Source organism: Enhydra lutris, unplaced genomic scaffold, assembly GCF_002288905.1.
Source record: "Enhydra lutris kenyoni isolate GAN:26980312 unplaced genomic scaffold, ASM228890v2 scaffoldscaffold76, whole genome shotgun sequence".
Classification (NCBI taxonomy): Eukaryota; Metazoa; Chordata; class Mammalia; order Carnivora; family Mustelidae; genus Enhydra; species Enhydra lutris.
Window position 1 is genome coordinate 2,090,462 of NW_019154160.1, and position 144,179 is coordinate 2,234,640.

Consider the following 144,179-nt stretch of genomic DNA (forward strand, 5'->3'; position numbering starts at 1 on the left):
CTGGCATTGACTGTCATTGGATAAACTCCAGCGAAGAGAAGCCACCTTGGGCAAGGCAGCGTTTTCCAGCAGAGGACAACAGTTGAAGGACTCAGCAGCGGGCCGTTAGTTGGTGACACTGCAGGCACAGGGTGGGGGAGGCAGTGCCTCGGTCCCAGAAGGGGCCTTGGGTAGCCCAAGACAGTGTCCACTACAGCCAAGGTGTTGTTGGGTCCATGCCTCTGGGCCCCCATAGTGCAAGCTTCTAAGGATAGCGTCCTTTGGTTGTGCAAGTGTTTAGTGTAATATACTTGGCACCGTCCAGGATCTCAGTGAATGCTTGTGAGAGAACAAATGAGTCCAGTCTGTGTGACCAACCTTCCAGGTTTTTCTCAGGACTGTCTCGGTTTTGGCAATGAAAGTCCTACGTCTCAGGGAAACCATCAGTCCCAGGTAAACTGGGGCAACTGGTCACCCTACCCCTAAAATACCTAAGTACTTTTACTGACCCTATACAGAGACCACAACTTTGGGCTCAGCGTGCCAACAGTCGGTTTGGTAGGGACTGGCTGGAATTCTGTCACTACTCTGCTTGCTCTTAAATGAAGAGACAGACCTTGACTTTGCTTCAGGTTTTTTGCTCATAAGACTTAGGTCCCACCATCCCTTTTCAACATCAAGCCTCTGGTTTCTGACCTACTTCTGGACAGCATTGGCTGTTCCTGTAACCCAGCAGGTCTGTCCAGATTCCTAATCTCAGGATGTGCTGGTTTAGCTCAACCTGTTGTCACTTGAACATCCCTCATTCTCTTTCCACTCTCTCTCCATTCATTTGAAAACTCAGGGTTGGCGTGATATGTTGTCTCACATTAGGGGCTGCTTTGCGAAGGAACAACTCAGTCCTTTCAAAACTGCAGGCTCAGTGGGAATCATAGGCTGGCCCGGATCAGGGAAAGAATGATCCAGGCCAGGACCACGGAGAGGACAGCATGGTCCGTGTCGCCCTGTTGAGTCTGATCCCCTCAGAGACGTGAAGGGACAAAGAAAAGCTTGGGAATTTTCTTGGAAAAAAAAATGGCAAAGAACAGCCTCAGACTCTCTCCCAGTTCGGTCCCCAGTTAGGACATCTGATCTCTGTAATCCTTTCCAAGGCAGGCTCCCGGGATAAAATCTGAAATGCAGAGGTCTTGGGTTTCTTGGTAACCAGGATATTTGGCCTCACTGGGACATTTCATTTTCACACTCAAGATCAAAACAATTAAAATAAGAATATCCCCGCCTTACTTCTAGGCCGGGCCTCTGACCTAAATGTCACCACCTTTCAATAACCCCCCTTCGCTTTGCACTTCACCAAAGAAATAACTTATTTTTCTACCAATTCCCACTCCTTATAAACATATCTGATGGGAATTTAATTCGTTTTGATTGATGATGTTTCTGATGAATGTGGAGACCACTGGTCTTCATTCCATTCTAAGGAGGGATAAATTCAAATGCTCAGAGATGAGTAGCCAGTCTGGTACCACGCAACACACAGATCTAGAATTTTGAAAGGAGCAAGAAGACACCTCCTGACGTCTTGGCGTATCTACAGATGGAAATACAGTGTCTTCCTTTCAGGGATGTTCACCTACAGATATCCACTAAAAGAAAGAAACTCAGAAACATTGCCCTACCAACCAACTTTAAGGAGTGTTCGCCGGAGTGCGTATTTGTACTGCTATTTTATGACGATGCAGTTGGGAAATGGTACATAAATTTAATGGAGTAATTAAGACCAGTCATTATCAAAGCATCAGTGCGCAGGAAGGTTCCTGCAAAACTACTCTAGCGCAGACAGTTTCATCTTTCTTTGATGATTCAGACAGCACTAACGTCTCTGCATAGTCCCAGCGTAACTGTTTAAGCATTGATTATCATTGTGCAGCAAGAGCAAGTTAAAAAAAAAAAAATCCTAGTTGTTAGCTTGTTTGTTATGACCTGGACATAGGAGGTCATAAACGGCCGCATTTAAACAGATGCAAGAGAATGTTGTTTCAGAATTATGTGGGACACTCTCTCCCTCATGGTAACTGATTTGAAAATGATCTTCCATGGGATCCGGTCTCACACCGCCTCTGAAGTCAGGACCTAGGTGGGGGAGCAACCTCTAAATCTGGGTTTACCGAGGCAGTCACAGCACCAACACTTAGCCTGTGGGGTCTCTTGGACAGAGACATGATTTTGGAATTGGATACATTTGACAAATAACCTTCACCAGTGAATGGGGTGAGATAAAAATAAAATGTGTCGTCTAATGTAGTGCTATAAAACAGCTGTAGATACAGTGGGTTCTGTAATTAGCCATCATTTTTACCAAATTAGCCTCCTAAAATTAAGACTCTAGCCACATCAGAATAAAATAAATTGGCATTAGATATCACATGTACATAAAACTTGAATTCTATGCAGGATGCAAAAATATATAAATGTATTTTTTAAAGATTTTATTCATTTATTTATTTGACAGAGAGAGAGAGAGAGAGAGAGATCACAAGAAGGCAGAGGCAGGCAGAGAGAGAGGCGGAAGCAGGCTCCCTGCTGAGCAGAGAGCCCGATGCGGGACTCGATCCCAGGACCCTGAGATCATGACCTGAGCTGAAGGCAGAGGCTTTAACCCACTCAGTCACCCAGGTGCCCCATATTTAGATTATGGCTAAATATTTCAGGAGATACAGGTAGGCATATGTCTTTTGTTTCTGATTATTTATGTATAGTATTTAAATAGGGCTCAGTCAGTTAAGCGTCTGCCTTAGGCTCAGGTCATGATCTCGGGGTCCTGGGACTGAGCCCCGCATTGGGCTCTGTGCTCAGTGGGGAGTCTGCTTGTCCCTCTCCCTCTGTCTCTGCCCCCTGCCCAGGGAAAATAAATAAATAAAATTTTTTAAAAATAAAATAACATGTTTATCCAACTCACCATGTAATAGATGTTAGGACCAGCGCTCTGCCAGTCTGGGTATCCACCCTGAGAACCTCTCATCTCTTTATCCCACTTCTGCTTTCATAAAGCCAACATGTCTACCTTGTAGCTAAATCCAGTGTTGTTGTGTTTTTTTTTTGTTTTTTTTTTAGCCCATTTGGAGCTTTCTAGCAGTTGGCACTTTGACCATTTTCTGTGTCTCGGCACCTCCTTTCCAGATGTCAGGCACCGTACTGGTTTTCTGCACACGTCATCTCATGTGATCTGTGTGAAGGTCGGCATTACACCAACCCCAACATAATCACCAACCGAATTCATCTTCCCTTCTCAGCCTGTACTTTAATTGTTCTTCTTTATTTACTTGTTTGCTAAACTGGTATGAGATAACTGCTTTTAAGCAGCCCCCTGCCAGTTGGAGCCCTCCACTGTAATGACCCCTCATTGTCAAGGCTAAACAACTCCCTCCTTTCCACTTTCTAAGCCTTTCTGTAACATCACGCCTCTGAGCTTTGAATCAGCTCTGGGTTTGAAAGCTCCCAGTTTGCAAACTGTTGTTACAGGCACAGTAAACTCTGACTAAATACGATTTTACTTATCTGGTCTCAATTTTCCCTGTTTCTGGATTTTTGACACCATCCACCCCAACTCCCAGGGACCACTTCCTCCGCGTTCATGATCATTTTCCACCTGCAAGACCCTACGTAGCACTGGAATTTCATGACCCCGTATTGTTAATTGACGTGGCTTATTCTCCTTGTAAAAAAACAGGTGAATTCCTTGAGAAGCTGTACCATGTATCGACTTCAACAGCACTAGGTAGCATTTTGTCTTTTAGGAAAGTGCCTAAAATTGTTTTTGTTTAAAGATTTATTATTTTGGAGAGAGATAGTGCATGTGAGTGGGGGGAGAGGGGCAGAGGGAAAGGGAGAGAGAATCCTCATGGAGACGCCCCCTGGAGCGTGCAGCCCCACACAGGGCTCGATCTCCAGACCCTGGGATCATGTCCGGAGCTGAAACCCAGAGTCAGATGCTTAACTGAGCTACCCAGTGCCCCTGAAATTGGTTTTCATGGTAGCAGCTAACAGTCATGAAAATGTTTGCTGCTAAGTGCCAGGTGCTGGTTCCTTCCTTTCCATTCATCGTCTCCTTCCACCACTAGAAATACCCCCTTATAACCCTTGAGCTGTCACACCTGCGGACAGCCCTTAGGTTCCCCTGCTCCCACAAGAACTGGTTCTTTTTATTTTTTTATTTTTATTTTTTATTTTTTTTTTAAGATTTTATTTATTTATTTGATAGAGAGATCACAAGTAGGCAGAGAGGCAGGCAGAGAGAGAGGAGGAAGCAGGCTCCCTGCCGAGCAGAGAGCCCGATGCGGGGCTCGATCCCAGGACTCTGAGATCATGACCTGAGCCGAAGGCAGCGGCTTAACCCACTGAGCCACCCAGGCCCCCTGAACTGGTTCTTTTTAGAACCAGACTAGGGGAGAGGCGCCTGGGTGGCTCAGTGGGTTAAAGCCTCTGCCTTCGGCTCAGGTCATGATCCCAGGGTCCTGGGATCGAGTCCCACATCGGGTTCTCTGCTCGGCAGGGAGCCTGCTTCCCACCCCCCCCCCACCGCCTGCCTCTCTGCCTACTTGTGATCTCTGTCAAATAAATAAATAAACTCTTAAAAAAAAAAAAAAAAGAACCAGACTAGGAGAGAGCTCCCCCTTCACAGTCTCTTCACATGGACTGGGGTCCCCACGGGTGATCTGGGGAAGGGGGTGGGGAATGTTGAGCCACGTGCAAAAAAACTGGTAGGGAGAGTCCAAAACTTAAGTGTGCAAATGATGTCAAATTATCTTGACTTTTTCACACACTCATCGGAGATCCTATCTATTTGCCTATAAGTAAAATAGGTGTTATATTTAGTTATTTATAGTTTGGTCATCATACTAATTTTCAGTCACTACTTATAATTTAAAAAAAACACAAAACAAGTCTAGGCTCTCAGATGATTTTGGAAGCTGACACTGGATTTTTTTTTCTTTGCTATAACAATAGTGTATAACTTATGCAGCAAACTCTCCATAGCATCCTTCTTTCACCTTAGCTCACAAGCAAAATGGTCAGGAGATGACACTCACACGCACCTCTTTCCAGCAAGGTGGAAGCTCCGAGTGGGATTTATCGACATGGATTCCCACACGCTCTGTACGCAGAGAAATAAACGCACGTGATTTTACCATTTTACAACCAGGGTGATCACTTGGCCTGTATTCTGCCCAACATGCATTAAAACGCCTCTTTTCTTTCTGCCTTAGATATAGCCATGAAAACTTGAGAAAACTCTATAGAGAAAACTCTATAGCCAGAAAGAAACCATTTCAAATGCAAGATATTTGGCTCTTTTTTTTTTTCTTTCTTTCCTTCCTTCCTTCCTCTCTTTCCTTCTTTCCTTCCTTTTTTTGAAGATTTTATTTAGTTAATTAAGAGAAAGAGCAGGGGGAAGGGGTGACGAACAGAGGGACAGAGGGGGGAAGGGGAAGGAGCAGAGGGAGAGGGAGAAGCAGGCTCCCCGCTGAGCAGAGGGCCCCACACTGGGCTCGATCCCAGGGCCCCAGAATCATGACCTGAACCGAAGGCAGACACTTAACTGTCTGAGCCACCCAGGTGCCCCTATTTGGTTCTTTTCTTAAAGTCCCTCCACAATGATCTGAAATACGTCCTCGGTGGCACAGCCAAGTTCCTGAAGACTGATGTATGGGGCTTGTCCTTCTCTGGCTAGTGCCCTTTCCTAGGCATCACCAACAGGGACATGTGGAGTCAACACCTGGCATGGCCCGGGGCTCTGCTGTTCTCTGCCCCAAGATAGGGATGCCTGGGGCAGCCTGGTCTCTTTCTCAGCTCCCCAAATTCAGAAGGAGCAGCCCAGGGAAAATAAGATCCTGATTAATTAAAAAAAAAAAAAAAGTCTACTGTTTTACTTCATTACAGAGTTCTAACCACTAGTTCACATGCCACAAATTATGCAGTGACCTTTAAAATCTGGCTTGGTCACTGCCTAATGGGTGGCAACAAGCTTGGTCCCAGTGTTACAGTCACATTGTCCAAAACTGCAGTCACCATGTGGTGTACCAAGTTAGTAGCAAGGGCACAGAGGAAGGCTTTCATTATTCAAGGGAGTCCATAAAAAAGGGCAAACTTCCCACGTTAATGCAGCAATTTAAAGCAATAATGTTTACACAGAGCAAGAACAAAGTAATGCAAGAGTTTCAGGTAAATTATGCTTATGTCTCTGAGCACTTACGGACTCACTGGTAGGTAAGTTGAATATCTCACTGCCAGTGGACTTGGGCTTTCCAGCCATTACTTGGAAATGGAAATAAATAATAAATAATAATAAATAAACAAAATGCATGATCTATACACACACACACACACACACACACACACACATATAGTCACAACATATAAATAATGGGAGAGGATTAAAAAAGGCCCTCAAAGCTCAATTTCTCCAACTAAAAATAAATAATGTCTAATTTACTTACAGGAGATTTTAGCAGTCAGGTCAATGATAGCAAGGCTATACACTCATGAACTTGCTACCTCATGTTGGAAAATGAGGTATTTAGCCTAAGCGAGTTTTTCAGACAGTGGAAGTTATATTTGAAAAACAAGTCTCTTCATGGGGTGCCTGGCTGGCTCAGTCGTTGGGGCATGTGACTACTTATCTCGGGGCTGAGAATTCGAGTTCCATGCTGGGTGTAGAGATTTCTTAAAAATAAAATCTTTAGAAGAAACCCCCTAATTTTAATCATTTTGTATGGAACTACATCTTCATTTACTCTATCTCCTTAAACAGAGTATATTAAGAATAGTTTAACATTGTTATAAAAATCACAATGTTGAAATAACATTTTAAAAAAGTGTTCTGGAGGCATCTGGGTGGCTCAGTCGGTTAAGCATCTGCCTTCGGCTCAGGTCATGATCCCGGGGTCCTGGAATTGAGTCCTGTGTGGGGCTCCCTGCTCAGAGGGGAGTCTGCTTGTCCCTCTCCCTCTGCCCCTCCTCCCACTCATGCACACAAGCTCTCTCATAAAATCTTCACAACAACAAGAGTGTGCTGTCCGGGGGGCTGTTTGCCCCTCCAGGGAGGGCTGTAGAAGGCAGTTCTTTTCTTCTGCGTCTGAGTCCGCCCTTCATGTTAGGCTCCTCTCAGCGCACTTGCTAGGTTAGCATGTGGTTCTCAAAGCAGGTGGCACAGGGCCCTCAGACCCACAAACCACACACAGGCAGCTGGGCAAAATTTTACCAACGTGGAAAATCCATTTTCCTCATTAAGTATTCACACTTTTACAACTGTGCTGGCCTGAGCGTGCCCTGCTGTTTCACTCAGAATGGAAAAGCCTGCAGTTAAGGGAGAAAGTTGTCAGATTCTTAGAGTGTTTGGCCATTTTTTTTTTAGGTATGCCAAAGGGTGGTCTGGCAGCAAACTGTCCCCAGACTCCGAGTGGCCCAGGAGGCCAAGGTGGACGGTGCAGGAACCGTGGATGCTTTTAGGGGAACGGAGATCCGGTGCTGACTTGGGTCTGCCTGATGACTGCACACAGGTACTGCCAATGTGCACCATGCCTTTGAATATCTTGCCACCTAAAAACTATGAGAAGGGCGCTCACTCAAAATTTGAGAACTGGGTAGAAGTGCTCCCCTTTGTCAGTGGGGTGGAAACGGGAGCATTTTACTAGAACCGTGTGCAAAGCTGAGTGAGGGAAGCGAGGAAGGGCTCGTTTCCTACTAAATGTGCTTCACCACCAGGTTGCAAAGATACGTAAAAACCTTTTTACCTACTTCTGGGCTCCTTACTGTGTTTTCGAAAGCTGAGTTTGCCGACAGCTCCTATTAGATAAGTGAGATGTCTGGAAAATTGTCGTCAGCAAACCATTTCCTGTTCTGCCTTCACACAAAAAGCTTGGATGTACCAAATTTCCAACAAGTAGAACTTTCGGAAAATAATACACCACTACGGGGAAAACTGTATGTGTGAAAAGAGACAGATGGAAAATGGTACCCGGCAGAGTCAAATGCATGGTTAGTTCTGTATAATTTCCGGTTCATCGCTGTAAGGTGGTTTTCAGTCGGCCAGGAAGTTCTCTCCCTGCCTTCTGAGTGAGAGACAGAGAATCCTCAGTTCCCTTCCAGGCCACGCTTGTGCCAACTTAAAATGAACTCTTAAGCAAATACCTGCTGCTTTTAAGAGGTACTATTGGTAATTTTAAACGGTTAAAAAAGCTTTGCATTGAATATTTCAGTATTTTGCCAGATTTGTAAACATCTCCCTGTTCACCTTCCGAAAGGCTTCCAGAAGGCTGTAGAGTGTGGGCACGACTGTTTTTCAGGCAAGAGACGCAACCGCCCGTCTTAATGATCAAGTCATTCCCATTTTTGCCTTAAGTCACACCATACCATCTGTTCAGAAAACATCCCCTTCTCCCAGCCACTCATCGCCCTCTTTGGCTTTTGAACAAATCACCTTTTAAACCCCTTGTGGGGGGGTGATTCCTTGCAGAGACCAGCCTCATAAACAGAGTCCTCTGGGCCCGACTTCATCTGCTCTACTTCCTGTTTTAGCTTCTTCTGGAGACTGCTCCCAGCCCTTGCGCTCCACTGCCTTGGACCGCTGGGAGACGGAGAACTCATCCTCCGTCAACACTGGTCCCTGCTCACACTGGGTCTACCTGCTGCTCCCAAATCCAGATGCCTGCTGGGCGCATGTGACTTTAAAGTCACACACGGGGGTCCTCTCCTTGAAAGACAAAGCTTTCTGCTGCTTCTCTGAGAGCATTTGGTAAGGATTCTTAAGAACTCAATCTAGAAGGGCACCTGCATGGCTCAGAGGATTAAAGCCTCTGACTTCAGCTCAGTGCATGATCTCAGGGTCCTGGGATCGAGCCCCTTATCAGGCTCTCTGCTCAGTGGGGAGCCTGCTTCCCCTTCTCTCTGCCTGCCTCTCTGCCTACTTGTGCACTCTGTCAAATAAATAAAATCTTTAAAAAGGAAAATAAAATCCTAAAAAAAGAACTCAATCTAGAACACCCTTGCCCAAGAGTTGGATCCTTGACGCATGACTCCAGATCTCCCTGCTAGCTTCATCCTCGCTCACCTTCAGCTAGAAGGTTCCAAGGTCGTTTCCCTGCTGCCCTGGGCTCCTCCTGCCTCCAGCAGGTCCTGCTTCTCTGCTTCTGTTCTCTGACTGACAGCTGGCTCCCCCTCAGGACCACAGAGCAGCATCTGCCCAACGGCCAAGGATGAAAAGCAGAGCACAGGGAAGATACTCAGCCTTACATTTCGCATCCCTCAGGACGCGGGAGGCAAAAGTTGCTTCCATTTCTGCATGTCCCCCCTTCCCATTCCAAACAACTAAGGCAACTGGAAGGGCATTAAGGGTTAGCGCCTTCTCTGCAGATTCATAAAATTACGCTTTGAAAATTAACTTGACCCTTGCAGGACTTGATGACCTCCTGATTCAGAACCCTCCCTTTCTGCTCTTTCTCCTTCGGGGTTTTGCGCCCCCCTCTCCGATTAGTCGTGCACATCCATTCTGCTCCTGTGCAGAACCCATGGCTTCTATGATCTTTATCCTGCTGTGGTCATTTCGAACTTTCCAGACCCTGCCGTGTCCTTGATGCATGTCCCTCCTGCTAAAGAGTCTCTAGTCCATTCCTTACCCCATCACCAACCCCCACCTAAGAGCAGTCCCCACTGTGGAGATGGTCAGCGTGGGACGCACACAGAAATGTGTTTACGGGGCAGCGTCACCCAGATCCAGAGGAACAGAACACGTATGGACTCCAGCACTGGGAAAGGGGGGTCTACTGATGGCATTCCGGGGGGCCTGGGGTGGCACGGGGTATCTGGAGCCGAGGTACTTCCTTCTTAAGGCTGTGTTGCTCGGAGGCCAGACGGGCTTTCCTACAATAAAGACAGGCCAGCAGCCAGCAGCACCAGGCTGGTAACAGTGTGCCCAGGGTGGCACGTCACAGAGGTATTTCTGAGCGAGCTCCCCAAGGCTCAGTGATCTCACAGGGTCTTTTTCATTTCGTCTTTGAACACTCTTAATAGTGTCCTGTGTGCACCATTTAAATGCTGCCTGAATGGCTTCTGTAAAGGAGTACAAACATCGTGTGTACACAGAGGAAGGCTTTCCTTGATAGAGTAAAACATAGGATTGCGACCAGCTATGACTTTTATTGATTTCAGCTTGTAAATGTAAAAACTCTCTGATTAATTTGACAGAATCTGTTTGTTCCGGGTGCCTAGGTTCATGTCCTGGGCTGTGCAGACCAGGTGACTACAAATCACAGCCCACTTTCAAAACAAAGTAACTTCTTTTACAAACCGTATTCTTCGTGAACGGTTCCCCTCCGAAGAAAGGCTTATGAACACGTGAGACACAGGTTATCGTACTCTTACAAAGGGTGGAAACATTTCTTGTAGCAGAATCCTAGAGTAACTCACTCTCAAGTGTATTGTTCCCTTATTTTATTGCAGTGACTGGATTCTTGAGTACAAAGAGAAATCAAAAGGAAAAATATCTACAATCTTGGGTTAAGAAGGATGCTGGGACCCAGTGGCTAAACCGTATGTACAAGATACAAACAGGTTTATTATACTTGTGTGTACACAGTTAACGGTTGCCTAATCATTATAAATAGTAGGTTTAAGTTAGATTCTATAAAAATAATGATTTGGGATGTGCACATGCAAACAGGTACACATAAACTTATTTATAAAACACATCTCTATACTTCTCTTTTTTTTTTTTGCTCTTAAATATAAATGTTGCTATTTAGCCTTTAGCTAAAATGATTTAAACACAAATCCCAAAGTCCCCGATCAAAAGTATAAAATCAGCTTCTACCCACAGCAGCACCCTTCTTCACGTATCCTTACCTATTTGTAAAGTATAGGTAATTTTGTCACATGTGAATTATAGGTACGTATCCTGTTTCCTCAGATATCACTCCTCCAGAGTAAAAGCTTCCTTTATTCCATTATGTTGTTTTTTTGTGGTGTTTTGGTTTTGTTTTTTGTAAATATTTCAAACAGTAGATATTTGTTAAAAGATCATCTTGGCCTCTACATTCTCATACAAATCAATGAGACAAAGGCTCTTTCTCCCTGCCCTGGCCCTGGTGCTCCCGGGACAAGGCAGCAAAGCCCTCAGTTGCCTGCGGAGCCATCGGGCTGGGCGGAGGACTGCGGGCCCACAAAAGGCTCATTCTGCTTCCGATCCTCCTTCGGGCCGGCGGCCTGGTCGGCGATGGAGGAGAAGGACAGCTGGTCGTGCTCTATGATGTGGACCCGATCCTCGTCCTTGTCTTTCTTCACGTAGAACAATTTTCTGAATTTTTTCAGCTCGTGGAGCTCACAGAAGGTTTCCAGAACTACCAACATGGCAATGAGGCCAAGGAGGAGGTAACCTGGTGAGAAGAAAGACAGCGTCTCAGTGGGACCGAGTCACAGATGACTTCAGTGGTGACAGAGACAGTGTGCTGTTGAACTAATTCCCTGCCACTTTCCGAATCGCTAGGAATGTTCTGAGGTCTGTGGCTCCAAGAGGGACCACCCAGAGAAAAATGAAGAATGACTTAACGTTCTACAAACTTGGGATTATTCCGAATCAGGGTGTAATTTCTGAGAAAACAAGAAAAAGTTGGAGATGACGTGGCATCATAAGGAGAAATACCAGCCTGTATTCACCTGCACCCCAAGGGTGACATGCAGGGAGAGAGCTCTCCACCTCTGCTTCATGATCAGCGGCTCTCAAAAAGCCAGTGACATATCAGGGGCACCTGGGTGGCTCAGTTGGTGAGGTGTCTGCCTTCGGCTCAGGTCATGATCCCAGGGTCCTGGGATCAATTCCCGCATCGGGCTCCCTGCTCAGCTGGGAACCTGCTTCTCCCTTTCCCTCTGCCTCCCCAGTTCATGCTCACTCTCTCACATCCTCTATCTCGAATAAATACATAAAATCTTAAAAAAAAAAAAAAAAAAAAAAAAAAAAGCCAGTGACATGTCCCAAAGGTTTTTGATTGTCATGATGGCTCGGAACAGAGCTTGCCACCTTCTTAAGGATTCAATACTTTCATCAGTTTTTCCACTAAGGAGTAACAAGTATTGCAGTAGAAATTATAGTTGAAGCTAGATAAGAATCCCTCTGAGAATGGACGCTGACATGAAACCGGTCTTCGTGTGGCGATTCGTACCCGACCGGGATCCAACTGCCCACTAAGCTGTCCATGATGGGACAGTCATTTTGGGGGCATGTGGACCACTCACTGATTAACTCCACCAGCTTCTTACTCCGAAATAGAAGAAAACCTGTGGATTCAGGTCATGTGTTGTTCCTTGAATTCAGTGATGGGACAGTGGTGACTTTGAGTGAGTTCCAACACATTTAAAATCAGTTTCTAGGAAATAAGAAGTTCATCATGGCAAGGACAACGAAGTGAAAATAAAAACTAAAAATAACAAAAATCCCAATTTCATGGCCCAGTGGTAAAATGCTTGCAGAGGATTTTCAGAAAATAAGTGAACCAGCTAGAATGAGCAGCATAATAGGAACAAGGAGGCTGATTGTTTCAAGAATGCAGAGAGACACAGCTCTAGCATCCTGAGAGCCTGGCTATTAAGTCTTCATGATAACATGGTGTATTTTTGTAAGAGCAATAACAGGGATGCTGGGTGGCTCGGGCAGTTAAGCATCTGACTCTTGATTTCGACTCAGGGTCCTGGGATGAAGCCCCACATCAGCTCCCTGCTAGGTGGGGGTCTGCTTGGGATTCTCTCTCTCCCTCTCCCACCCTGGCTTGTGCAAAGGTGCGTGCGCTAAGATAAATAAATAAATCTTAAAAATAAGAAATAGCAATGACGTTGTTGGACGAGTTGACAATTCCCTTCCTTTTCCTTTATCCAATGTTTAGTCAAGCCCTTGAACACTGACAAAAATATCCTCGGGGGTTTCAGGCAAAAGCAGTAGGATTTTATCCTATTCATAATCTAATACACTTTTGGAATATTCATTTGCTCTCTTCAGCACATATGCTACGTAGACCACCTAAAACAAGCTGGTTCACACAGTAACAAGTGTTAAGATGATCGGCAAGGATTTAGCATTATACGAAAAATTGAGGGAGTTCGACAGTTGGGCAGAATTTATGAGACAACAGTGAACACAAGAGACAAGCAGCCCTAGCAAACGCAATCACAGAAACATTCAACTTCTCGAAGTCCTAAAAATACTACTTTATAATAAGGAGGTAATAGTTTACCTAACACATGAAAAAAAAGTTGAGCTAACGTTTATAGGAGCTACTAAATCTACCACAAAAACAGCGTGTAGGCTGCTGGCCCACCACCCGGGAGGGCCGAAACCGTTGTGCCTGGATCGCTATGCTGAGAGTGTATGCCCGGAACACCGTTTGCAAAGGGCAGGGTTGGCATGTTCTGTGAGTCCCAAGAAAGGGATATTCACTTTGGGCCAGCAATCCCACTTCTTGGATAGATATCCAAGTAGAAAAAATATAAACATATACAAATATTTACTACAGTGTTGTTCATAACGTCCCCCAACTGGAGGCAGTCGGAATAGTCAACAACAGAGGCCTGGTTAGTTTGCTGTATAGCCAGTGCTCAAATATGCAGGGGCAGTACAAAGAATTATGGTAACTACAGGAAATTGGAGCTCGTGCTTGTAACTATTTGGTAAGCGTTTCTGGAACTTGTGTGTTAGCCGGGCACTGTTCAGAGCACTGGGGTTCATGACTGGGGTCTCTGTCCTGGGTGAGCCCCTGGTTTAATGTAGGTGTTAAAATATACATAATTCAATTAAGCATGTTGTCAGTTTATGACAACAAGACAGGGCCAGGACACAGCATCTGACTGCCTGAGTCCCTCCTGTGATCGCCTCGGAAACGTTACATGAGCTGAATCTTGAAAAATTCTTGAGACGGGAGAAAGGAAGACTGTGTGTGTATTATTATGCAAAAATGAAGAGTTTCTTGAAAATGGGTTTCTAAGTTCTCGATATCGACATCCAATTTTTAAAAAATGTTTAAAAATTATAAACTACTGGCCATCTGAATTTGAATGCCTACTTTCCACATCCAAAATTCTGAAAATTGTTCACATATATTCTAACTTCTTTGAAAAAGAACCAGATGGACAAATGAGATACGCAACTCTTTTAAGATTTTCTTGGCAAACTAAAGAACATGATTAATAGGAACAGGCTACATCCTAGCCCTAGTTTTCAGGAACTTAAAATATTTAATAAAAGCAGGAAAATTTTTTTAATTAAAAGCTGGCAATCCGGTATATTCTAGGCAGTGCATTTTTACACTGTAATTTACAATGCCTATTACCTTATTGGTAAGAAATTGATCAGTAAGAGCATTAGTCGTTAGTAGGAAATCGATCAGCAGTTCTAAGGTACCTGGAAAAAATAAGACTCGGCAGTAAGAGTTTTGCACAAAGAGCTTGAAAATTTATCAATCAGGGCTTTTACGAATGACACTATTCATTGGAAGGTGAGGTGGGGCATGGAGCAGCAAGGAGAGGCCAAAGGGGATGGAGTCCGGGGTCCCCGATACTCACATGTGATCCCCATCTTATAGAGCTCTCGGAACTTCTGATTGTAGCCTTCTCCAGGGACGTAGTCCCCTAGGCCGATGGTGCTCAGGGAAATGAAACAAAAATAAAAGGACTCGAGGAAGTTCCAGTCGTCCTCCAGGATGGAGAACACGGCCGCTGGGATGAAGAAGAAGCAGGACACGGTGACAAAGCCGAGGAGGACGGCGTGGACGATGGCCACCACCTGCTTGGAGAAACCCCAGCGGATGTGGAAGTAAAGGACAGGCCTGCGGGTGACGTGGATGGTGACACGCTGGACCACCGCCGTCAGGAACAGGAGGGTGAACGGAATGCCGATGACCGAGTAGATGATGCAGAAGGCCTTTCCTCCGTCCGACAGGGGCACGGTGTGGCCATAACCTGCATGGGGAGGAGGTAAACTGAGGTGAGGAGGAAGGGGGGGCACAGTACCCCTCTGTCAACTCGTGCCTGCCTGCCGTCCGCCCCAACCCCTTCAAACCTAGGCAAAGAGTCGGAGCTCGGGTCTGATACTCTAAAGTCTCGACGGGAACACTGCACAAAGGACGTCACTGCCCTTGGCAAAATCGGACAGGCTCTTCCCCTCACATCCGAGCCTGGTTTTGAACCCACTGTCAGGCTGAGACAGAAACACTGTCTTGAGACCAGCCAGGCAAACACATCAGAGGACACGCCTCCTCCCCCAGGCTGATGCCCCCTTGCCCTCACACCCCCCCACCCCCAGGGACCCTCGTTAGTACCAAACACCAGTCTACACCTGCCTCCACAACAAACCGCTCATGCAATGTTCTAACAGGGGCGGCTGGATTACGGGCATCTGAAGGAGACGCCAGGAAGCCGCAGACGTCAACAAAGGAAAACGAAGATTAAGGCACACCAAGCCAGGGGACTGAGCCTTTCTTGTACTCGCTCAGCTATCTGGCTAACAGCATATTCAGAAACTGTAACTTCCCCACCTTATCATTTCCAAAGGCTCCAAGATGTCATAAGTTCCCCCAAACAAACATTTAAAAAAACACGTTAGGCCCCCATGATCCGGACGTACGTCTGTCTGACTTTCCACCAGGTCTGAATCATCCCCAAATTAAGCCATTCCCCAGACTTCATCCAACAAGAGCCAGCAAAAGAGAAGCCAGGGGGCTGCAGCTCGGACAACGATGTTTAAAATTTCACGAGCACTTCACCCCAAAAGGCCGAACACGCCTGAACAAGTCAGTTCAGGAAGAAGGCACAAATGCCTCTGTGTGTGTGTGTGTGTCTGTGTGTGTGTGAGAGAGAGAGAGAGAGAAAGAGAGAGAGAAACTGGATCCTGAAGAAGGCTCACATATGTGATTAGGATTAAAACGTGATTTCTAAACCAGATTTCTCCAGCAGAGCCTCCTTCAAAATAAACAACTCTGAAAACCCTTTCCTCTGTGGATCCCCATTTTCTTGGCTTTATGGCAGTTCGTGGGGTAGGGCCCAGGGACAGGTGGTCAGGGAAGGCCTCCCCAGGGATTCCCAGGCACAGTGTCCACACAACAGTCGGGGGTTATCTGCCGGCCAGGGAGGCCCTCGGCTGATGAATGTGCTCCAGAGTCCCAGAAACCTGCCGCGATTGTCTGTAGCGCGCACAGCCCCATGTGCCTCTTTCCGGGATGAGATCCTGGAATCTTAGATTCTTGAAAGGGGTTCAGAACGGTTGTTTTGAGCAGCCGCACCCACCCAGCTGCTCCCGCCGTACCGTGCCAGGCTCTGGGCACGGCTGCCGGAGAAGTGGGCAAGGCAAGGAGCACTGGGAGAACAGGAAGGATGGGGACGGCGGGGCCAATGCTGTTCCCACCGCAGAAGGAAGCAGGAGAAATGCAGCTCGTGACCACGAGGCCCATGTAAAGCAGCCACGTAGCAGGAGCCAGAGGAGAGGCGAGACATCAGGAGGGATGTTCTCGCGGTCAGAGATCTCTGGAAAGGACATTGCACTTGACCGTGATGAAGCCACTGGAAAGCGATCACGAAGTTGGTGTCAAAGTACGAGGAGACCATAGAACTCAAGCAGGGAAGCCAGGGAGGCCTTCCACTGGGGCGGGAATTTTGGAGAGGAGTTGAATCAGCCAGATTCGGCAAAAGCCCATAAGTCCATAACTTCATTATGCTTTTTGGTACTGTTTTATATATATATATATATATATATTTTTTTTTTTTTTTTTTTTTTCTAAAAGTAGAACAAACCAATTTCCTGGCAGCCCACCTCTTCTGTGCCATCTGTTCCAATAAATGACATGATTTCAGTTCTACTAGGAAAAAAAAAGTAAATGTCCAGTTTTAAAATACTTTAGGATATAATTTCTACTCTCAAATGACAAAGCTCTTTCCATTAGAGTGCTAACTGACTCTTCATTGACTAAAATCTTATCTCTGAGCAATGCAGATAATCATGACGAGGCTCTAAGCCTGTCCCCTGCAGTAATGTCTTTTTAAAAAAATTTTTATTTATTATGTTCAGGTAGCCACTGTATAGTACATAATTAGTCCTTGATGTGGTGTTCAGTGATTCATTAGTTAAGTATAACACCCAGGGCTCATCACAGTACATGCCTTCCTCAATACTCACCACCCTGCCACCCCCCCCACCCTCTCCTCCCTGAAATCCCCAGATTGTTTCTCGAGTTCCACAGTTTCTCATGGTTCATCTCCCTCTCCGATTTCTCCCCCTTTGGATTTCCCTCCCTCCCCTGTGGTCCTCTGTGCTATTGCTTATGTTCCACAAAGGAGTGAGACCATACGATAATTGTCTTTCTCTGCTTGACGAACTTCACTTAACATAATCCCCTCCAGTTCCATCCACGTCAATGCAAATGGTGGGTATTCAACCAATATCCCCAATGAACACGGGAGCCAAAATACTCAACAAGATCCTAGCTAATAGGATCCAACAGGACATTAAAAGGATTATTCACCACAACTAAGTGGGTTTTATGCCTGAGATGCAAGGGTGGTTCAATATTCACAAGTCAATCAACGGGTAGAGAGCATCAATAAAAGATAAGAACCATATGATCCTCTCAACTGATGCAGAAAACATTTGACAAAATACAACATCCGTTCCTGATTAAAACTCTTCAGAGTATAGGGATCGAGGGAACATTCCTCAATATCATAAAAACCATCTACAAAAAGCCCACAGCGAATATCATTCTCATTGGGGAAAGGCTAAGAGCTTTCCCCTTAAGATCAGGAATACAACAGGGATGTCCACTCTCTCCACTATTGTTCAACATAGTACTAGAAGTCCTAGCCTCAGCAATGAGACAACAAAAAGAAACAAAAGGCATTCAAACTAGCAAAGAAGTCAAACTCCTCCTCTTCGCAGTAATGCATTATCAAAATGCATAAAGCCAGTAATATGCTCCCACTAAGAGATTTAAAATCACCAACGTGTAGATGACTCACTGAAAGCCTGTTTTTTCTCCTGAGGTTACATAGATAATTTTGGTTAATGGAAAATAAAAGTGTTAAATTTACATTCCATTGGTATTGCCTACACTTCCAGTGCGGGCCAGACTGGGAAAACTAGCCCCTACGCAGAGCGCCCAGCATTTCTTTTGCAATGGACAGCCCTGAGTGCATCAGACAGAAGCCTTCAGTGCTACTGAATTTTAATGAAGTGGTGAATAATTTACTCAAGTGCAGTCAATTGAACCCCCAGACGAATCACAAAGTAAAGCTCCTATTTTAAAACCTTCTATTAAAATCCATTACAAGGGGGACCTGGGTAGCTCAGTGGGTTAAAGCCTCTGCCTTCGGCTCAGGTCATGATCCCGGGGTCCTGGGATCGAGCCCCGCATCGGGCTCTCTGCTCAGCAGGGAGCCTGCTTCCCCTTCTCTCTCTCTCTGCCTGCCTCTCTGCCCACTTGTGATCTCTGTCTGTCAAGTAAATAAATAAAATCTTAAAAAAAAATCCATTACAAACCATGAAGAATGTTGCAAAAGAGTAGTAAACCTTACATAGCTGGTGTTCTTTGCTGAACCTGGGCCTTCCGGTTTTTCTGGTATTTAAGTCCTCCTGAACAAAGTCCAAGACAGAAAACCTTTGTGGGCTCCTACTCAGGTCATTAGAGCAAGTCACCCACGGGCAACTTCTTCCCACACATGTTTCTCAGAGAGGGGCAGTTGGTTGCTACGCCTCTGGTTGTGGTCCTGCCCATATAATACATACTGTCATTTATTTATATTATTTAGCATGATCTAGTACAACATATACACTTCCCGGTCAGTTCGCTTGATACCTGCTTAAAAACCATCTACAACAGAATCTCAACCTCTGAAGACTAAGGCCAGTAGAGATACTGAAATAAATTACAATGTTTCCTCTCCTGTAAAACAGAGTGTAATTTGCAATACTGGGCTTCCGCTTATTACTTATCCCTCTCCCACTGAGCTGTGAGCCCCTGATGGGGAGGAAATCCTGTCCTCCTCTACTGTGAGGCTCTGCTGGCTCTCCAACCATGGTGCCATCCAACACACAGGAGGGCCACAAATGCACTGTCTGGCAATGAAGAGTCTTCTGGTCACGCCGACTTTGCTATTTTCATTGTGTCTTTTGTTTGCAATAAATTTTTGTTCCAAGGTTTCAGTACGTGGTTACCCTCCAGACACCCCCCACACAACAGGCCTTTGTAGTTCTGTGTTTTACTGCAACATTTTCCAAAGACTCGCATGTGGGTGAACTCTGTTCATCCCTTCCATCTGGGTCATGGACAGGACAGGGAATGTCCAGCTTCTCTCACTTTGCTTATAATGGAAGTTGTTTAGGAAGGTGAGAAAACCACCAGCTCCCAGCAGAGGCCATCTCCAGGAGTCCGCACACCCAGCTCCTAGGTGGTATTTGCACAACGGCGCTTACTTTCTGGCACAAGCATACAGTATGCAGACTGGCCCTCTGTCCTGCCGGCTCTCCTACCCACCTCCTATCACCTGGGCCCACTTTTATGTGGGTACGGTTTTTGCTAATAGTGCTGGGAACACCACCATGTTTTTTCTCTTGGCCTTCTAGAGTCGACATAGAATCTTCCACATATGAACAAGTCCTTTTGTTCCAATGATTCTGACTCAATAGGCAGTTTTTCGTTGTATTCTACCTGTTGCTGAATGTGCCGAAGTACTCAACCAAAAATATTTCATTTTTCTCATTTTAAAACTTTAGGAGAGGAGTCTGGCCAACTTAGGAACTCCTATTATGGACGCTTTCTTTCCAAAGCAGTATCCATTTCCTGCAACTCTGAAACGTGTACTTTTTCATTCTATGTCCCAAATAAATAAATAATACTGTCTCTCCATCGTTTAAAATTTACTTTCGTAATTTTTAAAAATTTATTTATTTATTTATTATTTATTTGAGAGGGAGAGAGAGTGAGCATGAGAGAGAGGGGCAGATGGAGAGGGAGAGAGAGAAACCCAAGCAGACTCTGCATTGAGCACAGAGCCCAACACGGGGCTCGATCTCACCATCCCGAGATCATGACCTGAGCCAAAACCAAGAGCTGGATGCTTAACTGACTGTGCCACCCAGACGCCCCTCTCTGTCATCTTTAAGGACATACATCCCCGCAATGTCCTCTCTCACACTAGCCTGAGTAATTCTTGCAAGCCAAGATCCCCCATGAAGCCCTGCTTCACAAAACTGAAATGAGGAGGGAAAGGAGTGCACTATTTTCAAACTATCCATCCTCCTTTCTGCCATTCCTGGTCAGGCCAGCACCAGCAGGACAGCCCGGCTTCCCACCCACCTTGTCTTACCAGGTGAGCCTAACCACATCGTTCAGTTTTAATCTGGAACATTCACGGGAAGATACTCTATGTCCCAGGAGTAGACTGGAAATAGTCGGCCAAGGGCGTTTTTTGCGAATTGTCATAATTATACATGTTCCCTATGGAAAAAAGCAGGTAATCATCCCCACCTGCCTCCACCAGCTTGTCCAACTATACCATCTGTTGAGCACTGTGACTTACGGTCTTCGTTAGGTTCCTAGAGGCAGGAAAAGCGAGCTCATGACCAACTACCCAATAAGAGGCTATAACCAAATTATGTCACATTTTTAGTACAGCTTTCCCAGAATTCCAAGCAGTAGCATTTCTTGTGGTTTCTACGGGAAGGAAGAGGCAAGGCAGGGTATGCCGGCTGGTGTGAGAAGTTTCAGCATTGGGGCACAGATGTTGTCCCTCATTGTCCAGCATCTGGCCTTGGGGTCACCAGGGCATTGGGACGATAGCTCGGAGGGTGAGAGGCCGAGAAAGGAGGAGCTTGGGGGTGTGCGCTCTGGGTTGGTCGGGTTGTATCTGGAAGGTGGGCTCACAGGTAAGCCCTGATTTCTCTAGGACTGGTTGACCCTGGGAAGGGGGGGTTCCTTCAGGAGCAGCAAGGCTCCAAGAGGTCAAAGCATCAAAATAAAAAGACAGAATAAAGCAGGAGGCTGGCTCTGGACAGGCATGCGCAGAAGCAACAGCGAGCCCCCAGGGCCTGTTGTAATAAGCACCCCAGGAAGAGTCCAGTGGACTGGGTACGGGCGCGGGGAGATGTGCCAGACAGCATTCCAGGAGGGGCGCAGCACATGGCCCGTGAATAACTACCCCTTCGATACTCTGAACTCCTAGAACCTTTACGGTCTCCCGGTGTTCGTTACTTGTTAGCTCTGGCTTCGCCTGAAGACCTGAGCAGAGTGTTCCAGAGAGAAAAGGAGGGCGGCTGGTGGGTGAGGCCCCAGGCGGTGGGCAGGGGCAACCCTCAGAGATCGGCAGGCAAGTCCCTCTTTTACAGGAAAGGAAACTATAATTAGTTTAGCGAAGTTCAAGCAGGCAAGGGAGGCAGAGCTGAACCCTGTGTTTACCGATCTTTTTAGTCAGGGCCCAGCAGCTGTGGCGAGGAGGAACAAGGGAGAACAGAAAGCGGGTGGCGGCCAATTCCCCAATTACCTGGGGAATAAAAACTGGAGAAATCCCTGGATGTTTCCAAGGAAAGGAACCTTCTAAGAAGATGAGACCTAGGACAATGACGGCAGCGCTCGGCTACCTTACGCTGGGACCTCCAGAAACTCCCCAGCCCCGGTGACCCAGTGGCTCCAGGCCAGAGCCACGCTACGGGGACAGAACACTGACTTGTCCTGATCCCTGCTGGACCTGACACTCCCGTTTTCTGATTCACGGTTGCCTTTGCCTTGAGGTTACTCCCAAGATTTCTTCCCACTTTCGAAATTTCATCTAAGTGAAATCATTTCTGATCTTCTGGTCCCGATTACAGAAGTCAGGGGGCTTATCCATCCTCGCAGTGACCGCAGGCCCCATCACCTCCCGCAGACACGAGCACCTGCTGCAGAGGAGACCACGCCGTGGATGGGCCCAGCGTTCTCATACCAGCTGCTACTGGGCACGCACACCCCGGACAGCAGTCCCTCTGCGCCCCCTGCGGAGGGGTCGGCACACGGGCTCGGGTACACACTCCCACCCGCCTGTCTGTCACACACGGACCCACTGTTTCACTGCTGGGACACCTGCAGAGACAGTGAAAACAGACTCAAAGTCTGATCGCTGCGGAAAATGGCACAGCCGAAGAAGCACCTGTTAGATTCTAGTCTGTGTTTTTCGTTATTTAATTATATTTCCCCTCCCACCCACTCCTGGCCATTTCTTAGGAATTCTGGCAGCAGGACAACCAAGAGAAGCTGAAGAAAGCAACAGAACAATGGGTAGAGTTTTTCCTAGAGCCCCAATATTTCAGACAAGGCTTCCCGATCTATTAACTGAAGTGGTTTTTCTTCCACCTGCCACTTTGCTCAGGTTTGCCTTCAGGTTTGTGGCCACGACGACCATGGGGTTTAAAAGAGATCCTATTGGAAAGGCCTCCCAGTGATGCACTTTCAGGACAGGCTTTTAAGCTTCATGCTGTCGGCATTTCTCCCCGGGCACAGATGCTGGGCAGACAGCTCAGGATTTCAATTTCTTTTGCCCTGGAACAGTTGGGCACCTTACCCTGTGGAAGACAGGCTCAAAAGGTAATAGAGAAAATGTTGGATGACAAGAAGACACACCATTTACTTGAGGCTGAATTTCCGCCTCCCACCCCTGCATATCATCAATGGAGATCTTGCCTGGCCCAAAGCTTGACTTCAGATTAGTAGAAGCCACAGTGGTCCCCAAATGACACCTGGTGAAAAGGGGTGGGGGACACCTAGACATCTGCTGAATCCAACCACATTTCCATGCCTCTCTTTATAGGGTCTCAAAACAGTGATGTTCCAAGGGTTCTAGGGGCTCTGGGAGGAAAACACAGGTGTCCGCCTGGCTTGATGGGAAAATCTCCACATTTTTTAGAGGGAGAGGTTCCTGAAATAAAGCCAATTTTTTTTTTCCTTTTCCATCAGAACGTAAAGACTCTGAGGCTCGAACTCTGAGAACACCAGGAGGAAGGTGCAAAGGCCACACGTGTAAACTCAGCAGAGCTTCGGGAACAGGAGGAATCCGATTTCCTAGACTGAGCCCTGGCTTTGCTCGCTACTCACTGTGAGGCCCCGGGAAACTTTGTGTCTATATTTTCCTCATCTGTCACGTATAAGTCATACTTCCTACCCTCATGGAGGGGTCAACGAGGTTTACATAAAATAACCCACGTGAAGCAATTAGCACAGACGCTGGTATGTCCAAAGTGCGGGGAAGGCAAACTCCTCTTTTGATGCCAAAAGACATCGCTAATGGATTCATCTCGACAGTAAGTCTGTTCTTTCCAGTGGGTCACACTCTTTCTAGGCACGCTGGTTAAAAACTGTCTGCACTCTCACTTCTGTTCTCTGCACACATGTTAATTCTCCTCACATCCTTCAAGACCACTTCTTCCACACCGACGGTTGAAGCAGTTCCTGAGAGTGACCGGAGACCTAACAACAGCACTTAGGGAACAATCGGATATAGGAACTTTGTGGCCACTCCGCAACTCGGGGGGGGGGGCGGTCTACTAATGACCCCAGAGGAATATCTAGACTCCCTTTCAGGTTCTCGTTCCCTCCAATGTAAACTGATCCAATGTGGTGGCCGTTCACCACAGTCCCATTTTCATGGGGAGACACCAGCAGATTCCCATGACCAAAGGCAGGGAAAACTGCAGGTCCCCTCCCAGAAAATTCCTCTACTGGGTGTGGCACATTACACCAGAAAGAGGCACAGAATAGTTATACAACAGGTTATAAACTCGGGGCAATTCCAACCATTTCTCCTTTAGATCTTGAGCAAGTCTTTCGTTGAAAGGTTAGCCAGAGTCAGATGCAACACTGTTCTTGAAGCTGCAGTCAACTCCCTTCTGGCAGCTGAAAAATCAGGTGATGAAATACTCAGGTCCTTCCTTAAGTGGCAAAGCACAGAACAAGACTGAGTCCTAGGCCTTAAACACCATTGTGAGGAATACCCATTTGCTGGGCACACAAAGATCTTCTACCCGCTCCAAGCGAGAGCAGAAAAATGACATCTGGACATCTCTAGTTGGTCTACATAACTTGACCTCCCCCACTCTTACCCATGCAAAACACCCCTAGGACTCCTTAGGCGAATGAATGACCTCTCTAGTCTAGTTGTTCAGGTACTTGCTGAGACAGACTGAGGAGAGGAGATTACTAGTCAGTCTTTTTTTTTTTTTTTAAACATTTTATTTATTTATTTGACAGACAGATCACAAGTAGGCAGAGAGGCAGGCAGAGAGAGAGAAGAGGAAGCAGGCTCCCCACTGAGCAGAGAGCCAGATGCGGGGCTCGATCCTAGGACCCTGGGATCGGGACCCGAGCCAAAGGCAGAGGCTTAACCCACTTAACCCACTTAAGCCACCCAGGCGCACCCCCTAGTTAGTCTTTCAAATAATGAACTCAATTTCCCTCCACCATTCCTGATTAGAAATTTCAGCCCCTAGAGGGAGGATTCATCGATAAGAGCATTAACCACATTCTCCAGGTGTTGAAACACAACACTTTATTCCTTCTGAGTGTCTGACAACTGATAGACCTTTCCCTCTACGGAATCTTGCTGCTTGGGGCTCTGGGTTATGGCCCAATCCGGGCAGGCTCCCCTTCAGAAACAACCGTGAGTGGGGTCTTTGTGCTGGGAGGCCAGCAGCTGGTGTGTTAGATTCAGAATATATACAGATCATGATTTACAGACTGAGGGGCCACAAGCCGCCCCTTTGGGGCTAGCAGGGTGCTCCCTCAGCATCTGAGCTCCTCCCTGGGGAAGCAAACACCACAGAGTAGTTTTGGTGGAAGGCACAGTTTCAATACACTCACACGAAAGGACGTGAAGTCATAAGATTTATTGCCTACAGATGCCGGAAACGGGTAGGGGGACTAAGCCGGGGTAGGGCAGTCCTTCATCCCAGGTCGTGAGGGAGAGAGGGACATAAAGCAAGGTAGCAAGCAGAGGTCCCTAACTTTTCATTTTTTTTATGGGGTCAGACTCTAAGTGGTTGGTTGGTCAGTTAGTCGGTCAGTTTGTTTATTTTAGAGAGGGAGCGAGCGAGTGAGCGAGCGAGAGAGAGAGAGAGAGAGAGAGCGCATGCGCATAAGCGGGGGAGTGAGGGACAAAGGGAAAGGGAGAGAGAATGTCAAGCAGGCTCCATGCCCAGCCTGACATGGGGCTCGATCTCACAACCCCGACATCAGGACCTGAGCTGAAACCAAGAGTCAGCCGCTTAACCATCCGAGCCACCCAGGCTCCCCTCTAAGTGGTTACTTTCAAAGGTGCCCCAGGAAAAGCAAAGTGGAAACCCAGGGCAGGAATCCTAAGCTCAGGTCCTTATTTAAATGTCCAGACTTGGTATGAGCAGGGTTGAATTCCTGTCAAATGCCCGGAGAGTGACTCAAAATAGCCCTTTTCTCTGCAGACTTGCGCAGGTGAAAGCCCACCTTTCTGCCTTGGCCCCAGAGTAAAGGTGGGGGGCAGGGCCACCTGCACCCACCAAGGACAGGGACCTTTGTTACTGGAAGCCACCAAGACTTGGGGGCCATGTCACCCCAGCACCGCCTTGAAAAAATGGACTAATACGCTAGGAAAAAATAAAAAGGTGGGGGAGGCATGTGGGACAGATGAAACAGGACGGCAGAACTGAATGCGGACAGCTGGCCTGTGGGTAGAGGGAGTCCTCATTACACAATTCTCTAATTTTACAGGTTTCGTAATAATTATAATAAAAAGTAAAAGCGTCGAGACTTTGAAATGTGGACATTAATAGCTTTTCATCTAGACAACCTCTGAGGAAGTCCTAGACTTTCTTTATTCCTTAAAATCCTGCTTTTACGGTCAGTACTAACAAGGGTGCCCGGGTGGCTCAGTCAGTGAAGCGTCTGCCTTTGGGTCAGGGTCCTGGGATCGAGTCCTGCATTGGGTTCCCTGCTCAGCGGGGAGTCTGCTTCTCCCTCCCCCTTTGCAGTTCACCCTGCTGTGCTCTCTCTCCCTTGCTCACTCTCTCTCTCAAATAAATAAGTAAAACCTTGAAAAAAAAAAACCTAAATAAAAGTATAACAAGAAGAAGCAGAACCCAGAGGTATAGCACTTACACTCTGGTACAGCCAAACGTGATTTCCAAATTTAATGCCTTCTAAACCTCTAACAGTCCCATCATCTCCTCAGCCAGAGGAGTTGAAATCTCCAGCCGCTCGCTGAGGGCGCACACCCCTGGGCCATGGGCAAGGGGCTGAGCAGAGAGAGTCGGGGGTTTCCTCACAGCGTTTCCAGGGGTTTAAAGCAAGTCAGCTATCAGCTGACGTGTGTGGGACACAATTCTTGGGGTGCACCTGCCAGGCTGCTGTCTCCCCCTCCAAGGCTCCCCAAGAGTCACAGTTAGGGCTGGGAACCACTGATCTACCCTAATGACTCCCAAATGTACTTGCCTTCCCCTTTTTCCGAGCTCCAAATTCATGCCGAACACCCGATTCAAAATCCCAACTGGGATGTGATACAGGCACCTCAAAATTGTTAGGTCCAAGAAAGATTCCTTGATTGTGTCACACAAAGGACTGCCTCCCACCATCGCCCCTTGCTGTGAAAACCGCAGCCCAGACCGGCCCCTCCTCTAGTTTTCCTCATTTCAGTACTATTATCTATTTAGTTCTTCAGGTCAATACCAGCTAGATTTTTAAAAATTCCTCTTTCCCTTGTCCCTAGCATCAAGTCTATCAACAAATCCTATTGGTTTTACTTCTAAAATATGCTCTACATCAGAGCACTTTTGTTTTAATCATCCCCATGCCCGTTAACCCAAGCCACATGATTTCTCCCCACGTGACTGGAAGGAACGCACTCCTCCTGCCCCTCTGCCCTACGCCGAGTCTGGGAGACACCTGTGCTGGTTTTCTGTGGCTGTCCTAACCAACCACTGCCCGTGTGATGGCTTCAAACAACAGACAAGTGTGTGTCACAGTTCTGGGGGCCAGAAGTCTGGAATCAAGGTGTCAGCAGGCTGCACTCCTTTCAAAGGCTCTAGGGGAGGGTCCTTTCTTGCCTCTTCCAGCATCTGGGCGCTCCAGGCTTCAAGGAAGGTGGCTTCCTTGGCTCATGATGGCATCACTCTGCTCTCTGTCCCCAGCTCCACTCGACCTCCCTCTGCACCTTCTCCGCTTCTGTCTCATTCAAGGACACTCGTCATCGCATCTCGGGCCCATCTGGATAATTTGGAAGATCTCCTCTCAAGATTCTTAATGAGGGCTGCCTCAGTGGCTCAGTCAGTGAAGCGTCTGCCTTCGGCTCAGGTCATGATCCCAGGATCCTGGGATCGAGTCCCACATCAGGCTCCCTGCTCAGCCAGGAGTCTGCTGCTCCCTCTACCTGCTGCTCCCCCACTTGTGCTCCCTCTCTTTGACAAATAAATAAACAAAAATCTGAAGGAAAAACAAAAGATTCTTCATTATATCTGCAGGGACCCTTTTCCAAATAAGGTTCAGGGGTTAGGACATCGCCACAAACTTGGGGGGCTGCCACCAATCCATTACAACACTGTATTTTTTTTAAACATTTATTTATTTATTTTTAGTTTTTATTTATTTATTTGACAGAGAGACAGAGATCACAAGTAGGCAGAGAAGCAGGCAGAGAGAGAGGAAGGGAAACAAGCTTCCTGCTGAGCAGAGAGCCTGATGCGGGGCTCGATCCCAGGACCCTGAGATCATGACCTGAGCCAAAGGCAGAGGCTTTAATCCACTGTGCCACCCAGGTGCCCCAACACTGTATTTTTTATTAATGAAAATTATTAGATCAAATTAGATCAAATTGCTCCAACAACTTTTCATTGCAAGTGCTAGAAAGAGAATGTGAACTTAAATTCCTTGCTATGTTTTCTAAGGCTCTATAGGATTTGGCTCTTGACTAAATTCTGTGACCAAATTTTCCCACTACTATCTCCCTCACATACTACCCTGTAGAGACACCAGCCTTGTGTGCACTCTTCAGAAAGTCCAACCTCCAACCCCAGGGCCTTTGCACGTGCTGCTCCCCCCCAGACTTCCAGGACTGGTACCTCCTCCTCATTCTGGTCTCAGACTCAGTATCACTACCTCAAGAGCAGACTCCCAGGTCGCTCTCTCTGAAGCAGCTCCATCCCCTCGCAGTCACTGATGCCCACCACCCTACTGCAGTTTCCGAACATCATCTTACTCAGTTTTGTGCTAACTGCCTCCCCGGCCAAAATGGAGACAAGGCCCTTGTTTGTCTTGTTCACTGCTGTATGCTTACGCGCCTAGAAGAGCTGCCTTGCCGCCCTTACTACGAATTTGTTGGCCGTGTGAATCAGGAGGCTTTCTGCTTGGGGAGCATCATAAAACCCCCTGAGACGGTGAGTTTAATTGGAAAGAAATGTGAAATGCAGCATAGCTCTCTGGGGACTGTGGACCAGGAAAACAAAGCCCAGCAAGGGAGGAAGGGCAGTGGTTCAAGGGAACTCACTCTGGGAAAAGCGTTAAAAATAGGAACTCATCAGAGAAAATGGTGCACCATAGAAGGAAAAGTAGAACTGAATTCATAGAGACATGATTTCCAGTCAGCGTGCAGCGAGGGGGCCATTCTCCAACCCCAGAACTCCCAACAAGCCGTTAAATTTCAAAAAATACTTACATGCGCCCCCCGCCCCCAAACCCGAAGTCCCCGATCCATACGTACTCCAAGCCCCCACCTCTCTCATCAAACCCAGCCCTCCATTCCCGCCCCCCTAGACGGACCACAGCTACCTCTAACCCAGCACCCAGACGGACGGGGCAGCTGCCGCACCTGCATTCTCTAGGTTAGAGAACAGCTCCACTGTCCACCCACCAGCTGCCTAGGAGAAACCTCCAACTCTTTGGGCCTCCCCCCTAACATTCGAGTGAACACCAAGAGCCACTGACTTTGGAAGAATTTCCCCAATTTATTCCTTCTTCTCTATCACCCCCGTGAGGCTTAGATGAGGCCTTTATCATGACCCTGTACAAAGAGCTCCTGCTCACTTTCTTCCTACTCTGCCCATCCTCCCCCCACCCCACTGCCATCTCTTGCCCCTCAGCCATAGGTCTCTGGGTGGGCTTCCATAGCAGGTGACACCCCCGGACCCAGAAGCTGTACGCTTCCCTTCCTTGCTGCCCCAGAAGCCGGGAGCTGACTGTCAGACAGAGACCCGGCTAAGGAGCTATGAGTGGGAATCCACTAGAGGGAAGCTGGTCCAAGGAAAGCTTTGTTTCTTCCTGCCTTTGTTTCAGACAGCATATCTGGAGCTGAGTGCCCATCCTGGGACTCTCGGGGCACGGCATGAGTGTGAAAGCCCCCTGGGATGAAGGGACCAGCCAGGCTGAGCAGTTAGACCAACTCCAGCAACTGCTCACAGCCAGGCCTTATAGCCAGAGGAAAACTGTACCCCCATCAATGTAAGCCACTACAAACTGGAACTTTGGTTGGCCAGAGCTGAAAGCAACCTTAACTGACACAGTGACTTGTATCATCATGATCAGTTTACATGTGTCTTTAAGATACACTTGACCCCTGGCGCTCTTTGCTTATTTCTCTAACTCTGGAACCCAGCACAGAGCCTCGCAGGTGGCAAGCTCACACAGTGACGAGAGGCTGGGGGCACTGCTCAGAAGAAAAGCGGTCCTAAAAGGCTGTTACCAGCAGACACAAGACACCTGACCTTTATTTTCAACATTTTCCCAGAAAACCACCTCCTTTGGAACAGTGTACGGGGTACCTCTCCAAGAGATGAAAAATACATATGTAAAATGTAACCAGATTTCCAGCATGGGGAAATTAGTTCACGTGAACAGAACCTAACTGTTGAAGCCAATTCATTTTATCACTAACATGTAGCTATAATTAATGACTTCCCTGTCTGTTTTCTCTTTCAATGGAGATGAAATTAGCAATATGATGAGTCTGTTGAATTCAGGCTAATCACTAGGTCAAAAGCAAGGCTGGGCTTCCCAAAGGTCCCTAAGACAGTTCAGCAACAAGAAGGCCCATTATGCCATTATTCTTTACCTGATCAGCCTACAATAAATAGGTCTGAGTTAAGCCCACATGGATATCCTGCAATTGCGATTTCTTATAAGTTTCTTATAAGTTTCCAGGCCTTGTAGAATCTACCCGTGGTGCCCCCAAAAAAAAAAAAAAAAAAAAAAAAAGGTTATATTTTATCAAAGAACTAGTTTCCAATTTACTTAAATGTTACCAAAAATGTTTAACGCCTCAAACAAGTATCATATGGCTTTCTCTCACTGCTGCTTCCCACACACTTGGGGGATTACAGTCTTTCTGTTTGGAGACGAGAATTTGCAACTCAGCTCTCTCTTTGGATACATGTGTGAGGTCCCCTTTGCAGAGCCTCACTGGAAAAATGAGAACATTGAAGTAATAGCGGTGACCCACAACATATGCTTAATTTGTAATCTCTCTTTTCCATCCATCCCCAAAACTCCAGGTTAGCAATGGCATAAAGCAAGAATGAGGCAGGAAGAGCCCCGCTGAGGCCCTTGATCAGGTACATTCCCACCTGGACCACATGTAGGACGGAATCAGCATTCAGTACCGCTTTGCAGAAAGGAGTTTTCAGGATAAAATCCAGGAGTACAACGTGAAAATCCAAACTGAAACCAAGCTAACATGCGAACAAACCATAGTGTCAGATTCACGGGATGACTGATAGCCTGCTGTTTTTTAAAAAACCGGAGAGCTTAAAAAGCATGGAGACCCCTCTCTGGATTCCCTGGGGAGGAAGATCAGGTATTCGACCCAAACACACAGAGAATGTTCAGTGCTTTGTCAGACGTTAGATTCTTCTAACTTTAAAGATTCTTGGCAGATAAGTGAGCAGGAAGTTTGATGGTCCCACTAGGCAACACGAAACCGTATCTAAGCCCAAAAAACAGGAGTAGAGTTTGACTGTGTTGGCTGTGATGTTCAGGTCTCTAGGCCACACCCATGAGGCACCAAAGGCTTCTGGATTCTTCACATGCTGCAGGTTCTTCAAAGAAACAGGACCAGAGCCACGCTCCTCTTATCTTGTGAAAAATAAAGATGTGGAAACAGGAAGAGAGCATCTTAAAAAATGCAAAAAAAACAAACAAAAACGCTCTACAGAAGAGAGGAAGAGGAGGGTCAGCCCACTCTTTGCTCTGGTCCAGATTCAGGGTCCCATGAATGCAAAATGCTAATCCTGCATATTCAACTCAAATCCTGTATATTCATCTCTTCTCTTGGTGCCTCAAGACTTGAGCCCAGTCGTGGAGACAACAGCCATGCGCGATACACACGTGGGTGCAAAACTGAGGGGAGAAGGCTTCTGAAGACTTCTGGTCCGAGGAAACTAATTATCACCGGGCTTACGGTGTCCTTTCCCAAACAGTGAGTGGCATCGTTTGTTCTGTGGGCCGTTACCCTGGGATAGCGGGAAAAACCTACGGCCACTTCTGTGGACACACATGCACCCCCATCGAGCCAAACGTAGGCAGCACAAGCTGCTTGGAGGAGTCATGTGAATCCCTCCCTTTCCAAAAATATCCCTCTCTGGCATACAACGCTACCAAGCATGGCTCGACTTAGTCATCGAGCCCGTGGCTGCAGAGCTGGAGTACGCATCCCACTGGGTGCTGCTCCAGCTGGGTCCCCCCGCCCCGCACCTGTGCCATCGGGCAGCCGGCCAGAAGGGACCGTCAGGAGACCCTCACTGGAGGAGGCTCAGGGGCCAGCAGGCTCCAGAATCATCACAGAGCTGCTGCACGACAGCGTATCCCACAGGGCTTTGGTCCCATCTAAGGAAAAGGAAGCATTCTCGTGTGTGCTGAACCATCGTTTCTAGAACTGGTCCCTTCTTTTCTCTTGTTTTTTGAAATTGATCATCAAACACACACATACACACCAGAGAGAGAACAGAGTCACTTTTTCTCTTCTCCTAACCCACAGCTTTGTGTGACATCAGGAAACAGCGGTTGTGAACTCTCTTGCTTAGGGCAGGCACGCTTTAGAGTCAGGAGGCAGTGGAGGCACACAGGGTCCCCCCCACTTCAAGCACGTCAATCAGACACACCATGGGCTTTGTTCTACTACGTAAGACGTGTCAGCTAACAGCGGTGGATATCCAAACCAGTACTATACTAGCTTTGAAAAGCAGTACTCCCTTCAGATAAACAACCGAAGGAAAAAGTAAACCCATCATGGGAGAGAGTCTGGCTTCTCTGGTTAGGGGAGGGCAGATAACCCTTTATGATTTTGTCTTCCTGAACATTCCATCAAGCACTAATTTCTGGAATTTGCATGATAAATATAAAATATCATACTTGGCACTCACACTACCTCTCCCCTCCCCCACACATGTTGAGACTCTACAGCCCCTGCTCTTAAGGGCCTTAAATGTTGAGTCTAATCTGCCCAATAAATAGAACCATCCGAAATATAAGATGAATTTCTTGCACCTCAAACGACTGAATTGCATTTACTTTTAATCCAGAGGCTCCCAAAAAAGACATGACATTCTAAAAAAAAAAAAAAAAAAAAAAAAAAAAAAGAAGAATTCCTATGGTGTAGGTTTCATACCGATGAAAATCTCATCACTGGCCAGGCCCTGGGAAACATGCCACCGTCAGGAAGATCCCACTCGAAAGCGCGGTCATTCTGTGTTTAAAGAAAGAGGAACACGTGCCGCAAAATGGAAACCTTGATTTGAAAGAGCTCAGAGGCCAGCTTGGAAGCAATGATGGTGAACACTGAGAGATGGGCAGAAAAACTGGTGAGGTAGTTCGGTGCGTTTTCAAACGCCTTTTGTATCCACGTCTCCTTATGTTGTCCTCCCACCGAGAAAACAAACCCACACACAAGAGCTCGCACAAGAACGCGCTGGCCCATCCCTGTACCTGTGACGAAGACCCCAGCCTTTCTCTTGGGTTTCTGACGCCAGCTCTCCCCGGGAGCATGAGGCCCCAGACCCACTCACCCAGCCCAGGACCCAGGCCAGGACCTCAGCATGACTTCCATAAACGTTGTTAATTCTCCTGTCTCATATAAACACAACGATCCTTCTCCCGTCGGCCACTTCCCTCCCAGATGCCACCGATTTTTCTGTTCCTTAGAAACCAGTACTGACCTCCTGCCTTCAGTTCATCACCTCTCTCTCTCTCTTTTTTTTTAATAGACTTTATTTTTTAGACCCGTTTTCGTTTCACAGCAAAATTGAACAGAAGGTACACAGAGTTCCCATACACCACCTGCCCACACAGGCACAGCCTCCCCCGCCAGGAGCGCTCCCGGGGTACATCTGTGACAGTGGATGAACCCACATGGACACACGATCCTCACCCAGAGTGTCCGTAGTTGACACTGGGCTTCATTCTTGGTGCCCCCTTGGTCTGCGGGTTTAGACAAATGGATAATGACATGTATGCACCATGGGAGTGCCACGAAGATTGGTTTCACTGCCCTAAAACTCCTCTGTGCTCCGCTCACTCACACCCCCCCACACCCCACCCCTAGTAACTGTGTTTTTTACTGTCCCCGTAAGTTTTGCTTTTTCCAGGACGTTACAGTTGCAATCCTATCTAGTACGCAGCCTCCAGCCTGCCTCGCTTCCCTTAGCAACAGGCACTGAAGGTTCCTCCAAGTCTCTCCAAGGCTTTGCTGAGCATTTCTCTTTAGTGGTGAGTAATACTTCATTCCGGATGGACCACAGCTTATTTACTAACCCACCTCCCAAAGGACACTCTCATTTGCTTTGGAATCTAACTCAGACTGGGCTTTTACCCCCACCAAGCCAGGACCTGGCCCTTGCTAAATCTTCATGGCGGTCTCGGCCTTCACATGCTGACCCACTGGTGGCATCTGATGCCGCTCATGCATGCCTCCTCTCAATGTCTCCATTATTTTCTTTGTAAGGTTTTATTTATTTGTCAGAAAGAGAGAGCGTGCATAAGCAGGGGGAGCAGCAGGCAGAGGGAGAAGCAGGGTGCCCACTGAGCAGGGAGCCCAAAGAGGGGCTCAGTCAAAGGACCCTGGGATCATGACCTGAGCCGAAGGCAGATGCTTAACCAACTGAGCCACCCACAGGTCTCAATGTTTCCATTACTGATTGCTTGGCCTCTGGGTCATGGTGGTCACCTGGCTTTCCCAGGACCTCACTGATCGCCTTCCCAGCTTCTCAATCAATCCCTCCTCTTTCTGACCTGTGATGCTGCACTGCCCAGACCCACACACCCAACCATCGTTTCAGTGTCTTCACTTGGCTGCCCATTCCCCCCAGGCATCTGAACTTACCACGTCTCCAGGAGAGCTCCTGGGTCTCCTTCACCACCTCCCAACCTCCTTCTCTGGGTTTGTCCCCTCTTAGTCTGTGGCACCTCCATCTCACTGTGGTTCACGCTGAAAACCCTACAGTCATGCTCTCTCTTCTTGGTTCCTTGCTTTCACCTATGTCTAATCCATCATTAAATCCTGTTTTACCTCTAAATCCTGTTTTACCATTAAATCCTGTTCTACCACTAAAGGATGTCCAGAATCTATCTGATTCTCACCATCCCTGCTCTACTCTTGTGGCCTAAGCCATGGAAATCTCTCTGAAGACCACATTAATGGTCTACCAACGGGTCTCCCTGATCTGTCCAGCCTCCTATACTCTGTTCCCCAAATAGCAGCAGAGCGACCCTAGAAAACAAGTATTACTCTTCTGCTTCAAATCCTCAGGTGGTACTCAGTCTCTCACTCATAGTGAGACCCAAAGTCCTTATTATGGTCCATATGGTCCTGTAGGATATGACCCCCACATCACATCTCTTGACCTTCACTGGCAATTATACCCTGCTATTCACCCAGCTCCAGTCACATTGGCCTCCGAGCTCCATGACAGGCATACTCCTGATTCAGGGCCTTTGCACAAGCTGTCCCTGCTGCCCGGGATGGTCTTTCCTCAACTACCCATTTGGCTGGCTTATTCATGGACTTCAGGTCTTTATTCAAAAGCTGCCTAACTCAGAGAAGCCTGCACAAGCCACCTTAAGTAAAATATCAATGATCCTCTCATTTAAACCTTACTTCACCCTTCCCTGCTTTATTTTTTCCCTTAGCATATATTTTATTTACTTATATTGCTAATATCGTCATTCTTCCCTTCTAGGAACTAGATTCCACGATGGGAATTGTGGTCTACATTGTTCCCTGATGTTTCTCAGCACCTAAAAATGTGCCCCGCACAAAAGAGGTGTCTGAAAAGTGTTTTATACAAGTACTAAAGAATGCATGAGTGAATGAGAGAGTAAATGAATTCCACTTGGCAGAATCAAATCCATCGCTTAATCTTTAACAAAAACCCCAGTTATTAGGTTTGGTGCCTCACTGACTTATTACTCACCACATCACATGGGAAGAAGTACCAAAATTTCAAATAAAATACACAAAGCTGTGATGTTCTACTGGCTCAAACTTCCTATTTTATTCAACCACTTAAAAGCACAAAAAGCAACAAAAATGTGATGGTCTTGGAGCCAGGTTCCCTTTGGGCAAGGAGTACATTTGCTCTGTTTAATCCCATATTTAAAGCCCAGCAGAGGTCAGCTCACAGCGGGAATTCAAAAAATATTTGTGGCTTGAATGAACACTAAATGTGGCTTTTGTTTTGGTCAGATGTCATTAGTTATTGAGCATGCTAGGCTGAACACACCCTCAGGGGTACAGAGGCCTACTCCCACCTGTGCCCATATACCTGTAAAACATTTCTATGGAAAAGATTTTTTTTCCACTCAAAGGCTGATAATTGCTATTAATCATGTTAAAATGGCTCCTGAAATAGAGGGGGGAAAAATGGGTATTTACCTGTCAGCTATCATGAGAACTACAGTTTTGGAAAAGATTTTGGTTTTTTAGAGCAGTTCTAGATTCACAGCAAAATGGAGCAGAAGGTACAGAGAGTTCCCATATACCTCCTACCCCCACTCCTCCACAGCCTTCCCCCTCATCACCACCCCCTCCGCTGTGGGGCATCTATTATGACTGCTGGACCCACGGTGACACAGCGTCATCACAGAGAGCCCACAGTTTCTCTTGGGGCTCAGTCTTGCTGCTGTACGATCAATGGGTTTGGACAAATGCACAGCCACATGCATCCATCATCACGCTATCATACAGAGTAACTTCACCATCCTAAAACTCCTCTGCGCTCTGCCTACTGCTCCCTCCCCCCACCTCAAGATAATTCCATCTTAAAGCGCTGGCCTATACAGCGGACAGGTTAGGCCAGAAGACTACCTACATTCACACCTTCTCTTTTTGGAGTTGGGCCAACTGGAGTAGCAATGAAGGTGATAATATGTCAGTTTCACTTTGGAAGGAAACAATTGTTTCCTTCCCTATTTAAAGGGTTCCATCTGGATGAAATGACCACTTCATATGCAGATGTGTGAGCTGAATCAGGCATCTGTCTACTCCCAGGAGATCATGAGCTTGATTTTCCTTCAGCTTTTCATTAATTGATTTGAAGGAAGCATAAGTACAGGTTCATCAGCCCCAGGAGAGTTTTCTGGTGATCCTTTTACCAGATCGGAACCCGAGGCCCCTCACAGAGTCATGTCACCATGGGCAGCTGTGGCCATCACCATCCCACGAGCCTTATTTCTACTGAACACCCCGCCACCACACCTACTCAACTCTCTCAAAATCTGTCTGACTCCCTCAAAGTCCTCCCAGGACTGTCAGAGCACTTGGACTTGAGTCCCTATTCTGCCACTCCCCAGCTGCTTCCGGTCAAACAAGACCCTTGTGGTCTCTGGTCAGTTTCACAGCTGTAAAACCCAGCGGACGGAGGTCTGCTCTGCTGTCCACACCGGACAATCCAAGAAAGGAATGGTAGTGAGAGCAGCTGGAAAGTCTCCAAGCGGTATCAAAATGCAAATATTCTTCTGGAGTGTTATTTCTTACTGTCCCCTCTTTATATGACTCATTGTCAGGGCCAAACACCTGTTGTCACGATTTCTTGCACCCAGAAGAGAGTCTGTGAAACAAATGGGACTACTGTTCTGCTGTGGACAGAGGAGTATTCTAACATGTCCCCCCACCAGCCCCTCCTAAAAGCTACAATGGTTTTCCCTCGGCGCCTACCATTAACAATTCAGTCATGGGCCTCTTGTACCCCTCCTTTCCAATCATCTCCCCAAACCTCAACAACAAACCAAAAAATCCCCCAAAAAACAAACCATGGCATTTTAGACCCTGGAAACGATCAAAACTCGTCGTCTCCTTTTCAGACCATCTCTAAACGCTAATTTACTATTTTACAGGTTGTTAGTCAAGATTTTGGGCAAATTAGCACCACGATTTATTGTTCTACAGAGAAAGAGCAAATAGGACTCTAAATTCTCTCTTACAAAACTGGCAGTTGAAGGAGAGTATAAAGTCAAGTATTCTTAGATACAAGAATATTTCTCGAATTCGTCAGAAAAACAAACATGAGGTTTAAATGGGCTAGCAACATTTCCCAAGTACAATTATGCTAATCCGGCTTTATTAATGTACTGACCTACAGGGAAATGCCCTGGGGAAATGCCCTAAAATCTACCTCTAATGATGTTTTCTTCTTAAAAATGTCAGGTTTTTGGTAACATACTTTTACTGTTTCATACCTGCCAGAAGGGTGCAAATGACAAGTCTGTCGAATATAAGGTAGATTTCTAAGGGTCAGGGGATGAACCAGCATTTGCTACAAGACTCTCCAGCCCTGCTTCTCAGGGATCTCACCGCTACTGTCGTACAATTCACGCATTCATCAGTACCATTTTCGCAGAGATGACTTTGGGATCAAACCAAAGTTAACAACGGCTAACCTAGCCTCTACAGGACCCACAGGAAGCCTGGCCGCAGAGCAGGTGGACACGAGACACTTGGGAAGCCAGCTTTCTTAGCATTTCTGGGAAGAGAAAGTACAGTCTCCTGGCTCCCGTCTTTAGAGGAAAAGGCTGCTTCAGAGTTGAGAAGCTGTCCCCAAGGAAGTTCTGAGAGCTGACTTGCAAGGGAGCTTGATGAGGGGGAAACGCCAGAGGCAAAGCAGAGAGGCCGGACAGGAAGTGCACCCGGGGCGCCTTCTGGGAAGGGGCACAAACCCAGGATAATCAGAAAAGCGTGGCCGTGCCCTTGAGATCGGCACATGGACAACAGAGGTCCCCAGTCAAGTGAAGGACAACGAAGCATGTCCGGTGGCTGGCACGCAGCATGTGGTCAGCTAGTGGTAGTAATTACTGGAATCATGGACCAGACCCCTGACGAAGTCCAAGCAGCATGGAGGGAACACAGCATTGCCGGGAGAGCCAGCAGCAGAGTCTGCACTGATCTCGGAAAAAGGATAAAAATCCAGGACTGGTAGCATTATGAAAAAATGCACCCTTCAAGCCTCTTGTCCATTAACTGGACTTATCCCCCTACCTGGTCCAAATGACGACTACAACGTCCTCTGTGACATCACCTGGTAATTTGGTTGTTTGCACGTCAAAACGTATTAGCTTCAAATTAGAGTTGGTATGTTTGGTGGGGGCGGCGGGGAGAAGAAAAGGAGAAAATAGGGCAACTCTGTCCACGAGAAGTCTTCACATCAGGAAAGGAATCATTCCTTTGGGCAGCAGCCTTTGAGGAAGGGAGAGAACATTCCCTGAACTGAATGGGCAGAGCACGAAGTCACCCCTGCTAAGAGGCTCTTCAGCCAAATGTCATTTTCACACCAAGCAGAACAGAGAGCAGAGTTTTCCTTCTGGAACGAGCCAGCGGCACACACACGCAGCAGCAGAGAACGAGGGGGACTTCTGTCGTGGCGTCTTGGGCAGACGCTGCCTGGTTTGGTCTGGGGGAGGTCCCCGGTGCCTCTTAGGGCCGGGGGCTCTGTAGGGACCAGGGCAGCCGTTCCTCCAGCCCCAACCAAAGGGCACCAAACCAGAAGACAGTCTCTGTTGCTAAAGCTTCTAGAAGGCACAACTCTCTCTACCTCTCCATTTAACGGGAAATGGGGCACGACCTGCTGGGGAAAAGGTAGACCCTATGGGCATTTCATGAGAGCGAACGTAGGAAAAAGCCCAACGTGTGAGAACATCAAGGATGTTTCTTTAGGAACACACAGCTAGACTCTAGCCCAGCCTCATCTGAAATGAGTGGAAACAAATAAATAGTCTCACTCTGTACCCCAGTACACAGGAAGCACACTGATCGTCAATAACTATCACGCCTATTAGAATTACTAGTTACCAACCAGACATATAAATACAACAGACTACGCATGATGCCTAATTCTCAGGGCCAGGTCTCCGTTTTCAAGAAAGCATGCTAGAATGGAAGGAAGGGTGACGTTACTATGGGTATAATCTATTCTAATTGTTTCAAGTAAGTCTTTTGGAAATACCAAAGCTCATCTGTATCAGTCTTCTATGGAGTTCTCTATTGCTCTGAGAGTGCACATGACCCACGAGCCTTGGAGTGGGGGGCGTGTCTGACCCCAAGATTTACTAGAACCGATGCTCAGAGCTCAGATGGCAGGTTTTGAAGAGATTAAAAAAATCTGATTCACTTTGCTTTGCTCGTCAAACACGGCCCCGTACTGGTCTATGTCTCAGATTTGCTTATGAACTAGATCACGTACTGGTCCATTTCTCAGGTCCTTTGGGCAAAAACCTTGGCTAAAAGAACCACCTGTGTACATGTCGGTTCAATATGGACCTAGTTCTTGAGTCTACACCATTCAAATAAGGTGACAAGGGAGAAAGAAAATTCTGTAGGTATGAACGTGTGTGCAGTTAAAACAACAACAACAACAAAAACCACATCTAATGAGAAAGAAAATAAGATTATAAATTTAAGGATTTATGCTAGGGGCGCCTGGGTGGCTCAGTTGGTCAAGCGTCCAACTCTTGATTTCAGCTTGGGGCATGATCTCAGGGTCGTGAGATCGAGCCCCACACTGGGCTCCACGGTGGACATGGACCCTGTTTAAGATTCTCTCCCTCTCCCTTGGCCACTCCCCCCAATTAAAAAAAAAAAAAGGTACGCTAAGTGGTGCCCTTTGCTCAAAGCATTTCTGAGTGTGCTACAGCAGTTTCATTATCCCAGTTTCTCCATGAAGTCAGAACAGACCTGGAATACTGGACAGCCTTAGGCAAAAAAATAAAAATCCTGAAAGATTAAAGAGAAACCAGACATCCTTATCCTGGGTCCCATGCACTAGGAAATTACCTTGAGCAATTACAAAATGCAAAGAACTATATTTACAATATGTGCTCTTTGAACCCCAAAATATTCACTAAGTTACAGTCTGGCTACTCGGGCACTGGGCTACGATGGGGATTTTAGCAGGTCAAAGAAGAACTGACTTAGAGCAGATGAACAGCAAGAGCATGATATAGGCAATGGCTAGTCTACTAGAACTTTCTCAAACTACTCAGCAATGCCCATTTGTAACGAACTGAAATCCTAATTACAAATCACGTCCATAGCCACAGCCTCAAGGGCTTCTATCATCTCCTGGCCGAGTCCCTGAGAGAGCAGGGCAGAGGACCCAGCTCCCCACGGCTCCCCGGGGCCCCCAGAAGCCCACCCAAAGCTGGGCATCTGGTCAGCCATGCCTGTGTGAGGAGGGGAAGGGGGACAGAACTGGTGCTTGTTCCCTTCCATGTTCCCTGCCACATACACACCTAGAAAAAACTTACAGTCCTATTTCCAGCAACAACTTGGCTTCTCACCCGGGCCTCAGGGTGAGGCTCGGCGTCCTGGCTGAGAACGTCCTGCTCTGCCAGCTCGGGGTCATCTCTCTTATCCCACCGCACCTCAAGGCCCAGGAGGTCCTGGTTATGCCTGCCCAGGCGTCCTGTGGAAGGTCTGCCCTTGGCTCTCCCCACCTCACCCCTGCAACTCTGCCTTCACGCTCTGCTGTCCTCTGGGCCGTTCTTGCCCTGTCCTTGCTCACTCCTCCGCAGGCCGGGCGGCTTGTGGGTGAGCCACGGAGGCCAAAGCCTCAGAGCCAGGACACCCGACTCCAGCTTTCCCTGTTTCCAGCCGGGTGGCGGACAGCAGCACTGTCACAGCGTGGGTCGGGAGCTACGTGGCTCCCTGCCCTTGCTGATCCAGAGCTTCCTGTGGTCGCAGCCCTCTGCCTCCACCTCTACGCCTCCTGGCTGCCGCTGGCCAGCAGGGAGCACCCCACACGGGTCGACCCCTCAAAATCCTAGAGCTGCTGCCAGGGCCCCAGTCAACTCAGCCATGAGCTCCCCCTGCGTTGGATGGTTTAGTCGTCACCGCCGGTCCGCAGGCTTTTCAAGGTCAGGGTTTATCCCTTCCCAGCGCTTTGTATGTGTCCTCACCTGCTGGGCACCAGGCAGGCAAGTGCACCTTCCAGACACTAGAGCCACAGAAGCTTAGAGCCCACAGAGGATCTTTCTCGGCCCTTTCATCAAATCGAGACGAAACGACTGAACTCTGCAGACCTTACCAGCAAGTGTGTGCGGCTAACGACTCGCGGGGAGGGAACCCAGCCCCCCCAGTCCATAGGCCGATGCTGCCCCCTCAGTCCATAGGCCGATGCTTTTGCACCTCTGGTGTGTACCAGCCTGCACTTACGTCCCTGGGCCATATTTCTTCAAGTTCCCCAGAAAACATTTCTAAGCGACATCTGACTTAGTCTATATAGGGCTGTAACCTGTCCCCTAAAAAAGAAGTCACGAGTCTCACTTTTCACTCAGTCAGGCCGTACTTTTCAGGACTAGTTCGGTCTGGTATCATGACCATCCTACTCAACGGCAGCATTCCCTGGCTCCTGAGGGGAAATCCACCCCTCCAGCCCCCTGGTTACGAGGGGACACTGCTCTCTGCCGTTCCTGCCCTCAGCGGCTGTGTGCAGGGGCTAGGACACCGAGCAGTGACAGCGCGGGATGGCAGAAGCAGCTTCCCCAGACATACACAGCCCCGCCAGCCCCCGGGGAGCAGGACACAGGCTGGCCAGGGGAGGGGAGGACCACCAGGGCACATCAGCACCCAGCACGCGCAGCTGGGCGACGGTGGAGGAAGGAAAACGGACAAGCAAGTTCAGGGGCAAACCTGTCTCTTCAGCCTCATTGGGATTACCTTCACCAATCATAGGTGTTTGGCCAGAGCTGCTGGAAGAACAAATGCAGATTTAGGTCACATTCCAGAAACTACCAACCAACAGCACTTTGCCTTTTCTTTTTTTCTTTTGTAATTTTAGTTTTGTTCTTTCTACCTTTGTTGGTTCAATTTTTAAACCTGTAATGCATTGCAGAGTTGCACCGTGGGCCCAGCCTCGCGGATGACAGATTGCTGGTCCGCACAGCAGGGCTCCTCCCCGCTGCTCTGGGGTGTAAGCTCAGGCCACCTCCGCCCCCTCCCTCTGAGAGGTGCACCTGTGCAGGCTGCCCGTGGGCGGGGCTCCTGTCGACCCTGGGGGGCAGGTAGGCTGGGGGGTAGATAGGTCATGAGGCGGGGTCTCCTCCCCAGCTCAGAACTCGGGGAGGCCCTGGGACAGGCGGCCAAAGCTGGACAGTTTCTCCGGCGCCTTGAATTAACCTAATCCCCGAACCACAGTCCTTAAATAATTGAACACCCGGGTAACCAGTGTTCAAACATTTAAAGAATTTTAGCTACAGGAGCATTTTAACCTTCCAGTTCTGGCGTCAAACGGTCGGCTCTCCCTCCTGTTGGTCACAGGCTCAGGCGACATCAAAAATACGGCATTTGGGACCCGAAAGGCACACACCTCAGATCCTCAATCGAGTACCTGGGAGCCATGTTATTGGAAGGGGATAATTTCAAAGGGTAATCCAGCAAATTTAAAGCCAAACTGGAGAGATGAAAAGTACTCAGGTGGTTTGCAGAGTCACGTGATCGTTTCACCATCTGTTACAAACTGTAAATGTGTCTCTTTGAAGCTGACAGACCTCCTGATAAAATGCTTAGATCAGTCCTTCATGGGGGAAAAAAATTATGTTTTTCTTATTTATTCCCTAAAAACAGAAAAGACCTATGTTGATTTCTTGGTAATTAATGTTAGCTGCTCCTAAAAAAATGCACGGAAGATACTTATTTACTGTTATTCTTTGGACTATATATAAGGCAAATTTTAAACTGAACTATTATGTCAAATTCTAAATATCCTGTTGTTAAATTTAACAAAAAAAGAAGCAAATACTTCTCTTCCATCCACCCCCCCAGTTTTCCAAACAGACTTACATAATAGTAATTTAGAAATTTAGATACTCTTTCTCCTCCTGGAAGTTGAAGTGTTTTAAATGACTATATATTTTAAATATATATATTTTTGTGTGTATATGTGTGTGTGTGTGTATAAAATTACTATATATTTAGTGTTCATCAAATGGCAACTCGACCCAGAAAATTCGCCTGATCCATCTGGAACACTTTTCTTTCATCTCTACCTATGGATGCAGGATTTCAAGGCCAAGCTCAGATATCACCCCTCAAAAGCTTTCTTAAACTCGGCCGTCGGATAAATGGTGCACGGGATGTAAACTGATATCACAGCTGTTAAAGGGCGAGCCTGGTCCTCATGAGGCCACGTCAGAGTCAGTGCAGCCTCGTGTGGACCCCAAATACCCAGTAGTGACCTCAAGTCTGACGTGCCCACGGCTGAGCTCCAGATCCTCCAGCCAAAACCTGCTCCTCCCCTGGCCTTCTCTGTGTCCTGGCAGGACTCAGACCAAAAACCTTACACTCAGTCTTGATAATTCTTTTCCCAACATCTCCTATCCAGTCCATCAGCAAACCCTGTTGGTTCCACCATCCATGTGTATCTGAAATCTAACCACCTCTCCCCACCTACTTCTACCACCTGCTCTAAAAGCCACCCACGGGCCTCATCTGGGGCACTGCAAATGTCTCACTTTGGGCCACAGCTTCCACCTTGTCCCCCAATACTGGCCTCAGTGACCGTGGTAGAACACTGGGTCTGATCACATTACCCTTTCCCGCAAACTCTCCGGGGACTTTCCACCTCACTCAGAGAAAAGCCCAAAGTTTTGCAGTGGCCGAGGACATGCTGCCCCATCTGCCCCCTTCTCTTCTCTTTGACCTTGTCACATGCTGTCTTACTCAGTGCCAGCCACGATGGCTTTCTAGCCACACCTCCAATGCGGGGACTCTGTTCTAGAACAGTTCCCCAGACAGTGGTAGGCTGGCTCCCTGCAATTCGACCCCATTCTGACGCTGTCCACTTGGAGGCCATGTCAGGTCCCGCAGCTGAAGGGCTCTGTCCCACAGGACCATCCCACTTCAGACGCCTGTCAAGTCTGGGTGGTCAGCTGTGCTTCTGACTTGGCCGCCACGGATCTGAGTTTCCATGATGCCTGCACTAGGATAAGTTAATTCTAGAGCAGCTCACAGAGCTCAGGAAAACAGTCTGGTCACTGGGTCACCAGTTTATCATAAAAGGATGTAGCTCAGGAATAGCCAGAGGGAGAGAGGTACAGAAGGCGAGGCTGGGAGGGTCCCAAGTGCAGGAGCTTCTGTCCCTGTGGAGCTGGAGGTGTGCCCATCTCTTAGTGCGGATCTGTTCGCCAACCTAGGAGCTCCCTGAACCCCGAGCTATTGGGATATTTATGGAGGCTCCCTGATGATGACACAACAGAGGCTTAGCCGCGTTTCCAGCTCCTCTCCCCTCTCGGGCTGATGAGAGTGGGGCTGAAAATTCCAAGCTTCTCATCATGGCTTGGTCTGTCTGGTGACCAGCCCCCATCCCGGAGCACAGGCAGAGCTGCCTTATAGAACAGAAGGCTCTCCTGGTGCTCCAATCGGGAACTTACAAAGGTTTTAGGAGCTCTGTGCCGGGAACAACAGGGCAGAGACCAAGATGTGTCTTCGATTATCTCCCACTTAGTCATCTTATTTACCGTATGTCCTTCCTCCTGAGCCTAAGTGCTCAATAAATATTTGTTCAAGAATGCGTGCCTCTCTCCTTTTTGCAGATTACTCTGGGCCTTCCACAGTGTACGTGTGTACACAAGGCCCTCAGATAGGACTATCTTTACAGAAATACCTACAGGAGCCACTGGAGCAACGTGAGCCTGTTTCCTTATCAAAACAATGATATCAGATCTAAGGTCTCCTGAAAACCAGTAAGGGCTTTAGAAATGTCCTCCTTTTACCGAAGAGGAAATAGATTCAGACATGGGAAGAAACATGCCTTCCTCTGCACTTACTGACATCCGACTGAGTGCCAGGAATGCAGCGTGAGGCCAAGACAGCACTCATTCTCAAAACCTCTCTTTCGGGGAGACAGACGTGAAAACGAATCATTTCCATCCAAGGTCCTTCCTAAGTGCTCTAACAGGAAGAATGGAATATTTCAATATAAGGTGATGTCCCGGATGTCATGGGGACCAGCAGGCAGAAGAGAAAGAGCAGGGACCCCCCCTCCCTGGGAAGACAGGAAGCAGAGCCCACCTCTGCGCAGCCCCCACCCTGTGGGTGCCCAGCTCAGCCTTCCCTAGGGCAGCACTCTTCCCTGGGATACGAGCGCCCCCCCAACGGCCCCCTCCACTCCCCTCCTCAGTGCACACTTGGACGACAGGTGTCACCTTGAGTAAACAGCTTAACTTGGGTCCCTGTGCCACCTAAGCATTAACGGGACACAAGCCTTATAATTCGGCCTCCCACCCTTCTTTTTCCTCCTTCCCTTTCCTTTCGTTCTTGCCTTCCTTTTCGAGGTACAGCTGACGCACGACACTGACAGCATGACATTACTGAAGGTGCACCACATAGCGATTCGACAAGTCTGTTCTTCAGTTCTTATTTCTAATGTGCGACCCACTGACCACATTCTGAAATCAAAGCATTGTTTTATTGCATGTTTTTGTCTTCTCAGCTCTGCCCCCACAGCCAGGTTCATATTGACTCTACATTACCTGGTCACTGAGTCCCTGGGCAGCTTTCTGCCTGAAAGTTCATCGCCTGGTACCAACAGCTAAAGCCACACGGGCTTCAGAACGCACACTTTCATTTCACAAAGCAAGTCCACCTTGGCCAGAGTACCCCATGCAAACAGTTAGAATCTGACCCCAGAAGCAGTCAGACAGTAGCCGGTGAGGAAACACTGCCCATGTCAAACACAGCCCAATTAATCTCTTTGGTATAAGAACTGATTCTGTTTCACAGATTAAAGAACGGAACATGAATACAACTAGAAAATACGCAACTGCTGGTCTGACTCATGCCCAGGGACAGAATCACAGTCCTTCCAGCTCTATCTCCTCTATGCCTCCAAATCCCCCTTCACCCCAGTCTTTTTTTTTTTTTTTTAAATATTTATTTATTTATTTATTTATTTGACAGAGATCACGTAGGCGGGGCGGGGGGGGGGGGTTTTTTTTTTTTTTTTTTTTTCTAAAAGTAGAACAAACCAATTTCCTGGCAGCCCACCTCTTCTGTGCCATCTGTTCCAATAAATGACATGATTTCAGTTCTACTAGGAAAAAAAAAGTAAATGTCCAGTTTTAAAATACTTTAGGATATAATTTCTACTCTCAAATGACAAAGCTCTTTCCATTAGAGTGCTAACTGACTCTTCATTGACTAAAATCTTATCTCTGAGCAATGCAGATAATCATGACGAGGCTCTAAGCCTGTCCCCTGCAGTAATGTCTTTTTAAAAAAATTTTTATTTATTATGTTCAGGTAGCCACTGTATAGTACATAATTAGTCCTTGATGTGGTGTTCAGTGATTCATTAGTTAAGTATAACACCCAGGGCTCATCACAGTACATGCCTTCCTCAATACTCACCACCCTGCCACCCCCCCCACCCTCTCCTCCCTGAAATCCCCAGATTGTTTCTCGAGTTCCACAGTTTCTCATGGTTCATCTCCCTCTCCGATTTCTCCCCCTTTGGATTTCCCTCCCTCCCCTGTGGTCCTCTGTGCTATTGCTTATGTTCCACAAAGGAGTGAGACCATACGATAATTGTCTTTCTCTGCTTGACGAACTTCACTTAACATAATCCCCTCCAGTTCCATCCACGTCAATGCAAATGGTGGGTATTCAACCAATATCCCCAATGAACACGGGAGCCAAAATACTCAACAAGATCCTAGCTAATAGGATCCAACAGGACATTAAAAGGATTATTCACCACAACTAAGTGGGTTTTATGCCTGAGATGCAAGGGTGGTTCAATATTCACAAGTCAATCAACGGGTAGAGAGCATCAATAAAAGATAAGAACCATATGATCCTCTCAACTGATGCAGAAAACATTTGACAAAATACAACATCCGTTCCTGATTAAAACTCTTCAGAGTATAGGGATCGAGGGAACATTCCTCAATATCATAAAAACCATCTACAAAAAGCCCACAGCGAATATCATTCTCATTGGGGAAAGGCTAAGAGCTTTCCCCTTAAGATCAGGAATACAACAGGGATGTCCACTCTCTCCACTATTGTTCAACATAGTACTAGAAGTCCTAGCCTCAGCAATGAGACAACAAAAAGAAACAAAAGGCATTCAAACTAGCAAAGAAGTCAAACTCCTCCTCTTCGCAGTAATGCATTATCAAAATGCATAAAGCCAGTAATATGCTCCCACTAAGAGATTTAAAATCACCAACGTGTAGATGACTCACTGAAAGCCTGTTTTTTCTCCTGAGGTTACATAGATAATTTTGGTTAATGGAAAATAAAAGTGTTAAATTTACATTCCATTGGTATTGCCTACACTTCCAGTGCGGGCCAGACTGGGAAAACTAGCCCCTACGCAGAGCGCCCAGCATTTCTTTTGCAATGGACAGCCCTGAGTGCATCAGACAGAAGCCTTCAGTGCTACTGAATTTTAATGAAGTGGTGAATAATTTACTCAAGTGCAGTCAATTGAACCCCCAGACGAATCACAAAGTAAAGCTCCTATTTTAAAACCTTCTATTAAAATCCATTACAAGGGGGACCTGGGTAGCTCAGTGGGTTAAAGCCTCTGCCTTCGGCTCAGGTCATGATCCCGGGGTCCTGGGATCGAGCCCCGCATCGGGCTCTCTGCTCAGCAGGGAGCCTGCTTCCCCTTCTCTCTCTCTCTGCCTGCCTCTCTGCCCACTTGTGATCTCTGTCTGTCAAGTAAATAAATAAAATCTTAAAAAAAAATCCATTACAAACCATGAAGAATGTTGCAAAAGAGTAGTAAACCTTACATAGCTGGTGTTCTTTGCTGAACCTGGGCCTTCCGGTTTTTCTGGTATTTAAGTCCTCCTGAACAAAGTCCAAGACAGAAAACCTTTGTGGGCTCCTACTCAGGTCATTAGAGCAAGTCACCCACGGGCAACTTCTTCCCACACATGTTTCTCAGAGAGGGGCAGTTGGTTGCTACGCCTCTGGTTGTGGTCCTGCCCATATAATACATACTGTCATTTATTTATATTATTTAGCATGATCTAGTACAACATATACACTTCCCGGTCAGTTCGCTTGATACCTGCTTAAAAACCATCTACAACAGAATCTCAACCTCTGAAGACTAAGGCCAGTAGAGATACTGAAATAAATTACAATGTTTCCTCTCCTGTAAAACAGAGTGTAATTTGCAATACTGGGCTTCCGCTTATTACTTATCCCTCTCCCACTGAGCTGTGAGCCCCTGATGGGGAGGAAATCCTGTCCTCCTCTACTGTGAGGCTCTGCTGGCTCTCCAACCATGGTGCCATCCAACACACAGGAGGGCCACAAATGCACTGTCTGGCAATGAAGAGTCTTCTGGTCACGCCGACTTTGCTATTTTCATTGTGTCTTTTGTTTGCAATAAATTTTTGTTCCAAGGTTTCAGTACGTGGTTACCCTCCAGACACCCCCCACACAACAGGCCTTTGTAGTTCTGTGTTTTACTGCAACATTTTCCAAAGACTCGCATGTGGGTGAACTCTGTTCATCCCTTCCATCTGGGTCATGGACAGGACAGGGAATGTCCAGCTTCTCTCACTTTGCTTATAATGGAAGTTGTTTAGGAAGGTGAGAAAACCACCAGCTCCCAGCAGAGGCCATCTCCAGGAGTCCGCACACCCAGCTCCTAGGTGGTATTTGCACAACGGCGCTTACTTTCTGGCACAAGCATACAGTATGCAGACTGGCCCTCTGTCCTGCCGGCTCTCCTACCCACCTCCTATCACCTGGGCCCACTTTTATGTGGGTACGGTTTTTGCTAATAGTGCTGGGAACACCACCATGTTTTTTCTCTTGGCCTTCTAGAGTCGACATAGAATCTTCCACATATGAACAAGTCCTTTTGTTCCAATGATTCTGACTCAATAGGCAGTTTTTCGTTGTATTCTACCTGTTGCTGAATGTGCCGAAGTACTCAACCAAAAATATTTCATTTTTCTCATTTTAAAACTTTAGGAGAGGAGTCTGGCCAACTTAGGAACTCCTATTATGGACGCTTTCTTTCCAAAGCAGTATCCATTTCCTGCAACTCTGAAACGTGTACTTTTTCATTCTATGTCCCAAATAAATAAATAATACTGTCTCTCCATCGTTTAAAATTTACTTTCGTAATTTTTAAAAATTTATTTATTTATTTATTATTTATTTGAGAGGGAGAGAGAGTGAGCATGAGAGAGAGGGGCAGATGGAGAGGGAGAGAGAGAAACCCAAGCAGACTCTGCATTGAGCACAGAGCCCAACACGGGGCTCGATCTCACCATCCCGAGATCATGACCTGAGCCAAAACCAAGAGCTGGATGCTTAACTGACTGTGCCACCCAGACGCCCCTCTCTGTCATCTTTAAGGACATACATCCCCGCAATGTCCTCTCTCACACTAGCCTGAGTAATTCTTGCAAGCCAAGATCCCCCATGAAGCCCTGCTTCACAAAACTGAAATGAGGAGGGAAAGGAGTGCACTATTTTCAAACTATCCATCCTCCTTTCTGCCATTCCTGGTCAGGCCAGCACCAGCAGGACAGCCCGGCTTCCCACCCACCTTGTCTTACCAGGTGAGCCTAACCACATCGTTCAGTTTTAATCTGGAACATTCACGGGAAGATACTCTATGTCCCAGGAGTAGACTGGAAATAGTCGGCCAAGGGCGTTTTTTGCGAATTGTCATAATTATACATGTTCCCTATGGAAAAAAGCAGGTAATCATCCCCACCTGCCTCCACCAGCTTGTCCAACTATACCATCTGTTGAGCACTGTGACTTACGGTCTTCGTTAGGTTCCTAGAGGCAGGAAAAGCGAGCTCATGACCAACTACCCAATAAGAGGCTATAACCAAATTATGTCACATTTTTAGTACAGCTTTCCCAGAATTCCAAGCAGTAGCATTTCTTGTGGTTTCTACGGGAAGGAAGAGGCAAGGCAGGGTATGCCGGCTGGTGTGAGAAGTTTCAGCATTGGGGCACAGATGTTGTCCCTCATTGTCCAGCATCTGGCCTTGGGGTCACCAGGGCATTGGGACGATAGCTCGGAGGGTGAGAGGCCGAGAAAGGAGGAGCTTGGGGGTGTGCGCTCTGGGTTGGTCGGGTTGTATCTGGAAGGTGGGCTCACAGGTAAGCCCTGATTTCTCTAGGACTGGTTGACCCTGGGAAGGGGGGGTTCCTTCAGGAGCAGCAAGGCTCCAAGAGGTCAAAGCATCAAAATAAAAAGACAGAATAAAGCAGGAGGCTGGCTCTGGACAGGCATGCGCAGAAGCAACAGCGAGCCCCCAGGGCCTGTTGTAATAAGCACCCCAGGAAGAGTCCAGTGGACTGGGTACGGGCGCGGGGAGATGTGCCAGACAGCATTCCAGGAGGGGCGCAGCACATGGCCCGTGAATAACTACCCCTTCGATACTCTGAACTCCTAGAACCTTTACGGTCTCCCGGTGTTCGTTACTTGTTAGCTCTGGCTTCGCCTGAAGACCTGAGCAGAGTGTTCCAGAGAGAAAAGGAGGGCGGCTGGTGGGTGAGGCCCCAGGCGGTGGGCAGGGGCAACCCTCAGAGATCGGCAGGCAAGTCCCTCTTTTACAGGAAAGGAAACTATAATTAGTTTAGCGAAGTTCAAGCAGGCAAGGGAGGCAGAGCTGAACCCTGTGTTTACCGATCTTTTTAGTCAGGGCCCAGCAGCTGTGGCGAGGAGGAACAAGGGAGAACAGAAAGCGGGTGGCGGCCAATTCCCCAATTACCTGGGGAATAAAAACTGGAGAAATCCCTGGATGTTTCCAAGGAAAGGAACCTTCTAAGAAGATGAGACCTAGGACAATGACGGCAGCGCTCGGCTACCTTACGCTGGGACCTCCAGAAACTCCCCAGCCCCGGTGACCCAGTGGCTCCAGGCCAGAGCCACGCTACGGGGACAGAACACTGACTTGTCCTGATCCCTGCTGGACCTGACACTCCCGTTTTCTGATTCACGGTTGCCTTTGCCTTGAGGTTACTCCCAAGATTTCTTCCCACTTTCGAAATTTCATCTAAGTGAAATCATTTCTGATCTTCTGGTCCCGATTACAGAAGTCAGGGGGCTTATCCATCCTCGCAGTGACCGCAGGCCCCATCACCTCCCGCAGACACGAGCACCTGCTGCAGAGGAGACCACGCCGTGGATGGGCCCAGCGTTCTCATACCAGCTGCTACTGGGCACGCACACCCCGGACAGCAGTCCCTCTGCGCCCCCTGCGGAGGGGTCGGCACACGGGCTCGGGTACACACTCCCACCCGCCTGTCTGTCACACACGGACCCACTGTTTCACTGCTGGGACACCTGCAGAGACAGTGAAAACAGACTCAAAGTCTGATCGCTGCGGAAAATGGCACAGCCGAAGAAGCACCTGTTAGATTCTAGTCTGTGTTTTTCGTTATTTAATTATATTTCCCCTCCCACCCACTCCTGGCCATTTCTTAGGAATTCTGGCAGCAGGACAACCAAGAGAAGCTGAAGAAAGCAACAGAACAATGGGTAGAGTTTTTCCTAGAGCCCCAATATTTCAGACAAGGCTTCCCGATCTATTAACTGAAGTGGTTTTTCTTCCACCTGCCACTTTGCTCAGGTTTGCCTTCAGGTTTGTGGCCACGACGACCATGGGGTTTAAAAGAGATCCTATTGGAAAGGCCTCCCAGTGATGCACTTTCAGGACAGGCTTTTAAGCTTCATGCTGTCGGCATTTCTCCCCGGGCACAGATGCTGGGCAGACAGCTCAGGATTTCAATTTCTTTTGCCCTGGAACAGTTGGGCACCTTACCCTGTGGAAGACAGGCTCAAAAGGTAATAGAGAAAATGTTGGATGACAAGAAGACACACCATTTACTTGAGGCTGAATTTCCGCCTCCCACCCCTGCATATCATCAATGGAGATCTTGCCTGGCCCAAAGCTTGACTTCAGATTAGTAGAAGCCACAGTGGTCCCCAAATGACACCTGGTGAAAAGGGGTGGGGGACACCTAGACATCTGCTGAATCCAACCACATTTCCATGCCTCTCTTTATAGGGTCTCAAAACAGTGATGTTCCAAGGGTTCTAGGGGCTCTGGGAGGAAAACACAGGTGTCCGCCTGGCTTGATGGGAAAATCTCCACATTTTTTAGAGGGAGAGGTTCCTGAAATAAAGCCAATTTTTTTTTTCCTTTTCCATCAGAACGTAAAGACTCTGAGGCTCGAACTCTGAGAACACCAGGAGGAAGGTGCAAAGGCCACACGTGTAAACTCAGCAGAGCTTCGGGAACAGGAGGAATCCGATTTCCTAGACTGAGCCCTGGCTTTGCTCGCTACTCACTGTGAGGCCCCGGGAAACTTTGTGTCTATATTTTCCTCATCTGTCACGTATAAGTCATACTTCCTACCCTCATGGAGGGGTCAACGAGGTTTACATAAAATAACCCACGTGAAGCAATTAGCACAGACGCTGGTATGTCCAAAGTGCGGGGAAGGCAAACTCCTCTTTTGATGCCAAAAGACATCGCTAATGGATTCATCTCGACAGTAAGTCTGTTCTTTCCAGTGGGTCACACTCTTTCTAGGCACGCTGGTTAAAAACTGTCTGCACTCTCACTTCTGTTCTCTGCACACATGTTAATTCTCCTCACATCCTTCAAGACCACTTCTTCCACACCGACGGTTGAAGCAGTTCCTGAGAGTGACCGGAGACCTAACAACAGCACTTAGGGAACAATCGGATATAGGAACTTTGTGGCCACTCCGCAACTCGGGGGGGGGGGCGGTCTACTAATGACCCCAGAGGAATATCTAGACTCCCTTTCAGGTTCTCGTTCCCTCCAATGTAAACTGATCCAATGTGGTGGCCGTTCACCACAGTCCCATTTTCATGGGGAGACACCAGCAGATTCCCATGACCAAAGGCAGGGAAAACTGCAGGTCCCCTCCCAGAAAATTCCTCTACTGGGTGTGGCACATTACACCAGAAAGAGGCACAGAATAGTTATACAACAGGTTATAAACTCGGGGCAATTCCAACCATTTCTCCTTTAGATCTTGAGCAAGTCTTTCGTTGAAAGGTTAGCCAGAGTCAGATGCAACACTGTTCTTGAAGCTGCAGTCAACTCCCTTCTGGCAGCTGAAAAATCAGGTGATGAAATACTCAGGTCCTTCCTTAAGTGGCAAAGCACAGAACAAGACTGAGTCCTAGGCCTTAAACACCATTGTGAGGAATACCCATTTGCTGGGCACACAAAGATCTTCTACCCGCTCCAAGCGAGAGCAGAAAAATGACATCTGGACATCTCTAGTTGGTCTACATAACTTGACCTCCCCCACTCTTACCCATGCAAAACACCCCTAGGACTCCTTAGGCGAATGAATGACCTCTCTAGTCTAGTTGTTCAGGTACTTGCTGAGACAGACTGAGGAGAGGAGATTACTAGTCAGTCTTTTTTTTTTTTTTTAAACATTTTATTTATTTATTTGACAGACAGATCACAAGTAGGCAGAGAGGCAGGCAGAGAGAGAGAAGAGGAAGCAGGCTCCCCACTGAGCAGAGAGCCAGATGCGGGGCTCGATCCTAGGACCCTGGGATCGGGACCCGAGCCAAAGGCAGAGGCTTAACCCACTTAACCCACTTAAGCCACCCAGGCGCACCCCCTAGTTAGTCTTTCAAATAATGAACTCAATTTCCCTCCACCATTCCTGATTAGAAATTTCAGCCCCTAGAGGGAGGATTCATCGATAAGAGCATTAACCACATTCTCCAGGTGTTGAAACACAACACTTTATTCCTTCTGAGTGTCTGACAACTGATAGACCTTTCCCTCTACGGAATCTTGCTGCTTGGGGCTCTGGGTTATGGCCCAATCCGGGCAGGCTCCCCTTCAGAAACAACCGTGAGTGGGGTCTTTGTGCTGGGAGGCCAGCAGCTGGTGTGTTAGATTCAGAATATATACAGATCATGATTTACAGACTGAGGGGCCACAAGCCGCCCCTTTGGGGCTAGCAGGGTGCTCCCTCAGCATCTGAGCTCCTCCCTGGGGAAGCAAACACCACAGAGTAGTTTTGGTGGAAGGCACAGTTTCAATACACTCACACGAAAGGACGTGAAGTCATAAGATTTATTGCCTACAGATGCCGGAAACGGGTAGGGGGACTAAGCCGGGGTAGGGCAGTCCTTCATCCCAGGTCGTGAGGGAGAGAGGGACATAAAGCAAGGTAGCAAGCAGAGGTCCCTAACTTTTCATTTTTTTTATGGGGTCAGACTCTAAGTGGTTGGTTGGTCAGTTAGTCGGTCAGTTTGTTTATTTTAGAGAGGGAGCGAGCGAGTGAGCGAGCGAGAGAGAGAGAGAGAGAGAGAGCGCATGCGCATAAGCGGGGGAGTGAGGGACAAAGGGAAAGGGAGAGAGAATGTCAAGCAGGCTCCATGCCCAGCCTGACATGGGGCTCGATCTCACAACCCCGACATCAGGACCTGAGCTGAAACCAAGAGTCAGCCGCTTAACCATCCGAGCCACCCAGGCTCCCCTCTAAGTGGTTACTTTCAAAGGTGCCCCAGGAAAAGCAAAGTGGAAACCCAGGGCAGGAATCCTAAGCTCAGGTCCTTATTTAAATGTCCAGACTTGGTATGAGCAGGGTTGAATTCCTGTCAAATGCCCGGAGAGTGACTCAAAATAGCCCTTTTCTCTGCAGACTTGCGCAGGTGAAAGCCCACCTTTCTGCCTTGGCCCCAGAGTAAAGGTGGGGGGCAGGGCCACCTGCACCCACCAAGGACAGGGACCTTTGTTACTGGAAGCCACCAAGACTTGGGGGCCATGTCACCCCAGCACCGCCTTGAAAAAATGGACTAATACGCTAGGAAAAAATAAAAAGGTGGGGGAGGCATGTGGGACAGATGAAACAGGACGGCAGAACTGAATGCGGACAGCTGGCCTGTGGGTAGAGGGAGTCCTCATTACACAATTCTCTAATTTTACAGGTTTCGTAATAATTATAATAAAAAGTAAAAGCGTCGAGACTTTGAAATGTGGACATTAATAGCTTTTCATCTAGACAACCTCTGAGGAAGTCCTAGACTTTCTTTATTCCTTAAAATCCTGCTTTTACGGTCAGTACTAACAAGGGTGCCCGGGTGGCTCAGTCAGTGAAGCGTCTGCCTTTGGGTCAGGGTCCTGGGATCGAGTCCTGCATTGGGTTCCCTGCTCAGCGGGGAGTCTGCTTCTCCCTCCCCCTTTGCAGTTCACCCTGCTGTGCTCTCTCTCCCTTGCTCACTCTCTCTCTCAAATAAATAAGTAAAACCTTGAAAAAAAAAAACCTAAATAAAAGTATAACAAGAAGAAGCAGAACCCAGAGGTATAGCACTTACACTCTGGTACAGCCAAACGTGATTTCCAAATTTAATGCCTTCTAAACCTCTAACAGTCCCATCATCTCCTCAGCCAGAGGAGTTGAAATCTCCAGCCGCTCGCTGAGGGCGCACACCCCTGGGCCATGGGCAAGGGGCTGAGCAGAGAGAGTCGGGGGTTTCCTCACAGCGTTTCCAGGGGTTTAAAGCAAGTCAGCTATCAGCTGACGTGTGTGGGACACAATTCTTGGGGTGCACCTGCCAGGCTGCTGTCTCCCCCTCCAAGGCTCCCCAAGAGTCACAGTTAGGGCTGGGAACCACTGATCTACCCTAATGACTCCCAAATGTACTTGCCTTCCCCTTTTTCCGAGCTCCAAATTCATGCCGAACACCCGATTCAAAATCCCAACTGGGATGTGATACAGGCACCTCAAAATTGTTAGGTCCAAGAAAGATTCCTTGATTGTGTCACACAAAGGACTGCCTCCCACCATCGCCCCTTGCTGTGAAAACCGCAGCCCAGACCGGCCCCTCCTCTAGTTTTCCTCATTTCAGTACTATTATCTATTTAGTTCTTCAGGTCAATACCAGCTAGATTTTTAAAAATTCCTCTTTCCCTTGTCCCTAGCATCAAGTCTATCAACAAATCCTATTGGTTTTACTTCTAAAATATGCTCTACATCAGAGCACTTTTGTTTTAATCATCCCCATGCCCGTTAACCCAAGCCACATGATTTCTCCCCACGTGACTGGAAGGAACGCACTCCTCCTGCCCCTCTGCCCTACGCCGAGTCTGGGAGACACCTGTGCTGGTTTTCTGTGGCTGTCCTAACCAACCACTGCCCGTGTGATGGCTTCAAACAACAGACAAGTGTGTGTCACAGTTCTGGGGGCCAGAAGTCTGGAATCAAGGTGTCAGCAGGCTGCACTCCTTTCAAAGGCTCTAGGGGAGGGTCCTTTCTTGCCTCTTCCAGCATCTGGGCGCTCCAGGCTTCAAGGAAGGTGGCTTCCTTGGCTCATGATGGCATCACTCTGCTCTCTGTCCCCAGCTCCACTCGACCTCCCTCTGCACCTTCTCCGCTTCTGTCTCATTCAAGGACACTCGTCATCGCATCTCGGGCCCATCTGGATAATTTGGAAGATCTCCTCTCAAGATTCTTAATGAGGGCTGCCTCAGTGGCTCAGTCAGTGAAGCGTCTGCCTTCGGCTCAGGTCATGATCCCAGGATCCTGGGATCGAGTCCCACATCAGGCTCCCTGCTCAGCCAGGAGTCTGCTGCTCCCTCTACCTGCTGCTCCCCCACTTGTGCTCCCTCTCTTTGACAAATAAATAAACAAAAATCTGAAGGAAAAACAAAAGATTCTTCATTATATCTGCAGGGACCCTTTTCCAAATAAGGTTCAGGGGTTAGGACATCGCCACAAACTTGGGGGGCTGCCACCAATCCATTACAACACTGTATTTTTTTTAAACATTTATTTATTTATTTTTAGTTTTTATTTATTTATTTGACAGAGAGACAGAGATCACAAGTAGGCAGAGAAGCAGGCAGAGAGAGAGGAAGGGAAACAAGCTTCCTGCTGAGCAGAGAGCCTGATGCGGGGCTCGATCCCAGGACCCTGAGATCATGACCTGAGCCAAAGGCAGAGGCTTTAATCCACTGTGCCACCCAGGTGCCCCAACACTGTATTTTTTATTAATGAAAATTATTAGATCAAATTAGATCAAATTGCTCCAACAACTTTTCATTGCAAGTGCTAGAAAGAGAATGTGAACTTAAATTCCTTGCTATGTTTTCTAAGGCTCTATAGGATTTGGCTCTTGACTAAATTCTGTGACCAAATTTTCCCACTACTATCTCCCTCACATACTACCCTGTAGAGACACCAGCCTTGTGTGCACTCTTCAGAAAGTCCAACCTCCAACCCCAGGGCCTTTGCACGTGCTGCTCCCCCCCAGACTTCCAGGACTGGTACCTCCTCCTCATTCTGGTCTCAGACTCAGTATCACTACCTCAAGAGCAGACTCCCAGGTCGCTCTCTCTGAAGCAGCTCCATCCCCTCGCAGTCACTGATGCCCACCACCCTACTGCAGTTTCCGAACATCATCTTACTCAGTTTTGTGCTAACTGCCTCCCCGGCCAAAATGGAGACAAGGCCCTTGTTTGTCTTGTTCACTGCTGTATGCTTACGCGCCTAGAAGAGCTGCCTTGCCGCCCTTACTACGAATTTGTTGGCCGTGTGAATCAGGAGGCTTTCTGCTTGGGGAGCATCATAAAACCCCCTGAGACGGTGAGTTTAATTGGAAAGAAATGTGAAATGCAGCATAGCTCTCTGGGGACTGTGGACCAGGAAAACAAAGCCCAGCAAGGGAGGAAGGGCAGTGGTTCAAGGGAACTCACTCTGGGAAAAGCGTTAAAAATAGGAACTCATCAGAGAAAATGGTGCACCATAGAAGGAAAAGTAGAACTGAATTCATAGAGACATGATTTCCAGTCAGCGTGCAGCGAGGGGGCCATTCTCCAACCCCAGAACTCCCAACAAGCCGTTAAATTTCAAAAAATACTTACATGCGCCCCCCGCCCCCAAACCCGAAGTCCCCGATCCATACGTACTCCAAGCCCCCACCTCTCTCATCAAACCCAGCCCTCCATTCCCGCCCCCCTAGACGGACCACAGCTACCTCTAACCCAGCACCCAGACGGACGGGGCAGCTGCCGCACCTGCATTCTCTAGGTTAGAGAACAGCTCCACTGTCCACCCACCAGCTGCCTAGGAGAAACCTCCAACTCTTTGGGCCTCCCCCCTAACATTCGAGTGAACACCAAGAGCCACTGACTTTGGAAGAATTTCCCCAATTTATTCCTTCTTCTCTATCACCCCCGTGAGGCTTAGATGAGGCCTTTATCATGACCCTGTACAAAGAGCTCCTGCTCACTTTCTTCCTACTCTGCCCATCCTCCCCCCACCCCACTGCCATCTCTTGCCCCTCAGCCATAGGTCTCTGGGTGGGCTTCCATAGCAGGTGACACCCCCGGACCCAGAAGCTGTACGCTTCCCTTCCTTGCTGCCCCAGAAGCCGGGAGCTGACTGTCAGACAGAGACCCGGCTAAGGAGCTATGAGTGGGAATCCACTAGAGGGAAGCTGGTCCAAGGAAAGCTTTGTTTCTTCCTGCCTTTGTTTCAGACAGCATATCTGGAGCTGAGTGCCCATCCTGGGACTCTCGGGGCACGGCATGAGTGTGAAAGCCCCCTGGGATGAAGGGACCAGCCAGGCTGAGCAGTTAGACCAACTCCAGCAACTGCTCACAGCCAGGCCTTATAGCCAGAGGAAAACTGTACCCCCATCAATGTAAGCCACTACAAACTGGAACTTTGGTTGGCCAGAGCTGAAAGCAACCTTAACTGACACAGTGACTTGTATCATCATGATCAGTTTACATGTGTCTTTAAGATACACTTGACCCCTGGCGCTCTTTGCTTATTTCTCTAACTCTGGAACCCAGCACAGAGCCTCGCAGGTGGCAAGCTCACACAGTGACGAGAGGCTGGGGGCACTGCTCAGAAGAAAAGCGGTCCTAAAAGGCTGTTACCAGCAGACACAAGACACCTGACCTTTATTTTCAACATTTTCCCAGAAAACCACCTCCTTTGGAACAGTGTACGGGGTACCTCTCCAAGAGATGAAAAATACATATGTAAAATGTAACCAGATTTCCAGCATGGGGAAATTAGTTCACGTGAACAGAACCTAACTGTTGAAGCCAATTCATTTTATCACTAACATGTAGCTATAATTAATGACTTCCCTGTCTGTTTTCTCTTTCAATGGAGATGAAATTAGCAATATGATGAGTCTGTTGAATTCAGGCTAATCACTAGGTCAAAAGCAAGGCTGGGCTTCCCAAAGGTCCCTAAGACAGTTCAGCAACAAGAAGGCCCATTATGCCATTATTCTTTACCTGATCAGCCTACAATAAATAGGTCTGAGTTAAGCCCACATGGATATCCTGCAATTGCGATTTCTTATAAGTTTCTTATAAGTTTCCAGGCCTTGTAGAATCTACCCGTGGTGCCCCCAAAAAAAAAAAAAAAAAAAAAAAAAGGTTATATTTTATCAAAGAACTAGTTTCCAATTTACTTAAATGTTACCAAAAATGTTTAACGCCTCAAACAAGTATCATATGGCTTTCTCTCACTGCTGCTTCCCACACACTTGGGGGATTACAGTCTTTCTGTTTGGAGACGAGAATTTGCAACTCAGCTCTCTCTTTGGATACATGTGTGAGGTCCCCTTTGCAGAGCCTCACTGGAAAAATGAGAACATTGAAGTAATAGCGGTGACCCACAACATATGCTTAATTTGTAATCTCTCTTTTCCATCCATCCCCAAAACTCCAGGTTAGCAATGGCATAAAGCAAGAATGAGGCAGGAAGAGCCCCGCTGAGGCCCTTGATCAGGTACATTCCCACCTGGACCACATGTAGGACGGAATCAGCATTCAGTACCGCTTTGCAGAAAGGAGTTTTCAGGATAAAATCCAGGAGTACAACGTGAAAATCCAAACTGAAACCAAGCTAACATGCGAACAAACCATAGTGTCAGATTCACGGGATGACTGATAGCCTGCTGTTTTTTAAAAAACCGGAGAGCTTAAAAAGCATGGAGACCCCTCTCTGGATTCCCTGGGGAGGAAGATCAGGTATTCGACCCAAACACACAGAGAATGTTCAGTGCTTTGTCAGACGTTAGATTCTTCTAACTTTAAAGATTCTTGGCAGATAAGTGAGCAGGAAGTTTGATGGTCCCACTAGGCAACACGAAACCGTATCTAAGCCCAAAAAACAGGAGTAGAGTTTGACTGTGTTGGCTGTGATGTTCAGGTCTCTAGGCCACACCCATGAGGCACCAAAGGCTTCTGGATTCTTCACATGCTGCAGGTTCTTCAAAGAAACAGGACCAGAGCCACGCTCCTCTTATCTTGTGAAAAATAAAGATGTGGAAACAGGAAGAGAGCATCTTAAAAAATGCAAAAAAAACAAACAAAAACGCTCTACAGAAGAGAGGAAGAGGAGGGTCAGCCCACTCTTTGCTCTGGTCCAGATTCAGGGTCCCATGAATGCAAAATGCTAATCCTGCATATTCAACTCAAATCCTGTATATTCATCTCTTCTCTTGGTGCCTCAAGACTTGAGCCCAGTCGTGGAGACAACAGCCATGCGCGATACACACGTGGGTGCAAAACTGAGGGGAGAAGGCTTCTGAAGACTTCTGGTCCGAGGAAACTAATTATCACCGGGCTTACGGTGTCCTTTCCCAAACAGTGAGTGGCATCGTTTGTTCTGTGGGCCGTTACCCTGGGATAGCGGGAAAAACCTACGGCCACTTCTGTGGACACACATGCACCCCCATCGAGCCAAACGTAGGCAGCACAAGCTGCTTGGAGGAGTCATGTGAATCCCTCCCTTTCCAAAAATATCCCTCTCTGGCATACAACGCTACCAAGCATGGCTCGACTTAGTCATCGAGCCCGTGGCTGCAGAGCTGGAGTACGCATCCCACTGGGTGCTGCTCCAGCTGGGTCCCCCCGCCCCGCACCTGTGCCATCGGGCAGCCGGCCAGAAGGGACCGTCAGGAGACCCTCACTGGAGGAGGCTCAGGGGCCAGCAGGCTCCAGAATCATCACAGAGCTGCTGCACGACAGCGTATCCCACAGGGCTTTGGTCCCATCTAAGGAAAAGGAAGCATTCTCGTGTGTGCTGAACCATCGTTTCTAGAACTGGTCCCTTCTTTTCTCTTGTTTTTTGAAATTGATCATCAAACACACACATACACACCAGAGAGAGAACAGAGTCACTTTTTCTCTTCTCCTAACCCACAGCTTTGTGTGACATCAGGAAACAGCGGTTGTGAACTCTCTTGCTTAGGGCAGGCACGCTTTAGAGTCAGGAGGCAGTGGAGGCACACAGGGTCCCCCCCACTTCAAGCACGTCAATCAGACACACCATGGGCTTTGTTCTACTACGTAAGACGTGTCAGCTAACAGCGGTGGATATCCAAACCAGTACTATACTAGCTTTGAAAAGCAGTACTCCCTTCAGATAAACAACCGAAGGAAAAAGTAAACCCATCATGGGAGAGAGTCTGGCTTCTCTGGTTAGGGGAGGGCAGATAACCCTTTATGATTTTGTCTTCCTGAACATTCCATCAAGCACTAATTTCTGGAATTTGCATGATAAATATAAAATATCATACTTGGCACTCACACTACCTCTCCCCTCCCCCACACATGTTGAGACTCTACAGCCCCTGCTCTTAAGGGCCTTAAATGTTGAGTCTAATCTGCCCAATAAATAGAACCATCCGAAATATAAGATGAATTTCTTGCACCTCAAACGACTGAATTGCATTTACTTTTAATCCAGAGGCTCCCAAAAAAGACATGACATTCTAAAAAAAAAAAAAAAAAAAAAAAAAAAAAAAGAAGAATTCCTATGGTGTAGGTTTCATACCGATGAAAATCTCATCACTGGCCAGGCCCTGGGAAACATGCCACCGTCAGGAAGATCCCACTCGAAAGCGCGGTCATTCTGTGTTTAAAGAAAGAGGAACACGTGCCGCAAAATGGAAACCTTGATTTGAAAGAGCTCAGAGGCCAGCTTGGAAGCAATGATGGTGAACACTGAGAGATGGGCAGAAAAACTGGTGAGGTAGTTCGGTGCGTTTTCAAACGCCTTTTGTATCCACGTCTCCTTATGTTGTCCTCCCACCGAGAAAACAAACCCACACACAAGAGCTCGCACAAGAACGCGCTGGCCCATCCCTGTACCTGTGACGAAGACCCCAGCCTTTCTCTTGGGTTTCTGACGCCAGCTCTCCCCGGGAGCATGAGGCCCCAGACCCACTCACCCAGCCCAGGACCCAGGCCAGGACCTCAGCATGACTTCCATAAACGTTGTTAATTCTCCTGTCTCATATAAACACAACGATCCTTCTCCCGTCGGCCACTTCCCTCCCAGATGCCACCGATTTTTCTGTTCCTTAGAAACCAGTACTGACCTCCTGCCTTCAGTTCATCACCTCTCTCTCTCTCTTTTTTTTTAATAGACTTTATTTTTTAGACCCGTTTTCGTTTCACAGCAAAATTGAACAGAAGGTACACAGAGTTCCCATACACCACCTGCCCACACAGGCACAGCCTCCCCCGCCAGGAGCGCTCCCGGGGTACATCTGTGACAGTGGATGAACCCACATGGACACACGATCCTCACCCAGAGTGTCCGTAGTTGACACTGGGCTTCATTCTTGGTGCCCCCTTGGTCTGCGGGTTTAGACAAATGGATAATGACATGTATGCACCATGGGAGTGCCACGAAGATTGGTTTCACTGCCCTAAAACTCCTCTGTGCTCCGCTCACTCACACCCCCCCACACCCCACCCCTAGTAACTGTGTTTTTTACTGTCCCCGTAAGTTTTGCTTTTTCCAGGACGTTACAGTTGCAATCCTATCTAGTACGCAGCCTCCAGCCTGCCTCGCTTCCCTTAGCAACAGGCACTGAAGGTTCCTCCAAGTCTCTCCAAGGCTTTGCTGAGCATTTCTCTTTAGTGGTGAGTAATACTTCATTCCGGATGGACCACAGCTTATTTACTAACCCACCTCCCAAAGGACACTCTCATTTGCTTTGGAATCTAACTCAGACTGGGCTTTTACCCCCACCAAGCCAGGACCTGGCCCTTGCTAAATCTTCATGGCGGTCTCGGCCTTCACATGCTGACCCACTGGTGGCATCTGATGCCGCTCATGCATGCCTCCTCTCAATGTCTCCATTATTTTCTTTGTAAGGTTTTATTTATTTGTCAGAAAGAGAGAGCGTGCATAAGCAGGGGGAGCAGCAGGCAGAGGGAGAAGCAGGGTGCCCACTGAGCAGGGAGCCCAAAGAGGGGCTCAGTCAAAGGACCCTGGGATCATGACCTGAGCCGAAGGCAGATGCTTAACCAACTGAGCCACCCACAGGTCTCAATGTTTCCATTACTGATTGCTTGGCCTCTGGGTCATGGTGGTCACCTGGCTTTCCCAGGACCTCACTGATCGCCTTCCCAGCTTCTCAATCAATCCCTCCTCTTTCTGACCTGTGATGCTGCACTGCCCAGACCCACACACCCAACCATCGTTTCAGTGTCTTCACTTGGCTGCCCATTCCCCCCAGGCATCTGAACTTACCACGTCTCCAGGAGAGCTCCTGGGTCTCCTTCACCACCTCCCAACCTCCTTCTCTGGGTTTGTCCCCTCTTAGTCTGTGGCACCTCCATCTCACTGTGGTTCACGCTGAAAACCCTACAGTCATGCTCTCTCTTCTTGGTTCCTTGCTTTCACCTATGTCTAATCCATCATTAAATCCTGTTTTACCTCTAAATCCTGTTTTACCATTAAATCCTGTTCTACCACTAAAGGATGTCCAGAATCTATCTGATTCTCACCATCCCTGCTCTACTCTTGTGGCCTAAGCCATGGAAATCTCTCTGAAGACCACATTAATGGTCTACCAACGGGTCTCCCTGATCTGTCCAGCCTCCTATACTCTGTTCCCCAAATAGCAGCAGAGCGACCCTAGAAAACAAGTATTACTCTTCTGCTTCAAATCCTCAGGTGGTACTCAGTCTCTCACTCATAGTGAGACCCAAAGTCCTTATTATGGTCCATATGGTCCTGTAGGATATGACCCCCACATCACATCTCTTGACCTTCACTGGCAATTATACCCTGCTATTCACCCAGCTCCAGTCACATTGGCCTCCGAGCTCCATGACAGGCATACTCCTGATTCAGGGCCTTTGCACAAGCTGTCCCTGCTGCCCGGGATGGTCTTTCCTCAACTACCCATTTGGCTGGCTTATTCATGGACTTCAGGTCTTTATTCAAAAGCTGCCTAACTCAGAGAAGCCTGCACAAGCCACCTTAAGTAAAATATCAATGATCCTCTCATTTAAACCTTACTTCACCCTTCCCTGCTTTATTTTTTCCCTTAGCATATATTTTATTTACTTATATTGCTAATATCGTCATTCTTCCCTTCTAGGAACTAGATTCCACGATGGGAATTGTGGTCTACATTGTTCCCTGATGTTTCTCAGCACCTAAAAATGTGCCCCGCACAAAAGAGGTGTCTGAAAAGTGTTTTATACAAGTACTAAAGAATGCATGAGTGAATGAGAGAGTAAATGAATTCCACTTGGCAGAATCAAATCCATCGCTTAATCTTTAACAAAAACCCCAGTTATTAGGTTTGGTGCCTCACTGACTTATTACTCACCACATCACATGGGAAGAAGTACCAAAATTTCAAATAAAATACACAAAGCTGTGATGTTCTACTGGCTCAAACTTCCTATTTTATTCAACCACTTAAAAGCACAAAAAGCAACAAAAATGTGATGGTCTTGGAGCCAGGTTCCCTTTGGGCAAGGAGTACATTTGCTCTGTTTAATCCCATATTTAAAGCCCAGCAGAGGTCAGCTCACAGCGGGAATTCAAAAAATATTTGTGGCTTGAATGAACACTAAATGTGGCTTTTGTTTTGGTCAGATGTCATTAGTTATTGAGCATGCTAGGCTGAACACACCCTCAGGGGTGCAGAGGCCTACTCCCACCTGTGCCCATATACCTGTAAAACATTTCTATGGAAAAGATTTTTTTTCCACTCAAAGGCTGATAATTGCTATTAATCATGTTAAAATGGCTCCTGAAATAGAGGGGGGAAAAATGGGTATTTACCTGTCAGCTATCATGAGAACTACAGTTTTGGAAAAGATTTTGGTTTTTTAGAGCAGTTCTAGATTCACAGCAAAATGGAGCAGAAGGTACAGAGAGTTCCCATATACCTCCTACCCCCACTCCTCCACAGCCTTCCCCCTCATCACCACCCCCTCCGCTGTGGGGCATCTATTATGACTGCTGGACCCACGGTGACACAGCGTCATCACAGAGAGCCCACAGTTTCTCTTGGGGCTCAGTCTTGCTGCTGTACGATCAATGGGTTTGGACAAATGCACAGCCACATGCATCCATCATCACGCTATCATACAGAGTAACTTCACCATCCTAAAACTCCTCTGCGCTCTGCCTACTGCTCCCTCCCCCCACCTCAAGATAATTCCATCTTAAAGCGCTGGCCTATACAGCGGACAGGTTAGGCCAGAAGACTACCTACATTCACACCTTCTCTTTTTGGAGTTGGGCCAACTGGAGTAGCAATGAAGGTGATAATATGTCAGTTTCACTTTGGAAGGAAACAATTGTTTCCTTCCCTATTTAAAGGGTTCCATCTGGATGAAATGACCACTTCATATGCAGATGTGTGAGCTGAATCAGGCATCTGTCTACTCCCAGGAGATCATGAGCTTGATTTTCCTTCAGCTTTTCATTAATTGATTTGAAGGAAGCATAAGTACAGGTTCATCAGCCCCAGGAGAGTTTTCTGGTGATCCTTTTACCAGATCGGAACCCGAGGCCCCTCACAGAGTCATGTCACCATGGGCAGCTGTGGCCATCACCATCCCACGAGCCTTATTTCTACTGAACACCCCGCCACCACACCTACTCAACTCTCTCAAAATCTGTCTGACTCCCTCAAAGTCCTCCCAGGACTGTCAGAGCACTTGGACTTGAGTCCCTATTCTGCCACTCCCCAGCTGCTTCCGGTCAAACAAGACCCTTGTGGTCTCTGGTCAGTTTCACAGCTGTAAAACCCAGCGGACGGAGGTCTGCTCTGCTGTCCACACCGGACAATCCAAGAAAGGAATGGTAGTGAGAGCAGCTGGAAAGTCTCCAAGCGGTATCAAAATGCAAATATTCTTCTGGAGTGTTATTTCTTACTGTCCCCTCTTTATATGACTCATTGTCAGGGCCAAACACCTGTTGTCACGATTTCTTGCACCCAGAAGAGAGTCTGTGAAACAAATGGGACTACTGTTCTGCTGTGGACAGAGGAGTATTCTAACATGTCCCCCCACCAGCCCCTCCTAAAAGCTACAATGGTTTTCCCTCGGCGCCTACCATTAACAATTCAGTCATGGGCCTCTTGTACCCCTCCTTTCCAATCATCTCCCCAAACCTCAACAACAAACCAAAAAATCCCCCAAAAAACAAACCATGGCATTTTAGACCCTGGAAACGATCAAAACTCGTCGTCTCCTTTTCAGACCATCTCTAAACGCTAATTTACTATTTTACAGGTTGTTAGTCAAGATTTTGGGCAAATTAGCACCACGATTTATTGTTCTACAGAGAAAGAGCAAATAGGACTCTAAATTCTCTCTTACAAAACTGGCAGTTGAAGGAGAGTATAAAGTCAAGTATTCTTAGATACAAGAATATTTCTCGAATTCGTCAGAAAAACAAACATGAGGTTTAAATGGGCTAGCAACATTTCCCAAGTACAATTATGCTAATCCGGCTTTATTAATGTACTGACCTACAGGGAAATGCCCTGGGGAAATGCCCTAAAATCTACCTCTAATGATGTTTTCTTCTTAAAAATGTCAGGTTTTTGGTAACATACTTTTACTGTTTCATACCTGCCAGAAGGGTGCAAATGACAAGTCTGTCGAATATAAGGTAGATTTCTAAGGGTCAGGGGATGAACCAGCATTTGCTACAAGACTCTCCAGCCCTGCTTCTCAGGGATCTCACCGCTACTGTCGTACAATTCACGCATTCATCAGTACCATTTTCGCAGAGATGACTTTGGGATCAAACCAAAGTTAACAACGGCTAACCTAGCCTCTACAGGACCCACAGGAAGCCTGGCCGCAGAGCAGGTGGACACGAGACACTTGGGAAGCCAGCTTTCTTAGCATTTCTGGGAAGAGAAAGTACAGTCTCCTGGCTCCCGTCTTTAGAGGAAAAGGCTGCTTCAGAGTTGAGAAGCTGTCCCCAAGGAAGTTCTGAGAGCTGACTTGCAAGGGAGCTTGATGAGGGGGAAACGCCAGAGGCAAAGCAGAGAGGCCGGACAGGAAGTGCACCCGGGGCGCCTTCTGGGAAGGGGCACAAACCCAGGATAATCAGAAAAGCGTGGCCGTGCCCTTGAGATCGGCACATGGACAACAGAGGTCCCCAGTCAAGTGAAGGACAACGAAGCATGTCCGGTGGCTGGCACGCAGCATGTGGTCAGCTAGTGGTAGTAATTACTGGAATCATGGACCAGACCCCTGACGAAGTCCAAGCAGCATGGAGGGAACACAGCATTGCCGGGAGAGCCAGCAGCAGAGTCTGCACTGATCTCGGAAAAAGGATAAAAATCCAGGACTGGTAGCATTATGAAAAAATGCACCCTTCAAGCCTCTTGTCCATTAACTGGACTTATCCCCCTACCTGGTCCAAATGACGACTACAACGTCCTCTGTGACATCACCTGGTAATTTGGTTGTTTGCACGTCAAAACGTATTAGCTTCAAATTAGAGTTGGTATGTTTGGTGGGGGCGGCGGGGAGAAGAAAAGGAGAAAATAGGGCAACTCTGTCCACGAGAAGTCTTCACATCAGGAAAGGAATCATTCCTTTGGGCAGCAGCCTTTGAGGAAGGGAGAGAACATTCCCTGAACTGAATGGGCAGAGCACGAAGTCACCCCTGCTAAGAGGCTCTTCAGCCAAATGTCATTTTCACACCAAGCAGAACAGAGAGCAGAGTTTTCCTTCTGGAACGAGCCAGCGGCACACACACGCAGCAGCAGAGAACGAGGGGGACTTCTGTCGTGGCGTCTTGGGCAGACGCTGCCTGGTTTGGTCTGGGGGAGGTCCCCGGTGCCTCTTAGGGCCGGGGGCTCTGTAGGGACCAGGGCAGCCGTTCCTCCAGCCCCAACCAAAGGGCACCAAACCAGAAGACAGTCTCTGTTGCTAAAGCTTCTAGAAGGCACAACTCTCTCTACCTCTCCATTTAACGGGAAATGGGGCACGACCTGCTGGGGAAAAGGTAGACCCTATGGGCATTTCATGAGAGCGAACGTAGGAAAAAGCCCAACGTGTGAGAACATCAAGGATGTTTCTTTAGGAACACACAGCTAGACTCTAGCCCAGCCTCATCTGAAATGAGTGGAAACAAATAAATAGTCTCACTCTGTACCCCAGTACACAGGAAGCACACTGATCGTCAATAACTATCACGCCTATTAGAATTACTAGTTACCAACCAGACATATAAATACAACAGACTACGCATGATGCCTAATTCTCAGGGCCAGGTCTCCGTTTTCAAGAAAGCATGCTAGAATGGAAGGAAGGGTGACGTTACTATGGGTATAATCTATTCTAATTGTTTCAAGTAAGTCTTTTGGAAATACCAAAGCTCATCTGTATCAGTCTTCTATGGAGTTCTCTATTGCTCTGAGAGTGCACATGACCCACGAGCCTTGGAGTGGGGGGCGTGTCTGACCCCAAGATTTACTAGAACCGATGCTCAGAGCTCAGATGGCAGGTTTTGAAGAGATTAAAAAAATCTGATTCACTTTGCTTTGCTCGTCAAACACGGCCCCGTACTGGTCTATGTCTCAGATTTGCTTATGAACTAGATCACGTACTGGTCCATTTCTCAGGTCCTTTGGGCAAAAACCTTGGCTAAAAGAACCACCTGTGTACATGTCGGTTCAATATGGACCTAGTTCTTGAGTCTACACCATTCAAATAAGGTGACAAGGGAGAAAGAAAATTCTGTAGGTATGAACGTGTGTGCAGTTAAAACAACAACAACAACAACAAAAACCACATCTAATGAGAAAGAAAATAAGATTATAAATTTAAGGATTTATGCTAGGGGCGCCTGGGTGGCTCAGTTGGTCAAGCGTCCAACTCTTGATTTCAGCTTGGGGCATGATCTCAGGGTCGTGAGATCGAGCCCCACACTGGGCTCCACGGTGGACATGGACCCTGTTTAAGATTCTCTCCCTCTCCCTTGGCCACTCCCCCCAATTAAAAAAAAAAAAAGGTACGCTAAGTGGTGCCCTTTGCTCAAAGCATTTCTGAGTGTGCTACAGCAGTTTCATTATCCCAGTTTCTCCATGAAGTCAGAACAGACCTGGAATACTGGACAGCCTTAGGCAAAAAAATAAAAATCCTGAAAGATTAAAGAGAAACCAGACATCCTTATCCTGGGTCCCATGCACTAGGAAATTACCTTGAGCAATTACAAAATGCAAAGAACTATATTTACAATATGTGCTCTTTGAACCCCAAAATATTCACTAAGTTACAGTCTGGCTACTCGGGCACTGGGCTACGATGGGGATTTTAGCAGGTCAAAGAAGAACTGACTTAGAGCAGATGAACAGCAAGAGCATGATATAGGCAATGGCTAGTCTACTAGAACTTTCTCAAACTACTCAGCAATGCCCATTTGTAACGAACTGAAATCCTAATTACAAATCACGTCCATAGCCACAGCCTCAAGGGCTTCTATCATCTCCTGGCCGAGTCCCTGAGAGAGCAGGGCAGAGGACCCAGCTCCCCACGGCTCCCCGGGGCCCCCAGAAGCCCACCCAAAGCTGGGCATCTGGTCAGCCATGCCTGTGTGAGGAGGGGAAGGGGGACAGAACTGGTGCTTGTTCCCTTCCATGTTCCCTGCCACATACACACCTAGAAAAAACTTACAGTCCTATTTCCAGCAACAACTTGGCTTCTCACCCGGGCCTCAGGGTGAGGCTCGGCGTCCTGGCTGAGAACGTCCTGCTCTGCCAGCTCGGGGTCATCTCTCTTATCCCACCGCACCTCAAGGCCCAGGAGGTCCTGGTTATGCCTGCCCAGGCGTCCTGTGGAAGGTCTGCCCTTGGCTCTCCCCACCTCACCCCTGCAACTCTGCCTTCACGCTCTGCTGTCCTCTGGGCCGTTCTTGCCCTGTCCTTGCTCACTCCTCCGCAGGCCGGGCGGCTTGTGGGTGAGCCACGGAGGCCAAAGCCTCAGAGCCAGGACACCCGACTCCAGCTTTCCCTGTTTCCAGCCGGGTGGCGGACAGCAGCACTGTCACAGCGTGGGTCGGGAGCTACGTGGCTCCCTGCCCTTGCTGATCCAGAGCTTCCTGTGGTCGCAGCCCTCTGCCTCCACCTCTACGCCTCCTGGCTGCCGCTGGCCAGCAGGGAGCACCCCACACGGGTCGACCCCTCAAAATCCTAGAGCTGCTGCCAGGGCCCCAGTCAACTCAGCCATGAGCTCCCCCTGCGTTGGATGGTTTAGTCGTCACCGCCGGTCCGCAGGCTTTTCAAGGTCAGGGTTTATCCCTTCCCAGCGCTTTGTATGTGTCCTCACCTGCTGGGCACCAGGCAGGCAAGTGCACCTTCCAGACACTAGAGCCACAGAAGCTTAGAGCCCACAGAGGATCTTTCTCGGCCCTTTCATCAAATCGAGACGAAACGACTGAACTCTGCAGACCTTACCAGCAAGTGTGTGCGGCTAACGACTCGCGGGGAGGGAACCCAGCCCCCCCAGTCCATAGGCCGATGCTGCCCCCTCAGTCCATAGGCCGATGCTTTTGCACCTCTGGTGTGTACCAGCCTGCACTTACGTCCCTGGGCCATATTTCTTCAAGTTCCCCAGAAAACATTTCTAAGCGACATCTGACTTAGTCTATATAGGGCTGTAACCTGTCCCCTAAAAAAGAAGTCACGAGTCTCACTTTTCACTCAGTCAGGCCGTACTTTTCAGGACTAGTTCGGTCTGGTATCATGACCATCCTACTCAACGGCAGCATTCCCTGGCTCCTGAGGGGAAATCCACCCCTCCAGCCCCCTGGTTACGAGGGGACACTGCTCTCTGCCGTTCCTGCCCTCAGCGGCTGTGTGCAGGGGCTAGGACACCGAGCAGTGACAGCGCGGGATGGCAGAAGCAGCTTCCCCAGACATACACAGCCCCGCCAGCCCCCGGGGAGCAGGACACAGGCTGGCCAGGGGAGGGGAGGACCACCAGGGCACATCAGCACCCAGCACGCGCAGCTGGGCGACGGTGGAGGAAGGAAAACGGACAAGCAAGTTCAGGGGCAAACCTGTCTCTTCAGCCTCATTGGGATTACCTTCACCAATCATAGGTGTTTGGCCAGAGCTGCTGGAAGAACAAATGCAGATTTAGGTCACATTCCAGAAACTACCAACCAACAGCACTTTGCCTTTTCTTTTTTTCTTTTGTAATTTTAGTTTTGTTCTTTCTACCTTTGTTGGTTCAATTTTTAAACCTGTAATGCATTGCAGAGTTGCACCGTGGGCCCAGCCTCGCGGATGACAGATTGCTGGTCCGCACAGCAGGGCTCCTCCCCGCTGCTCTGGGGTGTAAGCTCAGGCCACCTCCGCCCCCTCCCTCTGAGAGGTGCACCTGTGCAGGCTGCCCGTGGGCGGGGCTCCTGTCGACCCTGGGGGGCAGGTAGGCTGGGGGGTAGATAGGTCATGAGGCGGGGTCTCCTCCCCAGCTCAGAACTCGGGGAGGCCCTGGGACAGGCGGCCAAAGCTGGACAGTTTCTCCGGCGCCTTGAATTAACCTAATCCCCGAACCACAGTCCTTAAATAATTGAACACCCGGGTAACCAGTGTTCAAACATTTAAAGAATTTTAGCTACAGGAGCATTTTAACCTTCCAGTTCTGGCGTCAAACGGTCGGCTCTCCCTCCTGTTGGTCACAGGCTCAGGCGACATCAAAAATACGGCATTTGGGACCCGAAAGGCACACACCTCAGATCCTCAATCGAGTACCTGGGAGCCATGTTATTGGAAGGGGATAATTTCAAAGGGTAATCCAGCAAATTTAAAGCCAAACTGGAGAGATGAAAAGTACTCAGGTGGTTTGCAGAGTCACGTGATCGTTTCACCATCTGTTACAAACTGTAAATGTGTCTCTTTGAAGCTGACAGACCTCCTGATAAAATGCTTAGATCAGTCCTTCATGGGGGAAAAAAATTATGTTTTTCTTATTTATTCCCTAAAAACAGAAAAGACCTATGTTGATTTCTTGGTAATTAATGTTAGCTGCTCCTAAAAAAATGCACGGAAGATACTTATTTACTGTTATTCTTTGGACTATATATAAGGCAAATTTTAAACTGAACTATTATGTCAAATTCTAAATATCCTGTTGTTAAATTTAACAAAAAAAGAAGCAAATACTTCTCTTCCATCCACCCCCCCAGTTTTCCAAACAGACTTACATAATAGTAATTTAGAAATTTAGATACTCTTTCTCCTCCTGGAAGTTGAAGTGTTTTAAATGACTATATATTTTAAATATATATATTTTTGTGTGTATATGTGTGTGTGTGTGTGTGTGTGTGTGTGTGTATAAAATTACTATATATTTAGTGTTCATCAAATGGCAACTCGACCCAGAAAATTCGCCTGATCCATCTGGAACACTTTTCTTTCATCTCTACCTATGGATGCAGGATTTCAAGGCCAAGCTCAGATATCACCCCTCAAAAGCTTTCTTAAACTCGGCCGTCGGATAAATGGTGCACGGGATGTAAACTGATATCACAGCTGTTAAAGGGCGAGCCTGGTCCTCATGAGGCCACGTCAGAGTCAGTGCAGCCTCGTGTGGACCCCAAATACCCAGTAGTGACCTCAAGTCTGACGTGCCCACGGCTGAGCTCCAGATCCTCCAGCCAAAACCTGCTCCTCCCCTGGCCTTCTCTGTGTCCTGGCAGGACTCAGACCAAAAACCTTACACTCAGTCTTGATAATTCTTTTCCCAACATCTCCTATCCAGTCCATCAGCAAACCCTGTTGGTTCCACCATCCATGTGTATCTGAAATCTAACCACCTCTCCCCACCTACTTCTACCACCTGCTCTAAAAGCCACCCACGGGCCTCATCTGGGGCACTGCAAATGTCTCACTTTGGGCCACAGCTTCCACCTTGTCCCCCAATACTGGCCTCAGTGACCGTGGTAGAACACTGGGTCTGATCACATTACCCTTTCCCGCAAACTCTCCGGGGACTTTCCACCTCACTCAGAGAAAAGCCCAAAGTTTTGCAGTGGCCGAGGACATGCTGCCCCATCTGCCCCCTTCTCTTCTCTTTGACCTTGTCACATGCTGTCTTACTCAGTGCCAGCCACGATGGCTTTCTAGCCACACCTCCAATGCGGGGACTCTGTTCTAGAACAGTTCCCCAGACAGTGGTAGGCTGGCTCCCTGCAATTCGACCCCATTCTGACGCTGTCCACTTGGAGGCCATGTCAGGTCCCGCAGCTGAAGGGCTCTGTCCCACAGGACCATCCCACTTCAGACGCCTGTCAAGTCTGGGTGGTCAGCTGTGCTTCTGACTTGGCCGCCACGGATCTGAGTTTCCATGATGCCTGCACTAGGATAAGTTAATTCTAGAGCAGCTCACAGAGCTCAGGAAAACAGTCTGGTCACTGGGTCACCAGTTTATCATAAAAGGATGTAGCTCAGGAATAGCCAGAGGGAGAGAGGTACAGAAGGCGAGGCTGGGAGGGTCCCAAGTGCAGGAGCTTCTGTCCCTGTGGAGCTGGAGGTGTGCCCATCTCTTAGTGCGGATCTGTTCGCCAACCTAGGAGCTCCCTGAACCCCGAGCTATTGGGATATTTATGGAGGCTCCCTGATGATGACACAACAGAGGCTTAGCCGCGTTTCCAGCTCCTCTCCCCTCTCGGGCTGATGAGAGTGGGGCTGAAAATTCCAAGCTTCTCATCATGGCTTGGTCTGTCTGGTGACCAGCCCCCATCCCGGAGCACAGGCAGAGCTGCCTTATAGAACAGAAGGCTCTCCTGGTGCTCCAATCGGGAACTTACAAAGGTTTTAGGAGCTCTGTGCCGGGAACAACAGGGCAGAGACCAAGATGTGTCTTCGATTATCTCCCACTTAGTCATCTTATTTACCGTATGTCCTTCCTCCTGAGCCTAAGTGCTCAATAAATATTTGTTCAAGAATGCGTGCCTCTCTCCTTTTTGCAGATTACTCTGGGCCTTCCACAGTGTACGTGTGTACACAAGGCCCTCAGATAGGACTATCTTTACAGAAATACCTACAGGAGCCACTGGAGCAACGTGAGCCTGTTTCCTTATCAAAACAATGATATCAGATCTAAGGTCTCCTGAAAACCAGTAAGGGCTTTAGAAATGTCCTCCTTTTACCGAAGAGGAAATAGATTCAGACATGGGAAGAAACATGCCTTCCTCTGCACTTACTGACATCCGACTGAGTGCCAGGAATGCAGCGTGAGGCCAAGACAGCACTCATTCTCAAAACCTCTCTTTCGGGGAGACAGACGTGAAAACGAATCATTTCCATCCAAGGTCCTTCCTAAGTGCTCTAACAGGAAGAATGGAATATTTCAATATAAGGTGATGTCCCGGATGTCATGGGGACCAGCAGGCAGAAGAGAAAGAGCAGGGACCCCCCCTCCCTGGGAAGACAGGAAGCAGAGCCCACCTCTGCGCAGCCCCCACCCTGTGGGTGCCCAGCTCAGCCTTCCCTAGGGCAGCACTCTTCCCTGGGATACGAGCGCCCCCCCAACGGCCCCCTCCACTCCCCTCCTCAGTGCACACTTGGACGACAGGTGTCACCTTGAGTAAACAGCTTAACTTGGGTCCCTGTGCCACCTAAGCATTAACGGGACACAAGCCTTATAATTCGGCCTCCCACCCTTCTTTTTCCTCCTTCCCTTTCCTTTCGTTCTTGCCTTCCTTTTCGAGGTACAGCTGACGCACGACACTGACAGCATGACATTACTGAAGGTGCACCACATAGCGATTCGACAAGTCTGTTCTTCAGTTCTTATTTCTAATGTGCGACCCACTGACCACATTCTGAAATCAAAGCATTGTTTTATTGCATGTTTTTGTCTTCTCAGCTCTGCCCCCACAGCCAGGTTCATATTGACTCTACATTACCTGGTCACTGAGTCCCTGGGCAGCTTTCTGCCTGAAAGTTCATCGCCTGGTACCAACAGCTAAAGCCACACGGGCTTCAGAACGCACACTTTCATTTCACAAAGCAAGTCCACCTTGGCCAGAGTACCCCATGCAAACAGTTAGAATCTGACCCCAGAAGCAGTCAGACAGTAGCCGGTGAGGAAACACTGCCCATGTCAAACACAGCCCAATTAATCTCTTTGGTATAAGAACTGATTCTGTTTCACAGATTAAAGAACGGAACATGAATACAACTAGAAAATACGCAACTGCTGGTCTGACTCATGCCCAGGGACAGAATCACAGTCCTTCCAGCTCTATCTCCTCTATGCCTCCAAATCCCCCTTCACCCCAGTCTTTTTTTTTTTTTTTTAAATATTTATTTATTTATTTATTTATTTGACAGAGACCAGGTGGGGGGGGGGGGGGGGGGGAGCAGGCTCCCCACTGAGCAGAGAGCCCAATGCGGGACTCGATCCCAGGACCCTGAGATCATGACCTGAGCCGAAGACAGAGAGACTTAACCTACTGAGCCACCCAAGTGCCCATCTTCACCCCAGTCTTCATTTTAACCTTGGGTCAGGGGTATGGCCCTGCACCCACAGAGAGTGCCCACCAACTCTGTGGACAAGGATCTGCCAAGATTGAATAAAGATGTCAGAGCACGAACGGAGTCTGGGAGACTAGAGAACACACCCAACGTGATCGTGGCACAGTCAGCAGAGAAGTCAGACATCCCAGTACCCCATGCATTTGGCTCCAGCTGGGATCAAATGATGTCTCTTGAGAATAAAATCTAGCACAGCGCAATTCTATGCCAAAGAGAGGGTAGGATATAGACAGTCTCTCTGTCCCCGAAACCAACTTGTAGGTAGTTGAAGCACATGAAATCACTGTATGGGTCAAAACAATCAGGCACCGACAATTTCACACACCCCAAACTTAGCGTCCTCTTCTGCGTTGGGAGGGCAGATGCTCTCCCCACCAACAGCAGTCCAAGGAGCAGCGTCATAAAACAGCTTGCCCTGAAAGGCACCAGATTTCCCACTAGGTTACTGGGACCATAGAAAATTACATTCTTGACAAGATTTACAATTAAGTCATAAAAGCAAATGCGTAATTTCTTTCGTGTTATTGTCATTTATAATGGCAACAGTATGTTCCAAAGGTCATAAAATAGGCATAGATAACAGCAAATTTATAGTTTAAAAAAAAAACCCTTCAAAATGCTAAAGAACTGATGTTTTATAGACAGGGATGGGCTTATATAGTGAGCACCAGGACATGGTCTATCACTAGGTGGAAATGTTTCTAGGATTTATTACACATTTCTCTGCCTTCTTAAATAGAGACATACTGAAATATTATTCTTGATAATTCAGGGTTATCAATTATTCTGCTGTGTTTTCAAATAATGATGTCTTATTCGTGCATATGAAGCTGTTGGTTGCAATAGCAAAGACATAAACATTTTGTTTCTTAGGGCGCCATGGAGGCTCAGTGGGTTAAGTGTCTGCCTTCAGCTCAGGTTGTGATCTCAGGGTCCTAGGATTGAGTCCCACATCAGGCTCCCTGCTCAGTGGGGAGTCTACTTCTGCCTCTTCCCCTGCTCCTCCCCAGCACTCCTGCTCTCTCTCTCTCCCTCTCTGTCTCAAATAAATAAAATCTTTTAAAAAATTTTAAAAATTAAAAAATAAAAAATGCTGTTTCTTGTGCTCCTTTATTTGTTTTTGTCTGTTTCAGTTCGACAACAACAAAAAACCCCACACAAAACAGCACTTCTGTGTTCATTTACTGGGGCTTCCATAAAAAAGTACCACAGCCTAGGGGGCCTGAATAACAGAAATTTATTTTCTCAAGGTTCTGGAGGCCGGAAGTTCAAGATTAAGGTGTTTGCAGGTTTGGTGTCTTCTGAGACCTCCGTCTTTGACTTGCAGATGAAGCCTTCACATTGTGTCTTCATTTTAGCTTAATCACTTCTTTAAAGGCCCTATCTCCAAAATATACAGTCACATTTTTTTTTTTTTTAAATTTGAGAGAGAACACACAAGCAGGGAAAAAGGCAGAGAGAGAAGCAGCTCCCTGCTGAGCAAGGACCCCCCCCCCCCCCCGCCCCCATGCAGGACTCCATCCCAGGACCCTGAGATCATGACCTGAGCCGAAGGCAGATGCCTAATGACTAAGCCACCCAGGCGCTGCCACTGTCCCATTTTGAAGTACAGGGGTGAGGACTTCACCATACGAGTTCTGGAGATGCACTCAGCCCATAACAACCTCCTATTGCTAGACACCATGCAAATTTCAGGCTCTTAACCCAGATACATCGGGATTCAAACCAAGGCTACTCCATTTCTAGTTCTTCGACGTAGGTAAGGTCACTCAACCTAAGTTTCAGCTGCGGCCTCTGAAGCGCGGATAATGACACCGATACCTCGAGACAGGTGTTCACATAAAGTGTTCAATGCAGGTTGGTTTTTCAAAATATCACTTCATTTTTCTGATTTTTGAAGTGTTTGTCTTTTCGCAACCTTTCCCTTAGGCCTGCCCATAGCTGTTCCCTTCTTGAATCTGTTGGGGGCTTCAAAACCAGATGACTAAATTTGTTAGAATTAGACATAAAGGCTCAAAACCAAGCCCTAAGGCTTTCCTGCGAATAAGGAACGCAAACTTGGGCACGAGGGATTTCGGATTTCTTCCAGCTGATAGTATGCTTGTCTGTTTCTTGGCATTTCTGTTCCACATACAGCACAACATCTGCCACCCACTTTAGATGAGGCAATTCTAACCTGAGGTGTGGCTTTGTATTTATAAAAGGAGGTAGGGGTAGCGTTATCCTATGATAATCATTTTGGCTTTGGAAGTGGTTGGGATGGTAGCAACTAATTTAAAAACTTCATGCCCCTGAAAAAACAGCACGAGGAAGTCTCAGATGCTAAACGGTCTTCTAGAAAGTTTTCCAAAAGGAAGCGGAGCACTGAGCACCCCTGACTCAGAGCTCCTTCCAAGTCTCATTCTAAAAGCAGGGTTGGGCAAACTTTTTCTGCAAAGGGCCAAGCAGTGAAACGTTTAGGTTTTGTGGACACACGTGGTTTCTGTCACAAAGACTCAACTCTGCCACTGTAAAGATGTGGCCCAGAAACCATCATCTGCCCACCGCTATTAGCTTCCAAAAGTTCCATGTGGATTTGCTGCAAACAGTAACCCATTTCTCCAAATGAAAAGAGTTTGAAAACTCAGGGCCAACTTGGTCAACTTGGCACCCCCATTTCTTTCTCCCAACTTCTCTTTCCTGAAAACAGCCACTGCAAAATAAGCCAGATTGAGTTCCTTTCCTCAACACTTTATTTTTATTTATTTTTTAAGTAGGCTCTACACCCAGCACAGAGCCCCATGCAGGGAACGCCGGGCTTGAACTCACCACCTTGAGATCAAGACCGGAGCTGAGTTCATCAAGAGTTGGTCACTTAACCAGCTAAGCCAGCCAGGCATCCCTCTGAGCGCTTAAGAGTTCTGAAACCTCTCTTGGTAAAAAGGGATAAGGCAGTGCGTCCTGATCATGAGGGAGCAGGAGGCTGGCTGAGGACAAAGCAAAAGCTGGCACCTTGCACCCCCTTTCCACCCACTCCCCTCGGTAATGTGTGTGACATTCCTCAGGCACCCCTGACTTCTATAAGCGAGAAACAAATAGTTAACTTGCAGAGATCACAATCCTGCAAGACAGGAGTCTCCCTTGGTTTACCAATGTCCTAGAGATTTACAACAAAGAAGTTACCTTATCAATAGCACAATTTCCAGAGGCAAATAACTCAGTTCCTCAAGCCCTAAACAAAGTTAAATTTCTTCTAAACCCAAATCTCACTAACAAGGACACTTGATAGGAGAAATGTGAAACTTTATCTCTAGATCTCCAAGATAGTGTCGAGAATCATTCCCCAGCATATGGCCCATTGATATACATCTAAAGGGTCTCACAAGAAGAATTTTACTACTAGTAATAATAACCTTTCTCCCAACAATAGCTAGCCCCTCAAGGTCCTGGAGACCTTGCTTCCAAAATTCCTTAGAGACTAACATCACCCACTTTGTCCTCACCTACCCAACTCCTGTGTATATAATCAGCCACTCCTCAGGATAACGGGGCAGCATCTCCGTCTGCCCACGGGTCCTGTCCCCGTGCTCTAATAAACCACCATTTTGCACCAAAGATGTCTCAAGAATTCTTTCTTGGTCATCGGCTCCGGACCTCAGCCCACCGAACCTCACCTAGGTTCTAGAACTTCATCACTGATACAAGGCACCAAGCTGACAGCGGACAACAACCGGGACCAAGCTATCTTGGACCCCTACTTACAACACAGCACAAGGAAGAGCCACCTGAGAGTCACCTGCCCACAAAACTCTATTTTTACCAAACATCAGCATGACAGAACCCTGCTTAAGGGGATGAACAAAGAAGCAAACGTACAGTACACAGACATGACAAATTGTTCCTCATTATTTCTTACTTCCCAAGTGTCACCTACATGTCCCTTCATCCTTGAAAAAGACAAAACAAAAGAAAAGAAAAAGCAAAAAACAAAACTGTAGTATCCAAGTTATATGGGAAATACCTCAGTCTATAATGCCTCCTTTTGTTTTTATACAGCTCTTCCCTCTGGAAAGGTAAAAGGGTACTGCACTTTCCCCTCCCATCCCCACACAGATTCCATGTCCGTGTTGCTGTATCTTTTTTTAATCCAAGAGAAGTAAAGAGACATTTGGTTGTTTGAAATCATTCGCGGGGTCCTTGGTGGAGCAGAGATTCAAGTCAACATCCCTGAATCACCAACCTAAGTCTTCTTCCAAAGAGGCCACAAGACTCCACCAGTTCCTCACAGGAATAGGAGCTGGTACTCTCTGAGATGAGAACATTCTGCCCTAAGCCCATTCGCGTTCCTGTGTTACAGCGATTTCTACTAAGAACAGCAACTCTGTGATGCCCACCGTTAAGGCTCTGGGCAAGCCAGGGCTGACTGTACTGAGAGACTGGGGGACGATGAGCTCAGAGATTTGCCATCGGCAGCGCTGGAAGAGTTAAACAAATAGAACCACAACATGCCTTAGAGCTCTCTGAAAGCGAAGCATGGGCCACAATTCTGCTTCAAGTTGTCTGGTATTTTTCCAGAAAACATTTTTCTAGTAATGAAGCAGACTGGCTTCATTCGACACACCGTCTGACCCCTGCCACCACACCCGGGTGCTGCTACCACCTGGGACATCAAAATGTGCCAGATCCTGGGTCAACACAAAAATGTAGAAAATTCTGAAGCTTACCGGAACTCTATTTGAATTAATCAAGTCAATTCTACCAATGACAAAAATTCACTGATTTGCTGACTTTACAAACCAAGAGGCACATCTTTTATCTGGTGTATCCTTAAGTGCCCCCTGCACAGACTTCCTAAGTGAACTCTTGTTTTGCATGAAAACAGACTTTCCTGGGAACTACAATGTAATCTGAATACCAATAATAAGACATCTATCCCCACTTAAACAAAAAACAAAACAAAACAAAACAAAACAAAAACCAAAAAAAAAACCAGGACCTGCAGTTTTCCTAATTTTCAAAAAGGGAGGAGAGGGAACCTGGGAAGTAACTCTCTATTCAAGATGTAAACTCCTATTTTTGAGATTTCAATGGCTTTAATTGTATTTAATTTAATGTGATGAGATTAGGCATGAGCTGAGTCAGTCATGGAAAAAATCCCACCCAGTGAAAGCAAACACTTAATATTGTTCTTATCCTGATTCTGCCTTTAAAATACCAATACTTAGAAAACACTAGAAGTGATAACGTTTACTCAACATTGTGACCCAGTTCTAAGACCTTCTGTAGCGGGGCGGGGGTGGGGGGCAGTGCCGCAGAGAATGATTTTCGATTGAGAACAAATGTACTTCAAAGGAAAAGCATGGTGACTTAAATGGTGGGAGGATGGGAGCCCGACAAAGACAATGGAGGCAGCCCTTGTCAAAATAAAAAAAGAATGGTGTTGGCAAGGTGGGAAAGATAGCACTCTTGATTAGCGCGAAGCTTAACACAGTCTCTAGAATATCACAAAGCAAGCTAGAATTGTTCACGGCAGTTTGGTAATGCACCCCAGACTTCCAAATCGTTGTTTTACAGGATTTATATGGCAAGTGTACTATTAGTACCACTTATTACCAAAACACTCAACCGGGTTTAGCCCAAAGGGCATTACAAATAAACCCTGGGAGGCGCCGAGCGGGTGGAGTGAAGGAAGAATTGTTGCCACACAAAGTTGATTCACCTGCTCTGGAGGTGGGGGTGGGGCGGGCCCGGAATCCTAGCAGGGGTCACCCGGGGTCCGGATTCCAGGACTGCCCAGGTAACTAGGAAGTGCGTGACCTTGTTCCAGCCAAGACGGACGGCTGAAAGATTCCATCTCCTGGATAAAAAAGGGGACTTCGCTGAACGTTCTTTGATAGACTTTCCAGGGCTCAAATACCGGTTTATAAATATCTCCAACCAGGTGGGTGCGCCTCGCTTAGCCGCCGGGAAAATCCAGCCTTCATTCATCTAATCCCGCACAGTAAGGGCGCCCCGGGGCACGCGCCGGCCGCGCCCGCACCCCAGGACGCTCCTCCACTCCTGAGCGTCCTACGGGGTGAGCAGGGCGGGGAAGAGTCGCTGCGAAGTTTAAGGGCGGCCTCGCACACCTGAAGTTGAAAAAACTGCTGAATCAGGGTGCCCCCATTTCGCCAGACCCGAGGCGATCGGATGCTCCCTTCCCGCACCCCTCCTCCGACTCCGAAAAGAAACCGGATCAGCCAGTCCGCTCGGAGGTCACCCGCGAAGAGCAGGGTGATGTCATCCGGCCACCCCTACAACCGCTCCCCAAAGAGCAAAGAGGCGAGAAATCTATGCATCACCGGGACGGGGCACCCTCTGGAAGGTGACCCCTGAGCGCAGCCTCGGCCCTGCGGGGTGGGGGCGGAGGACCGAGCGCGCATTCGGAGCGGTGGACGGGCTCCAGCATCCCCTCGCCCCGCCGCACGGCGGCGGGGATGCTCCAGATCCCCACCCAACAGGCAGGGGCAGGGAACCGCGGAAAACCGGACGCGGGCCCTGAAGTCCCCCTAGACACCCCGGCCGAAGGCTTTAGGGACCACTCCCCGGAGTTACGCGTGGCGACACCCAAGGCTCGTTCGGTGGCCGCCGCGCGGGTTTCCGGCTCCAGGCCCGCGGTGCGCGCCGCGGGGGCCCGGGGGAGGGGCCGGGGCGCCGGGCCTCCCTCTACCTGTGGTGGAGAGCACGGTGCTGGCGAAGAAGAGCGCGGAGGTGAAGTCCCAGTTCCAGTTGCCCGAGGCGTTGCTGAGCACCGACACGCCGTAGTTGCTGGCCTCCAGCACGCGGCCCAGGAACTGCTCGAGCTGCTGCTCCGACAAGCACTCGTGCTCCTCCAGGAAGCGCCGCTTCAGCTTGCGCAGCTCCTGGCGCAGCAGGTCCTCGTAGGGCAGCTCGACCGACGAGAAGACGACGGCGCCGAACACCAGGTAGAGCAGGTAGCCGAGCACCAGGAAGCCGAAGCACCAGGCCGAGCGGTGCCGCTCCACCAGGCGCACGCACGAGCTGCCGGCCAGGGACTGCAGCATCTTCCCCCCCCCGCCGCCGCTGCCACCGCCGCCGCCACAGCCGAGGCCCACGCCGCAGACCGGCCCGCGCGCGGCCCGCCACCCGCCGCCGCTCGGCCCCGCCCCGGCCCCGCCCCGGCCCCGCCCCGCCGCCGCTCGGCCCCGCCCCGCCGCCGCTCGGCCCCGCCCCCGGCCCGCGCCCACTCCCCACGCGCGCCTCCCGCGCTCCCCGGCGGCGGCGTCTGCCTGCGATTGGCTCGCCCCGGAGAGGTTTTTCTTCCTTCTTTTCCTGCTTCCCCGTAATATAAAAGGCCCCGATGATGTGGCGCTGACGTGGGTGCCGGCTCAGGTAACCCGAGAGTCGGCTGAGACCGCGTGGCAAACTTGGCCGGACAGCCCGGACTGGGCGCGCGGCCCGGGCGCCCCCGCCCATCGCGTGGTCCCGCGGAGTGGGCGGGGGTCGCTGGCGCGCAAACCCCAGTCCCGCCGCCGCCCCGGGCACCTCCTGCTCCCTCCCGGCTTCTGTAACCGAAGCCCGGCGGACGCGGGCCGGGTGTGACCCGGTAGCGCGCTGGCTGTCCCAGCCTCTGCTCCCATCCACACCTCCCACCTATTTTGTCTTAATCGGGGCCTGTATTACCAAATAGCGAGCTCTGGAATCCCTCCTTCGTCTGCCTATTGGCCCAAGCCTCTAGCGATGTGGTGCCAACGGTGATGGTGAAAATATCAAAACCCCAGGGTTGGAAGGCACCTTGGGTCATAGAGATCTACACCCCCAACCCCGCAAAAGAATCTGAGAGTAAAGTAGAGTTTGGGAAAGTCACCTTTCTGAACTCTCGCTGTTTAAAACGTGAAGAGGGAAGCAAGTTCCCAGTGTGCCAACGAACAGAAGAAATTCAGCTTTCCCAAGTGTTTCTTTTAAGGTGACAGAGTCAGTGAGCCACCTGACCGTGGAGGAGAGTGAAAACCGGGGCACCCTTCTGGAAAGGCAATATGGCAATATATTCCCAGAGCCTTGAAGCGTTTGTGCTTCAAGGTGATTCCATGATGTGTCCTAAGAAAAAAATAATCGGGTAAAGATTTATAGACAGGCTATTCATAAATAATACATGGATATTATTATATATGCAATACGTATGCATGTGTATATTATGAAATGAGTAAGAATCGGGAACAATTAAAATGTTTCAAGTACGGGAATGGTTAAATAAATTATGATATCTCTACAGCATAGATATACAGCTGTGAAAGATGGATCTGAAGAATACTGAAGCCTACGTGCTTCTGTATTGAAGATACACAGTTTTATGTACAGAGTCTCAGATACATCAGCTGGCTCCCAAAAGTCGTCTTTGAGTGATAGTGGAGTACATAGGTGACTTTTATTTCGTGTACATTTTTATAGTTTTCAAATATTCTGCAGAAATTTTTTTTCCATGCAGTCGATCTATTTGTCAAATACTATTATATTTTACAGTGCAAAATACAAATATTTTACATATTTGAGATTCTTCCAGCTAAACCGGACCTAACTCATGAGCTATAATAACGCGGTTGCTATTTTCAGCCAGTGAGTTCTGAGGTAGCTGTTTACTGACAGACTGGAACAGTAGGCATCTGGATTATGCTGAGCCTGACAAATCATTAGAAGGGTTCTTCAGATGACTTTGCCATTGTCTCCTGTATTTCACTTCTCTGACTTAGACTCTGTCCCAGGTCCATACTACAACTGGGCCAAGGAATCCCAAATACTTTTTTTTTTTAGTTTTTATTTATTTTTTTAATTTCTTTTCAGTGTTCCAGAATTCATTTTTTTATGCACCACACCTAGTGTTCCATGCAATCCGTGCCCTCCTTAATACCCACCACCAGGCTCACCCAACCTCCCACTCCTCGCCCCTCCAAAACCCAAATACTTTTAAATCATATGTTACCGTCGACTGGAGCCTGGAGGTGGGGGTGGGCTGAGGAGTGCAAGTATTTCTGTAGTTTTGGCTTTCAAAGTGGACCTGAATCTTGAGGACTGAGGTCGGCTGCCTCCCTTCCTCTTCTCGGCCCACTGCTCTGGGCACGTTGTTCACCTGTCATCAGAGAAATTAGCAATCTAGGCAATGTGCAGCCTAGGCCTTCTGTCGACTGGCTACTTCCCTCCTGTGACCATGTGAGTGTGAGCTGACGTCTCTGACACCCCCCACCAATTGAGCATGGCAGAGGTCAGTCCATGCATTTCTCAGAAAAAATTCGGAATATGGAAGAAAACACAGAGGAAAGGGTAAGGATTCGCAAGAGGGGATCAAGGGTGGGCTGGGAGGGGGTGTGTTGGATGCGAGAGGCGTGGGACTGCCTTCTGCTTTGGTGCTCACGTTAATTGACATAATTTGGAGACAAGTGACCAAGCTTTGTGAGAAACAAATCTTGTGCTTGGCACAGAGCCTTGCAAGTTAATCAGACATAGAGATAATGATGTAAATGATCACTATTGTGCCGGATGATAATTAGGCATAAATGGCAAGCAGTTTCTGTGAATAGGTTTAATTCTCTCAACAGGGTAAGACGATGAGAACAATTTGTAGAAATGGTAACTCCATAGGAAAGTCTTTCACTTTCAAAAAGTGAAATTCACAAACACAGTGTTAGGGAAACCCAGCGCATCAGCAGCAAGTACAAAATAGCGCTCACAGTTCCTTTCCTGGGTTTATACCCAAGAGAGTTGGAGGTAGAACTTGAAGAGGCATTTTGCATCCATGTTCACAGCGTTCTCCACAATAGTCAAGGTGAGGAGGCACCCAAGTGTCCATCAACAGATGAATGGATTAGCAAAACGTAGTATGAACTTACAATGGAGTATTTTTCAGCCTTAAAAGAGAATGAAATTTTGATGCATGCTACAATGTAAATTGAACTTGTGGACACTTTGTCAGGTGACATAAGTCGATCGCAGAAGGATGAAAACTGTATGATTCCACTTCCATGAGAAATCTAGAGTAGTCAAATTGACAGAGACAGGAAGTAGAGTGAATTGTGTTTGCCAGGGGCTGGGAAGAAAGGAAAATGGGGAGTTAGTGTTTCATAAGGCGGAGTTTCAGTTCGGCGAGATAAACAGTCCTGAGGATGGTTGATGCGGATGGGGGCGGCACAGTCACATGAATGTGCTTAATACCACCAAACCGCACACTGAAAAATGGCCAAGGCAATAAATTTCATGTTACGTGTCTTTTATCATAATTTTAAAAGATGTCAGTATTTGGGTTGACCGGAGGAGGGCAGTTTCTTTGAGAATGGACTGAAGCTATCCCACCAGTCAACAAGCTTCGGGCTGTATCTCTGATGTGGGTCTTTGAAGTAGACATCCTTCACTCCCGGAGAGTGTTGGGACAGTCTGGGGAGTGGGGGTGCCCAGTACAAGGTATGGCCCATACACCCATGAGATATGCCTGTCTGATGACGGGTCTGGAAGCTCAGCTTGGAGAAATGGCAGGAGTATTCCAGGCATTTGCCTGAAGGAAAGAAAATTTAGGATGATCGGATAGCTGCATGCAGAGAAAAAAAGTGTGTGAATTTATTTTGTGTGTCTTCAAAGGGCAAAGCTAAGACTAATGGGCAGAAGATACAGGTATAGGGCTTAGAAATCACTGTAAGAGAGAACATTCTAATTATGAATTGACTACCTACAGAATGAGCTACCTCTAGAAACGGTGAGCTCCAGCCATTAGTGTCCATGAGGAAGGCAAACCATCACAAATTAGAAAGACATAATGGAGAGCATTTAGCCTATTAAGGTTCTTTCCAAGTCTGAGATTTTATAGATGCAGCATTTACAAGGTCAAGTGTGTGGGGAGGAGAGGCGTGAAGCAGGTGACATACAAACTTGGCCCTCTGACAATTGCGGATGCCTCACCAGGAATCCCAACATGCTCCAAACCTTGAGCCCCTAACTCCTGGTCGTACCATGACCGTGTGTCAGGGGACTCCAACAGAGCAGACCCCAGCTTCTCTGTCATCTTTGGCAAAGAGTGTAACTATGTCCCTTTACTGTGGTGGGAGGTGTCCATCCTGTGAGAAATGCAGACCAGGTGCAGCCTGTAGGTAGGGTCCGATGGTAGAGCAGCAAGCACCAGATGACACCCTTTCGGGTCCTCCTGCCCACGCAGGCCTGTGACACATGGTCTGCTCTGGCCTGGGCAATGCTCGTAATGTCCCTCCTCTCATCTCTGTCTCTTAACCATGCCTCTGATCCCGCTTTACCTGTGAGTGTCAAAACAGAATGGATCCCTGCTCACCTCTTCAACATGCTTCCGTGGGTGCAAGAAATAAGGAGGGAAGGGGAAGAAAGATGGGGGCTCTCCTGGAAGCAAGAGATCAAATTGAAGGGGGAGAAGTTGAAACTAAAAAAAAATTTTTTTTTAGTTAAAAGAAAAGTTGTTTTAGAGAGTGTTCTATTGACATCCTCTGCTCTACCCTGCCATGCACACTGGGAGGGTGTTTCCCACCCCCAGCAGGACTTACCTCCCACGGTCCCCCCACTGTCCCTTGCCTCTGAAGTTCTGCTGACCTGAGCAGTGGTCACCCAGCACTTCAGCATTGTCCAAAACTGGGTCATGTGTCTCAGCAGCATGGAATGGGCTCCCCCAGGCTTAGTTCTTCCATGATCTCAGTCTATTACCGTGGGGGCATTTACGGCCCTAACACCGGAAAAGAGAGAGAAAGAAGAGTAGGGCAGTATCTTTTTTTGCCACCTGGAGTGGTCCGGCCTGGATGCTGGTTATCACCAGAACCCCCCCCCACCCACGTGACAGCACCTGGCCCAGCACCTGGTTCAGCTCTTTGATGGCTTGGCACGATGCACTTTATAACCTGTTGTGTTTGCACATGGGGCACCGAGTGTCTTCCAGGAAGCTTTCCAAAAAAAGTGGCTTTATGGCGAAAGTCAGTGGCTTAGCTTTTCAAGAAGAACCTATCTCCTCAGAAAATCTTCAGATCTGGGGACGTGGAGATTCCCCAATGAATGCCCCCAAACTCCTGGGCCAGGACTCCAGATGAGTCTGTAAACGTTCACTCCACAGCTTCTGAGTTTGCTGTATTAGTCTCTCCCTTCCATCCTGGAATGGTTTAATTCCTCCTATATCACATGCCCCTTCCACTTAAAATTTCCTGTATCGCAAGACCCCATCCAGATCTGCCATTTAGGTCACCTTTTCAAACTATCTAAATAGGGGCTCCTGGGTGGCACAGTCTGTTAAGCATCAGGCTCTTGGTTTCGGCTCAGGATATGATCTCAGAACTGTGAGATCGAGCCCCGCATTGGACTCTGAGTATCAACACAGTCTGCTTAAGGTTCTCTCTCCCTTCTCCCTCTGCCCTGCCCCTTCCAAATAAATAAATAAATCTTTAAAAAAAAGCCCTTATCTAAACACACAAAGTCCCCCTCCCCTCTCATTCTCCCTCTTGAATACATGCCACACACATGATCTGTTTGAGTCTCCAGGTCCCTAACGTACCCCTTCCAGGTATCATTATTTTTGTGAGTACACTTGACCCTTGAGCACTGTTCAACCTTTGTAGGTCCACTTATGTATGGATTTTCTTCTCTATGATGCAACTCTGTAAATGTATTTTCTCATCCTTATGATTTTCTTAATGACATTTTCTTTTCTCTAGCTTACTTCATTGTAAGCATAGAGTGTATAATACACGGGACATATAAAATAGGTTTTAACTGACTATTTACATTATTGGTAAAATTTCTAGTCAGTAGTTGGCTATTAGTGGTTAAGTTTTGGGAAAGTCAGAAGTTATTTGTGGATTTGGAACTGCATGGGGGATTGGTGCCCCTAACCCCAGCATTGTTCAACCGTCAACCGTAGACACTTTGTCTCTCTTTGAGAGTGTGTACTCTTAGGAAGAATCCCTGTGTCTCTCAGTTCTTTGTAACCTTGATAGCGGTTGGTACAATTTTTTCACCTAGTGTATGTACCATAAATCCTTTTGATTGTTTGATTAATAAATAATCACAATGATTACACTTTCCCCAGGCAAGAAAACTTTGTTTAGTGAGAAATATTTTTAGAACCATGGTCAACCACCCTGTGCTTATACAGTAAGTATCTGTCATTGCTTTCAATGTGAGGAAGCTGGTTCTTAGTACAAGGACCTGCCTGAGGGGCCCTAGATAGGGAACTGATTTATTTTGGGGATAATTTTGTTCTATTGGATTCTAGGATTTTCCATATGTAAAGAAGACTCTCCAGGTTCTTTTTCCTTCAATGGAAGGCAAAGGTTGTCTATTAGACTTTGATTTTGAATGTTTGAAATAAGACACAATAAAACACAACACACTCCTACAGATTCTAGGAGGAGCAGGACTGTGGCCATGACCATACCCCTAACATGACTGATTGGATTGGGATAGAGCTTGAACCAAAGCTGGTCAACAGATGATTGTCTGTCTACCAACCAGATTCACTGCAATTATTTGAAAACCCAGCGGAGATTCTCGGGCAGTGGTGGGTGCTGTGGCTGAAAGGGATCAGGGGCAAGGGAAGAAAACTGCCAGCCTGAAAAATAAGAAAGAAAAAGACAGAAGAGCAAGCCTTCCTGAAATGAGAGAGGCACAGGAAGAGAGTGTAGATTGAGCAGTAAGTAGGGAGTGAGGAAGCCGGGTAAGACAATGCCCCCCAAATGCTCAATTGTGCAAAGGGATGGACAAGAACAGAGTTAGAGGAATAAGCAGAATATTATCTGTTATTTTAAGGTGAGAGAGATTTTAGTACAAAGGCATTGGGAACAATCAAGAAAGGTGCTCTGAAGTGGAGCAGGAAGAAAACCAGCGAGGACGGTGACCTGTAAGACAAGGGAGGAGAGAGATCAGCGCAGAAAATGCTCAGAAGGGTTGGATGCTGCAGGAGGGCACACAAAGGGAAGCGTCAGATGTGCCCACCACGGAGCTATTGGGAACTCTATCCTGTGTAGTTCTAGAGGCCCCGGGAGCTACTGCTCCCAGGTGGAGAGTGAGGTGGAGAAGTGAACAGCATAAGCCCAGAACATTAGATCTGGCTAGTCTGTGGGCAGAAAGGGAGCCACTGATGGGGGTGAGGATGGTTGTTGTGTGGACTCGTGTGCTTCAGACTGGAGAGACTTGAGCATGATTGTGTACTGGGGGGAAGGAGCCAATGGAAAAGTGGGGTTTAAAGCAAGAGGAGAAAGAAGAAACATCTGATAAAGAATAGTTCCAGAGGAAGTCGACATGACTGCAATCCGCATGGAAGTAGACAATGAAAAAGAGGAAGCAAGTGGTGGGACTGTTCATTCATTTACTTACTGCTTCCTTTAACAAACAGAGATTGAAAACCCACCTTGCAGCAAGACTGGCGCTAGGCTCAGAGAATGGAATGGCGAGAAACAGGATTATGTTCCTTGTCTTAGACATATTCAGACGAGATACTCAAACGTTAACTAAACAAGAGGAGCACAGTGCAGGGAACTATAAGGTGGATAACAGGGAGGTCTGTCTGCATATGGGGATCAGAAAGGCTTCCCTGAATCTGTGCTATTTGAGATGCTGAAAGATGATTGGAATTAACTAAAACAAAGAGGTGGGGCTGAGGGAGGATCTGGAACTAGCGGGAAAGAGGCTATGAAGCTGGTGGGGCCAGATTACCTGGGACCTTGCAGGGCAGATTAGGAATATAGGACTTTTTCTTGGAATCCAGGGAAGGGTTTCCAGCATACGAATTTACATTTCCAAATGGCCACTTTGCAGGGTGAAGAATGGGTTTGAGTAGAGCAGGAGTGGATGCCACAGAACCATTGGATTGGGAAGGAGTGTTCCAGAAGGCAAATGATGACAGTTTACTTCTATGGGTAAATGCAGTAAGGGCAAAGATCACTGTTCTGTAGCCTTAGCACCTAGAACAGGATCTGGCACAAAGTGAGAGCTTGTGGAAATGAAGATGAATGAATGAAAGAATGAATGAATGAATCAATAATTCAATCAATGTAAGCAGAAGGCCATAGACTTGAGGGGTCTCCAGGATTTGGGGTTAGACTGAGTGGGTGGCTGAGTGGGTGTAGGTGGTAAGAAAGGCATCAGGTTTCTAGCTTGTGGGCAGAAATGGTGGTGGCACCATTAACTGAAGTTGGGAGGAGGATAAGGTTTGCAAGAGAAACTCATGATCTCAGTTTAGGACAAGCGGAGTCTGAGATACTCTTCAGATATGCAAGGAAACGTGTCCCAGCAGGCAGTCGTGTATACAAGCTTAGAGCTCGGTGAATTCTGGTGGAGATGGAAGTCAAAATGGTGGATTATCCAAAGTAACATTCATCTATGGAACATTTCTAGAGAATGACAGTTCTGTCTTTACAATGGAAGCAAAGTTTAGTAAAAGTATAAGATTATTGGCATAAAGAAGGTCAAGAACATATAGATGTTGCTTGCTGAGTGGGGCACGTGGATGTCTTTTTCTTCATGGGCTTAACAACTACAAAAAGAACAAAGAGCAGTGATAATAACTCATCACCTGTCTCTACCTGCAATGAGAATCAAGGAAAATAATTTTCACATACATATATAATTGAGCACTATGGAAAAGTAAGATATGGCTGCAATGAGTTTTCACAGATGAGCTATGTTAAAAGCCCCAAATAGAAGATGAAAGACACATTGTGAACTATGTTGGGTTACTCAAAGTGTCTTCTTGAGGGAAGTCATTCTTCAGCTAAGAATTCAAATTCAGGTGGTAGATACAGACCCATATTTAAAAAAAGAAAGAAAGAAAGAAAAGAAACTAAGAAAGGAAGAAAAAGAAAATATTTGAGACAAGAATTAGCAAGACACAGGGGCACCTGGGTGGCTCAGTGGGTTGAGCCTCTGCCTTTGGCTCAGGTCATGATCTCGGGGTCCTGGGATCGGGCCCCGCATTGGGCTCTCTGCTCAGCGGGGAGCCTGCCTCCCTTTCTCTCTCTGCCTGCCTCTCTGCCTACTTGTGATCTCTGTCTGTCAAATAAATAAATAAAATTAAAAAAAAAAAAAATATATATATATATATATATATATTCAAGAAGAGAAATTAAAGATATATATATCAATCAAGTAATATACCATGTTATAGAATTGGAAGTCTCATATTGCTGAGATTATGGGGGTAAGTAAATGGAACACATGCTTAACTGCAATCCCAATCAAAATCCCAGGAAGATTATTTTTTGTAGAAATTGATTGGAAAACAAGGGCACCACTGAAATTCAGTGGGAAAGACAGTCTTGTCAATAAGTGGGACTAGAGGGGCGCCTGGGTGGCTCAGTGGGTTAAAACCTCTGCCTTCAGCTCAGGTCATGATCCCAGGGACCTGGGATCAAGCCCCGCATCGGGCTCTCTGCTCGGCAGGGAGCCTGCTTCCGCCTCTCTCTCTGCCTGCCTCTCTGCCTACTTGTGATCTCTGTCTGTCAAATAAATAAATAAAATCTTAAAAAAAAAAAAAAAGAATTAGCAAGCCACAGATTAACCTGAAAATAAACATTTAGTTGAAGGCAGACTGTAAGTAAAATAAACAAAGTAGAAATAAAAGATATATGGACTGGCCACTGTTTTCTTTTTTTAAATGATCAAACGTGGTTTTATTCTCTACATAACATTTTTGTCTATTCTTTTCAGTATGAAGCGGTATCAGCATCTATTTTATTCCAGAAAAGAGGACATAAATGGAAACATCAGGATTTCCAAGTAATAGGAAGAGAGTGTGCAACGCATGCGTGGGTATGGCAAGCTCCCTGGATAGATCATCGTATCAAGAGCTAACATCAGAGCTGAGCGGTGCCCGGACCAGCCCCTTGCCCAGATCTCCCCTTCCGGTCAGCCTCATTGGATTTCGATGAAACTGAAATCCCATATCTGGCTCTCTGAATGCACTGGGACACCCAAATAAAAAGGCTTTGTGTTTCTTCCTCGTGGTACCTGAGCTATTCCCACAGAATTTGAAATTAGTAACACTGTTGTGGTACCTTTTTGTCCTTGCAAGAATTCAGAGTTTTGCTCTAGTATTTTGTATGCTTGTCCCGTACTTGCTTTTAAAGCAAAACTGCTGTTTCAGTGGCCACCCCCTGCTGACCGGTGGCCACCTACAGTGATACACCAGGACCCTAAGGACAGACCCTGAGAGTTTTGTGACCGTAGGCTATTCCATCAAACACTAATCTAGGCACTGCTATAAAGGGACTTTACAGATGACATGGAGGTTACTAATCACGTGACCTGAAAACAAGGAAATGAACCTGGATTGTCCAGTGGGGCCCCATGTCATCACGGGAGCCCTGAAAATCAGAAGAAGTTCAAAGAGTCCATCAGATAGAGAGGTGGTGAGGCAAAGGAAAGGTCAGGGAGATTTGAAGCATGGGAGGGACTCACCAGCCAGGAACCACTGATGCTTCTAGAAGCTGAGAGCAATTCTCACCTGACAGCCAGTCTGGAAAAGGGTACCTTGGTCAACCAAGGCACGAGTTCTGCCCACATTGCTCCCGAGCACCTCCTGAGCACAACCCTGGTGACAGCCTCAGTGGAGCATATGAGACTAGCACAGGAGGCTGACCCAGGCCCTGGGCAGCTAGCTGTGTAAGGTTTAAGAAGTTGTGTGACTCCGTGAGTCTGTTTCCTCAGATGGAAACAAGGGCAGAGTTAATGTGACCTCACGGGGTTGGGAAGCATATGTACGAGGGGGTGGTTTTGTTCTGCAAGACTTACGTAAGATAACGTGAAAGTACTTTGTAAACCAAGAGCTGGTATCGAAGTGCTGGTTACCACTAAGGACAAAGTTGTTGCAAGTGGCAACATTTCATTTTTGATGGCTACATAGTATTCCTGTGTGTGTGTGTGTGTGTGTGTGTGTATGACATCTTCCTTACCCATTCATCTGTTGATGGACATCTAGGTTCTTTCCATAGTTTGGCTATTGTGGACATTGCTGCTATAAACATTCAGGCGCACGTGCCCCTTTGGATCACTACATTTGTATCTTTAGGGTAAATACCCAGTAGTGTGATTGCTGAGTCATAGGATAGCTCTATTTTCAACTTTTTGGGGAACCTCCATACTGTTTTCCAGAGTGGCTATACCAGCTTGCATTCCCACCAACAGTGTAGGAGGGTTCCCCTTTCTCTGCATTCTCGCCAACATCTGTCATTTCCTGACTGGTTAGTTTTAGCCATTCTGACCGGTGTGAGGTGATATGTCACTGTGGTTTTGATTTGTATTTCCCTGATGCCGAGTGATGTGGAGCACTTTTTCATGTGTCTGTTGGCCATCTGGTTGTCTTCTTTGCAGAAATGTCTGTTCATGTCTTCTGCCCATTTCTTGATTGGATTATTGGTTCTTTGGGTGTCGAGTTTGATAAGTTCTTTCTAGATTTTGGATACTAGCCCTTGATCTGATAGGTCATTTGTGAATATCTTCTCCCATTCTGTTGTTTGTCTTTTGGTTTTGTTGACTGTTTCCTTTGCTGTGCAAAAGCTTTTGATCTTAATGAATTCCCAATAGTTCATTTTTGCCCTTGCTTCCCTTGCCTTTGGTAATGTTTCTAGGAAGAAGTTGCTGCGACCGAGGTCAAAGATGTTGCTGCCTGTGTACTCTTCAAGGATTTTGGTGGATTCCTGTCTCACATCAAGGTCTTTCATCCATTTTGAATCTATTTTTGTGTGTGGTGTAAGGAAATGGTCCAGTTTCATACTTCTGCATGTGGCTGTTGAATTTTCCCAACACCATGTGTTGAAGAGACTATCTTTTTTCCATTGGATATACTTTCCTGCTTTGTTGAAATTGAGTTGGCCATAGAGTTGAGGGTCCATTTCTGAGCTATTTATTTATTTTTAAAGATTTTATTTATTCATTTGAGAAAGTGAGAGGGAGAGAGCATGAGTGGGGGGAGGAATAGAGGGAGAGGGAGAAGCAGACTCCCCGCTGAGCAGGGAGCCTGACTCAGGGCTCATTCCCAGGACCCCAAGATCAGGACCTAAACTGAAGGCAGACACTTAACTGATTGAGCCACCCAGGCACTCCTGCAGGTGTCTTTAGGTCGAAAATGGTTCTCTTATAGGCAGCATATAGATGAGTCTTGTTTTTTTATTCATTCTGACATCCTGCATCTTTTGATTGGAGCATTTAGTCCATTCATGTTCAAAGTAATTCCTGACAGATACATAATTATTGCTATTTTATTACTTGTGGTTGTTTCTGTACTAGTTTGTACTTTTTCTGTAAGCCTCAAATTATTTCAAAATGAAAAGTTAAGAGAAAAAGACTAGCAATATTAAGTGTTGGCAAAGATGTAGAGTCTCTGGGAGTCTCATTGCATTGTTGGTGGGAATATGAAATGTTGCAATCAGTTTGGGAAACATTTTGATACTTCCTCATAAAGTTAATCATGCCAATTATTCTGTGACCAAGCATTTCTATTTCTGTAAATTCTTCAGAAAGATGAAGACATCATTGACTGGAGTTGAAAACACTGTGTTGCATAACTGAAATTTGTTGAGAGGAGACCCTTGGTATTCCCACCAAAAACAAAAACAAAAATAGAAACCAAAACTAAATATGTCAGAGGCTGGATGTGTTCATTAACTTGATGAGTGGAAGCCCTTTATAAAATATACGTTTATCAAATCATCACCCTGTGCACTTTAAATCTCACCGTCAGGGACATCTGGAGGGTTCAGTCTGTTAAGTGTCTGCCTTCAGCTCACATCATGCTTCCAGGGTCCTGGGATGGAGCCCCGAGTCAGTCTCCCTGCTCAGTGGGGAGTCTGCTTCTACTTCTCCCTCTGACCCTTCCCACCCCCACGCTCTCTCTCTCTCTCTCTCAAAGGAATACATTTTAAAAAATTCTTTAAATCTTACACTGTTGTTAATTATACCTTAACAAAACTAAAAAAAAAAAAAAAATGAGGAAGAGCTCTTAAAAACAAAGAAAGAGAAAGTCTCCAAAATGCTTGTTTTCAGATGTTTATAGTAGCTTTATTTATAATACGATTTGTTTAAATTATATGAATTCATACAAAGGAGTTGTCTCCAGTAATGAAGGAATGAACCCTTGATACACACAGCAGGATGCATGAATCTAAGAACAGTATGTTGTGTGAAGAAGTCAGGCACGAAAAAACGTGTCCTGTATGGTTTTGTAAATATAAAACTCTAGCGGGTGAAAGATCTATGGTGGCAGCAATCAGATTGGTGGCTACCTGCAGTAGGAGAGACTGATTGCAAAGGGCAAGAGGAACTTTCTGGGGAGCTGGAAATACTTGTATGCTGCCTGGAATGGTGGTTACACAGGTGTATATGCTTGGAAAAGTTATCACCTGTATGCTTAAATATGTGAATGTTACTGTATGTAAATTACACTATGGTAATGATTTTTTAAAGTGAAATGAAAAAGATGTGTTAAGTATGTACTCTGTTTCATAAATAAGGTGATATTCTGGGTATTTAAGAATGTTGAGTCCCCATGTTTTAGTGTGCCTGGGTGGCTCAGACGGTTGAGTGTCTGCCTTCAGCTCAGATCAGGATCCCTGGGTCCTGGGATTGAGCCCTGTGTTGGGCTCCCTGCTGAGTAGGGAGCCTGCTTCTCCCTCTCTGCCTGCCACTCCCCCTGCTTGTGCTCTCTCTCTTTGTCAAATAAATAAATAAAATTTTAAAATATAAAAAAAAAAAAGAAAAAAAAAAAGAATGTTGAGTCCCTGTCCTCAACAAACACACAGGTGGTAGGATAAACAGATGAGACAACACACTTGTGTGAGGAACGAGAGCTCGGACATCGGTCAGATCGTCTAGGTTCAACAATCATTTCCCCCACCTATTCTTTATGCAAACTTTGTAGAATTATATGAACTTCCTAAGCCTTGGTTTCTTCTTTTTCTGTAAAAATGAGAATGATAAACGTACCAAGCACTTGGGGTTGGGAAGATAAACAAGACATTGCATAGGAAGTGTTTCGCGCACACAACGTGGGACACAGAACAAGTGCTCTACAAATCCTTCCACTTGCTGTAAAATTGCACAGGGGCAGACGCTGCATCTGTTCTGCTCCTGTGGAAATCTGTAGAATCTTTTATGGTGCCTGTCATGGGGTAGATGTGAAATAAATATTTATAAGATGAATAAATGGGGGAACCAGGAGGCAGTCAAGGATAGGGAAGGGAGAGATGGGGGCTCAGGGTGAAGGAGGGTTGCTCGGGGCAGGGGAGTGGTGGTTTGCTTTGTCTTCCTTTCTGGGGCATCTTTCTTCCCCGGCCAAGCTCCAGCTCCCCCTCCTCCCCATCCTCTTCCCCCCACCCCTCCTCCCCCTCCCCCAACTCTTATTCTTCTTTTAAGATTTTATATATTTATTTGTCAGAGAGAGAGAAAGAGCATAAGTTGGGGGAGCAGCAGGCAGAGGAAGAAGGAGAAGCAGACTCTCTGTTAAAAAAGGAGCCCGAAGCAGGGCTCGATCCCAGCACCCTGGGATCATGACCCAAGCCAAAGGCAGATGCTTAACTGATTGAAGCACCTGGGTGTCCCTGGCCAAACTGTCCTTAGAGACGGTTCTTTATCTTTAGAAACATGATGCACGTTTCTACTCTGTCTTTTTGCTCAGATCCATCTCTCTGCCTGAAATGACTGTCCTCTCTGTCATCCCGCACTTTAAGCCCTATCGCTTCTAAAAAGGCTCGCCAAAGTGTCTGAAATTTCTGACCTGACCTCCTCTAGTGCCACAGGAAGTCGTTCATTTGGCTTTGTAATTCCCACCCTGCAAGGCACCGTTTCATCTCTTGGTCCCTTCCCCTTGGCTGAGGATCCCTTACCAGATGCTGTCAGGAGAAGGAGAGGAAGGGAACGGCAGGTGACGAAAACATGTGCTGTCTCCTCCAGAGAGCGAGTGGGGAGTGGAGGGAGCGTACATGACTTCTATTTTATCTGGGAAGTAGGAGGTGAGATAATCTGCTACGTATGATGCTGGGTGTGAGGAAAGAGATGTAGGAAAGCGAACGGAGGGAAGGAGCAGAGGAGCAAGCCGACACGTCGTGAGGACGCCGTCGCGGTTGGAGACTGTATGTTTGTGATGGCCTCATCCCTTCAGTTTGCGTTTTCTGGAGCAATCTTCGGTTCTCTGAGTGACGTAAAAGTAGAGTCTTGCTAGGGGTGTGGAAGGGTGAAGGAGTAAGAGGACTGAAACTTTTCCCCATTAGGAGATGAGTTAAAATGATGGCCATGGTGGGGTGCCTGGGTGGCTGAGGGGGTTAAGCTTCTGCCTTCAGCTCAGGTCATGATCTCAGGGTCCTGGGATCAAGCCCCGCATTGGGCTCCCTGCTCAGCAGGGAGCCTGCTCCCTCTCTGCCTACTTGTGATCTGTCAAATAAATAAATAAAATCATGGGCCTTGGTGTCCACACCATGGCGTAGAGAAGGAAATGAAGGGAGTAAGGACCGAAGCACCGAGGAAGCAGACAGAAGAATTGGACAAATGAGGTGGGAGACTAGGAGTGCTTAGAAGATGGCAGGGAGGGAGTAAAAGGAGAGCAAGTTGTAGCCACAACAGAGGAGACTTATTTCGGAAGCGTGGAGGGAGTTCTAGGTGATGACAATCTCTAGGGTTTCCCCAATTCCCACATGGAGGGAAGAATGTCGCTGGCTGAGCTGTGAGTCAGGGATTCTGTATTTTGACGTGGAGGACACGCCACACAATGCCAGGACTGGGGTAGAGAAGACGATGACAAAGCTAAGAGCAGAAATCTCCAGGGTTTCAGGAGGGCATGGGAGGCTCGTGGCTAACAAAGATGGTGATCATAGGAGGAAGCACTGCTTTAGGGCTGACCCCCCCGTTGAGGGTCCTTTTACTGAAGAGGAAGATTGACTGGAAATTGATTTAGGAACTTGGGAAGCATGCTGATCGCTTCTCCAGCCCTGAAATGGAGTAAAATGAGTGGCTGGGAGTATGCCAGGAGGACCAGGCTTCAGGGGCGCAGAAGGTATTCTGCGGTTGGGATAAAGGCGTGGGTGAAGTGGCTTTGGTAAAGGTCACAAAGGCAAATGAGAAGTTTTGCACGAGGAGAGGAGCACTGGGAATTACAGATAGAGGAGAAGCCTGGAACGAACTACAGATGCGAGCAGAAAAGAGGATGGATAGACAAAGGAGCCTACGCTTCTCAAGGTGACTGAAAAGACGGAGAAATGCCGCAGAGCAGAGTTAATTGGTCTCAAGCTTTCAGAGCAAACTGCGATCCAAAGCAGGTGCAGGTACAGCTGAAGCCCAGGACCGTATCGCCCTGGCTTGCGGTCAGCCTGGCCACCAGGCAACGCCTCCTGCTTCTGCTCACCTCCCCGCTGCTCCCTGGATGCAAAAGCCTGGTCACCTTCAACTTGAGAAATACTGTCCGTGGTAAACCAAACTCCAGACTTCCCCGTTTGTTACTGATCCCTGAGTGTAGGTTGCATGTTAGTTGTTTTCATTCTAGAATGGCTATTAACTTAATTTCAGAGCACTTTTTTCTTTTTACTTATTTTAAAATATTTTATCTGAGAGATTGAGAGAGACAGAGAGAGCATGAACGGGTGAGGGTGCAGCAAAGGGAGAAGCCCACTCCCAGGTAAGCAGGGAGCCTGACATAGAGCTTGATGCCAGCACCCTGGGATCAGGACCTCAGCTGAAGGCAGATGGAGCCACCCAGGTGACCCATCAGAGCACTTTTTTCCTTTTAAATAACTTTTACTTTTTTTTCCCCCCGAATTACATTTTTTCCCTACTTGTACCCAGTGTTTTAAAGTTTATAGCTCATTCCCATATAAATCATTCATTAGAATAACTTTCTTAGAGTAACTGGAAGTAGGCAAGCCGTTATTATCCAGTTCTTCCAGATGAGTAAACTAAGAATTTGTGAACTACTTTTTCAAGGGCATCTTCGTTCAATGGCTTTTCAGTGTTTTCGAGGGGTCTGTTCTTTGAAGGCAAAGTCACGACTTGTATTTATAAGACTCCTCGGAAACATGCCTACATAATAAAGATGACGTACTTGGTGATATATTTAAAAATGAAACCTAAAGGCTTGGTAACCATAGCTTCCTGTCACTATTACTTTGTCATCTTTCAAGGACTTTTAAATCACTGAGACATATATTTGTTCTTGCTGGAAACCACATAAATGTAGATGCCAGTGACAGATAATCAATAATGAGAATAATTCATAGCGGTGGCTGCGTTTGAAACAAGGAGCATGTTAAGTGTCTCTTTAAGACAACGGCAGAGTAGTGGCTCAAAAATGAGTTGTAGATTTAAGTTAGTGACCTTAAGAGTTTTATAATTCTAAAAGACAGCCTTTTCTTTTTTTTTTTTCCCTTAAAGATTTTATTTATTTATTTGAGAGAGGAAGTGAAAGAAGGAGAGAGAGCACAGGCAGAGGTCGAGGGAGAAGCAGACTCACTGCTGAATAGGGAGCCTGATGTGGGACTCGATCCCAGGACTCTGGGATCATGACCTGAGCTGAAGGCAGACGCTTAGCTCACTGAGCCACCCAGCCACCCATGACTGCCTTTTCAATCCAGATTTTTCAATGGCAGAAACCTCCCTGAATGAGCAACTCTTAGAATAGAGGTGGCACTGACATGTTTGGCGATCAGAGAAGGGGAGGCTTTGGTAATGGCTTTCCATTTTATCAAAACAAACTTGGCCAGAATGATAAGAAGTCAAAATCCCCAAAGTGTCTGTCCCTCCAGGTGAAACAAATAAAGATTAGGGATTTGGCATAGAAATCATTAAAAACTTATAATGAACCCACATTTTTACTTGGGCTTTCTAATAAGTATTTAAAAATACTGTAAAAGTACTTTAAAAAATTCAGTTGAGGAACACCTGGGTGGCACAGTCAGTTAAGCGCCTGTCTCTTGGTTTCAGCTCAGGTCATGGTCTCAGGGTTGTGGGATCCAGCCCCGTATCCACCGCGATCTGTGAGGAATCTACTTGACATTCCCTCTCCTTGCACTCCTCCCCCCTGCTCTCTCTCTTTAGCTCGAATAAATAAATAAGTCTTTTTAAAAAAATTCAGTTGAATCATGTGAAATTGCTGTTGTTAGTAAAATGATGGTCAAATTCAGCAATTTCGTGACTCCTATAATAATACTTATCTAAAATATAAGATGGTTAGAATCTACCCTGTGAATGACACACAGTTCTCTGTGGGAGTCTTACAAAATAAAAGCTTCTGCTCACCTTCTTGGTTAATCTCTTTTTTCTTCGAAACAGGTAACTCATAAGGCCCAACTATATTCCCCATGAACCTACACTTCCACTTTTGATCCTGGGGCTGGCATTCCTATCCCCACCCAGATCATATTCTTTGAGTCATTTCCAGAGGAAAGAGAGTGGATCTAAGGCCCCTAGAGTTCCTCCCCAAGAAAGTGGTAATACAGCTTTCATTAATGAATACCTTGTTGCTCTTATGAATTAAGCACCTGTAGTGATTTCAGTGGTAAATAAACATTAAAAGTTATGTCCTCTCCTTCATTGCTTTTTCTAGAGTTCAAAGTGAACAAGAAGAAAGTATTCTTTTTTTTTCTCCACCAGCTCTATATTATACCTGGTTTGGCTCTATATTATACCTGGTTTGGGGAATTAAGTCACAGCATTTCAAATTATATAAAAATATGTCGTGTGGTCAGCTAGACCATGTCATGAAAAGGGATTACACATATCTACGTACCAGGAGATTAAGGAAATATTGCCATGGCGACGTTGATGCTGAGTTTTTAAGTGTAAATTTCTCATTTGTGAAATTTCAGTTGCAAAATGGCTTGTACAGAAAGTTGGTCTCCTTCATTAGAAGCAAAAAATTACCTTCCCGTTTTACTAATCAACTGTGTTAAACTTTATTCTAAACTGTGAGTGAGATTTGCCTTCTTTTATTTATTTTTTTTTAAAGATTTTATTTATTTATTTGACAGAGAGAGATCACAAGCAGGCAGAGAGGCAGGCAGAGAGAGAGGAGGAAGCAGGCTCCCTGCTGAGCGGAGAGCCCGATGCGGGGCTCGATCCCAGGACCCTGAGATCATGACCTGAGCCGAAGGCAGCGGCTTAACCCACTGAGCCACCCAGGCGCCCCAAGATTTGCCTTCTTTTAAATGCTAGCTTTACCAAACTGGACATTTTCCAATCAAAGCACCATTGAAAATACTTAAAATGCATGTTGCTAAGTGTGTTGGTTTCACTCACAAAAGATTTTTCTGGGAAAATAAGTTAAATTCAGTGGACCCCAGACAACATTTTGCCTTAGTTTGATGTGACAAGTTCAGCATGCTATTTTTAACTGCTAAATGAAAAGATAATGGTAATCACCCTCACATCTATATTTCTCTACAAAGTTAACAGTGATAATTTATATAAAGACACGAATATTTGGCCAGTTGTCATCACCTCTGGGCGTGTTTATAGTTTTCGTAGTACTTGTTACCTTTATCTATTCTCCTTTGCCTCACAATAACGAGCATTCAAGATTTCTAGCACGTTTTGGCATTAATGATGGATTAGGGATTTTCTCTAGAAGGGGTTCACTGGTGAGGTAGGGAAATAAGGTCAGGTCTGAGACAAAAATCTAATACAGACATTCAACTGGGCCATGCTTTCAAACCAATCAGTGGGCAGATTACATGTCATGAGAGACTTAAATAGAATGCAGTGGAAGTGTGGTCTCATTTTTCTCGAACGCATTAGAAATACTAACAAATAACAGAAATATGGCTAATAAGACTTCTAGTCCTTTCATACAAGATTATATATTGATTGATTATCTATAAAGGGATAATATGTCTTTCTATATAACTTGTGTAAGATATACCTGTACACTTACACATATATGTGTATGAGTGTGTCCTTTTAGTTACACTGACAGAGAGGAGATTGCTTTTCCTAAATATTTTGTTCCAACCCAAAACCTACTTCACTAATGTGCATTGGACCTAAATATAATTGTAATTTATTCTGCAATAGTAATTATACCACTATGATCTATAAATTCCTGTCTGAACTTGTCAAGTGGGCAGAAATTTTAAAGTGAAATGTCATTTAGGAATTGGATTTAGACAACCCATGAACATTATATTAAAAAATTCTGCTATGAAAATCCAATAGAAATATAAACCGTGAATAAGCATGAAATGATAATTAGATCACTACCAAACTGAGCTGGATTTTGACCAGGCTACTTTACTGAACTTAGTCCCATTTTTCTTACTGTCCTCTTGCTGTCTGCTTCAACTCAATTAAATATTCTTTGAATTTTACATAAATTTACATTAAAAAGTTAGTCATAGCTAAGAAGCATATTAATAGCTGTTCAATTTCACTTTCAGCCGAGATTCTGTCCCCTTTCCCTGTAGTTCCTTATATAACAAGCATCTGAAACACAAGGCACATTTACAGCACACACAAAAATAAACTCAAAGTGGACTAAAGATCTAAATGTGAGACCTGAAACCATAAAAGTTCTAGAAGAAAACATAGGCAGTAAAGTCTTAGGCCTTGTCATTAGTGAATTTTTTTGTAGATTTGGCCCCTCAGGCAAGGGAAATAAAAGCAGAAATAAAACATTCAGAATACACCAAAATAAAAAGCTTCTGCACAGCCAAGATAAGGAAGAAACCTAAGTGTCCATGGACAGAAGAATGGATAAAGAATGGACTATTACTCAGCCATAAAAAGGATATGCTCTTGCCATGCGAAACAACATGGCTGGACCTAGAGGATAATATGGTAATCGAAATAAATAAGACAGAAAAAGTATCATATAACTTCACTTATATGTGGAATCTAAAACACAAAACCAATGAATAAATAAACAAAAGCACAACGGACACATTAATATAGATAACAAACTGATAGTTGCCAGAAAGTGGGGAGTACTGGCAAAATGGATGAAAGGGAGTGGGAGATACTGGGTTCCAGTTATCGAATGAATAAGTCACTGGGATGAAAGGTACAACATAGGGAATATAATCAGTGATATTGTCATAGTGTCGTATGGTGAGACATGGTAGTCACACTTATGGTGAGCAAAGCATCAAATATAGAGTTGTTGAATCACTTTGTTGTACATCTGAAACTAATGTAATATTGTGTGTCAAACATACTTCAAAACATACACACACATACAAAGGCACAGAACACATTAAGTATAAAAATAGTATTTCAAGGGCACCTGCGTGGCTCAGTGGGTTAAGGGTCTGCCTTCGTCTCAGGTCATGATCTTGGGGTCCTGGGATCAAGCCCTGCATTGGGTTCCCTGCTCAGTGGGGAGCTTGCTTCTCCCTCTCCCTCTGCTACTCACCTTCTTGTGCACTCTTTCTGTCAAATAAAAAAATAAAATCTTCAAAAATCCCCACACAACATTTCAACTAGTTCAAAGAACTGGTAAAGAACTGAGAGAGAACTGATAAAGACTGACTTATATGGTCACTAGCTTTATGACAGAGGAGCCAAGGTAATACAATGGGAAAGAAAAATGGTTTTATTAAATGATACCAGAATATCTGGATGTCCATATTAAAAAATATGAACCTCAACTCATCTCTTACCATACAAAGAAGTTGATTTGAGATAGACCTTATGTCTAAATGTAAAAACTAAAATCATAAAGCTTATAAAGTAAAACAGGAAAATCTCTTAATTACTTGTGGGAAATGTTTAGTTTTATGTTTAATTTTGCTTGGGTAGGCTATAGTGCCCAGATTATTTGGTCAAGCAAATGTTTAAATGTTTCTGTGAATATATTTTTTTAGATATAATTACCATTTAAGTCAGTAGATTGTGTGCAGTGGCACCTGGATGATCAGTTAAGCATCTGATTCTTGGTTTCAGCTCAGGTCATGATCTCATGGGTCATGGAATTAAGCCCCAAATTGGTTTCCAAACTCAGCTTGAAGACTCTCTCACTCTTCTCCTCTTCACACTTGTTTGCTCTCACTTGCTCTAAATAAATCTTAAAAAAAAAAATAGTAGATTATGTGTAAAGCAGATTACTCTTCATAACGTGGTGGGTCTTGTCCAATCAGTCGAAGTCTTAAGCGATAAAAGACTGAGAATCCTGGAGAAAAAGCTAATCTACCAGCACATGTCCTTCAGACTCAAAGTGCAACATAAACTCTTTCCTGGGTCTCCTGCCTGTCAAGCTCCCTTACAGACTTCAGAGTCGCCAGCCTCCACAGCTCTGTGACTCAATTCTTTGAAAGAAATCTCTCTCTTTCCTGTATTCCAGTACAAGAAAAGGTGGAGGGAGTGAGAAATGTGCACATGCAATGTTTTAAGGTCCAGACCTGAAAGTGGCAGTCTTCACTTCTACTCTCTTGCTATTGGAGAATTCATAGTGATAAACATACTCCCAGAAGCACAAGTGATGGGGATCTCCACAGGCCCAGCTATCAGGCTACTATGGAGAAAGGGAAGACCATATTTTTGCAGATATCTGGAAGTCTCCACTATTTAGGGACACTACGCTGAAAAAATTTAAATTTTTCAAAATTTAAAAACTAAGTTGTTTTTATTAAATATTGCATAAGTAAGAAAGTGTTTATAATATGTATAAGGTATAAGAAGATACACTCAGCACCCAAACTTAGCAAAGAGACCATTAGCACTCTCTTGGAAGTCCCTCCCACTGTTTACAATGTGATTCAAGTCCCTACCACATGCAAAATACATTCATGGTCTCCCAAGATTCCCTAGGGCCTTATCCTGTTATAGCATCTGCTCATAGTCCAGAAATTCATTCAAATCATCTAATTCAGGGTAGATGAGATTCCTGGGTGAAATCCACCTGTAGGCCTGTGGGAGCTAAAAAGCAAGTTATCCCACCCCAATACACTGAAAATATAGTTGTGGGACCCATGTAGGATAATAAATATAGACATTTCGGCCCAAAGAGTGAGAGGATAGAAGGTAAAATGGAGGCCTTACACCATATGAACTCTGAAATAGGGCAAAAGATGAATTTTTCTTGATTAGTTCTCCAAGCCTAGGAATGATCCTTTGCAGGATCATTTGCAGCACTTGGCTTGACTGGTTAGGCTCTTGGCTCCACCCTCTAGCCTCATGGCTCCACCCTCTGGGCTCTTGACTCCTCCCTCTTGGCTTCTGGCTCCACCCTCTGAGTCATCCACCCTTATTCATGAAATACAGTAGCTGTTTATAATTGAATAATATTCTCAGCCTATTTCCTATCACTTGGATTTTGGGGATCCAACATCCTCCATTTCATTACATTCTCTCTGTCCCTTTTTGTACCAAAACCCCACAGTATTTGCACAGTATTTTTGCTGAAACAATTTTTCTCAAGAACTTTGTAGACTCTGCATTGATTTCATGGAGTTTTACTCCCTTAGACAAAATCCACACAAACAAACGTTGTTGAGATAAGGCCCTCTCAGTCTTTAGCTTCTGCTCAGACGGCGGAGAGCCCCGCAAGCTTCATAGATGACCTCTGCTTTGTTTAACAGGATCTATGAGGCACACCCTGGACTTCTTGAAAGGGCCTTTTGTGCCCTCTCTTGACCTTCCTGTGGTTTAGCAGAAGTTGCCCTGTCAGTCCCACACAAAACCTTTTCTCCGTGATGTGTTTTGGCAGCCACTGTGACATCTGGCATCATCTGGAGAGGCTGAGAATTTTTAAAAATCTCCCAGTCTTTCTTCTTTTTTTTGGTGAAACAGTTCTTTCCTCAGTTTATCTCTCTTATTTTGCATTTTCTCACAAGTGGAGGGAGTGGAGGCCAGCCATGAGCCTGCCCAGCTGTGACTCCAAGGAGGTGGTATTCTCAGCCTGTCTCAGTGGGAATTCAGAACGAAGGAACATTTTCCAACTCCCCATATACGGTCGGTATAACTCTGATAGAAAACCAGATGAGGATATTATAATAAAGAAAAATTATTATGCCAATATTCCTCAGGAACGCAGATGCAAAATGATAGCAAATCAAATCCAGCATTGCATAAAAAGAATAATTTCTCATGCCTGAGATGGGTTTATTCTATGAATTTATAAATCAGTCAATTTTTTGACCATATTAATGAGATAAAGAAAAAATTTGTATGCTCATTTCAATGAACCCAGAAAGATGTTTAATAAAATCCAACACCATCCTATGACAAAAACTCAGAAGAATTAGGAAAAGCAGGAAATAGCCAGAAAGGTGTTCTAGGACACTTATCCACAAAATACCCAACACTGGGGCACCTGGGTGGCTCAGTCATTTAAGCTTCGGCCTTCTGCCGAGGTCATGATCTCAGGGTCCTGGGATTGAGGTGTGCAATGGGCTCCCTGCTCAGTAGGGAGCCTTCTTCTCCCTCTCCCTCTGCCCCTCTCCCTGCTTGTGATTTCTCACTCTCTCTTTCTGTCAAACAGATAAATCAGATCATTTAAGAATAATACCCATCACTAAAAAATCCCTTAGGGGAAGGAGCAAGATGATGGAGAAGAAGGAGACCTAATTTCATCTGGTCCCAAGAATTCAGCTGGATAGTCATCAAACCATTGTGAGCACCTACAAACTCAGCAGGAGATCGAAGAGAAGAAGAGCAGCAATTGTAGGAACAGAAAAACAACAACTTTCTGGAAGGTAGGACATGCAGAGAAGTGAATCCGAGGTGACATATGGGAATAGAGACTGCGGGGGGAGGGGCCAGCTCCCAGCAAGTGGTAGAGCAGTGGAGCACAAAATCAGAATTTTTAGAAGTCTGCTCTGTGGGGGGACTCCTTGCTCCAGAGGCTAAGCTGAGGGTGGATCCCTCGTGGGGACAGTGTGGTCTCAGGACCCATGGGATCACAGAAAGACTTGGGGTGTCTGAGTGTGGCAGAGCTCCCAGGCATCAGAGCAGGGAAGCTGGCTGCAAAGACAGAGTTGAGCAGTGGGCTCTCAGCTCGGGGTTACCTTAAACCATGATCTGAGGCACAGTCATGTCACTACTCTTCGAGCAAGTGTCAGATCCAGGGAGACTCCCCCACTTCCTTCACCAGGAGGAGTGGCATGGGAGTACACGTCAAGAATCTGCTGGGTTTGGAGACTCCAAACGGGGCTGTGCACCAGAGATAGAAATGCTCAGTCACAGGCTGGGTTTGCACGGAGCATGGCTGGAGACCAAAGAGACAGGAGGGATTGACTGATTTTCCCTGGGAGTGCACTGAGGAGTGGGACCCCGAGCTCTCAGCTCCTACGGGCCAGAGATTGTGAGGCCACCATTTTCATTCCGGTCCTCCAGAGCTCTACGGAAAGTGTTCAGGGAACAAAAGCTCCCAAGACCAACCTGACCAGATTGCTTAGCCTGGCCCCTGGCAAGGGCGGTGCAATTCCACCTCAGGCAAAGATGTTTGAGAATCATCACAACAGGCCCCTCACACAGAAGATCAGCAAGAATATCCAGTCAAGGCTAACTTTACTGATCAATGAAACTTCCAAAACAGCAGTGCTAGGGGAATATAGCACGTAGAATTCATGGATTCACCCCCCACAATCATGATTCCTTAGTCTTTCAAAGTTAAATTTTTAAAAATTTTGTTATTTTCTTTCTTTTTCTATTTTTTGAATGTTTTCTCTTTCCTATTTTAACCTAGTTTGACTATTTTATCTTATCGATATCTTTAAAATTTATTTAGTTTCCATTTTTATAGTCATATTCTATGCCTTCATTGTATTTAACCTTATTTTTTTGTATACATGTAAGTTTTTTCTTCTTTAAAATTTTGGGATACAGTTTCTTCTAACAGACTAAAATATACCCTAAATCTAGCATATGGCCTTGGTTCTAGTCTCCAGCCTGATCACATTCTTTCCTTTTTTTTTTCTTTTTTTAACCAACTTCTTATCAGTTCCATTTTTAGAATCTTTTTAAATTTTCATCTTTACAGTCATATTCCATCCCTTCATCATGTTTACCCTTATTTTATATATATATGTTTTTCTTTCTTTAAAATTTTGGGAGGCAGTTTCTTCTAACAAACCACAACTTCCAAAATCAAGTGTGTGGCTCTGTTCTATTCATGAGTTTAATCATATATTTTTTCTTCCTTTCTTCTCCCCCTGGTTTCAGTTCTCCTCTGATTTGATTGGTGTATATCTTTCTGGGGTCATTGTTACCCTTTTACTATTTTGTTCTCTCACTCATCTGTTCTTCCCTGGACAAAATTACAAGGCAGAAAAACTCACCTCAGGAGAAAAAAAAGAACAAGAGGCAGTACTGATTGCTGGGGACCTAATCAATAGGGACATTAGTAAGATGTCAGAACTAGAGTTCAGAGTGACAATTATAAAGTTGTTAGCTGGGCTTGGAAAAAGCATGGAAGATACTAGAGAATCCCTTTCTGGAGAAATAAAATCCCTTTCTGGAGAAATAAAAGAACTAAAATCTAACCAATCTGAAATTAAAAAAGCTATTAATGAGGTGCAATAAAAAAAATGGTTGCTCTTACTGCTAGGATAGATGAGGCAGAAGAGGGAATTAGTGATATAGAAGACCAAATGATGGAGAATAAAGAAGCTGAGCAAAAGAGAGATAAACAACTACTGGACCACAAGGAGAGAATCTGAGAGATAAATGATACCATAAGATGAAATAATATTAGGATAATTGGGATCCCAGAAGAAGAAGAAGGGGGGTGCAGAAGGTATATTGCAGCAAATGATAGTGGAGAACTTCCCTAATTTGGGGAGGGGAACAAGCATCAAAATCCAGGAGGCACAGAGAACCCTTCTCAAAATCAATAAAAATAGGTCCACACCCCATCATCGAATAGTAAAACTTACAAGTCTCAGAGACAAAGAGAAAATCCTGCAAGCAGCTACGGACAAGAGGTCTGTAACATACAACAGTAGAAATATTTGATTGGCAGCAAATCTATTCACAGAGACCTGGCAGGCCAGAAAGGACTGGCATGATATATTCAGAGCAGTAAATGAGAACAATATGTATCCAAGAATACTACACACAGCTAGGCTGTCATTGAAATGGAAGGAGAAATAAAAGCTTCTGGGGGGTGGGAGGGAAGAAAGAAGAAAAGAAAGAAAGAAAGAAAAGAAAAGAATTTGCCTACACCAAACCAGCCCTACAGGAAATATTGAAAGGGGTCCTCTAAGCAAAGAGAGAGCCTAAAAGTAACAGACCAGAAAGGAACAAAGACAATATATAGTAACAGTCACTTTATAGGCAATACAATGGCACTTAATTCATATCTTTCAATAAATGGGCTAAATGCCCTTAATCAAAAGACACAGGGTATCAGAATGGATAAAAAAAAAACAAGACCCATCAAGGAACTCATTTTAGACCCAAAGAACCTCAGACTTAAAGTGAGGGGGTGTAAAACAATTTAACATGCTAATGGACATCAAAAGAAAGCTAGAATGGCAATCCTTATATCAGACAAATTAGATTTTAAGCTGGACTATAATAAGAGATGAGGAAGGAAACTATATCACTCTTAAAGTGTCTGTCCAACAAGAAGATCTAACAATTTTTAAATATCTTTGCCCTTAACATGGGAGCAGCCAACTATATAAACCAAATAATAAGAAAATCAAAGAAACATATCAACAATAATACAATAATATAGGGAACTTTAACACCGCCCCCAATCGCTGAAATGGACAGATCATCTAAACAAAAGATCAACAAGGACATAAAAGCTTTGAATGATACACTGTACCAGATGGACATCACAGATTTATTCAGAATATTCCATCCCAAAGCAACAGAATACACATTCTTCTCTAGTGCACATGGAACATTCTCCAGAATAGATCACAACCTGGGTCACTAATCAAGTTTCAACTGGTACCAAAAGACTGGGATCATTCCCTGCATATTTTCAGGCCACAATGCTTTGAAACTAGAACTCAAGCACAAGAGGAAAGTTGAAAGGAACTCAAATACATGGAGGTTAAAGAGCATCCTACTAAAGAATGAATGGGTCAAGCAGGAAATTAAAAAAGAATTTAAAAATTCATGGAACATGAAAATGAAAACACAACTGTTCAAAACTTTAGGACACGCCAAAGGTGGTCCTGAGAGGAAAGTATATAGCAATACAAGCCTTTCTCAAGAAACAAGAAAGTTCTCAAGTACACAACCTAACCCTACACTTAAAGAAGATGGAGAACAGCAAATAAAGCCTAAACCCAGCAGGATAAGAGAAATAATAAAGATCAAAGCAGAAATCAATGAAATCAAATCCAAAGAACAGTAGAACAGATCAATGAAACTAGGGGCTGGTTTGAAAGAATTAAAAAGATTGATAAAATCCTGGCCAGACTTAACAAAAAGAAAAGAGAAAGGACCCAAATTAATAAAATAATGAGGGGCCCCTGGGTGGCTCAGTGGGTTAAGCCTCTGCCTTCAGCTCAGGTCATGATCTCAGGGTCCTGGGATCGAGCCCCGCATCGGGCTCTCTGCTCAGCAGGGAGCTTGCTTCCCCCTCTCTCTGTGCCTGCCTCTCTGCCTACCTGTGATCTCTCTCTCTCTGTCAAATAAATCTTTAAAAAATAAAATAAAATAAAATAAAATAAATAAAATAAAATAAAATAAAATAATGAAAGAAAGAGGAGACATCACAACCAACACCAAAGAAATACAAACAATTATAAGAACATATGAGCAACTATACACCAGCAAATTTGACAATCTGGAAGAAATGGATGCATTCCTAGAGACGTATAAACTACCAAAATTGAACCAGGAAGAAATAGAAAACATGAGCAGACCAATAACCAGTAAGGAGATTGAAGTAGTCATCAAAAATCTCCCAACAGGGGCACCTGGGTGGCTCAGTGGTTAAAGCCTCTGCCTTCAGCTCAGGTCATGATCTCAGGGTCCTGGGATCGAGTCCCGCATCGGGCTCTCTGCTCAGCAGGGAGCCTGCCTCCTCCTCCTGTCTCTCTCTCTGCCTGCCTCTCTGCCTACTTGTGATCTGTCTGTCAAATAAATTAAAAAAAAAAAAATCTCCCAACAAACAAGAGCCCAGGGCTAGATGGCTTCCAAGGGGAGTTCCACCAAACATAAAGAAGAATTAATACCTATTCTGAAACTGTTCCAAAAAAGAGAAACAGAAGGAAAACTTCCAAACTCATTTTATGAGGCCAGCATTAACTTGGTCCCCAAACCAGACAAAGACCCCATCAAAAAGGAGAATTACAGGCCAATATCCTTGATGAACATGGATGCAAAAATTCTCACCAAAACACTAGCCAATAGGATCCAACAGTACATTAAAAGGATTATTCACCACCTCCAAGTGGGATTTATTCCTGCGTTGCAAGATTCATTCAATATCCACAAATAAATTAATGTGATACAGTACATTAATAAAAGAAAGAACAAGAACTATATGATATTCTCAATAGATGCTGAAAAAGCATTTAACAAAATACAACATCCTTTCCTGATCAAAACTCTTCACAGTGTAGGGACAGAGAGTGCATACCACAATATCATCAAAGCCATCTATGAAAAACCCACAGCAAATATCATTCTCAATGGGGAAAAATGGAGAGCTTTCCCCTCCACGGTCAGGAACACTGCAAGGCTGTCCACTATCATGACTGCTATTCAACATAGTACTAGAAGTCCTAGCCTTAGCAGTCAGACAACAAAAAGAAATTAAAGGCAAAAAAACAACAACAACAACAACAACAACAAAAAAAACAAAGAAGAAGTTAAACTATCACTCTTTGCAGATGATATGATACTGTATGTGGAAAACCCAAAAAACTCCACTCCAAAACTTCTAGAACTCATACAGGAATTCAGTAAAGTGTCAGGATATAAAATCAATGTACATAAATCACTTGCATTTCTATACACTGACAACAAGACAGAAAAAAGAGAAATTAAGGAGTCAATCCCATTTACAATTGCACCCCAAACCATAAGATACCCAGGAAGAAACCTAACCAAAGAGGAGAAGAATCTGTACAGAAATCTGTAAAGTACTCATGAAAGAAATTGAGGAAAACACAAAGAAATGGAAAAATGTTCCATGCTCATAGATTGGAAGAACAATATTGTGAAAATGTCTATGCTACCCAAAGCAATCCACACATTTAATGTAATCCCTATCAAAATACCATCAGCTTGTTTAAAAAAATTGGAACAAATAATACTAAAGTTTATATGGTACCAGATAAAACCCTAAATAGCCAGAGGAATATTGAAAAAGAAAAGCAAAGTTGGTGGCATCACAATTCCAGACTTCAAGCTCCATTACAAAGCTGTAATCATCAAGACAGTATGGTACTGGTACAAAAATGACACATAGATCAATGGAACAGAATAGAGAGCCCAGAAATGAACCCTCAACTCTATGTCAACTAATCTTCAACAAAGCAGGAAAGAATGTCCAATGGAAAAAAGATAGTCTCTTCAACATACAGTGTTGGGAAAATTGGACAGCCACATGCAGAAGAATGAAACTGGACCATTTCCTTACACCTCACAGAAAAATAGACTAAAAATGGATGAAAGACCTCAATGTGAGACAGAAATCCTTGAGGAGAACACAGGTAGCAACCTCTTTGACCTCAGCAGCAAAAACTTCTTCTTAGAAACATTGCCAAAGGCAAGGCAAACAAGGGCAAAAAATGAACTATTGGTACTTCTTCAAGATCAAAAGCTTTTGCAGAGCAAAGAAAACAGTCAATAAAACCAAAAGACAACCGACAGAATGGGATTAGATATTTGCAAATGACATATCAGATCAAGGCCTACTATCCAAAATCTAGAAAGAATTTATTAAACTCGACACCCAAAGAACAAATAATCCAATTAAGAAATGGGCAGAAGACATGAACAGACATTTCTGCAAAGAAGACATCCGGATGGCCAACAGACACATGAAAAAGTGCTCCACATCACTCGGCATCAGGAAAATACCAAAATCAAAACCACAGTAAGATCCTACCTCACACCAATCAGAATGGCTAAAATTAACCAGTCAGGAAATAACAGATGTTGGAGAGAATGTGGAGAAAGGGGAACCCTCCTACACTGTTGGTGAGAGTACAAGCTGGTACAGCCACTCTGGAAAACAGTATGGGGGGTCCTCAAAAAGTTGATAATAGAGCTACCCTATGACCCAGCAATTGCACTACTGGGTATTTACCCCAAAGATACAAATGTAGGGATATGAAGGGGCATGTGCGCCTGAATGTTTATAGCAGCAACGTCCATAATAGGCAAACTATGCAGAGAGCCTAGGTGTCAATCAACACATGAATGGATAAAGAAGTTGTGTCATATTAAATATATAATGGATATATATCCAGAATGGATATATATCCAGCCCCAGGTCAGGCTCCCTGCTCAGCGGAGAGCCTGTTTCTCCCTCTCCCCACCCCCACTCATGCTCTCTCTAGCTATATCTTTCTCTCATAAATAGATAAAATCTTTAAAAAAAAAACACTCAATGCCTAACAATAAATTTAATGAAATATGTTATGATAGACTGAATAAGCACATCTAAGGATGTCCCATGTCCTAATCCCTGGAACCTGTGAATATAAAACCTTACATGGCCAACGGGTCTTCATAGAAGTGATGAAGGACTTTGAGATGGAGAGGGTAATCTGGATTATCCAAGTGAACGCAATATAATCACATGGGTCCTTAAATTAGAGAAGGCTTCCTGCTATGGTTAGAGAAAGAGATATGAGGATGGAAGCAGGATCAGGGAGAAGCTATACTGGCTGGCTTTGAAGATGGAGGAAGGAGGCCATGAGCCAACACATTCAGGAGGCCTCTGAATTCCAGAAAAGACGCCTGAATGAATTGTCTCCCAGAACCTCTGGAGCTCAGCTGACACCTCGATTCTAACTCTGTGAGACCATTTTGGACTTCCGACACTGGAACTGCAAGGTGATTTGTGTTGTTCTAAGCAAATAAGCTGTTGTGTCTGTAATAATTTTTAGAGCAGCAATAAGAAACAGATGCAATATAACGGTACCATTATTGGCGTGCTGCTCTAATAAATGCCTGATATATGGAAAGGGCTTGGGTATGGGGCAGTGGGTAGAGCCTGGAAGAATTGAGGAACATGGCAGAAAAAGCCTAGACTGCCTTGAATAGACCGCCAGTAGAAACATGGATGTAAATGACTTTGTTGGCGGGAACGCAAAAAGAAATAAAGAGCATCGCAGAGAAATCTTAGAATGTTATAGACTATGTAAATCATCATCAATAGATTGCTGGTAGACATATGGACGTTAATGGTGCCGCTGCTGAGGACAGAAAGAAACAAAGAACATGTTTTTGGAAATGGGAAGAAAAGAGAACCTTGCCAGACAGTGGCAGAATGCTAAGCTGAATTGTGACCTAAAGTTATGTGAAAGGAGAACTTATAAGTGATGAGCTTGGGTATTAACGGAACAGCTTTCCAAGGAAAGTATGGAAGGGGCAGCCTGGTCTCTTCTTCTCACAGGAAAACGTGAGATCAACTGAGGAAGAACTATTAAGCAAAACTAAATCACTTAAAAACAAAATAAAACAAAACCTAGATCAGTGCCTGGCTATAGGAGTGCTGGCAACACTGACTCTATCTTTGGGCCACCATCTTGTTCATGTACCCACAATGACCTTCCTCTGAGCTTCGTGTTCCAGGCCACTTGGAGGTTAATGTGTGCCCTGACTGGAATGGCAGAAGGCTCGTTCTGAGCCTCCCTCCCCTGTCACACAGGTGGTGCCACTTTAGATAACCAGTAGAGATGACTGGGGCATAGATGGTATCACTTTGACCTCACCACGTAACGACCCTTTCACCCCACCACAATGCCCCTCGCTCTATAAAACCTGTAGATAAAGGTCCAGATGAGGGCAGAGGAAGAGCTGCCTAATGCCTGGATCACTTGTCCCTCTGATCTCACCCCCCATCACTAAGTCACCCTGAATAAAGCTCCATAAATGGTATAGAGGGGCTTGTGTTTTTCCATCTCCAAGTCTCTTCCCACTCTGGAGGATACTTTACTGTCCTTCCTCCACCTTCTAACACCTGATGATTTGGGAAATTTGGTTATTCCAGATTGCAAAAAAAAAAAAAAAATGCTGGAATTTGGAGATTTGGAGGAAAGTGTCCTCTGGTGTGGAAGCCAAGAGAGTATCTGGACAGCATCTTGCTAGTGCCTGGGAGGAAGAAAAGTCTCCGTAATCAGTCATATGGAGAATTCTCTGAAGGGGTTGGGCATGTGGCTCATGGATCTCACCTCTCAGCAGAACCTAAAAATAGAGGTGGACTCATCTAGAAAAGACTGGTGGATGAGCCTCTTGTCTAATGAAATGGTTCTCTGTGACCCATGTAGGAGACCCACAGGTTCTTGAAAATTTTATGCCCCCCAGAAAGACTGCCATCTTGGACCAAAGGGACGTGAAGTGAAATGAAAGAAAGCTATCAAACTCTTAAAATTCTACAGACAGGCTGGTAAAACTACTCAGCTTCTAATACATGCTACCTTTATTTAAAAAAAAAAAAAAAAAAAGACTCAGAGGGCAAGAGCTGAAAGGCCAGAGAATAAAACCGGAGTCCAGAGGGCAGAGCTATGAACCATGAAGGATTATTTCCAGGATTTAGACCTCATGTTGTTTTCCCAGCTGGATTTTGAGATTGCTTGGAACTGAGGATTCCTCTTTTTTTTTTTTTCTTCCTCCCTTGTCCCTCTTCCCTCTCCACCTTTTTTTTTTTTTTTAAGATTTTATTTATTTATTTGACAGAGAGATCACAAGTAGGCAGAAAAGCAGGCAGAAGGGAAGGGGGAAGCAGGCTCCCTGCTGAGCAGAGAGCCCAATGTGGGGCTCGATCCCAGGACCCTGAGACCATGACCTGAGCTGAAGGCAGAGGCTTAATCCACTGAGCCACCCAGCCCCCCCCCACCCCCTTTTAACAGGAGTGTCAATACCTAGTATCCACGCCTGTGCCATCTTGCATTTGGGGAAAACAGAACATTGTCTAGTTTCACAGATCTAAAAATGGAGAGGAAGTTTGCCCAGGATGGATGGGAGCCAGACTCTCACCCGTATCTGATTTAGATAATGTGGATGAGTTTTGGACTTTGGAGTTGATGCTTTAATGGGCTGTCGCATTGGGGCTTGTTGGGATGGGGTGGACATATTTGTCAAGAGGGACAGGTGTGCCTCTTTTAAGGATCTGAGGTGCACTATGGTGGTCTGTGTGGCAAGGAACTGAAGTCCCCAGCAAGGAACGGAGGCTGCCGACCTCATGAGCCAGCTTGGCAGTGGCTCTGAATGACGACCTCCTCAGATGACTAAACCCTCATGAGAGACCCTGAATTAGGGCCGCCTCACCAAGCTGCGACCCAATGTCTGATCCTCAGAAACTATCGTGCGATTAGTCCCATTCGTTATTCGAAGTTGCCGAGTTTTAGGGCAATTTGCTAGGCAGCAACAGATAACTGATATCATTATTTAATAATTTTATTTAAAGAAGTAAAGCAAGAATGACCCCAGTGCCCATCAGTTGGTGAATGAGCAAACGGACGTGGTGTACCTATATGAGGGAATCCTATTCAGTCATACAAAGTGGTGAGAGAGTGTGTATGGTGCACTATAGTTTAATGCTGAAAATGTGCTGAATGAAAGAAGCCAGATAAGGGGCACCTGAGTGGCTCAGTGGGTTAAGCATCTGCCTTCAGCTCAGGTCGTGATCCTGGGGTCCTGGAATTGAGTCCTGCATTGGGCTCCCTGCTCAGTGGGGAGCTGTCTTCTCCCTCTCCCTCTGGCTAGCACCACCACCCACTGCTCATGCTTATGTTTTCTCTCACTCTCTATCTCAAATAAATAAATAAAATCTTAAGAATAAAAGAAAGAAGGAAGGAAGCCAGATTTAAAAGACTCCCTACTATATGACTCCATTTACATGAAATGTTTTGAACAGGCAAATCCATGGAGACAGAAAGTGGATTAGTGGTTGCCAGGGGCTGGAGTGGGGGGGATGGCAGGGGCTGCTAATAGGTACAGGATTTCTTTTGGGGGTGATGAAAATGTTCTGGAAAGAGGTGGTGCTGGTGGCTGTAATGATTCTGTGAATATACTTTTTAGTTGCATTGAATTCTGCACTTTTTTAAAGTGTGAATTTCATGGTATGTGAATTACACTGCAATTTTAAGGAGAAAGGGGAAAAAGGAAGGCAAGGAGAGTCTTATGATAGGTAGACATAAGAGTTAGAATTGTTAGCAGTGAGGATATTTGTTCGCTTTTTTACATACGAGACAGAGGCAGCAGCAATGCGGGATGGCAGTGGATATGAGGGGGGAGAGGGAGTGTTTCCTTCATGACATTTAATCAAATGGAGTATGATGCCTCCATCAGAAAGGATGAATAACCAACTTTTGTATCAACATGGAAGGGACTGGAGGAGACTATGCTGAGTGAAATAAGTCAAGCAGAGAGAGTCAATTATCATATGGTTTCGCTTACTTGTGGAACATAAGGAATAACACTAGGAGATAATAACATTATAACATAATATAACATAAATAACATTAGGAGAAGGAAAGGAAAAGTGAATTGGGAGAAATCGGAGGGGGAGGCGAACCATGAGAGCCTGTGGACTCTAGGAAACAAACTGAGGGTTTTGGAGGGGAGAGGATGGGTGAGCCTGGTGGTGGGTATTAAGGAGGGCACAGATTGCATGGAGCACTGGGTGTGGTGCATAAACAATGAATCTTGGAACACTGAAAAAATAAAATAAAATTAAGATGTTAAATAAAATAAAATAACTAGGGGCGCCTGGGTAGCTCAGTGGGTTAAAGCCTCTGCCTTAGGCTCAGGTCATGATCTCAGGGTTCTGGGATCGAGCCCTGCATCAGGCTCTCTGCTCAGCAGGGAGCCTGCTTCCTCCTCTCTCTCTGCCTCCTCTCTGCCTACTTGTGATCTCTGTCTGTCAAATAAATAAATAAAATCTTAAAAAATAAAATAAAATAACTATATATATAAATAAAGACATTTTAAAAAAGGGGGTAAAGACTCGAGAAGTTTGAAAATAATTGTTTGATGTGTGGTCTTGACCATGTTCTGAGACTGACGCCGAGCAGCCTGCTTTTATAAATCTTGCAGAAGTAGAATAAATGGTCTCTGCCATCAGGGTATTTAACACTTACTTTGTGGGAGAAAGATGAACAAAACAAGTAACACAATATGGCACCTGGTTGAGCACAACGCTGCAGGACACAAACTATAAATCTGTAGAAACAAAGACCAAAGAAGACGATTGGAATCAGTTCGCCTCCATTCCTTGTTACTGTAATGAGTTTCATGTATTTATCGGAATCCACGGGACACACAGAGATCTCGGTTGTAGTAGCGTCTGACCCTCCAATCCCCACTAAATTCCCATCGAGTTGCCAAATATTAAAACAAAACCTAAATCTGAGTTTAATTTTTCGAGAAGGAATATATGTTCATAAGGTGTACAGAAGTTCAGCAAATACCTGACTCCCCCCTTATATTTGGACATAAAGTCCTTGAAGTCTGGTTTTTGTGCCCTCTAGTTTCTAGCAGTGCTTTACACGTAGTAAGTCCTTGATACGCTGGTCCTTTGGTTACTGAATCCTGAAACCCGGGACAGTTTGGGATTTACTCACCATCATTTAAATACCATCCTAGGTATTTAGCGTTCCAATGAGCTCCTTCACCAAATTGCTTAAAAATTTTCTCTGCTTTGGAAACTGTTATGTCCTGTGAATACTACAAGTTATATTTAGGTGCATTGACTTAGAATAGTCAAGATATAAATACTCTGGAGATCCTGGAGAAATAGGATCCTTCAGAGAACATAATTATGATTAGATCTCAGAATGTTTTCTACTGCCTTGCTCTTAAATATTTATATTCTGGCATACCCCCACATTTCCTTCCTGGTCAGGGAGGACCCAGGGTCAAAGCAAAAACAAAACAAAAAACAAAACAAAACAAAACAAAAACGTGCAAAGGCAACTCATTATGGGAAACTTCAAATGAATGTAAACCCAATTCCCTACACCCTATTGTGATTTTTAAACCTTTCTGATTTCCGTTGTATTTCTTCATTATACTCATATTCCGGAACTCAATGTTGAATATGGGAGTCACAACCTGGGAGATATCCAGTGGAAAGCCTTCTTGAGAGATAGGATCTCATAGTGGTTCAGAGCCAGGATACCAGATACTCCAATTCTGCTACTTACCAACTTCTTGGCCTTAATTGTTCTGTGCCTTATTTTTCTTATCTGTAAGATGGGGGCAATAATGGTATAACTATATCTTAGGGTTGTTTTGGGGATCAACGGATACCACATAAAGCACTTGGGGAAGGATGTGTACATAGTAGGAGTTATATAAGTGTTAGCTATTACTTATTACCATTTCTGGAAGCTGCAAACCAATAGAACAATCTGGAAATCTCTGCTCCAAGGAATTGAAGTATTGATCCTGTAGCTCTATGTTCCTGGGCGAAGCAGAGGGGCTGTGAGAAGGTTTGGCTGTGTATTTATGTCCTATAACTTACACTTGATTCCTGGTTGTGTTGAAACAGTAGAGCAGCAAATATCCATCAAGGTACACCATTCATGGAAAGCACTAAACTGAGTGATGTGACTTATGAATTCTTCATCCCTCATTCTTTTATTCCCTCTTCCCCTTTACCTCCATACCTTCTTCCCCCCCTTCCCCTCACCGTTTTTTTTCCACCCTCCTCCATTTCTTTGATTATAATCTCTTAAATCTGTGCTAAATTGCTTTCTATAGTGAAACTGGGAAATTGGGAGCCCCTCAAAAATGTAATATCAAAAGCACATTTAGTCTGATGGTATAACCAGGAAATTAAACTTTGAAGTTGTTATTCTGCCTTGAAATTATTTTCCTGACTCTTAACTGTGGAAAATGAGAGGCCTGCTTTAAACCGGGCCACATTTGGCTACAGAGGAAATTGCTTTTCTTTCTGAGATTTGCAAATCTGGATGCACTTATTATTAAAGTTCGTCATTCCATCCAGATTTCCTACAGGCTGCAATTCAAACAGAACACGTACCGTGTAGGCTCCCTTTTATGACCAGATTTGCCTCCTTACACACTGTCATCCCAACTCGCTCTCATTTTAGGGTTTTTGAAATCCACTGTAGGAGAGTTTTTCTTAGTATGTCAATAGTACAGTTTGTATTTTTTTCTGGACTTTGGCCCCTTCCTTTCTTCCTTTCTCCTTTTGTTCCTTTTGAGAGTGAGAGAGAGAGCACGAGGAGGGGTAGAGGGAAAGGGCAGAAGGAGAGGGAAAGAGAATCCCAAGCAGCCTCCACGCCGATCGCAGAGCCCCACGTGGGGCTTGATCCCACTACCCTAAGATTGTGACCTGAGCCAAAATCAGCTTAATTGACAGAGACACTCAGGTGCCCTTGGACCTCAGTATATTTCTGTATACTTACAACTATAGATGGAGACTAGTATTAGCAATGAAAAGGACAGAGAAAGACTCATTATGAGGACATGAAGATTGAATTTAGGATGTTATTTCTTGGTTTTGGAATGGCGCTGGGGTTTGAGCGGTGACCGGTCATTGTCTTATTCCCGGCTCTTCTCCCACAAATGGAACACAGAGCACTTACAGTGTAACCAGAAGAAAAATAAATAACTGGCAGGGAGTGATTGGTTGTAATCACCATGGTAACCCAGGAGCCTGCAAAAGGGGAAAATACGGTCATACCGCGGCAGTGTCTCTAACGCATCAAACGGGCATTAGTGACCTCGCTCCAGGAACAGTAACAGAACAACCTGATTCATTCCGTTCACTCAGTACTTTTTTGAGAGCTTCCTGGGGTGAGGGCAAATCTCAGAAGTGAGCTAATGGGTTAGAAAAGATAAAAAAAGAAACACTTCCTGCACTTAGGGACTGTCCCTCTCATTCACTTAATGATGGATTTATTAATTTCTTTGCGGTTTTCCATTCCAATGAATGAGCCCAACTCGATTCTGTAAGCCCAGCTCTATTCTGCTGGACACTAAGGGAGCAGAAGTAAGAGAGTCTATACCTGCGAAAGGAAATGAAAACAGTCTGACACGTTGTATTATTAAGTCCTAAAGGTTTTTTGTTCTTTCTATTCTTGTTTTCATGTCTATCTTGCCTCAGGGTAAGGGCTATTGTCTCATTCATCTTTATATTTCCAATACCTGACGCTGTGCCTGACACATGGTAAAGATTCAGATTCAGTAGTATATTGAAGGAACAAACCCATTTCTCCAAAAACCCAAGGCTACCTCTGAGCAAACTTTTTATTTTTCAGGAACTATGCCAGTACTATGCAAAATTGAAAGTGTTCACTGGCTTTTATGTAACCACTCTTAATAAGAAATTAGAACAAAATATTCCCAAATCTTTGACTGTGATCATTTGTTATCTGAAATATCTCATTTTCTTAGGAACAGTTATGAAGTCTGGAAGTCATAGAAGCCAGAAGAAAGAGAATCACAACTCCCATTTAATCTTATAATTGTCCTTCTGTAATAGTTTAATAACATGTTAATAATCAGTTTTGCCTTGGTCAAGTACTGTCAGGTTCAAGAAAATACACACTGAGTTCTGAACATGGGTAAATCTACAAAAAACAATTTTTTAAAAGATTTTATTTATTTATTTGTCAGAGAGGGAGAGTGTGCACAAGCAGTCAGAGTGGCAGGCAGAGGCAGAAGAGAAGCAGGCTCCCCACTGAGCAAGGAGCCCAATGAGGGACTTGATCCCAGGACCCTGAGATCATGACCTGAGCTGAAGGCAGATGCTCAGCCACCTGAGCCACCCAGGTGTCCCCAAAAATGATTTTTTGCTTCCAGGTCCTGTACAGAAATCATATCGATTTTTTTTTTTAAGATTTTATTTATTTGACAGAGAGAGATCACAAGCAGGCAGAGAGGCAGGTAGAGAGAGAGGAGGAAGCAGGCTCCCCACCGAGCAGAAAGCCCGATGCGGGGCTCGATCCCAGGACCCTGAGATCATGACCTGAGCCGAAGGCAGCGGCTTAAACCACTGAGCCACCCAGGCGCCCCATCATATCGATTTTTTAAAAAAGATTTTGTTTATTTATTGAGAGAGGGAGAGAGTGAGCAAGAGAGCATAAGCAGGGGGAGGGGCAGAGGGAGAGGGAGAAGCAGACTCCCTGCTGAGTGGGGCGCCCCACGCAGGGTTCATTCACAGGACCCCTGGGATCATGACCTGAGCCAAAGTCAGATGCATAACCCACTAGACCACTCAGGTGCCCCTCTAGGATACCTATTTCTAGACTTCTTTTATATAGGAGAAGAGTAAACTTCATCTTGTTATTTTGTACTATCCTATGTAGACATATATAATCCTAACCAGTATAGAAATTACTGATCATTTGAGGTTCTGTCATCTTCTTTATTTCAAATGCTATAAGCTTGAAAAATTTTAAAAAGACAAGGTTTTTGTTTGCAGAAACATAAGCCAAAAAATCGTGTCATCACTGCTTTATATTGAAGTAAGATTAAATATCCTTATAATGTAGTATAAACTCAACAATGTTTCCTTCATGGCTATACCTTTGATATTTAAAAGGAATTTAAGTAATTCATGCGGTAAGACAAAAGATCACTTGTGATTTGCCGTCTGTGGAGACTAAATTTGTATTGAATCTGATTAAAGAGGATTACATTTCTATTTGAACGAACTTTTAAATGGTTTAATTCATCCTGATGTGTCTTTTATATTTCTGTGAGATAAGAAAGAAAGAAAGAAAGAAAGAAAGAAAGAAAGATTGCCAAAAAAAATAGCATCCATTGAACAACTTTGATTAATTCTAGAAACAATTCTTTGTTCCTTGACATTAGGCAATCTCAAAAAATAATTCTCAGCAGGTTAAGAACATGAAAAAACAAACAAGCTGTCATGTATATGGTCAAATGAACTTAAAGGTGCCAAGACCACTCCATGAGGAAAGGACAATCTCTTCTACAAATGGCGCTGGGAAAATTGGAAATCCACATGCAAAAGAATAAAACTGGATCCTTACACCATATACAAAAATGAACTCACACTAGATTAGAGATCTTAGTGTTACAGAAGTAAATCTATAAAAGTCCTAGAAGAAAACAGAGGGGGAAGTCTTCATGCAATTTGATTTGGCCTGGATTTCTCCGGTACAACACCAAAAACACAGACAACACAAGCAAAAATAGGCAAATTATATCAAATTTTAAAACTTCTGTTTTTACATCAAATTTAAAAATGTTCTGTGATTATGTAAAACTTAAAATCTTCTGCACCTTAAAGGACACAATTAACAGAGTGAAAATGCAGTCTCTGGAATGGGAGAAAACATTTGCAAATCATGTGTCTAATAAGCAGTTAAAATCCACAATGTATAAAGTGCTATAATTCAACAATCTCAAAGAACAAGGACCCAATTTTAAAAATAGGCAAAGGATCTTAAAACAGGTTTCTCCAAAGATGTTATGCCAACAGCCAGCAAATATATGTAAAGATACTCAACACCATTAATCTTTTTTTTTTAAAGATTTTTTAAAATTTATTTATTTGTCAGAGATCAAAGTAGGCAGAGAGGCAGGCAGAGAGAGAGAGAGGAAGGGAAGCAGGCTCCCTGCCGAGCAGAGAGCCTGATGTGGGGCTCGATCCCAGGACCCCGGGATCATGACCTGAGCAGAAGGCAGAGGCTTTAACCCACTGAGCCACCCAGGTGCCCTAGATGCTCAACACCATTAATCTTTTTTATTTTTTAAAGATTTTATTTATTTATTTGACAGACAGAGATCACAAGTAGGCAGAGAAGCAGACAGATAGAGAGAGGTGGAAGCAGGCTCCCTGCAGAGCACAGAGCCCGATGTGGGGCTCGATCCCAGGACACTAGGACTATGACCTGAGCCGAAGGCAGAGGCTTTAACCCACTGAGCCACCCAGGTGCCCCAACACCATTAATCTTTAAAGAGATGCAAATGGAAACCACCATGAGATATCACCTTACACTTATACAAATACTTGATGATTCCACTTCTATGAGGTATTTAAATTAGTCAAGTTCATAGAGACTGAATGTAGAGTGGCGGTTTCCGGGGGCTGGGGAGTGGAGGAATGGGAAGCTGTTATTCCATGGGTATAGAGTTTCAGTTTTGCAAAATGAAAAAGTTTTGGTGATCTATTGTACAATGTAAACATACTTAACACTACTGAACTGTACACCTAGAAATGGTTAACATGGTAAGTTGGTAAACATAATGTTTTCTTTTTTTTTTTACCATAATTAAAAAGATCAATAAAAAACAGCTCCAAAGAGACAAAAAATTATAAAGAAAAAGTTTCAGACATATTTTGCCGTGACATAAGACCGTTTGGCATTAGGGTGTTTATTCTGAAGTTGAATTCACAGGTAAGGAGATTGGTCTTGAGTGGTTAGAATTCGTTCCAGTTTTCTGTGCTGACATACCTCCTGGTGTCCCTTTGAGCTCAAGTCGTTCCATTTCTATTCCTCATCTTCTCCCCCTGGCTGAACTGCCACATTTAGCTCTGGTGGTTTTGTAGACAAGAGGTACTGAAAACCTTCAAAGCAAAACAGTTCTTCGCAACAAAGAAAATATCACAAAATGTTAAGCTTGTACTGATTTGTGAAATTCTGCAAATGGCGTGCCAGATTTGATGCCAGCTTTCAATCTTTAGTAAATTTAGTCCTCACCGGTCATTTTGACCACTTGAGCAAGCAAGTCAACAACACCTCTTGAGTTCCACTAAAGAATTCTGATTTCTTGGAAATAATTAATACAAATGACTGTTTTGTCCAAATCTTACTGTCTTCAACATTCAATCACTCTTTTTTTCCAAACTTTCTTTGGCTAGTTCAGTTCCAGGGTTTTTGTTTCTGAATGTCTCCAAAATTCACTGGGCTTGTGTACCCAATGGAGTTCATAAATTATTGGTATAATTGGTTGAATGCTGTGTCATTACATGTTAGTTGCTCTTGGTGGAAAACTCTTTGAGAACGAGAATGGCTTTTTGTATTTCTTCTATGACTGCTGCCAACACAGTGTTCAGGACATTGTCATGGGACCATGCTGTTGTTTCTGCATTAAAAAGGAACAGTTACCCCTCTTCCAAAAATGTCTTGGTTTACTCATAAGCTCTTTGGTATGAGGGAGATATTAGCCCGGTTTTACAGAGTATGGATAGGCATCTGGGGAATGTTCCTTCCAAAGACATTAGTCATTAAGCACTCACGCCTTTGTGCTTATCTAGTGTTCATCTCAAAGTCCATTCCAGACTTTTCCAAGGTTTTGGATCTGCTACCAGCTTGCTTCTTGTTGGCTTCCAGATTCTCCAACAGGATGAGGTTTCATTTTTGCTAACTAACTGTTAACTCAGTTGTCATCACAGCTAACCACTTTTCCATCACTTTCCCGTGTTCTAAAAGTGGGTGAGTACATTGACCCCTTTCCCTTGTCTATGTATGCCTTTGGTTTATTCATTCAGCCATTCATGTTTTAAAAACTCCTTGGTTGTCAATGTAACAGGAGGTCAGGAGGAATAGGAGACAAATATATGTTTTCTGTCCATCACATTTAATTGACTACCTTCCTGGGCCTTTAGGAAGAAAGTAAAAGTTAAACTTGAGAGCCTTTTCTTTTTTTTTCTTTTTTTTTTTTTAAAGATTTTATTTATTTATTTGACAGAGAGAGATCACAAGTAGACAGAGAGGCAGGCAGAGAGAGGGAGGGAAGCAGGCTCCCTGCTGAGCAGAGAGCCCGATGTGGAACTCGATCCCAGGACCCTGAGATCACGACCTGAGCTGAAGGCAGCGGCTTAAACCACTGAGCCACCCAGGCGCCCCTTGAGAGCCTTTTCTATCCAAGAAAATGTGGAGCAGCCATGGAGTCTCCTTGTCAGGGGATGAGATTTTAAGAGATTTTTAAGATAAGATTTTTAAGAGATTATAAGATTTTTAAGATGATGAGGATTTTGCACTAAATTCAGAAAGTGATGCCGAGCTTCACTAGAAATGTAAGAAGTATGGAGGCCTATGCCTCAGACACCTTTACTATGGTTTGGTTTCTTTTGTCTCTGAATTCACATTGGATTTCTAGTTTCCAGCCTAGGGCAGTCCAACCAAACTGTCTGAGGTGATGGAAATGTTCCTTATCTGTGCTGCCCAATATGGTGGTCCCTAACCACATGTGGCTATTGAGCATTTGAGGTATGACTGATTAATAAAACTAAGGAACTGAACTTTTAATTTTATGTAACTTTAATAACTTAATGTTAAATAGCCACATGTGATTAGCATCTCCTGAATTGGAAAGCATAGCTCTTGCTTTTAGAGTATTATTTGTCATTCCCTAATTATTTCCCTTGCGTCTGTCTGCCTTGTCCCTCCAAACAGATTTTAAGACCCTAAAGATAGTGACTTGCTCAGATGATCATCTCAGCTCACAGTTCAATAATGGATAGCACAGAGCTGGACTATAAATGGAATTACTGATTGATTTGATTACAATGCATAGAAAGAACTCTGAACTGGGAGTCCAGGATCTGGTTCTGATTCTACCACAAATAAACTAGACAACTTTGGGAAAAGTTATTAATTCGTTGATTCATAATCATGGAGTCTAAAAAGTAAAAAGTTTCAAGTAATTTGCTATCAATTGTGTTAGTCAGGGTTCTCCAGAGAAACAGAATATGTATAATTGATGTAGATCTATATGTGTATGTATATGAATTATACATAAAAGAATATTATATAAATATGTAATTGTATACTATATATTTTACATGAGTTACAGTATGTGTGTGTGTGTGTGTGTATTTAGAGAGAGAGAGAGACTTATTTTAAGGAATTGCCTCACATGATTATGAGGGTTAGTAAGTTCAATATCTGTAGGGCAGGCTGGCATCTACTCAGGGAAGAATAGATGTCGTGACTTGAGTCTAAAAGGAGTCTGATGGCAGAATCTCCTGTACTTTGTGTCTCTTAAGTCGGTGTCTCTTAAGTCCTCCAACTGATTGTATGAGGCTTACCCATATTACGGTGAAAAGCCTACTGAAAGTCTACTGATTTATATGTTAATCTAATCTGAAGAAAAGAATAATCATGGCAACATCTAACCCAAAATATCTAGATACCTTGACCTAGCCAAGACAATTCAGTACCACCCCCAGTAGTAACTGAGTTGTCAAATTGTGCAAGTATGTTGCTCTTATGGGTAAATGAAAAAAGCTGTTCCTCCCTCTCAGTTTTGCATTTCTGATACAATTGAATGGGTAAGAAAAGGAATATTATGGAATGAGCAGTGGCTTTTTTGGAGCACCTTTGAGAATGTATGCTGGGAAAAGTTTGGATCTAGTATTAGAAAGGTCAAAGAAGGAATCTGCACAACTTTTCCTCTTAGGAGAAGTTCAGTACTTGTTGGCCTCAGCTCCTTTCTGAGGAATTCCCTATGTGTTGGTCAACATTCAGCATACCATATGCCCTATTGTCCTAAAAGTTGGATTTGCCATGTCTGGTCACTTCCTGAACCAATCAGGTAACTTCCTGAATCAATCAGATCTTTCTAGGGTGGGTGAGGAGGAGGTCCAATGTTCTATAGAAAGAATACAACCGGGGCACCTGGGTGGCTAAGTTGGTTAAGCATCCGACTCTTGGTTTTGGCTCAGGTCATGATCTCAGGGTCATGAGACAGAGCCCCACGTTGGGCTCAACACTCAGTGCAGTGTCTGCTTGACATTCTCTCTCTGCCCCTTCCCCCATTCTAAACAAATAAATAAATAAATAAAATCTTAAAAAGTTAAATTAGATTAAAAAGAAAGAACATAACCATTAGTGGAGTGGACAAATGCTGAATGATGCCTAGAAAGACAGTGGGAGGCAAAGAGCAGTAGAAAAGATGATAAGTAGAAATCATTAGGGAAATGACTAGAAATGGAGTGGCTGAGTCATGGGGATATCAAGTATGAAGTTCTGACCGGAGGCTGGTGGTCATTGAAAACACTTCCAGGTAAGCTGGCCACCAAATTACCTTCTAAATTACCTAAGAATATCTGGTGCCCACTGTGTTTCTTACTTGCCATTGTCCTTCTGTGGAGCTGACCCACAGACTGCTACCTTGAAATAACCCAAGTACCTCACTGTTCCCTAGCATCCTAAAAAAAAAACAAACAGAGAAATGAATGCTGACTTCATCAGTCTCTCTGGGCTCACTTATCCCAGCTGCAGCATTCTGAGATGGAGCCAGATCGTCTTTGGATCAGCTGTGATTTCTATTTTGACACAAGGTAGTATTGAGACAAGGTGGATAGTTCACACAGCAATGCCCCAAGAATATGAAACAAGAGAGGTCACCACAGTGTGTAGTTGTCATTCCCAGCTCTGTGGGGAGGTCACTGGCATAAAAGTGTTGTCAAGACGTCTACCTGAGCCTGCATTTTACAGAAGCTTGAAGTGAACAGCAGATGTCAGCAAGCTCAATCCTTTTGTGTTACTGTCACTGTATAAATAACCCTTTCTAAAAATGTGGGTTTTTTCATCACCAAAGGCAAGGGAAGTAAAGGCAAAAATGAACTATTGGGACTTCATTGAGATCAGAAGCTTCTGCACAGCAAAGGAAACAGTCAACAAAACCAAAAGACAACTGACAGAATGGGAGAAGATATTTGCAAATGATATATCAGATAAAGGGCTAGTATCCAAAATCTAGAAAGAACTTATCAAACTCGACACCCAAAGAACAAATAATCCAATCAAGAAATGGGCAAAAGACATGAATAGACATTTCTGCAAAGAAGACATCCAGATGGCCAACAGACACATGAAAGAGTACTCCACATCACTCAGCATCAGGGAAAACCACAGTGAGATACCACCTCACACCAGTCAGAATGGCTAAAATTAACCAGTCAGGAAACAACAGATGTTGGCGAGGATGTGGAGAAAGGGAACCCTCCTACCCTGTTGGTGGGAATGCAATCTGGTACAGCCACCCTGGAAAATGGTATGGAGGTTCCTCAAAAAGTTGAAGATAGAGCTACCCTACAACCCAGCAATTGCACTACTGGGTATTTACCTTAGAGATACAAATGTAGTGACCCAAATGGGCACGTGCACCCGAATGTTTATAGCAGCAATGTCCACAGTAGCCAAAATATGGAAAAAACCTAGATGTCCATCAACAGATGAATACAATGGAATACTGTGCAGCCATCAAAAAATGAAATCTTGCCATTTGCAATGACTTGGATGGAACTAGAGGATACTAGGCTAAGCGAAGTAAGTCAGAGAAAGACAATTATCATAGGATCTCTTTGATATAGGAAATTGAGAGGCAGGGTGGGGCTGTCGTGGGGGTTGGGGAGGGAAAAAGTGAAACAAGATGGAATGGGGTGGGAATCAAACCATAAAAGACTCTTAATCTCAGGAAACAAACTGAGGGTTGCTGGGGGAGGGATAGGATAGCTGGATGATGGACATTGGGGAGTGTATGTGCTATGGTGAGTGCTATGAATTGTGTGAGACTGATGATTCAGACCTTATGATACAGACTGTATCCCTGAAGCAAAAAATACAAGTATTAAAATATATGTATTACATGTATTAAAACAACAAACAAAAAAAACCCCACAGAATGTACAACATCACAAGTGAACTCTAATGAAACTATGGGCTTGAGATAATCATCACTGGTTCATCAACTATAGACCAGGGTGTCAGTAACCAGGGAAACTGGGCGGATGGGGTATACGTGAGAACTCTGTTCAGTTCTTCCATAAATCAGAATCTGCTCAGAAACTAAAGTTTATCAATTAAAAAAAAAATCATTAGTTGAAAAAAAAAATGTGGCTTTTTCCAATTATAAATATGTATTTATTGAAAGGAAACATAAGGGGAGGAAAATAATAGGACTCCATTACTTAGAGGAAGCACTTGTTAATAGATTCAAGTATCTTCTCCTCAGGCTCTTTTCAGTCCACCTTGAGTTATAAAATGTTTTCCTGTCATTAAATGTTCTATGAAAATTGAACTTCATAGCTACACAGTATTATATCATATGGCTATACTGAAAGAGTACCAATTCTGTTATTGAAATTTCACTTATTTTTCAATACATTCTGACATAAATCTTTATGTACATCTCTGATACTTTTTTCGGATGACCCACTGAAAACAGATTCTGGACATTTATAAGATGTTTCACACCCTCTGCTAAACTGTCCCCTGGAGCAATTGTGCTACTGTATTTACACTCAGGTCACTGTTAAGTATTATTTATGCCCCTCCCCCCCAATTTTTGTCAAACTGCCAGATTTTTGTCAGATATGAACTCTTATTATAATTTGTATTTATTTTTTTAATTTATTTTTAAATATTTAATTTATTTATTTGACAGAGAGAGAGCACAAGCAGGGGGGAGCAGCAGAGGGAGAAGCAGGCTCTCCGCTGAGCAGGGAGCCTGATGCGGGGCTCCATCCCAAGACCTTGGGATCATGACCTGAGCGGAAGGCAGATGCTCAACCGACTGATCCACCCAGGCATCCTACAATTTGTGTTTCTTTAGTCATTAGTGACATGAATCCATCTTCAGACACTGAAAGGCCATTTAAATTTCTCCTTTCATGAATCTGCAAATCATCTGCCCATTTTTCTAATGGTACGCTTATTTTTTTCGGGTTGATTTCAAGAGCTCTCTGTCTATGGATGTTATCACTGGTCCATGTAAAGGTAAAAAACAAAACACAAAACACAACCCTGAATTTTCCCTGTTGCTAAAAAGGAAAAAGACTTCCCCCATCTCTTTTTTCAGAGCATTTCCTTGGAAATGACTTCCTCTATTCCTTTGATGTGTGTGTAAATCTTTTTAGAGGCTAAATAAGCCTCTTGCCAGCTTGGAGCCCTGTTTTTGCAATGCAAATATCAAGGAAGGGAGTACCTCAAACTTCTGTCACCTGGGCACAATAACCGGGTCTCTGGGCTCTAGGCTTCCTGCCTGTCTTGTAGTAAAAGAGGAAATTTCCTTTCTCTTCAGATAAAGACACAGAGGGCTACCCCAATTACCAGGTGAATATTTAACAAATGGTGGTTTCAGGGCCTCCTCCTAGAGAACCCATGACCATAAATCCTGAGAACCTGGGAGTGATGGGTTTCACCTGCTAGGCTATAGACAAGGTGGCATTCCTTTCTGTCATTAGCATATTCTTTGTGATGTGTGTGGCTGTCTGTTTGGATGTGAATTCAATAATAAACCTGTTCCCTTTATTCTGAATGGGTGTGGAGAATATTTCTCCTGATGGACTGGAGATTTCATTTTAATTTTCCCCCCAACGGTCATGATATATAGTCCAAGCTGATTTTGCATTGTGTTTATTTCTATGTGTTTTATGTACTCATGGGTGTGCAGTTGTCCTATTTGGATCTATCAATCTTTTTTTCTTATGCTTTCTTTCTGTGCTTTTACTCTCGAAAAGTTCTTCCTATCCTGAAAACAAATATATGTTCTCTATATTTTTTTTCCTTTGTCCTTTGTGGCTTTAATTCTTTACATTAAACACTCTCTAAGTCATTAGGAATTCACTTTGGTGTATGGTGTAAAGTATATATAATATCACACTCCCCCAACCCCCAATTCTACTACCAATTATCAGACACATATTTAACTTCTTCATTATGAAGATAATATCTACAAGGATTATGGTTCGCTGACACGGTGGTGTGTAAAGGAAGCGACATCCAATCAGAAGACATAGGTCCTCAGCTCAGCTAAGACAACAGCTACCAAATGTGGGCCATTTCTTTGGCTCCTCTAATGTCTTTATAAGCACATGGACAAATGCAGCTCTGCCATATTTATGTGAGATTGGGCAAATTCTTCATCTTCTTGTGCCTCGGTTTTGTCATCTGTAAAATGCGGGTGATCATATACTTCTCTCACAGGATTACGGTAAGGATTAAATTAGTTAAGACACATAAGGAGTTTAGAACAATGCCTGATACCCATAAGGACTCAAAGAAATGCTAGTTAATATGATTATAATCATCTCATTAGTGACAAATATGCTTAATATGAGGGTATCTTTTCTTCTGGAAAAGGCGCTGTCAAACCAGTGAGGACCCAAAGCTTCAGTTTGCTCATTGTTAATTACTCACAGCTCTACGGTGACCATGGACATGAAAGTACACAGTGTATTTGTTTGCTCAGGCACCATGGCAAAGTCCCACAGACTGGGTGCTTCAACAACAGACATTTATTGTGTTGGATCTGAAGGCCAGAAGTCTGAAATCTAGGTGTCAGTAAGGCTGGTTCCTTCTGAGGGCTGTGAGGGTAGGATCTGTTCCAGGTCTCTCGGCGTGTAGAACTTCCCAAAGGATGCTCCTGTGTGGCTCTGTGTCCAAATTTAGTATTGAACGAGAACCCACCCTCATGACCTCACTTTACACAGATGACCTGTCTCCCAATGAGAGAAAAGCCCTGTCTCCAAATAAGGTCACATTCTGGTGTTGGCAGTTAGAATTTCAACAAATGAATTTGGGGGGAACACAACCCAACTCGTAACACACAGTGACGTTGTCTGTGTGTGACGACAGTGGCAGCACCTGGGGGAAGTCGCCCCACAAGACATTCCCCGCAGCAGACAGACATGAAGCACAAGGAAAAAGGCACAAGCAAGCAGATGACTCAGAAGTATTTCCACCTCAATTTTAAAGAGGGCTCCTCTTGACTTGAGGGGACGGCTTTTGCTGGAGAAGCAATCACTTAGACGGTTTTCTTCTTCACCTTGTCTTTCTATATCTATTAACTAGGAATGAAATCCCACACCCGTGGCCTTGAAATAAAATTTAGAGGACATTAGAAACTTTTTGCATGAAAACCCTTAGTAAACCTTTATGTATCCAGGAAAAGTGTCCAGTTCCAACATGATGAACAGGAAACATTTATGTCTGGGCAAATTTCTCTCATTTTTGAGAGCAGATTGCGCTCGCATCGGTTTGCCAGCATCCAAGTGAGGAAGAACAGGAAAACAATGCTGTTGAGGTTTATTTTCTTCTACAGGCAGCTGTAAATCACATAACGACCTTCGTAGTAATTATAGCATGTGACGATCTGATTCAACAAAAATGCAATCGATTCTATGGCACTTTGGTGTCCGCTCCGCGGCTTACCACACGAGTTAATGGGGAGCTTGCGTGGAGAATTAGTCATGAGTGTGGATAGAAAAAGAAAAAGTGTAGGAAGGCGAGCAATCTGCAGGGCACGTTGTCTACTCGTGAGAAGGAGGGCATTGGTGGAACCGCTCACAGTCCTCCTTCTTCTCCTTTTCTTTCTCTTCCACCTGCCTGTCCTCCCAGGGCTAATTTGGGACATCCATTGATCGCAGGAGAAAAGGAAGCAAATGGGAAGTTGGCAGGATGGAGGAGGGAAAAGTCGCTGCTAGAGGTCTGAGTGGTAGCAGGGACTGTGGGCTTCCCTTTCAACGTTGTAAGCGATAGGCACTCCAAATGGCAGTCATTTTATTTGAAGTTAGACCTTGGTTGGACTCCTACTCCTCCTGTTTATAGACTTTGAGGAGTCACTCAATCTTCCTGAGCCTTGGGGTGAACGATGCTGAACCCTGCGGAAATGTGGTGAGGACTGACAACCCGACAGATACGGGGGCGGACAACAAATGCCCAACCTGAACTCGCTGTGCATCCCCAGGAAGGTAGGGAAGTCAGGAAATGATTGACCGATTCCTATTGTTACGGCGAGACAACCATGGTGTACTCGCTTCGGTTGAACAGGCAAAGGGTTTCGTTCCTTGAGGGAAGAGGGAATGGGGGTAAACGTCTTTCAGAGAAGAAACAGCAATTAGAACATGATCTCACCAACACAGGCTGGGTCAGGGGCTTATAACTACTATTTGCAAAGACATTTGTCCCTATTTTTAACTTTAGCAAGTAGATTATCAGAAAAATTCTGGGGGTGCCTGGATGCTTCAGTCAGTTAAGCATCTGCCTTTAGCTCAGGACATGATCCTGGGGTCCCAGGTTGGAGGCTGGAGTTGGGTTCCTGCTCCCTGCTCAGTGGAGAGTCTGCTTCTCCCTCTCCTGCCCTTCTCCACTGCTCATGTGTGTTTGCGTGTGTGCCTAAGTGTGCGCTGTCTCTCTGTCTTTCAAGTAAATAAATATAATCTTAAAAAAGGAAAAATTCTGAAGTAATGTGTGGGCGGTTAATTTGCTATTTGGTTGTTATGAACAGAGGAAAAAGCTATAACTTAATCACCAACCACCCTGGGGTTTCTTTAAAGAAGGATCTTGTGTTGCTGGTTCCACAGTTGCCTGGGAAAGAGGACTGGGAGTGTGGGCGGAGATCTGCTTCTGTGTGGTTGCTGAAAAGGGGTAGGCTGGTAGTTAAAATTCTGTCATTGTTTTCTCCTCAGAGGCCAAGCGAAACCATAGGCGGTGAGAGCCATTTGTGTGGCTGCTGGGAGAGAAAATGCAATCTCTACAATAATCCGACTTGAATGCTTTGCACAGCGATGCACTCTCCCCCAACACATTGTATTTCAGCTTTGGTTGCTTGCTTCCAAGTTCATTCTATGTAATATAATCTTTATTTCTCAATGTTTTCCCTGTAGGCAACTTATGGTCGACTTGGCTGATGGCCGCATTGTAGGTGTACTTTGTCCTGGTAGCCAGCACCCTGGAAGGGTAGTTAATCTCTTGGTCTTAAAGACATCCAGTTCAAGAACACGTGTTGAACTTGTACCGCGTTTGAAAAGACTGGTGATGGGCACTAGAGAGGCAACTGAGACTCAGGGCACACTCCCTGGGATATCAGCCATCTTTCCAGGAAGCAGATGGGATTCATCACCCTAGTGGGGAGAGGGGGTGTCTGGAAAGGTTTGAATTAAAATTTGAAGGATGGATAAATAGGACGGGGAAGTCTTTCTAGACGGAGGAAACAGACTGAGTAAAACCAGGAAGTGAAAAGTACATGGATGTAATGGTTTAAGTCGTGTTATTAATAAATGATCACCTCTTTATATGCTACCTTTCCAGCTCAGCAAAGAGCTTTGTACAGTATGGCAAGGCCGGCGGAAGACATCTGGGGCTGGGTGGAGGGACCGCTCCCTGTGTTCTCCAATCCCACCCTGCAGCACCTCAACTGGACGGGAGCGGGAGCCAAGGAAACTGCAGACGATTTACAGGTGCTGTGCTCTCTCTGGTTACTTGACTTTTTTTTTTTTAAACCATGTGATCCTGCATTCAGTCTTAACTCTGATTTTTAAAAGCTTAAATGAACAATCCACAAAAAAGGACAGAACTTCGCCTTGTGTGGGTGATGGCCCACAATGATCAAACCGCACGAGGCAGTGAACCTGGTATATACAATTCAGCATTTCTCAAGTCTGTCACAGGGACGGTTTCGCAGCTGGGCTGGCTGTGAAGCAGACCAGCTCCAGGAAATGCACCCCCTGTGCTCACTCCAGGTCCCAGGTCTCTGCGAGTCCTCTGGGAAGGAGATGGGGGAGAAAGAAAATAAACACTGTTATCACATTTGTTCTCCTGGTGAACCCGAAATCCTCACAGGCCCACGTCCTGTAGGAAATATGTATTTTTCCAGTCTGTGGTTCCTAAACCCAAGTGTGATATGTGATTATTACTAAGAACCATGGGTGATTTTCTGGTGATTCATTATCAGCAATATTGATTCACATAGGAGCTGGATTAGAAAAATATGGGATCATTTTCCATGCAAGTGAGAATAATAAGACAACTCATCTTTCTCTTATTCGTTCTCTAGGACAATATATTCCATTTCGCTTTCTTTTTATTGCTTCATATTTCAGAGAGAACAGGTCAATAGATCAATAAATGTCATTTTCTCATTTGCCTAAAATCACAAAGTGAGTACGGTTTTCAGCACAAGAATGCACTGGGTGCCATAGCGTTAGGGACCTATTAACATCACAGCCCGATATGATAATATCATGTTCCATGACAAGAAATGATTAACTCTCTTTTTGATCCCTTTTCCTTCTAACAATTCTCTCCAGAGTTACTCCTAATTTTAAAAGTGTAATCTAAGTAGAAATCACTACAAATGCTACATATATGAGATTAACAACGGCAACAGATTCTTACCATGTTCATCTGTCTTTGACAGTGGGGCGTGAATGGGGCCCTAAAGACCTACTAATCACCTAACCCCTCGCTTCACAGAGCCTCTGATGTCAGCAGAGAAGGACCTGGCCCAAGGTCACACTGAGTATTTTTTAGCAGAAATGGAACTAGAGGAGGACAGAGTCCTTCTGATGGGAGCTGGGAGGGACGGAGGGGAGCAAAAGAGACCCCCCAGTGTGGACAAGTATTTTCAGCATGCTGTCCAGGAGGGGGATGAGAGGGAGCATGGCCAGGGAGGGGCAGGGAAGAGGTGCTATTGTTTTTAAGGTTGGTCCACTTAGTGGCTGAGGAAAGACGGCGATGGGGAAGGCAGCAAAAGTCTAGGAGAGAAGCTGAGCAAGAAGGAGGTGGCCGCAGAGAACACTGGAGGATGTGGGTCAGGAGCAGACAGGATGAGTTTGCAGTGAAGGTCAGACACCTGCCCGTCTTCCTTAGAAACAGCTAATAGGGGCGCTTGGGTGGCTCAGTGGGTTAAAGCCTCTGCCTTCAGCTCAGGTCATGATCCCAGGGTCCTGGGATCGAGCCCTGCATTGGGCTCTCTGCTCATCAGGGAGCCTGCTCCCCGCCCCCCCCCCACCCCGCCTGCCTCTCTGCCTACTTGTGATCTCTCTCTGTCAAATAAATAAATAAAATCTTAAATAAAACAACAACAGCTGATAGCTTGCTGAGCAGATGAGAACAGAAATCAAACCCAAGGGCGCACAAGGTCAGTCCTTAAAATAAATGATCAGCAGCCAGGTCTGAGTCTGTGGTCCAACACTCAGGCACAGGACTCGAGGAGGACACAGGATGCTGCTAGGTTATGCCAAGACCCAGAGGTGAGGCGCTCACAGCCACAGTCCACAGAAGGACACACAGACACACAGGGAAGCCCAAAGGACCAAGGAGTTGGGGGGAGGGGAGCAGATAGAAGCAGGAACAAGGACATGGCTGCTAGAAGGGTCCAACTAATTCTGCCAAATGTTTGCCTTACATGGGACGGACTTGTGTTGGGAGGACCACCCTGACTGGGCATTTCTGTGCCAGAACAGCCCTGTAGGGGAAGTCCTCCCATGAAGCCATTTTTCCCCGTGAGGGAAGTCAAGCAGAGTGGAGGTGGGTTACTCGTCCCAGCTCACAGCAAGTGCTGGGATGACACCCAAGTCTGCTCTGACTCCAGAGCCTCACACCCCTCGTGACTCTGCTTCCCAGTTCCACCCAGGTGATGGAACCAGGTTTATTAAGTTGAACAGAATTCACAACAGGAAGACAGGAACAGCTTCGGGGGGAAACAAACGTGAGCATGGACGATCGGGGCCGTAAGTAATGTTCCTCTGAGGCGTGCTTCCTCCCCACCCTCCTGTGGACAGAACTTATTTTCAAATATAGGTTTTATTCTTACTGAGGTACAGTTAAGTCCAATGGTTCAGGAGACAGTTGCCATTGAAATGATGCTTCGCTGCTGTTCCCAAGAGGAGGGGGAACAGCATGCCATGCAGGGTGGGGGGTGGGCAACAGGGGGAAGCCCCAGGGTTGGTCACAAGGCAGAGGGAGAGGGGAACGGTGGGCAAGAGCCTTTCCCGTGGTCTCTTTGGGAAGGAACAGGAGAGGCAGGGTAAGCAGGCTCAGGGTTGGCTAGTTTAAATAATTTCAGGGCTTCAGGGCTATCCCCGGTGGTCAGACACCTGGCTCTGGGTGATTAGGTCCGGGGATATGGTCCAGCATGAGAGCCCCATAGAGGAAGTTGGGGGGCTCCTGGGGCTCCAGGATTTGGTTGGTTTGTATTTAGAAGGTGTACTGGGGGAGAAGGGCTAGTTTATATGTGGGAATTGGCCAACTCTGGGAGGACTGGTCTCCCCAGTGTTAGCAAGGCCCAGATGTCAAAGCACCAGGACTACAGAAAGAAAAGGCTCAATCAATATACATATTTCCGTTAACACAGCATGCCTGTCCTCACCCGGGGAAAGGAAGTAGATTGTCCACGGGGACTTTGGAAGAACACTGGGCATGATTTTTCTCCTCCTCCTCTTTCCCTCTTGGATGGGAACCTGACTGCAGAGAACACTCCTACTTTCTGTCAGTCCCGAGGGAGGCTGGGCCACAGAAGCCTTGTCCCTGCAGTGGAGGGCGGCGGGGACCAGCACTGGGTGGAGAGCTCACATCCAGCTGTGCAGCTAGGTATCAGGAAATCCACTTCCTTGCAGATCAAAGTTGCGTTCACCCATCCCAGCCTGCTCCACAAACATCGTCTGTATTGGGTCACCTCTCTTTGTTGGTTCTGGCGAGGAACAGATGTATGATTATTACTGTGTCCTCCCCAGGAACTTAGAAGGGTGATGATTGCCACAGGAGGGAAATAGCTTTTGATCCTGATTACCATTCAGTCAAATGGCTAGGACCCCAAATACTGTTTCCACCTGTAAGACAAATGAGCGAACTCAGAGAATCTTGGCCGTGATGTGACTTCCGCTAAGGTTGGTCGTTGTGCCTTCTCTTTAAGAATGGGGGACCTATTCCCTGGGAACACGCAGCCTTACACTCTAAAAGGGCCCATTTTGTCCCTAGTCAGTTCATCTTGACAAAATTGATCTCTCCTCTCTGTTAGGGTGAGCACATAGTAGGGTGAGTTTCTCACTCTGGACAATCCAGCAAAAAGCAACAATTAGCTGGGTCCTCCCTCTTGCTTCAGAAATCGTCACCCAATGACCAACTACAGATCCTGAAATCATCTTCATTATTCTTCCCAGGAAGCTTCCAGCATCTTCTGTAAATTGTACTCCATCTGGGATTTCCTGACATGCCAGAGTTGTCCCAAGATGGTAGACTTTTCAATTTTGATGAAGAAAGTAAGAGGTGGAAAAAAGGGAAGAAATGTGTGGTTGGCTGGTTCCTTCATTACATTTTGTTTATCATAAAGCACTAAATTAACCCAGTTTTTAAGACAGATTTATGCACAACGAAATATGAATATAAGGGTCCATTTTGATGAATTTTGACAAATGTGAGCACCCCATAAAACAAGGTATAAGATCTTCCCATCACCCTTCACAGTTAACCCCCCCACACACACCGAGGCAACTGCTACTGTGATTCGTGTCAACATAGCTTAGTCTTGCTTGTTCTAGAATTTCACATGAATAAAGTCAAATAGGGTGTATTTGTAATAGCAACGAAATAAAGCAAAGGGAAAACAAGGGTTGAAGAAGTAAGATAAAATCTGGAGGACATAACATAGATGCTGAGCCCTTTGGTGTCTTTCCTTTTGTCTCCCTCTGTAGCAGCATCGATCATAGCCATGTCCTTCCCATGGCCCCAGCTCCAATCTGGTAACTAGGCCAATGGCAACTATGACATCATCAACAATTGTGAGCTCTGCTTTTGGGGGTTAATATGGAAAACTAATTGACTGAGATATTAGGTGAAAGAATTGTCATCAAAACTACTGTAACTCAACAAAAATAGGTTATTTGGCCAAAAAGATCATTTGCTCCATTTGGAATTTTAAAATATCAAGAGAAATTAGTACATAAGAAAAAAGTTATGTTTCTTTTGTTATAGTTCTCACCGTTGTTGTATGAGATAATGAACTTGATATGTGGCTCTTTAATTTGTAATCTGAAATACTGTACTTGGCATGCACAGTTTGGGTGAGCTATTTTTATCATAAGATGAAGCCATGTGAGATTTCCTTTACTCTTCTAATGTTTCCAGTGAGCTTTAATTTGCAATCCCCTGAACACATTCAATGCATTTTTCAAAACTGTATTTCTCGGTTTGGGAAGAAAGCTGTAAAGGAAGGAATTGATAGAAACTGTATCAGAAATACTAATAACTCTCAGTAAATCTCAGACGTGCCACCACATCTCCTCATTATAAGTCTCCTCATTACAGAGCCAGAAGCCAAATGATCTTTGGAAGTCTTCATGCCCAGAAAGCATGGAAAAACCCAAGACTCTATTTCTTTCCATTGTACACCATGTAATGCTCTGTCTGCAGATCTTCTACAAGAACTATTACATAGGATCCTGCAAATAACTCCCAGCTCTGCAGTCAGGTAGGGGTTGCATCTGAGAGCAACGACTGTGTGCTGGGTGATCCCATCGTCCGTGGCTGCTTTCCCTGAGCACACAGTGCACAGCTCCACAATATTTTACCTTAGTTTCAGAAATGAAGTCCCTAGTAGGGAAAGCAGAAAAACCGTGGGAGCCATGCGTCTCACTCCTATGCTTAGGGAATGGATAAAGAAAGCCTGGAGGAAAGAACGACATGGGAGCAGAAGACTTTGGTGACCAGTAAGGACAGTTCCAGAACTCTGAGCTCTCCCAATTCTGGCTCCCACTCTTTGCCCCTCTTCCTAGCTCATGTACCCCTGTGCTCCCTAGAATCATCCGCCACGGCTCTCAGAGCACCTCACTTCACACCACAGGCACTTCTCTCTGCTTGTCCCTCCTTCTGTCAAAAGACAGTGTCTGGAAGGGCCACATTCTTTGTCCTGCATGTAAAATCATCTGGTAACCAGTGCAGAGGACTGGATTTTTCCAGGTTACCTCTGGAGTAACAGAAACCTAGCCCACGGAAAGGACCTTATAACTATGCACCTGTTAAGAAAAAGGATTTGGAGAAAAGAAGCATCTTCCAAGCTTACGTAGAGTATCATCTACCCAGCCATAGGCAGACAAGCTCTTGGGGATGAACAGGCAGCTACTCTGGCTATAGATTACTTGAAACACCTGAGGCTTTCAGGTGACACCATCCTGAATTCTCAAACATAATTGTGTTTTGTTTTCGATCCTAGAAAATGGTGAAATATCTTGTGTTAGGCAAGCTTCACCAATTCACTCCTTTTTCTTTTTTTTACACTATATTATTTTTTTAATTATTATTTTCAGTTAGCCACTATGTAGTGAATCATTAGTTTCTGATGAGTTCAATGACTCATTAGTTGGGTATCAACACCCAGTGCTCATCCAGTTTACTTCTTTTTTTTTTTTTTAAGATTTTATTTATTTATTCGACAGAGAGATAGAGAGAGATCACAAGTAGGCAGAGAGGCAGGCAGAGAGAAAGGGGGAATCAGGCTCCCTGCTGAGCAGAGAGCGCGATGTGGGACTCGATCCCAGGACCCCGAGATCATGACCTGAGCCGAAGGCAGAGGCTTTAACCCACTGAGCCACCCAGGCGCCCCTCATCCAGTTTACTTCTGATGAATGATCCCAGCCACAGGACCCACAATGGCAGGAAGCAAGTTCTAAAATGATACGACAGAGGGCACCTGGGTGGCTCAGTGGGTTAAAGCCTCTGCCTTCGGCTCAGGTCATGATCCCGGGGTCCTGGGATCGAGTCCCACATCGCGCTCTCTGCTCAGCAGGGAGCCTGTTTCCCCCCCTCTCTCTGCCTGCCTCTCTGCCTACTTGTGATCTCTCTCTGTCAAATAAATTTAAAAAAAAATCTTTAAAATGATATGACAGGCAGAACATCGAAGCCAAAGATGTCTACACCCCAGTCCCCAGAATCTGAGAGTTTCTTATATTACGGAACCATGGAGAATTAAGGTTGCTGATTGCCTGATTTTAAATGAGACATTTGGATCCTAGGTTACCTAGGTGGGGCCAACGTAATCACAACGTAATCACAATGTAATCACAAAGAGATCCAAGTGAGGTGCTCTGAGAAGGATACAGCCTGCCATCACGTCATTGGCTTTGACAATGGAGAGAGGGATTTGGGGTCGTGGGATGTGGCTAATTTCCAGCAGCTGGAAAAGGCAACGAAATGGATCTTCCCATTACTGCCTCCCAAAAGGAATGTGGTTTTGCCAACATCTTGATTTTTTGCCTTGTGAGACCTTTGTAAGACTTCTCACCTCCAGAACCACAGGATAATAAATTTGTATTGTTTTAAAGCTTTTAATTTGTGGTAATTTGATATAACAGTGACAACAAGCAAATCAGGTGAGATGTTGGAGCTAATGGCTCTACATAGGACCCCTGTGCCTGAAGCTTCTGTCCTGCAAAGGACACACATGGGCTCCCCAAGACTGTCCTCTGCAAGCTTAGAAACACTGCTTCATTACGTTTCTTCTTCTCCACTCCCTGTCACTATGTTCAATTAAGCTTGCATCATCTTTTCCTTCAACACTTTCAATACCCCTTGAATTGGCTTCTCAGCTTTCCCGGCTTTGCTCACTCACCACCAAGCGCCACACGTCAGAAGGGGATCTTCCTATAACTATGTAACTGCCCTAGATAAACGCCTCCAGAGGTGCCCCCCTGCCCATAGGTAGGGGCCATGTTCCTCATAGGGCCTTCCTCTGCAGGCTCATCTCTAAATAGCAGAGTCAAGAATGGAAACAAAGGCTCATGTATGTTATGTGTAGATGTCATAAGTCAACTTATTAAACTGGCAAACAAAATATGTTTAATTCTCCTGCTTTAGAAATCCAGATTTCAACTGGGAATTCTCAGAACCTGTCTTCATGGAGAGAGCTGGTACCCAGGCCCAAGTCCTTGACCTATGTCTGACACTCTTCTCCCCTAGCCCTGCTTGTCTCTTCCACCATGAGGGACCATGTCAATGCCAACTTCTACCTCCTTCCAAACCCTCTGCCAATAGCCACCCCTTGATTAGCTATTATGCCCACAATTACATGCCGCTGGGATGTCTGACCTTGGATGTGGATCCAGGGA

General features: G+C 45.7%; 1 protein-coding gene across 1 annotated transcript; it reads right to left on the reverse strand.

Moving 5' to 3' along the window:
* Positions 1-10,150: 10,150 nt before the first annotated feature.
* Positions 10,151-83,413, reverse strand: LOC111160527 (potassium two pore domain channel subfamily K member 1). The gene is made up of 3 exons (XM_022523688.1): positions 83,013-83,413; positions 14,578-14,973; positions 10,151-11,405 (listed from the first exon to the last, which is right to left on the reverse strand). Exons 1-3 carry the CDS (start codon positions 83,365-83,367, stop codon positions 11,146-11,148), a joined length of 1,011 nt encoding a protein of 336 aa, XP_022379396.1. The 5' UTR covers positions 83,368-83,413; the 3' UTR covers positions 10,151-11,145.
* Between the last annotated feature and the right edge of the window lie 60,766 nt (positions 83,414-144,179).

Coding starts and splice junctions, on each gene's coding strand:
- LOC111160527 (XM_022523688.1), bottom strand. CDS start 83,367: ATGCTGCAGTCCCTGGCCGGCAGCTCGTGCGTGCGCCTGGTGGAGCGG. Junction 14,974..83,012: donor CACCGTGCTCTCCACCACAG/GTAGAGGGAGGC, acceptor CTCCCCATGCAG/GTTATGGCCACACCGTGCCC. Junction 11,406..14,577: donor CTATAAGATGGGGATCACAT/GTGAGTATCGGG, acceptor TCTTCTCACCAG/GTTACCTCCTCCTTGGCCTC.